General features: G+C 44.1%; 1 protein-coding gene across 1 annotated transcript; it reads right to left on the bottom strand.

The window, feature by feature from the left end:
- Nucleotides 1-29,838: 29,838 nt before the first annotated feature.
- Nucleotides 29,839-119,159, bottom strand: CLIC6 (chloride intracellular channel 6). The gene is made up of 6 exons (XM_073617182.1): nt 116,441-119,159; nt 45,696-45,805; nt 43,001-43,126; nt 41,232-41,338; nt 40,607-40,788; nt 29,839-31,357 (listed from the first exon to the last, which is right to left on the bottom strand). Exons 1-6 carry the CDS (start codon nt 118,973-118,975, stop codon nt 31,193-31,195), a joined length of 3,225 nt encoding a protein of 1,074 aa, XP_073473283.1. The 5' UTR covers nt 118,976-119,159; the 3' UTR covers nt 29,839-31,192.
- Between the last annotated feature and the right edge of the window lie 25,020 nt (nt 119,160-144,179).

The raw sequence follows: 144,179 nt of genomic DNA, 5'->3' as shown, positions 1-144,179 counted from the left end.
ATGTCAGCTATGATTAAGCACCTGCCATACGAAGCGAAGAATACTCCACCACTCAGGTAGGACTAGGCTTATAGACAAGTGAGCAAATTCAGATCCTCCAAAGCAAAAGAGCCCCAGGTGCTGGTTAATGCTGAGACGAGCAAAAGTAGACGAAGTAATCTGGATAGCCACACACCGGACAAAATAACAAGTGCCTTTATTGATAAAAACTGGAACATAGAATGCACAAGACACTACAGCAGGAACGTACAGGGATCAGCTGACGCGTTTCACACTCATGACAAGTACTTACTCATAGCACCTGCCATAACGGTGAGAAACGCGTTAGTGGTTTTAACCTTGCTGTATGGATTTATCGTTATAATAAAGAATAGTTTTTTCATTGGGGTGCGGCCATCCGGACCTTTTTGTGCAGTTCTTTTTTTGTTTATATGATAGTAATTAAAGAACCCAGTGGTGACCAAATACCTCCAAAAGAAAGCTCTATTTGTGTGAGAAAAATGATACAGCGTTGCATGGCCGTGCAATTAAGTCGCATCCAGTTAAGTTAGCTCAGTGCTGAATAGCAAAAAAGGGGGTAAAGCCTTCCAAAATTCAAGTGCTTAATATTTCACTTTTTTGGGGGGTTTTGTTCTTTTTGTTTAATGTTGCATTAAAAAAAATAAATAAATAAATAAAACTTTACTTTATTTGTAAATAATTTTGCAAGGCTTTATACCAGAATCAGCATTTTAGAGTCATTTTAACCAGGACAAATGATAGAATTCTAGCCTTGCTTTTAGATTGTAAACTCTACGAACACGGTCCTCGCTTGTATTGAATTGTAATATAACTATAGTGTCTCCTTCCATTTTGTAAAACGCTACACAACCTGTTGCCGCTATATAAATCCTGTAAAATAATATTAATATGATAAATACTTTAAGATATTTAAAAAAAAAAAATTTTGTAAAAATTTAAAAAATATACTTTTTTTTTTTGTTGTTGTTTTTTTTGTCTTTGGATTGAGACGAAACCACCAAAAGAAAGACGTATTTGTCCTAAAAAAAAAAAAAAAACATTATTTGTATTACTTTTTAATGACAAAGTTATTGCCGAATAAACCGGCCCATAGCAGAAAATGTAAGAATTACTCTGGTCCATAGGGGGGGTGTACAGGTGGGAGAGCTGAACTGGTTAATGATCGCAGGTTCAATTACTAATACATCTCCGATTCAGAGATTTACTGTGGCAACTGCTGTCGTCATTGGGCCTCCTGAATCTTGCTGGCAATTAGCCCCTTATTAGCATGCAGTTCCAGGACAATGAGAGTTCTGAGATATTTCGTGGAACACAGATAGCTGAATCGGAGAATCCTTTGCACAGTTTGCGCGCACATCTGGGGGACCCTGTACAAGCAATGATAACACACATTTAATGTTGTTTGCACAGGCAGAGAATGAGCCTCTGACGTTGGCAAGGCTATTACTGAGAGGACACAATGAAAGCCACACAGAAGAGTCAGGGACTGTCCGCCAAATGTCACAAATGTGAGTGAGCAAAGTGGAATTTGATTGGGGTCTCCGATGTGTTGGGGGGGACACTGGGTTATAAGAGGGGCCGCGGCTCGCCTGGTGCTAGAAAGCTCCGACAAGCCTTCCTTAAAGGCGCTCACCCATAGCAACACTCTTAGTGGATAGGCATGGATTCTATAGTCATTCTTAGTCTGATGGCGATGGCACTTTTCTCCACCACCCAACTTGTGCATTGTGCTCCACAGGGACGAGATGACGCTCTGCAACTTGGAGAAGGTATGTGCAAATGGCAAAATATACATTACAGGTATAGCATTACTTCTTTTGAACAAGGACAGCCAAAGTACCATTCCATGACTTCATTCATTATACAAAATTACGGGTCATCATATTTATGGATGCAATGGGATTGATTTACTAAAGTAGTAGAGGCTGTTTACTTAACAATGTCACATAGCTTAGTAAGTAAAAACAAAGCTGTGTTCACTTTGTATACTCCACCATCTGCTAGGTAGACTAAAAAATGCAAGTTTGCATACACATGATTGGATTATTGAGGATGAACAGCCCATTTACAAAGTTTAGTAGACATTCAGTTTTGAAAATGAACATGTTCTATTCCAGCCTCAACCTTCTAAACTTGGAGGAACCTTTGAAATATTTTTCATGTCTCAGGGAATCCCTGCTAAATGATTATGTATGCCCAGCGTGGATAATATGGGACAACCTCTACTTATTAACACAAAATGATCTTCAAAAATAACCGATAGCAATAATAATGAAATGACACACACAAAATTGTAGTGCCCTCTTACATCTTACATTGGTGTTCTTTGTAGTAGACCATTACATTGGTGGTCCATGGGATAAGGACCCCCTTATATTAGTGGTCAGTTTTAAAAGGACCCCCTTTTGATAAGGGCCAATGGAAACAACCTTATATTAGTGGTGAGTGGGAGAAGAAAAGTTTTGCATCGACATCAGTGGGAAGACTGCCCTTCTTAAAGATAGCTATTAATGGTAATGCTTAACTGGGAGACAAAGATAATTTTATTGCTCAAGGAACCCCCAGTACCCCTTATTGGGAAGGTACTTCCAGGGAAATATTATGCACATTATTCTGACTATTTGATGATTCCACTGTTTCTGATACAGTAATGTAAATGGGAGAAGAACCCCCTTATAATAGTGGTCAGTAGTAGATGAACCCCCTTATTTTAGTGGTCAGTGGGAGAAAGACCTCCATATATTAGGGTCAGTGGGAGAAAAGCCCCCTATGTTAGTGGTCAGTGGGAGAAGGACCCCCTTATATTAGTGGTCAGTGGGAGAAGGACCCCCTTATATTAGTGATCAGTGGGAGAAGGACCCTCTTATATTAGTGGTCAGTGAGAGAAGAGCCCCCTTATGTTGGTGGTCAGTGGGAGAAGGACCCCCTTATATTAGTGGTCAGTGGGAGAAGAGCCCCCTTATGTTGGTGGTCAGTGGGAGATGGACCCCCTTATATTAGTGGTTAGTGGGAGATGGACCCCCTTATGTTAATGGTCAGTGGGAGAAGGACCCTCTTATATTAGTGGTCAGTGGGAGAAGAGCCCCCTTATGTTGGTGGTCAGTGGGAGGAGGACCCCCTTATATTAGTGATCAGTGGGAGAAGAGCCCCCTTACATTAGTGGTCAGTGGGAGATGGACCCCCTTATATTAGAGGTCAGTGAGAGAGGGACCCTCTTATATTAGTGGCCGGTGGGAGAAGAGCCCTCTTATATTAGGTGTCAGTGGGAGAAGGACCCTCTAATTTTAGTGGTCAGTGGGAGAAGAGCCCCCTTATATTAGTGGTCAGTGGGAGAAGGACCCTCTTATATTAGTGGTCAGTGGGAGAAGTGTCCCCTTATATTAGTTGTCAGTGAGAGAAGGGCCCTCTAATTTTAGTGGTCAGTGGGAGAAGAGCCCCCTTATATTAGCGGAAAGTGGGAGAAGCACCCGCTTATATTAGTGGTCAGTGGGAGAAGAGCCCCCTTATATTAGCGGAAAGTGGGAGAAGGACCCTCTTATATTAGTGGCATACTGTGCTAGTAATGTGCATACTAGCACATTATGCCTTTACTTTGCAGGAAAGAAAAAAAGGGGGAAAAAAACCCCAGAGTTTACTTCCTCTTTAAAGATAGCTATCATTGATGGCAGTGGTTAATGGGAAACAAAATAGTTTTATATCTCAAGGAACCCCTAGTAACCTTTGGAGGAACCCTGGGGTTCCATGCAATCCTGGCTGAGAAAGGCTGCTCTATTCCATTACTAAATCAATCCCATTACCATTAGGGCTGTACAAACAAGGGCTAGGTGTTCCCATACACCCAGAGTTTAAGTTTCCCATGCCGATTCCGCTCTCAGCATTCTCCTACGAGGACAGGACTTACACTAGGGATTGCTCAAATCTTCATGTAGATGTAAAGCCACACAATGAATTTTTACTTATTTGATCACTTTTTGGTCTTGGTGAAAGTGATTTGTTATATCTATTTGATAAGTGCAAAGAAATCTCTGCTGATTCTGCCAGAATTCTTGTGAGCTCCCTGTGCTCTTTTATCAGACGGGGTTGTTCCCAGCTATCTCTGTGGACTACATAACATCCCCCCCCCCCCTTATGTTATGGAGAAGAAGGAGGTGTTCTGTAGTCCAAACGCACTTCCTCTCTTAGGTTAACAATGCTTCTCCTTCGTAGATACAGCATTATGTTGTCACCATTGGACAGGAAGTGTGTTACTGGCAGGATCACAAGGTGAAAATAAACAGAAAAAAAAAAGGCTTAAAAAAACAAATTCAACTACCACATCTAGTGGTAAGAGGGGCAAGCTGCAATATATTTAACTTTTTTGTTATTAGGTTTAAATACACTTTAACACTCTAGTTAAAAATACAGTATCCTGATACATGAATACAGTTATTCTTTATTTTGTTCCAGGGGTGCTTATAAATTTTAATTCTGCTTAAAAAAAAAAACATTTGCTGCAACTTATTGTCCCTTGTAATGTTATAGTCATTTGTTTTTTTAAGTCTAGATTTTGTAACTGTTTAAATTGCTGCTTGGTCTGCATGTAAATGTCAGTAAAGGTCATATTAGAAAATGAAATGAAAACACTAAATGCTAGCATTGCATGTATTAACCACTTACAATTAGCAGAATGAAATAAACTGAGATAACAATGATTCGTTTTTAGTCTATCATATTTTTCTGTGAAATCCGTCAGTTTAAGCAACCAAATAATATCATTTTAATTCTAATGTACTTCTATTGCTATTATTAAAATAATAATAATATACATAATATTATTATTATTATTATTATTATTAATAATAATAATAATAAAAATAATAATCCTTTGTGTAAGATTTTGTTTCTATTAATTATACAAAAATAAAAATTATTAATATTAATTATTATACTACTTAATAATTTTCAGAATTTTTTACATTAAAGCGGGGTTCCACTGTCTACGTTTTTTTTCTTTTTGTAAAATGACAAAGATTATTTCATTGAAATATGTTACTCACTTGTTCCGTTTTTGTTACTTTCAGATGTCAGTTTTCTCCCAAAAAATTAACTTTTAAACATTTCTACTGACGGTTTTCATCTTGCCTGTGGGCATGTGAAGCCCACAGGCATCCTCTTCCGGGATATTGTGCCGCTGATCGACCAGCATGCACCGCCCGTTGTATTCCCGATCTCGCGCATGCGCAGTAACCTTAAATCGGAGCGCTGTAAACAGCTAGCTCGCGCCAGGCCGCCGCACTGACTCCTGGGAACAATGACACAAGCTCCTCCCAGGAGCTCCCAGGAGCCAGTGCGGCTAGTAGGAAATGACGAGTTAGCCGCACTAAACCCACCCATATCCGCAGGCTGTACATCCAGGAACTAAACAAGATGATCTGAACAAAAAAGGTACAGTGAAAAAAAAAAAAAAGTGCGTTTTTCATTAAGACATTGCGGTAGTCCTCTTGAGTTATTGTCATAAAATCGGGTGGAGCTACGCTTTAAGATCTTTTTTAGTTATGCTAAATTAACTTTAAACCGTGCTTGTCCAGTGCTTGGTTGATACTGGTGTCTTTATAAGCAGCAAATGTGATTTTTACTGAATCTTCACTGAAGGTGTATCTAACTGGTGCACGTGTTTTAAATATACAGAATTATTCACCTGCAGTGAATGTTAGCGTGACTGATTTATAAATATACCCATCAAGGTTATTTTCTAAAAATAAAAATCATAAATATAAGATAGATCCTTAAAGCTGAACTCGAGGCCGAAAAAAAAAAAAATTACTGCAGATAGAAAGGGGGAATTTTGTGGGACTTTAAATGAGGGTACGCCATGTATAGGGGAGAAAATGACAACATAAAAAAAATAAATTACTGCAGCTCTGTAATAATGAATGCACTATTACATTATATTGAAGTATTTTACTTGCTATTATCAGCTATTATCAGCTATATATTTGTATTTGACTTGCTATTATCAGCCTCTTGCAGTCCCCTATACAGCAGGGTTCAGACCCGGAGAGGGAAAAGCTGCACAAAGAGTCAATCCATAGTGTTTCAGTCCAAGAATGCTGAAAGGAGGAGAGAATAGGGTGACAGAGAGATGATCTCAGCAGTGCACTGCTTCTCCCTTCACTGTCCAGTCATAAGGAGGGACGAGACCTTTGAGTGTTATTTAACTGCAGCAGAGAAAAAAAAAATCAGGTCTCCTGCCTGCCAGACAGGACTCTGTGTCAGAGCTTTGTAAATCTCAGGAATGGTTGAACAGAAATGCAAATCATTTGACAGAAAAATAATTTTGTTTTATGTATTCCATCTGTGTATTCATCTGTTTTCCTGAGGTTCACATAAAAAAAATTCCTGTCTGGTTGATTTACATATAACAATACAGCTTTGGTCAGCAATGGAATAAAATATATATTATGTTGAAACTGAAAGAGAGCAAATAACAAAAAAAAAAAATAGTTGATGAATTTATATGTCAAGAATAAACTCATTTTATTATTTTAGTGGAATCAGAACAAACAGAACGAGGACGACCGGAAGAAGACGAGCGCGATGGAATCGTGACTTTTTTAGCTTTATTGGAGAAAGCAGAAAAAATTGCCAGTTCTAGATTTGCAGCTCAGATCACTGGAATTAGAGGTAAGGTTTCCTGCTATGGTCACTGTATAGGTGAGCCGGCCTCAGCCTCTTCATGTCAGTCACTTAGTAATGGTCTACAATGATTTTTTATTTTATTTATTTATTTATTTAATTAATTATTTATTTTAATGATTTTTTTTTTATTTTGCAAAACTCCCTGTAGCCAAATGCACTAATATTTTATTTCAGAAAAACCTTATAATATATTTCCTGCCAAATCTTTTTTTTTTTTTCTAGTTTTGGATAGAGATGAGCTCAGTGTTCATTCTTAACGTAAGTTTGGAGCGAACACTGGATGTTCGGATGTCAATACTTGTTAAGAAAGCAGCAGGTGCTTGCAACCACTGCATCCTTACCGACCACTGACAGCATCCGGCCCATTTATTTACATGGACAGGAATCCCTGGCCACGTAAGCAAATGAGCGAGGATTGGAGGAGTTAGATCGTTGCCCAAATTTGGCCATTGTTGAGCAATGAAGTCACCACTATCCCTGCCCCTTTCCGCACGGAGATGCGCCCCATCACAGGCAGGGCACCCCCCCAGGCATGTTCTTTACGGGAATTGGGCATTTTTAATGCTTCACTTTAAAGCGGAGCTCCACCCAAAAAGGTGCTCCCCCCCCCCCCGTCCTGTGCCATATTTAGCACTTTTCGAGGCGAGCTGGTACCTGTTTTTGAGAGGTACCCATCCCCACTTCTGGGCGACCTCGCCACGGCGAGGTTCCCTGGATGTTCGACCCCCCCCCCTCCTTCCCCCGCCGCTGGGACATTCACAAAGCGCAGCGCGCTTTGCGCATACACAGTAGGGAAGCGGCTGTGAAGCCGCAGGGCTTCACTGCCGGTTTCCCTTACAAGGAATGGCAGCGGCAGCACCCGAGAGCCCGTATGCTGCGCTTTAAGCTGAGCTCCACTTTAAGCATTTAAAAAATCATTGCTATTTGCCAAATGGAATTTTTAAAAAAATGTTTGCATTGGTACAAGTTTCCCAGGGCAGTGCCACCCTGCCATGCTATTTTATTGACACTCCCTTGCCTATCAGAAAATAAAAAAAAAGGGGGGGGGGGAATGTATATCTCCATATACTGGGACTTTAAATGAAGCGCACAAGGAAAGGGGTAGTGCGCCTCCATCCCTAATCTAAATGAAAAAAATAATAAATGAGTATGGGACTTTAAATGAGGCAGGCTCAAGCACAACATGAGAGTAAGAATTTATTATACATGAATGTCAAATTGCGTAACGTTGTATATGACAAATAATTGCTCAATGCATATGCAGACATATTGGAAAATACATAGCATACATATAAACAGAATGTAAAACATGATTGCCATAACAGGGGAACAATTGTACATATTTCATAAGTATGATGAAATAGAACTAGTAATATACAGTAAATTCATAAAAATATTATTGTAAAAATATTGATGAAAGTGTTCTGGGTTACATCCTCAAAAGCTCAACGTGTTTCGTCAGTAAACCGACTCATCAGGAGCGGATGCTGAATGTCTGTAAGTAATAAAAGGTGTAAAGTCCCATACTCTTTTTTTTTTTTTTTAAATTAGCCCAGAAAATGGTCATTTGTAAATTGACAGATTTGGCTCTCTCTGATTTCAATGGGGTTCAGGTTTGGCATCTGAACTTCTTTGAAGTTTGCCAAATCCTGCTCGAACCAAACCCCAAGCAGTCCAACTCACCTCTAGTTTTGGATAGAATTGATTACAAAAGCGCATTGATTAAACTCTTGTATCTGCCTGGAGTTCAGCTTTAAATTAGTTGTTTATTGTTAACTTGTAATATATAAATAAGTGCAGTGCTATACTTTTATATATGTGAATTGACAATTGTGCATATCAATATAGAAAAATCCTAAAAAAATAAAAGTCCATTTTCAATAAATCAAAGTCCGTTTGTTTGTGAGAACATAAAAATCACCACGTGAGTATATGACTAAAATAATAATTAGGCAATCCCCAAGGTAATGGAGGCGTACCGTAGATTTTGGACCTAAAAATAGCATATGCTACATAGGTCAACATAAGCCTTTATTGCCCAATGGCAATGGTACACAGGATCAGTACCGAAGGAAGATCGACGGTCCTGGAAGCTTGCTCAAGGATTATGTGCAAAACCACACTTGTGCAGATACCACCATCCATATGAATGGAGGCTTACCAAAAGGTTGGGACCCAAAACAGCATATGCTGAATGAGTCAAACAGGCTTGGACTTGCCCGCTGGCAATGAAGAGGAGATCCCAATGGTACACTGGAGAAGAGATCCTGGGGGTGCCTCACCGGGGTACTTCCTCCGTGTGGAAATTAAGGACGTCCTCGAACATGTCCCACATAGGATAAAAAAGGGGTCATATAGTGTAATTCCGTAAAATTATAAATTTTTATTTAAAAGGAAATCACTTACATTTAAGAAGTAGTCAAGCGCTTGTATACAATAAAAAAGGCAGCAGTGGAGTCCTCCCGACGCGTTTCGTCACATAGGACTTCATCTGGGGTACTTGCCCACTGCAGCCATATTTATATAGGGGTCTTGGTGCCTATATAAATATGGCTGCAGTGGGCAAGTACCCCAGATGAAGTCCTATGTGACGAAACGTGTCGGGAGGACTCCACTGCCGCCTTTTTAGGCCTTTTTAGGCCCAAAATGGCAGACGCGCGTGCGTTCCAAGCCTCATTCCCATGCGTTCCACCTTCATTAGTAAACATAGGTGAAGCTTCCCAATGCAGAGGTATGATTTATTGAAAATGTATAGCGCTGCACTTATTTATATATTCCATGGTTTACAGCAAAAATTCTATTTCCAGTGTTAGCAGCTTACACGTTTTTGAGTTAGTGCGAAGGTATTTGTTTCTCTTCTCTTTTCTCTATTGTTAACTTGTAGAAAGGGGCCCAAAACTGGATAGTAGAGATGTGCACAATGGAAAAATTGGTTTTGTTGCATTTCAGATTAATTCATTAAGTTATTCATTTTGTTTCGTCATATTCGTTACGTTAGAATGACTCATTTTCGGAATTCGTTTTGTTTCTTTGTATTTGTTTCGTAATATATGTTTTTTCCGAATCAATTCTTATTTTCGGAAGTTATTTCTGAAGATTCAGATTCATTTGTTATGTTATGCCTAGAAGATTCTGATGGGCCCACCTCCATCCAACCCAAACACAATAAATAGGAATCATCTTATTTCACTTTTATACCTTACTGTATTTATTGCAATATGTTTCCATTTGATATGTAATATGCAATGCATTTTTTATAATTCATTCTTCGCTCATTGGGATAAAAACAAATGAATCCGGATCAATTTGGATCATTCGTTATGTCGTTACATTATTTTGGACGCTTCAACCGTTAACAAAAGGTCCAAACATGATAGTATGGATTTGGATTCTGATTGAAACAAATGAATACGAATGAATCAATTTTTTTCATTACAATTTATTTCTGATTCGTTAAAATTCATTACTATTGTAATTCTGAAATTTGGATACATCCGAATAACAAAAATGTCATCTGAATTAATTTTTTTAACAAACCTAATCGCACATGTATACTGGATAGGTGTACTAGTTGTGATCTGAGAAGGGCTTCAGACTGTGTAGGGTGTCTTTGTTGACCCCTTGTCATGTCATAATTCAAATGCTTGGCTAAAGCAATAAGTATTCAGATATTGATGATTTGCCAAAATCTATTATCCGGCTAGGCACCTGTTGCCAAGAGAAGGTGACCATGTCAAGCACATCCTCTCATTGTGAACTCCCGAGGGCACTCACTTCACAGTCTTCTACGGCGTTCCTCCTGATCTCCAGGAGACTGAATTTATAAATAACAGGAATGTGAGACTATGTACACTGAGAGCACTAGAACAGAGGGCCGTTCTGAGAAGAGCAGCCACGTTATCCATCTATTAAATGGAATCAAGTTCAAAAAATGCCAACCATCTTGATAAAGACAAAACAAGAAGACATTTTTAACATCCTTTGTCCAAGGTCAGGAGGTTATATTTGTTAGAGTCGAAAAAGGACTTTTTACGAGGGGAAAGAACATACAGTAATTTGTTTCCAAACATCATTTCTACTGTCTTACCTCAATTTGACAAAACGGTTTTAGAAAGACGTCAAGCTGCGTCAGATGCCCAATATGGCAGCATAGCTGCATAGTAATCAAGGAAAATGTTTAATCATGTCTACAGACTATTTATCAACTTGAAATGTTGGAATAGCGTACATCTATTGTCTGTACTTGATCAACCTTTGTTTTAATTTTTTTAAATTACACTGTATTTTATAGAAGAAAAACAAGCAGAAAGGAAAAGGAGAGGTGTTGCACCTAGCAACCAGTCAGAATGTATCTAAGGCTTTCTAACCTCCAACAAAAAAAATCAACACCATTATTTTTCCGATTTTATTCTCTAGACGCAACTTTGCACCCTTCTGTCAGTTGTTTAGGTCTCAAATCTTCAAATGTATCACACTTCACTGGTACCAATGCAAACCAGCTTATCCTGACAAACTTTATATCCACTTCAGCTTTGTTTTGCAGGGATAAGAAACAGAACGATCGTTCACTCTGTACAGAGCCCTGTGTTGATTGTCAACACAGGGCTCTGGGCTGTGATTGGACACAGTCGTTCAGCAGGTCCGGGCCATGAACCATTGGCAGGGACTTTTTGACAGACTCCCGCTGTGTACAATGACAGCAGGTGTCGGCGGGGGTGGATGGGGGCACGCATGAGCGCACATTAAACACGGTCGCTTTGCCTGCATGGGCTACCTGTCTGCAGTACCTTATACCATATACATCCAGTAAAGTGACCTGGTAAGGGTATTCACAAGGATGAAGCTCTCCAATTGGAAACCAGGTCACAGCAACAGTTGCTAAAAACACTCTTACTAAATAGCCTGTAGGCCGAAATATGTTGATTATAGTAAGCTAGCAGCTGGACCAGGCCAAGGGAAAGAGTTATTTGAAGTGAGTTCAGTTCCTGAGTTTTTTGGTCCCAGCCAGCCCACCTGTGCTATAAAAAAGAGGAAGGCTGAGGTCCAGGGTCCTTGATTCTGTTTCTGTTCCCGCTCATGGCTCGTGGTATTGGGACTGCTGTGTCTAGCAATCTGCTGAAGGCACCAGATTCTTGGAAGATGTCCAAGTCATGAGGAATACCAGGGTGGACTATCACCTCATGGAGGTATGCCTGGGCAGTAGTTAGATCAGGGATAAGGACATTGTTCATATTAAACTATTATGCTGCAGCTTACTCAGTAAAGTTACATTAACCGTTCTAAATCTGGTCTGAAGTTACTCATGCAAGGGGTGCACGTTGGTTCTGACGTATCTAAAGAACCAGGGCTTGTAAAGCACAAAGGGATATAAAGTAACTACAAAGGGGCAACTTGGCAAGAGAAGGAAAAGGAATGTAGTGGCTAGGAGTAACCAAGCACAAATTCAAGACACCAATTAGGCGTGGTACCTGGTACCACAAGCCGACAGAAGGGGACATGGGAACAAGGGTGAAGTTTTCTGAGGTGGACACTGCCAGAACCCTGCCACTGCCAGTACTAGGAAGTCAGGTCACGCCAACAGCCGTTGAAGATACTTTTGCTAGCTAGCCGACAGAATGAGGGATTTGAGCAAGGGTGGAAATTGTTGACGTGGATACTGCCAGAACTATAGAGTAAGGCACTACAAAAACATCCCACCAGAAGATATAAGGAGGGAACCAAAATTTGCATTCTGGATATACTCGTTTGTACCTACATAGGAATAGTATCTTCAGCAACTGTTGGCACCTGGTTTACCATTGGAGAGGTTCTTCCTAGTGAAAAGCCCTCATCAATGTTTTTGGGTTTGTAGAAATAGACATAGACTTTTTAGGTGGGAGACCATGCTTCTTCACCTACAGGTTGCCCCATTAACTTCTTTAGATATTAAAAAGTTGTGTAAATTAACATCCCCACCTTCAGCAACGTGAAGAAAGTCACTTACAGTTAGAACAAGGTAGTTTGTAATGGCTTTTAATAGGTGGTTGATTGCTCTAGATCAGAAGCGTGTCAGTGTGTCAGCCTGCACACTGTCTTATGTTAAAGTGTAAGTAAACCCCTAACAATAAACTTCTCTTATGTGTGCTCTTTTGGTCCAAATATATTATTGAAAGTGTTTTATTATATCTGTGTGATAAATGCAAGAACATGTTTGAGCCAAACAGTTTCTGCAGTGAGCTGACCCAAAGTCCCAAGCAGTGTTTTCAGCCCTGCCCAGTTCACCTTTCACCTTTGTGGACTGCAGAGTACCTCCACACTATGTTATGGAGAAGAAGAGTCGGGGAGTATTCTGTAGTTCTAAAATATATCATGTCCTAGGGCAGCGGTCTCCAAACTGTGGCCTGGTGGCCCTTTGCACGTCTCTATCCAGCCCTTGGGGCATTATTCCCCCACTCTCCACAGCAGTGTGGAATAGTTTCTGCCACTGATACCGACTATGAGGCACTATTGCTCCCACTGACACCAATGATGTCTCACGATTCCTCCCATTGACGCCTATTCTTCCTATTGATACCAACGATGGCACACTATTACCAATCATGGGGCATTGTTTACTCCCTCTGACTCCAGGACATTTTCTATTTCCACTGGCCACAGTGCAGCCCCCCAAAAGTTTGAAGGACACTAAACTGGCCCTTTGTTTAGAACGTTTGGAGAACCCTGTCCTAGAGTGACCATGCTGCATCTCCAAGAGACAGTAAAATAAATGAGTGTTGTCACCCTAGGACAGGGACCAGAGGAAAGGGCACTGGGACTGATGGAAAGAGAAAAAAAAGAAAGAAAGAGTTTAACTGCTGCTGTTTGGGGGGATATTTTCTATAGGTAGCGCAGTATTTTTTTGTTTTTTTTACTGATGGAAAGAGTCCTGAAGGTTCTAGTTATGCCTCTGGTTCAGAGTAAAGGTACTAGGCAGAGAGCACGCTCAAAGAGGAGGAACAAGATAACTGCTAGCAGTATCTAGTAGCAAGAAAAACAATGGAGCAAGGTGTAACAGCAGAAGAGAGACTAAATACCCTCCCAGCAGCCAGCATCAGGTGGTGCTGATTACTTGGATCTGCTGGCTGCTGGGAGACACCTGCTGGTGGACACTGGAACTACAAACTTCCCCTCTGTAAAGCACAGCGCCACCAGTAGGTGATCCAGGTCCTGACACCTATATTTCTTGAGTTAGTCATAGTTGTAGGATACAGTCGTCTATAAACTTGCATTTTGAAATGTAAAATAGTTTTTGATAGAATAACTTATTTTGTAGGTTCGGATAAGTTAACACAACTCCCCATAGTACTGAATAGATTCAGTGTTGTGAAATGAACAGGTCCTAAATCTTTCAGCAGACGGTATGCCAACATCTAATTTATTGTTCTTTTTCCTTTTCAGCCAACAACAAATTGTTTGGAAAGAAGAACAGAATGGTAAGTTTCCAGGCTGCAGGTTTTAGACCTCAATCATTTTACATTGTGTATTTTCTACTACATCTCTGCTCTGTGAAAGGAAACAGTCACATTGATAAGATCCCATTTATTGTGCAGCACTTCCACAGCCATGAACCACGGACATGGTAAAGTCCACCGGTGTTTGCATGGTAGACTACAATATGTTATATTGCGGTGTGATCCAGTGCTTTTGCTGAGATTATACGATAGTCCATCTTTTGTAGTATATTTTATTTGTCTCTGTAGGGGCTACAATAAGATTCAGCATTTGGTTTCACTCATCATGTAGTCTTGTTGTATGTTATCATGTAACCGTCTTATGCGCAGAGGTTTTGTGACCCTTAGTTAAAAGTATTAGATTTATTTTGGGTTTCATCATCCTTGTTAACTTAATGCCTTTAAATCTTGTATCCTGTAACTAAATAAATGCTAGAATTTTTTTGTCAATCTGGGGAAAGGGTAGTGTAATGCCCCGTACACACGGTCGGATTTTCCGACGGGAAATGTTCGATGGGAGCTTGTTGTCGGAAAATACGACCGTGTGTTGGCTCCATCAGACATTTTATCATCGGAATTTCCGTCACACAAAATTTGAGATCTGGATCTTAAATTTTCTGACAACAAAATCCGTTGTCGTAAATTCCGATCGCGTGTACACAATTCCGACGCACAAAGTTCCACGCATGCTCGGAATCAAGCAGAAGAGCACCACTGGCTATTGAACTTCATTTTTCTCGGCTCGTCGTACGCGTTGTACATCACCGCGTTCCTGACGTTCAGAATTTCCGACAAGATTTGTGTGACCGTGTGTATGCAAAACAAATTTGAGCCAACATCCGTCGGAAAAAATCCATGGATTTTGTTGTCGGAAAGTCCGACCGTGTGTACGGGGCATTAGACTAACAGATTTAGATGGTAAGAAATTAAAGTTGAACTCCAGCTGGCTTTTGGACAGAATGGCCACATGATTCGTGTGCTCAAATGTTTGTTCCTTTTTGATTGGGACATGTTTTGCTTATTTGTTTTTGTATTTTGGTAGCCACCAACCATTTTGTTATTTTTATATGTGGTTGAATATACACTATATTGTCAGAAGGATTGGGACGCCGGCCTTTACACGCACATGAACTTTAATGGCATCCCAGTCTTAATCTGTAGGGTTCAATATTGAGTTGGCCCACCCTTTGCAGCTATAACAGCTTCAACATATCTGGGAAGGCTGTTCACAAGGTTTAGGAGTGTATGGGAATTTATGGGAATGTTTGACCATTCTTTCACAAGTGCATTTGTGAGGTCAGGCACTGATGTTGGACGAGAAGGCCCGGCTCCCACTCTCCACTCAAATTCATCCCAAAGGTGTTCTATTGGGTTGAGGTCAGGACTCTGTGCAGGCCAGTCAAGTTCCTCCATTCCAAACTCATCCATCCATGTCTTTATGGACCTTGTTTTGTGAACTGGTACGCAGTCATGTTGGGACAGGAAGGGGCCATCCCCAAACAGTTTCCACAAAGCTGGAAGCAACTTTGGGGCAACCACCAAATGATTTGGACCAGTGCACAAAGTAAGGACCATAAAGTCTTGGATGAGTGAGTTTGGGGTGGAGGAACTTGACTGGGCTGCACAGAGTCCTGACCTCAACTCGATAGAATGAATTAGAGAGGAGACTGCGAGCCATGCCTTCTCGTTCAACATGGCTGCCTGACCCCTACAGACTAATGCCCCGTACACACGGTCGGATTATCCGATGGAAAATGTGTGATAGGACCTTGTTGTCGGAAATTCCGACCGTGTGTAGGCTCCATCAGACATTTTCCATCGGATTTTCCGACACACAAAGTTTGAGAGCTTGCTATAAAATTTTCCGACAACAAAATCCGTTGTCGGAAATTCCGATCATGTGTACACAAATCCGACAGACAAAGTGCCACGCATGCTCAGAATAAATAAAGAGATGAAAGCTATTGGCCACTGCCCCGTTTATAGTCCCGACATACATGTTTTACGTCACCGCGTTTAGAACGATCGGATCTTCCGACAACTTTGTGTGACCGTGTGTATGCAAGACAAGTTTGAGCCAACATCCGTCTGAAAAAATCCTAGGATTTCGTTGTCGGAATGTCCGATCAATGTCCGACCGTGTGTACGGGGCATCAGACTGGGATGCCATTAAAGTTCATATGCGTGTAAAGGCAGGCGTCTCAATACTTTTGACAATATTGTGTATATACTACCAAGCATTTCTGCCATCCAATTTGAGATTGACCCGGAAGCCTTATATGTTTTGGGATATAATAGTAATGGGAAACTCCATGGTGACCTTTGTGCTCCAATAGCCTGAACCTCATTTCTCTGGGGGGGGGGGGATATGATAACTATGTAACCATTGGTCTTATTTAACCACTCTGATACATCCCCCTAATAAAGATTTGTGTGAAGATTTAAAACGCGTCTGGGTTTTCATATGCGTTAATAAGCTCATGTATCTCATTGTGGTTTGTTCATATGATTATGAACCAGTCTCTACCATGCTTTTGTATGCACAGTGTTTTTGTGTTTTCCTTAAAAAGACAATAAATGTTTTATTTTTTAATTTTTTCTGATATTTCTAGATTCCCCTAAAATTCTTTTATTTGGCCAAAATATTCACTTATTCTGGCCATCGAAATAAAAAAAAAAACACGTTTAGACTTGCATTGTTCCCCCTGACACCTGGTCCCTGTCCCCAATAGAATGTTTAAAGGCTGGGCAGAACAGCACCTAAAATAAGGGAGGTACTGGATATGATTGTATGAACCAGGGTAAAAGATTTAGTTACATATAGTTATTCAGGCTGAAAAAAAGACACAAGTATATTACAGTAAGTTCAACCAATATAAATAAAATAAGTAAATAAATAGAAACCACTCATATATAGAATCCTATACCCACAATTGATCCAGAAAAAGGCAAAAAAAAAAAAACCTCTATAAAGCATGATCCAGTTTTGCTCCTTCCTGATGCCATAGAAGGACATTGGATATTCCCTGGATCAGCAATCTCTGGTATTATTACCTATAAATAATATATATTAAACAATCTACTGAGATGGCCCGAACTAGTCCTTGACAAAGTCTATTCCACATTTTCACAGCTCGTATGCCCTGTACACACGATCGGACATTCCGACAACAAAATCCTAGGATTTTTTTCCGACGGATGTTGGCTCAAACTTGTCTTGCATACACACGGTCGCACAAATATTGTTGGAAATTCCGAACGTCAAGAACGCGGTGACATACAACACATACAACGAGCCGAGAAAAATGAAGTTCAATAGCCAGTGCGGCTCTTCTGCTTGATTCCGAGCATGCGTGGACTTTTGTGCGTTGGACTTATGTACACACGATCGGAATTTGTTGTCGGAAAATTTGAGAACCTGCTCTCAAACATTTGTTGGCGGAAATTCCGCCAACAAATGTTCTATGGAGCCTACACACGGTCGGACTTTCCGACAACAAGCTCACATCCAATGTTGTTGTGGGAAAATCCTATCGTGTGTACGGGGCATAACTGTGAGGAAGCCTTTCTGTATGTGGAGGTTAAATCTCTTTTCCTCCTCGCCTTTGTAATGACTTTAAAGTGAATAACTTGACACCAAGTTCTCTATATGGACCACGTATGTATGATAATAAGATAATTGTTCTGTTGTGTTTGGTCTGTTGCAGGAAGAATTACGGGAAGAACAAGCCAACCCTGCTTTCCATCAGGAAGAATCTGTTGACCAAGCGGATGAACTGGCAGACCAGAGTCCCATGAAAGGGAAGCATTTTAGGAAAGTTTCACAAGGCTTACCCAGGAAGTCCAAAAAACGAGGTGAGGACTCAAATCACCTTCACTTATGTGTACTGTATTTATTGAAAAAAAACAGCTTAACAGAGCATGGGGGATTTTTTTTTTTTTTTTGCCTCGAGACAAAACATACTGGCTCCTATATTAAAACTCAGGTCTGGAGACACAAACCTTCTGTACTCTACCTTGTTCAAAGATCACTAGTATCCTCAGGGGAGGGTCTTCTACCCCCTAACCCCTCCCGTTTCAGAGATGCTGGCACTGAACCTGCTGAGCATTGTTGTCACACATCCCCTGACAGATTTTAACAGGGATAGCAAAATGAATAATTAGATTAGTTCTACCGTAAACACTTTCAAATATCATATGTATCTACAGTGCCTTGAAAAAGTATTCATACACCTTGAAATTCTCCACATTTTCTCATGTTACAACCAAAAACGTAAATATATTTTATTGGGATTTTATGTGAAAGACCAATGATGTTGAACCTTGGCACTCCAGATGTTTTCCCATGATGCTCAACTACACTGCAGCATGGATGAGCATCATGGGAAATGTAGTTCCAAAACATCTGGGGTGCCAAGGTTCGCCATCACTGTGATAGACCAACACAAAGTGACACATAATTGAGGTGAAGTGGAAGGAAAATGATAAATGGTCAATACTTTGTAGATCCACCTTTCACTGCAATTACAGCTGCAAGTCTTTTTGGGGATGTCTCTACCAGCTTTACACATCTAGAGAGTGAAATTTTGCCCATTCTTCTTCAAGAGCTCAAGCTCTGTCAGATTGGATGGAGAACATCTGTGAACAGCAATTTTCAAGTCTTGCCACAGATTCTCAATTGGATTTAGATCTGGTCTTTGATTGGGCCATTCTAACAAATGAATATGCTTTGATCTAAACCATTCCATTGTACCTCTGGCTGTATATTTAGGGTCGTTGTCCTGCTGGCAGGTGAACCTCCGCCCCAGTCTCAAGTCTTTTGCAGACTCTAACAGATTTTCTTCTAAGATTTCTCTGCATTTGGCTCCATCCATCTTCCCATCAACTCTGACCAGCTTCCTGTCCCTGCTGAAGAAAAGTATCCCCACAACATGATGCTGCCACCACCATGTTTCACGGTGGGGATGGTGTGTTCAGGGTGATGTGCAGTGTTAGTTTTCCACCACACATAGCGTTTTGCTTTTAGACCAAAAAGCTTAATTTAGTCTCATCTGACCAGAATACCTTCTTCCACATGTTTGCTGTGTCCCCCACATGGCTTCTGGCAAACTGCAAACGGTACTTCTTATGGCTTTCTTTTAACAATGTCTTTCTTCTTGCCACTCTTCCATAAAGACCAGATTTGTGGAGTACACAACTAAAAGTTGTCCTGTGGACAGATTCTCCTACTTGAGCTGTGGATCTCTGCAGCTACTCCAGAGTTACCATGGGCCTCTTGGCTGCTTCTCTGATTAATGATCTCCTTGCCCGGCCTGTCAGTTTAGGTGGACGGCCATGTCTTGGTAGGTTCGCAGTTGTGCCATACTCTTTCCATTTTCTGATGATGGATTGAACAGTGCTCCGTGAGATGTTCAAAGCTTGGGATATCTTTTTTATAACCTAACCCTGCTTTAAACTTCTCCACAACTTTAACCCTGACCTGTCTGGTGTGTTCCTTGACCTTCATGATGCTGTTTGTTCACTAAGGTTCTCTAACAAACCTCTGAGGGCTTCACAGAACAGCTGTATTTATACTGAGATTAAATTACACACAAGTGGACTCTATTTACTAATTAGGTTACTTCGGAAGGCAATTAGTTCCACTAGATTTTAATTAGGGGTATCAGAGTAAAGAGGGCTGAATACAAATGCACGCCAAACTTTTCAGATATATATTTGTAAAAAATTATGAAAACCATTTATAATTTTCCTTTCACTTCACAATTATGCGCCACTTTGTGTTGGTCTATCACATAAAATCCCAATAAAATACATTTCGGTTTTTGGTTGTAACATGACAAAATGGGGAAGTTTCAAGGGGTATGAATACTTTTTCAAGGCACTGTATGTACAGTTAGGGGTGGTTCTGCACCTCATCATTTTGTACCCTATGGCACTATATGATGTAAGCTGAATTAAATATGCATGGCTTTTAATCTTCATATTAAAAACATAAGGATGTTTTCATGCTACCAAATAAAAACTATAGGTCCTAACCACTTACCACTAACCACTTACCTCACCAATTTTCTCTTTGGGCAATTTTTTCACACATGTTCAAATCTGTAGCTCTTTTACAGAAATTACTTTAAACACCTAAACATTGTTGGCAGTTTTATATTGCGCAATATTTGCGCAACTCATTATCAAACCCATCTATTCAGGAAAAAAGACAAAAAGTAAAGTAAAAATAATTTTAGCTCACACAAACACAATATAATACCCATTTTTTGTTAAAATATAAAAGATGAGGGTGTGTCGAGTAAAGAGATACCAAACATGTCATGCCAAATTGCATGTGCCTGTGCAATTTTCAAAACGATGGTACCCAAAATTCTCCATGTGTGCCTTTGAATGATGGCTCTAGAATTAATGCTCCCACTTTGGTGTTTTATTCAAGTTTGTACAGGGAAAACGGAGGTGCTTTAAATTTTTAAAATTATTTTACACTTTTTTTTTTTCTTTAACTGAATTGCTATTATGCTATTGGATATAACCAGCCTGTTTGATTTTTTGTACATGCGATTACTGCCGGCGGCCCAGCAGTAATCGTTGAGGTGGAGATTTACTAATACTCAGCACTCAGAATCCGGTGCAGCTGTACATGGTAGCCAATCAGCTTCTAACTTCAGCTTGTTCAATCAAGCTTTAAGAGCCCTTGCACACTGGGGCGGGGGGCGGCGTCGACCGTAAAACGCCGCTATTATTAGCGGCATTTTACTGTCGGTATGCGGCCGCTAGCGGGGGCGGTTTTACCCCCCGCTAGCGGCCGAGAAAGAGGTTAAATACCACCGCAAAGCGCCTCTGCAGAGGCGCTTTGCCGGCGGTATAGCCGCGCTGTCCCATTGATTTCAATGGGCAGGAGCGGTAAAGGAGCGGTATACACACCGCTCCTTCACCGCTCCGAAGATGCTGCTGGCAGGACTTTTTTTACCGTCCTGCCAGCGCATCGCTCCAGTGTGCAAGCCCTCGGGGCTTTCACACTGGAATGAAAGCAGCGGCACTTTCAGGGCGGTTTGCAGGTGCTATTATTAGCGCAATAGCGCCTGCAAACCGCCCCAGTGTGCAAGGGCTCTAACAATAAAGCCTGGGAGCTGATTGGTTTCTATGCAGAGCTGCACCAGATTTTGCACTCTCCACTTTTAGTAAATCACCCCCGAGGTGTTCTGCTGGCCTGGACGGCTCCCTGCGCTCCCCACTGGTAGAACACAATAGCGCTGTGGGAGGGATTCCCTCATCAACACCGACTGCATTGATGGGGGAATCAAGTGATTTTCTTTCCTTCCACTAAGATAAAAATTTAAACTGGTTTGGGGTCCCTGGAATCTCTTGTTGTCTTTCGGGGAATCTTGGACGCCGTCTTCTCGAACTTTAAATCATTGGACCTCTCGGGAGGTGGTCCCTGCCTTTTTTTTTCAGAGTGCCCCCTATTGTCTCTTCCCCCCCCCCCCCGCTTCACCCACTCCTTTTCCTCCCTCCCCCCTTTTTTTTTCTTTTTTCTTCTGTTCCTTCTTACTTTGGCTCAGTTTTTATTTTGAGTCAAGTTAGTTTGTTCCACTGCTCTACACATGCTAGACTCCCACCTTGAGATACACTATTTTTACCAAAAGTATTGGGACACCTGCCTTTACACACACATGAACTTTAATGACATCCCAGTCTTAGTCTGTAGGGTTCAATATTGAGTTGGCCCACCCTTTGCAGCTATAACAGCTTCCACTCTTCTGGGAAGGCTGTCCACAAGGTTTAGGAGTGTGTCTATGGGAATGTTTCACCATTCTTCCAGAAGAGCATTTGTGAGGTCAGGTACTGATGTTGGACAAGAATGCCTGGCTCACAGTCGGCGCACTAATTCATGCCAAAGGTGTTCTATTGGGTTGAGGTCAGGTCTCTGTGCAGGCCAGTCATGTTCCTCCACCCCAAACTCGCTCATCCATGTTTTTATGGACCTTGCTTTGTGCACTGGTCCAAATCATTTGGTGGAGGGGGGATTATGGTGTGGGGTTGTTTTTCAGGGGTTGGGATTGGCCCCTTAATTCCAGTGAAGGGAACTCTTAAGGCGTCAGCATACCAAGACATTTTGGACAATTTCATGCTCCCAACTTTGTGTTAAATAACAAACATGTTATACCTATCTCCTCTGTGGAGGGCTTTTGAACAGAGTGGCACCAATCCTCCTTTTCTGGGGCCCCCTGGAGGCGCTCCTGGCTCCTCCTTTTCTCGAGTGCCCCCATGGAGAGCCGCATTCCATTGACACAGACAGCAGGACTCCGTCCCACCCCTGTGTCACTGGATTTAAATGACAGCAGCGGGAGCCAATGGCTCCTGCTGCTATCAATCTATCGAATGAGGACCCGAGACAGCGGCAGGAGCTTCTGTGCTTGTCCCCGTCGCTGGAACGATCGGGTTCAGGTAAGAAAAAGGGGGGGGGGTGCTGAAGTACAAAAGGTTTTTCACCCTTTTGCATAGAATGAATATTGAAATAGAATGAATATTGCAATAGAAAAACAGTGAGGGTTTACAGCCCCTTTAAGGCATCAGCATACCAATACATTTTGGACAATTTCATGCTCCCAAATTTGTGGGAACAGTTTGGGGATGTCCCCTTCCTGTTCCAACATGACTGAGCACCAGTGCACAAAGCAAGGTCCATAAAGACATGGATGAGTAAGTTTGGGGTGGAGGAACTTGACTGGCCTGCACAGAGTCCTGACCTCAACCCGATAGCACACCTTTGGGATGATATACAGAGGAGACTTAAGCCAGGCCTTCTCGTCCAACATCAGTGCCTGACCTCACAAATGCGCTTCTGGAAGAATGGTCAAACATTCACATAGACACACCCCTAAATCTTATGGACAGCCTTCCCAGAAGAGTTGAAGCTGTTATAGCTGCAAAGGGTGGGCCAACCCAATATTGAACCCTACGGACTAAGACCGGGATTCTATTAAAGTTCATGTGCGTGTAAAGGCAGGCGTCCCAGTACTTCTGGCAATATAGTGTGTGTTACCTGATTGTTTACCTATAGTCAGTAGCCATCAGAAATGTATACAGGGTTACCTGCCAACCCCATGTAAAAAAAAAGTTTACATTTAGAAATTGTGATCCAAAGTATGTGGATACATTGTGTTATCATTCTGATATTCCAGGTTTACTTTGTTGTTTGTTGGATGGAAGCCCCCCATTGTAATCTCCCTTTCCCTCTCTTCCAGCTTGCTTTTGGAAATACTGCATCAAAACGAGTGACTGAGACGACCGCGTGCGATGATCGCGGAATTTAAGGACCTGACAGTGAAATCTTCATCTTGAAGACTTACCGTAGTGACTTTAGAGACCAGGAACATTGTTGTTCTGTTCCAGCACTTAAAATGTAACGCAACTATATATACAGTATCTCACAAAATTGAGTACACCCCTCACATTTTTGTAAATATTTTATTATATCTTTTCATGTGACAACACTGAAGAAATGACACTTTGCTACAATGTAAAGTAGTGAGTGTACAGCTTGTACATCAGTGTAAATTTGTTGTCCCCTCAAAATACCTCAACACACAGCCATTAATGTATAAACTGCTGCAAACAAAAGTGAGTACACCCCTAAGTGAAAATGTCTAAATTGGGCCCAATTAGCCATTTTCCCTCCCCGGTGTCATGTGACTCGTTAGTGTTACAAGGTCTCAGGTGTGAATGGGGAGCAGGTGTGGTAAATTTGGTGTTATCGCTCTCACTCTCTCATACTGCTCACTAGAAGTTCAACATGGCACCTCATGGCAAAGAACTCTCTGAGGATCTGAAAAAAAGAATTGTTGCTCTACGTAAAGATGGCCTACGCTATAAGAAGATTGCCAAGACCCTGAAACTGAGCTGCAGCACGGTGGACAAGACCATACAGAGGTTTAACAGGACAGGTTCCACTCAGAACAGGCCTCGCCATGGTGGACCAAAGAAGTTGAGTGCACGTGCTCAACTTCCAGAGGTTGTCTTTGGGAAATAGATGTATGAGTGCTGCCAGCATTGCTGCAGAGGTTGAAGGGGTGGGGGGTCAGCCTGTCAGTGCTCAGACCATACGCCGCACACTGCATCAAATTGGTCTGCCTGGTTGTCATCCCAGAAGGAAGCCTCTTCTAAAGATGATGCACAAGAAAGCCCACAAACAGTTTGCTGAAGACAAGCAGACTAAGGACATGGATTACTGGAACCATGTCCTGTGGTCTGATGAGACCAAGATACATTTATTTGGTTCACATGGTGTCAAGCGTGTGTGGCGGCAACCAGGTGAGGAGTACAAAGACAAGTGTGTCTTGCCTACAGTCAAGCATGGTGGTGGGAGTGACATGGTCTGGGGCTGCATGATTGCTGCCGACACTGGGGAGCTACAGTTCATTGAGGGAACCATGAATGCCAACATGTACTGTGACATACTGAAGCAGAGCATGATCCCCTCCCTTCAGAGACTGGGCCACAGGGCAGTATTCCAACATGATAACGACCCCAAACACACCTCCAAGGCGACCACTGCCTTGCTAAAGAAGCTGAGGGTAAATGTGATGGACTGGCCAAGCATGTCTCCAGACCTAAACCCTATTGACCATCTATGGGGCATCCTCAAACGGTAGGTGGAGGAGCACAAGGTCTCTAACATCCACCAGCTCTGTGATGTCGTCATGGAGGAGTGGAAGAGGACTCCAGTGGTAACCTGTGAAGCTCTGGTGAACTCCATGCCCAAGAGGGTTAAGGCAGTGCTGGAAAATAATGGTGGCCACACAAAATATTGACACTTTGGGCCCAATTTGGACATTTTCACTTAGGGGTGTACTCACTTTTGTTGACAGTGGTTTAGACATTAATGGCTGTGTGTTGAGTTATTTTGAGGGGACAGCAAATATACACTGTTATACAAGCTGTACACTCACTACTTTACATTGTAGCAAAGTGTAATTTCTTCAGTGTAGTCACATGAAAAGATAGAATAAAATATTTACACAAATATGAGGGGTGTACTCACTTTTGTGAGATACTGTACTTTATGTTTAATTTAAAGCAACTGAAAGGACATTGAGGAAGAGAAATCCATATCTAAATCTTTCTAACTGATCTGTAATGAAAAACAAAAACTCTTGCAATATTTGCTTTCAAACGAGACCTATGCTGAGAAACATACTGAGAATGCCAGATGCTTGGCTGCCTTTAACCTCAAACGTTGAGTCACAGACCTGGAACAAGCATGTAGCAAGTGAAATCAGAGGACACTGAACACCTCCTTATCTGCATGACTGTTCTGGGTCAATGACTCAGAAAATACTAAATCTTGTAAATTTAGCATAATAGCCAGGAAACTAGAAGTTTCAAAGGTATAGTTCTACAATGGCTGTCTTTGTATATTCTCAATACAGGTTTAATTTAAAGGTGTTATTTTGTGTACTTGTTGTAGATGTTATATGGACACAAAGGGAAGCTTTATAGTCCCTTTGATATTATTGGAGACATCAGAGGCCCAATGGATGCTGTAGGAGGTATCAGAGGTCCTTTATGTATTTTTAGAGGCCCAATGAAAGCTGTAGGAGGTATCAGAGGTCCTTTAGGTATTTTTGGAGACGCTAGAGGCCCGATGGATGCTGTAGGAGTTATCAAAGGTCCTTTATGTATTTTTGGAGACACCAGAGACCCAAAGGAAGCTGTAGGAGGTATCAGAGGTCCTTTAGGTATTTTTGGAGACACTAGAGGCCCAATGGATGCTGTAGGAGTTATCAGAGGTCCTTTATGTATTTTTGGAGACACCAGAGGCCCAATGGTTGCTGTAAAAGGTACCAGAGGTCCTTTAGGTATTTTTAGAGACTCCAGAGACCCAATGGATGCTGTAGGAGGTATCAGAGGTCCTTTAGGTATTTTTGAAGACACTAGAGCCCAATGGATGCTGTAAGAGGTATCAGAGGCCCTTTAGGCATTTTTAGAGACATCAGAGGCCCAATGGATGCTGTAGGAGGTATCAGAAGTCCTTTATGTATTTTTAGAGACATCAGAGGTCTAATGGATATTTTTAGGGGTGTTAGAAGTCCATAAAAGATGGACTCCAGGTGAACACACAGGAAATACATATAAGGGAACTGTCCATAGGTGATGCTTTAACAACCTTCACAGCTCATAAAGAGTAACGCCACTTTTGTTGAGAAAAAAAAATCAATACCCTCTAGCTGATCAATGCACACTGCAGGGATTTTAACAAACGTTGTAGCACATTCCTACCTGATTCTGCCCTAAAATACTAGCCGTTCGTTTCACCATGTCCTGTGCAGATTTCTTGTAAGTGGGAGAGTCTGGTCCATTATAATCACCTGGTGCACTTTCAGTGTTCTAATGTGGAAAGTTGCAGTGTCTGCATCCCTTTATTAGTAATTACCCCTTGGGGCGTATCTCACCAAAAATAAATTCCTATTGTAGGTGATGCTTAAATTCTGACTTCTGGGAAAATCAGTGAACCAATCACGCGAGCAGGAATTTACATCTCTGTGGCGTTCTGTACACCAACTGTGTACAGAACGCCTCCGGGTTTCCTTTTTGCATTTGATTTTTACAGAAAATTACAGTGCCGCAGTTTGGAACGGATTTTTAATAAAATTTCAATCACAATCTGGCTTGTGTAGCAATTGTTTAAGTTATATATTTTTTTTAAACTGTAAATGAAGGAGGTGTTTGTAGGTGTGGAAAAGTGACCCAGTTTTCAGCCGCCCAGATCACTTCTTCAATATTTAGCTTAAAGTGGTTGTAAATCAACATATATACCCAGTGAAGTGACTGGCCTCAGGTGATACACAGAGATGAAACAAATCCTCCCACATACGTTGTGCCTGTCTATCTGCAGTCTTCTCTTATCTACAGACAGAATTTATAAAGCATGTCTGAGCTGTCAGAAAAAAGGGGGTGGAAAGCTGAAGTTACACTCTGCAGAGCTCAGTGAGGTGAGCTGATTGGAGGGAAGGGACACACCCTCCTTAACACAGCACACAGGAACAGAGCTGAGGCTGTCAATCACAGGCTGGGTGCTGGTGCTCCCTCCCCTGTCACCTTTTTATCTCTTGGTGTCAGGAAAACTTGTCAGAAGTGATTCATGCTGATAAGAGAGGGAGGGGGCAGCAGACAGAAATGACACTTACTGCTCTGAATGGAGACAAGTACACAGTATAGAGGGATATGCTTTGTTTCATGTCTGAGGTTTACAACCACTTTAGGTTTTTGTTGTTCAACACTTGCTCATTTTTAAATCTGAATTAGAAGAATGAGAAAACCAATTTGGAATAACATGTTGAAATGCAATACTTTAATAAATGTTTAAGGCATGTGTACAATGCAAATGCATGAGAATCATTCTTTAAGCAAAAACATAAACAGCACCGGTGACCAATCACAGAGGTTTATTCACCAGAACTCGTCCCGATCGCTAACTAAAGCCCACCATAAACTACCTGTGGTGAACAAAGACATTTTATGAATTTTCAACCTATCAAGTTGCTATAGGGAAATACAAAAAAGAAAAGAAAAGTTGCCTGCACAGGAACACTCTGGTGGCACTGACTCACATATTCGCTCTAATAAGAGCTTTGGCCACCTGAAGAATCTTCACATTTGACACCATGCCTGGAGTGTCTGGTGCCTACGTGCCCCTCTACGCTCTGTGGTTCCATCCTCCTGCCCCTAAATCACTAGTGGGTTCTTAATGAGCTAGGGGCCGGTGGATGGAAGGGAGAGCAGGTATCCGACGTTCCTCTGAGGCCTTCTTCACATTGGTGGGAGAGTTTCGTTCCCCCTCTGAAACGCAATCCATGGTGGCTCAAGCATTTGCACATCCATTACCAATGAACGCCGTATTGCAGGGGTAGGCAACCTGGGGCCCTCCAGCTGTTGCAGAACTACAAGTCCCATCACGCCTCTGGGAGTAATTGTAACTGCCAGCCTTGCAATGCCTCATGGGAAATGTAGTTCCACAACAGCTGGAGGGCCCCAGGTTGCCTATTCCCTGCCGTATTGTGTCCAATATCTTTATTTAAAAAGATGGTCAGGCTCCACCCAGTGGCCATAGTGCAATATTTTCACGAAATACTTAAATCAGGAAAATAATGCAGTATGACCACTAGATGGAGCTGGCGATCATAGCAAATAAACATACTAGACGCCAGACAGTGATTATTCATGACAGCTGTACAAATGCATTAAGTCAATCACAGACCCAAAGTGATGGGAAATCCTTGATTGCCACCAAATCAAGGTGTTGGGGGAGTCTTTTAGGGACACAGATTCCAGTGACATCTCAGAGGGGATTTCCCTCACGCTAGAGAGATTTCCTCTTAAATTGGATAATTTTCCTTCACTTCCTAACAAGACAACAGGAAAAGAAAGCTTGACAGGGGTTTTAATCATTGACTACTCTATCCAAAACTTAAAGCACACAGACACTACTCGGGTCCAGCCTGCATTGTTTATCTTACAAAAGACATCAGAGACATCTGCCAGCATTTTCTTGGGACAAGCTGACATTTCAGATTCCAAGGGATTGCAAAACTTAAATTCCCGGCCTTGATGGAAAAATTAGAACTATAAATGTATGACTACGTGTTTGCTAGCCTTTGTGCAAGCAAATGTTAATGAAATGTGTGCAAACAGCCTGCAAGTTAAAGCTGAACTCCGGAGAAGAAATAATAAATATCACAACAATCGCACATTGCTATAGAGTTCCCACATGACAATTCATCATTCTGGGTTAATCTATTTATGGCTCAGTTATGCTGATTGGCACATGGGTTATCAATACAATCTCTATGGTATAAAATAAAATATAGGCTCATAGCCTTGGAAGAACAAGTCACGGTGTGGGTTGCCTGGATTTGTAATGGTCTAAGCGTGGCCACATGTGGGTAAAGTCCTCACTGAGAACACGGCACACTCATCACAAATGATACTCAGAAATATTTCATTATTGGTCAGCTGAAGACTGCTACAGAGAAGACATTTCATTCACAAATCTAACAATGACTTTTCTTCAGGTTTGTGGTCACAAGAAGTCAGTTCCATAAAATAACATAGCGCAGGAGGTTTATAAAAACTGGAGCAAACATTTCAATTTTTAGGGGCCAACATGAATAGTAAACTTCAGCTCTAGCCAACAGCTACCCTTTCCCTTGCTCTAGTTTACGTCAAAGCCCAATTGAGGTCTAATGCCGTGTACACACGGTCGGACTTTTCGGCTACAAAAGTCCGACAGCCCGTCCGACAGACTTTCGACTGACTTTTGGCGGACTTGCGGCAGACTTTCTAACGAACGGACTTGCCTACATACGATCACACAAAAGTCTGATGGATTCGTACGTGATGACGTACACCGGACTAAAATAAGGAAGTTGATAGCCAGTAGCCAATAGCTGCCCTAGCGTGGGTTTTTGTCCATCGGACTAGCATACAGACGAGCGGATTTCTGGGTCCGGCGGAATTACGACGTAAAGATTTGAAGCATGTTCCAAATCTAAAGTCCGTCAGATTTGTTGCTGGAAAAGTCCGGCGAAAGTCCGGGGAAGCCCACACACGATCGGATTGTCAGCCGGCTTTGGTCCGTCGGCTTCCGTCGGACTTTTGTAGACGAAAAGTCCGACCGTGTGTACGCGGCATAACACTTTTTTCTTTTTGTGATGGTGGTGTATCATATATTATGAACTATATTTGAACTCATTTTTTTCTTGGCCTTCAAATCCTAAATTGAAGAGTGTTTCATGCCCTTCTTTACAGTGCTCAGTACTGGCGGAGCTGAGTAACAGCCACTGCCCTCATAACAAGTCTCCTCACACACTGCAGGGAATGAAAGGGGGCGTGTCTGACCAGATCTGTTAGATCAGTGGTCATCAAACCTATCCCCGGGACCCACTAACAGGCCAGGTTTGCAAGATAACCGAAATACATCACAGGTGATATCATTTGCTGCTCAGTGATTGCAGTATTCTAGTCTGCATCTCCCCAAGGTAATATATAAAACCTGCCCTGGTAGTGGGCCCTGAGGACAGGGTTGATGACCACTGTGTTAGATTATGGAGTGTACTGGGCAGAGTGGTCAAGCTGTGCAGTCGCATTTAGATACCCCGTGCAACTGCTGTAAGAGAAAATGGTGGGCGACAGAACTATTTCTGACTGCATATCTACCAAGTGACTTAAACTGAACTTTGACCATGAGGTTGTCAGGAGGTAATTCGTTATCGGCAAGGCTTGGGCAAATCGTACAATAAATCAGGTAGCCATTTTGAAGCATGGCAACAAAAAGCCAATCAATGGAGGGACAGAGGGTATCACCAAGGTGCTAGTTTAGAAAGAACAGACTCAGCCCTAATCAGTAATAAAGAGGCCAAAATTCTTTTGTGATTTCACCATGAAACAGAGAACAATGGAACTCATGAACTGACAGATTCAATTCTAACATTTAACTTTGGCGTTCAGAATTATATAGATTAAAACTATAAAATGGTCAGCCCTGAAGGCTGTGAAAAGCTGCAACAAGCCTACAGAAGACGCTCATAGAAATGGTTACTTAAAAGGGAATGACGCACATAACAGAATATTAAGCGGTAGATGGAGGATGATTAGAGGACCTTGAGTATGGCGTTATACTAACTCTGATGCCACCATTATGAAGATCTTCTGCCAAGTTCCTACATCATTCTCTTCATCTTGGCACCTCCTGCTGCAGTGTGTCTGAAAATTGGTAAATGTGGGAGGAGGAGAGTGTTGGATGATCTTCACAGTGGTGGATCATCAGAAGAATAGTCTGCAGAGAGGTCTAACGTGACACAATAAAAGTCCCCTCATCAAACGCCACCCAAGAAGCTTGGATGAAGCTTGACTTTATATGGCTCCTATTTCTTCTTTGTTTTATACCTGAGGTAAACAACCCCTTCTGATCCAACCCCCCCTCCCAAAGAAAACGATCTAGTGAACCCAACTAGGTTGGTCTATGACCCCATTCTTTTGGCCACACCAAAATATGCATATTCAATCTCGTAATCTGCCGGGCATGTGTTGCTGAACTCATCTCTGGCATAAGCATTATTCAGATATCTCCAGATTCCAGTCATTTCGGGCGGGATGTCGAAATTCCGGAATTTCTTGGCTACCACCTTTAAGAAGACAAAATAAAGAGAGAGAAGTCACACAGGAAAGATTAGTCAGTTCATCCATGTGTTAGGCTTCTTACACATTGATAGTATATCTCTTTCATGACTAAGCCTATTTTTGACATTTGGTGTTTAAGTTGGAGTTAAAATCTGTATTTTTTGCTAGAAAATTACTTAGAGCCCCCAAACATATATATATATATATATATATATATATATATATATATTTAGCAGAGAATCTAGAGAATAAAATGTCGATTGTTGCAATATTTTATATCACACTGTATTTGTGCAGCGGTGTTTTAAACGCAACTTTTTGGGAAAAGGGACACTTTCATGAATTTAAAAAAAAAAACAGTAAGGTTAGCCAAATTTTTTTGTATAATGTGAAAGACGATGGTACGCCGAGTAAATATATACTAAACATGTCACGCTTTATAACTGCACGCACTCGTGGAATGGCGACATACTACGGTACCTAAAAATCTCCATAGGCGACGCTTTAAATTTTTTTTTTAGGTTACTAGGTTAGAGTTACAGAGGAGGTCTAGTGCTAGAATTATTGTTCTCGCTCTGACGATCTCGGCGATAACTCACATGTGTGATTTGAACACCGTTTACATATGCGGGCGCGACTTCCGTATGCGTTTTCTTTGCTGCTCGCGGCGACGGGGGCGCTTTAAACATTTTTTTCTTATTTATTTTATTTTTATATTAATAAATTGTGTTTAAAAAAAAAAATGTATTACTTTTATTACTGTCACCTAGAATGCAAACAGTGACAGTAATAGGTGGTGACAGGTACTCTTTATAGAGGGATCGGAGGTCTTTTAGACCCCCGATCCCTCCTTTGCACTTCAAAGTATTCAGATCGCCATTTTCGGCGAATCTGAATACTGTATATTTTTTTTAAACCAGCGCCATTGGCAGCCGAGTAAATGGGAAGTGACGTCATGACGACACTTCCGTTTTTACACGCAGGAGACTTGAACGAAGCCGCTTACGGCTTCATTCCAGACTGTTACTAGCCGCTGGAGGAGGCGGATTGTTGATTGGGCTGTTGATTGTCCCCTCCCACTCCTCCGGTATAACAGCCGAGCGGCTTTTAGCCGCATCGGCTGTTATCCCTGGAAAGCCGATCGGTGGCTCTAAAAAACGGTACCGGGACGATGCCTGCAGCTGCGGGCATCATCCCGGTATAACCCCCAAAAGCCGAGTACGCACATCTGCGTAGGCTCGGCGGGAAGGGGATATTGTACAAATGCTAACATTATTTTAATGTCAAAGAGCCATTTGCTAACAGTGCTAACAGAGATTTTGGATTAGAGTGATGAACAATGTCCTCTGCCTACTCATAGGCTTAAATGAGTCTTTGGGGCTTTGAAAGTAATCCAAGGCCACCTAGCTGACTCCTTCAGTGACCTCTGGACCTGCTCTAGGAACTTCTTTTAGTTGGACTTACCAAGGGCCGTATCAATTGCATTGTGTTGACTGACAGTATAGCTGTGTACAGTATGTAGACAGGTGCAGTCTACCTTCTCCACTGCAGGTGGCGCTCACCTTGCAGCTGGAGAGGAAGTCAAGAGGAACATAGTTTCTTGGTTCACTGGGGAAGCTATCCGGTTGGATGCTGCCATCCCATGTGACTCTGACAGCCATCATGGGTCAGGCAGAGCCTAGTTAAGGCCCTGGCTTCCAGGCTTGGCGCACTTTATGCAAGTGGGTATAATAGGGAAAGGTACCCCATTTGTTAGGAACAGTACTTGCGGTAGGGAAAGGTTCCTGACAAGGAGGGAAAGCATAGGGTCGTAACTCCTCTGGTCATCATCCTGCTTGGGCACGAGATGGCCAGGCCACATTCTGCTCTCTTAACAGATGGCTGAAACCTGCTCTCTTCACATTGTTGGAAACCCAGTTGGGCAGCACTCCCACCGGGTTTGTTGTGACTGTTACTGCATTACTTCAATACAGGTTTTTTATTACACCTGACTGTGTGAAATATTGCCGCCACACCATGCTGCACCTCATCCTACAGGCAGAAAACAAAAATTTCCTTTAGCACTGGGGATATGAGTCCAGCTGAGGTTGAGGAGTGGTCATGCACAGGAGCATATATAAAAATCTCTGCATGTGTCAATGACAGAGAGTCTCCAAAAATGTCAAAGTTAAATAAAAGGTTGCAGTTTTTTTTTTTATTATTATAATGTGGTTACATTTGAGACCATTTCACAGATAGAAAAGTCTGATTAGTAGATTTATTTTTAGGATACTTTGTCACTTTGTCTATTTAGGGTAAAGGGATGGAGTCTTTAGGTAGCCCACAACCCCCAGCCACATTGTACTCACCTTTATACTGCTCCCCCACCACTTGGTTGCTGCATTGCAGCTGTTTTTAAATATTACAGGTACTTATATAGCATCGTCAATTTACGCAGTGCTTTACATAGATATATTGTACAGTCACATCAGTTCCAAGGAGTTTACAATCTAAGGTCCCTAAGGCAGCCATAGATGATACAATTTTCTTGAAGCTCGCTGAGCTATTGTGTTCTCCTGGCGGTAGGGGGGCACGGAGAGCCGTCCCTGCCTGGAGAACACAATGATTATTGCTAGTATGGAAATAATCACATGCTAGAAATCCAACACGCTGGTTGTACCCCAGTAGATTGATGGATCGACTTGAGTACAATCAGCTGGCCCATAGATGATTTGAATGCTGGCTGGTCCCTGCTGAACCGGCAAATTTAGACAGGAGCCAATTAACCCGCCTGCATGTTTTTGGAGTGCTGGAGGAAACCCTTACAGGCACAGGGAGAACATGCAGACTCCAGGCAGGAAGTGCCATGGTTGGGATTTGAACCAATAACCCTAGTGCTGCTAGGAGGAAGTGCCCCAGGTAATCTCAGTGCTTCCAGGTAATGGGAAGCATGTGACCTCCTCCCATTATGCAGTTCTTGAATGGACAATGGCATGCATGGTATAGCTAGACACTGTTACCTAATGAGGAGAATGTCATCAACTCTGTGCAACACCATCCACCATGCAGCGTACAAAGGGGTGGGACTTGATGACAGAAGAGAGTGGACAGGTCAGCATAAGATGTGCAAGAGGGGGCATCAGCGGGTTGGGGGATGGGTTAGCAAAGCAACAAAATCTCTATAATAAATAAAAAAACTATTTTAATAAAAAATACATCAACTTAAAACATGTACAGTGAACATGCAACATATAGGGGTTTATTTACTGTAGTGCGAATATGCGAAATTAATACTAGCAAACTAGCCAAATCGCGTAAAATAGCACAAAAATGAAATTCACTATAGCGTTCGGGAAAAAAATATTTACAAAATCAAATAGGTCACAGACGACAGAGACCGTCCAAATCTTTGGTCATGCTAGAAACACAGGAATTGCTTGTGGAAATAATGTTTAGAGCATGATATGATAGCCTAAATGGTTAAATATGTGGTATATTGTTTAACGATAATCTGCTTTTAAACTGCTGAAAACATTGATGTATAAACTGAAATATCATTGAAAGTCTGAGAAGAGATAAATTATTCCCCCGCTTTCTACAACTATGTACCAGCACAAGTGCTGTCAGGAAAGGACTCACCTGCTGGTGGCACTGTGGCTCCTAGATCCATGGGATGCAGTTCCAGTGTCCACCAGTGGTTGTCTCCCAGCAGATGGACTATACAGGGAATTAGGCTGCACCTGATACGGACTACTGGGGAATATAAGCCCGCCTTTCACTGAGGTCCAGTGCTTCAGTTTTTTACCTGCAAGCTGTGTCCCTGCCTGAGTTTGATCTGTTCCTGATCCTGATCCGGAGACCTGGAACCTGCTTCCTGCTCCCACTAACTGGCTTCCTGCTTCCAGTTCCTGGCTTCCTGTTCCCCTTGTCTCTTGTCCCTGTCCTGTTTTGCTCACGTGTGTTCCCCCCACTTGTATATAGTTAGGTTATTATATGGGGTTTTGGCTGTGTTGCGTTTACTTTTCACTTGTTTGTTTATGATTTACTGATGTTGGTATTGAAAGGTAGTCATTATCTTAATATTTTCACTTACTCATGGGTCCTGATTCCTTTAGGTGCAGCCAACTGATCTAATCACCCCTGCTGGATACCTGCACGAGGAATCCCTGACAAAATACTGAAGCCATACAATCAGATTGGCTGCACCTAGGAATTAGGTCTAAGCATTTGCTAATTGCTGCAAGATGCATTCAGAGGAGGTTCTGTATTTTTCACTGCTTGTAACAGAAGACAGGGAATATTGCCACCAAATTTTGAAAGAGCAGACTAGGGAGCAATTATTGGAATGCATCCATCTGGCTAACTCTCTTGTTGATCAAGGCAAATTTTTGTTTGAAGAAATTCAGCCACTCATTCAAATCTGTGCAGAGTTGGCTTTGTCTAGTGTCCCTAGTGGTAGCAATGATTATTCTCCTCTTTTTAGTGTGGCTCAGGTAGCATCTCTAGTATGGTTAGTGGAGGCACTGGAGGATAATTCAGCTTATTTCTTTGAGCACTATTCAGCATGTTCCCAACAGGTGCTAGTAAAGTGTTGCAGTGCAGTCTTGTCAGACAAGCAGAGTGTAAACTGAATTTTGTGCAACCATTACTACAGGCATGGCCAGATATATTGCACTCCATCAGCTTGCAACAACCCATTACTGCTGCTAGACAGCTGCCTGCTCAAATGTTTCTCCATCACCCACAGCGACCACAGTTGCAGCCCAATATACCCTGCTACCAACTACGTGTCAGTGCCCTGTTTCCTGCATCTACCCTGCCTTTAACCCATTTACCTCTTCTCCGCTGCCTGCAATGATCCCACAAAAATCCCCCTTAGCAACTGCTCCCTCTTTGTTTCCATCATCCAGCTCTTCTTTTCCATCAGCTGCACTTCCTACTTACAGCCCTGCATTCACATACTGAACTTCAGTGGCTAAACCCAAAAAGAAACAGGAGTTTTTCCCAACCTGTACAATCCTGTCACTATCCAATCCTGCTTCCACATCAGCCAACCTGTTCCAGTCTGCCTCCACACCAGCCAAGCTGTGCCAGTCTGCCTCCTCACCAGCCAATCTGTTCCAGTCTTCCTCTACACCAGTCAATCTGTTCCAGTCTGCCTCCACACCAGCTGATCTGTTCCAGTCTGCCTCCTCACCAGCCAATCTGCTCCAGTCTGCCTCTATGATTGCCAATGGGGTTAGGCCGGCCTCTGATGCTCCTCTGCCTGCTGCCCAGCCGGATGGTCCTCTGCCTGCTGTCCAGCCTGATGGTCCTCTGCCTGCTGTCCAGCCTGATGGTCCTTTGCCTGCTGCCCCGCCTGGTGGTTTCCTGCCTGCTGCCTAGCCTGATGGTTCCCTGCCTGCTGCCTAGCCTGATGGTCCTTTGCCTGCTGCCCAGCCTGATGTTCCAGTGCCTGCTGCCCAGCCCGATGTTCCGGTGCCTACTGCCCAGCCCGATGTTCCAGTGCCCGCTGCCCAGCTTGATGTGCCTCTGCCCGCTGCCCAGCTTGATGTGCCGCTGCCCAGTTTGATGTGCCTCTGCCCGCTGCCCAGCTTGATGTAACTCTGCTCGCTGCCCAGTTTGATGTACCTCTGGCCGCTGCCAAGTTTGATGTGCCTCTGCCCGCTGCCCAGCCTGATGATCCAGTTCCTGATACCCAGCCTGATGATCCATTTCCTGATGCCCTGCCTGCCTCTGGACATCCTGTACTCAACAACCTGCCTGCCTCTGATGGCCCGCTGCCCAATGACAAGTCTACCTTTGATGATCTTATTTATCTTCTCCCTACCACACAACCGGGTTCTACTGACTCTATGCCAGCTGCTCAGTTGGATTATTGTGGAAAGGCTAAGTGTCCAACTGCTAATGGGTCTGAAAGCTCTGAATCCTCACGTGCCTTATATGGGTTACCTGCTTGGCCTGGGATTCATTTGGCGATTGCCATGGTCGAGTACCTCTGGTAACATGTTGCTCCTATGGCGCCAAAGCCTGGTAGTCCGGACTTACCCTTGGTAACTGGTAGCTGCATTTGCCTTCATGGCCCTGGTCGTGGTAAGCTCCCGGGAAATGGCAGAGTACCATCTGTGCCTTGCAATGACCCGGAGGCGATTGCCTCTGCTCCGGGCGTACTAGGGGATCTGGGTCGGATAACCAGTGCCTCGGAGAGACCTAGGTGGCTTCTGATGTGCGGATCAAGTCCTGGAAACCAGGCAAGCTACTTAGTTATGACAAGACACTTCGGTGTCTGGATTCCGGTATTGTCACATGACCCCAGGGCTAAGTTTGCAGATAACCCATAGAAACCCCAGCATTGGGGTATCTGCTGTTTGGAGGGACTTGGGAGTGTCGAATGCTATACATCTCAGGGAATCTGGCCAGCAGGACACCCAGCCAGTCGCATGACCCAACAGTGGGATACCCAGCCAGTGACCTGACCCGGGTGGTGGGACACTGTGCCTATTGACGGATCTTGGCAGCAGGGCATCTTGCTTGGAACCCGGCACCACTTCAGACTACGAGGATTTTTTTCTATGGGCTTGTATAACGGAAGACTTTTATGGACTGGTTCAGCTATTGCTGTTTGAAGTGTCCTGAGGCCACTCCTTAGAGGGGGGGGTACTGTCAGGAAAGGACTCACCTGCCAGTGGAACTGTGGCTCCTAGATCCATAGGATGCAGTTCCAGTGTCCACCAGCGGTTGTCTCCCAGCAGATGGACTACACAGGGAATTAGGCTGCACCTGATATGAACTGCTGGGGAATATAAGCCCGCCTTTCACTGAGGTCCAGTGCTTCAGTATTTTCCCTGCAAGCCGTGTCCCTGCCTGAGTTTGATTCGTTCCTGATCCTGATCCAGAGACCTGTCCCCTGGAACATGCTTCCTGCTCCCACTAACTGGCTTCCTGTTCCCTGTGTGTGTGTGTTGTTTTGTATTTCCAAAAGATCATAATTTGACCCCAAATGTGATACATGTACCAACATCAGAAATCAAAATGTCATTCCCAAAATTCAGAGGGTAACATCACTATTCTACACTCACACACCAAGAACCACCAAATATCACAGAATAAATCAAGAAGCATAACTCCTGACTGATGTCATTCCACCACCTATAGGTATAGGTCCAAAGAAATGCATGTATTTATGTGTGGGAGGGTTCCACCACCATTGCAAATCGTGCCATATGTTTACCATGGGCAAGGATAATAATCAGCCTTAAGAATTCCCCACCAGCACTAATTGCAGCCACTTACCAAGCAAAAAGCAACAAAATTAGAGATGGTTCAGCATGCTGACAGTAATCAGCCATACCCAGCCTTCAAAACAGATGGCATATGCCAGAAACAGGTTGTTCAATGGTTCTCCAGCCTTCTACAGTGCATCTGCATTGATGAACTTATCGCACCCCTGGAACTTAGGACTGTTTGACACCACAGAGATGCAGCCTACATCCATGTGGTAGCACAGTGGCTAATGGGTTAGCACTTCTGCTAGGCAGCACTGGGGTTGCTGGTTCAAATCCCAATCATGCCACTTCATCTAGAGAAGTTGTCTGTTCTTCCTATGTTGTTAAACATAAATCCTGACTCATGTCCTTACCAAAATTATGTCTAAATGTAGTATTTATGTGGAGGAGAGTTCCACCACCATTGCAAATCGTGTCATATGTTTTCCATGGGCAAGGGCAATAATCAGACTTAAGATTTCCCCACCAGTACTAATTGCAGCCTCTTGCCAAGCAAAAAGCAACACAATTAGAGATGTTTCTCTAGCAGCATGCTGACAGTATTCACCTAGGTATTATACCTAGCCTTCAAAACAGATGGCATATGCCAGAAACCAGTTGTTCAATGGTTCTCTGGCCTTCTACAGTAAATATGAATTGATTAACTTATTGCACCCCTGGGATTTAGGACTGTTTGACACCACAGAGATGCAGCCTACATCCATGTGGCAACACAGTGGCTAACTGGTTAGCACTTCTGCTTAGTAGCACTGGGGTTAATGGTTCGAATCCCAAATATGCTGCTAGAGGTTTGGCGTTCTGATCACCAAAAAGGTCATGGTTGTTATTAGCTTGATTTGTATCCCTGCTTTTCTACCTTGTAGATTGTAAGCTCTTTTGAGCAGGGCCCTTCTAACTATATTTTCAAATGCTGGAGCATCATTTCCATGCCTTTTATTTTTTTTTGCTCATGAAGTACATTAATGTACCAAATGTTTATACTATTATTGAAATAAAAAGTTGATTCTTTTGTGCTTTGTTTGACTTTTGCAGACTACAAATACACATTTTATAAGTGCAAACTATTCATACCCCTTTAAATCTGTGTTAAATCTAGTTGTATACAAAAGTATTTGGTTGTCCTTGAGTAGAAAGTGTAATGGGGGAGGGGGAAGAAAAAACAAAAAAAAATCCCTGCTCCAATGCTGAATTTCAGAGCTCTATAAATTATTTTGTGGACTAGGTAAACCATAGAATATGTCAACTAAATGTGAATTCTCTCTAAGAACCAAATAAAAAAAATGGTGTGGGCCCTTTGGGTCTGGCATAAATTTTAAGGGGAAATCCACGGCAAAATAAGAAAAAATGGTGTGGGGTTCCCCGCCAAAATGCATACCAGACCCTTATCCAAGCATGTAGCCTGGCAGGTCAGGATGGGGGGGGGCAAACAAGTGCCCCCCTCCTGAACTGTACCAGGCCACGTGCCCTCAACATGGGGGGGGGGGGGTGCTTTGGGGCAGGGGCTGGGTTTGGTTAGGCTTTGGAGCAAGCCAAAAGCTGGAGCTCATCTGTTGGAGCCACTCTAGAGAAAGAGCTGGTGTTTCTGAAGCTGTTCTGAGCTGTGGGTTAGCTAGGCTCTGGAGCAAGCCCTCGGGTTTGGTTAGGCTCTGGAGCAAGCCCTCAGGTTTGGTTAGGCTCTGGAGCAAGTCCTCAGGTTTGATAGGCTCTGGAGCAAGGTCTCAGATTTGGTTGGGCTCTGGAGCAAGATCTCAGATTTTTTTAGGCTCTGGAGCAAACCCTCAGGTTTGGTTAGGCTCTGGAGTAAGCCTAGAGCTGGAGCTCATCTGTTGGAACCACACTGGAGCTGTGGCTGGAGTTTCTGAAGCTGCCCTAAGCAGGGGGTTTAATTAGGCTCTGAAGCCAGCTTAGAGCTGAAGCCACTTTAGAACCAGAGCTGACAAGCACTGAGCACTGCTAACCTAACAGGAGAGCGCTTTCTATCAGACAAACCTTTATGATATGCAGTTTTGGTAGAAGGTTGCAGTCTGCTAGCGTCAGCTCATCCCCATCCAGAAACTTCCTGTTGGAGACCAGGACTTCTTCTGTGCTGTAGGCATCAATTTCATCAGGCAAAGGGGAATCCAAAAAGTCATTCAGTTTCTTTAAGGATCTTAGTAAGTTTTTTTCTAGTGCTAAAGAAGAAGAAAACATACAAAATATAAATACTTTACAATTTTTTTCATTATATAGGAAAATGGGTGCAGTGTACAGTGCTTTAAAGCGAGTGTGCTTCAGAAATTGCTTTCTAACGCCTCCAAAATGCATCTAAGATGGTTTTTAAAAAGGATGCAAGGAAAAATGCATCTATTGAAGAGATGTACTGCTTGTGTTTTTTATTATTTATTTATTTTTCCCTGAAACTGTATCTAAAGACATTTTTTTTCCAGTTTTGGATAGAATAAGAAATGGTTAGATCCACTCATAGTCACATCTAAGGACTAATAAGCTGCAGTATCTACATTTTTGGTTTTGAGTTTAGACACACTATAATCAATGGCTCATATTATGAGTTAGATCTTTTTTATTTTTTGCATTCTAAGATATATTTATATACAGTATATAAATATATACTTACTTTCATTTAAGTCTCTCTTAGGGTTTTTGATGTAGGCTGAGAACTTTGCAAACACGTCATTTCCTGCTGAATTGGATTCTGGGTGTTCTGGGGCGAGTTTGGGATACCTTTACAAACAAACAAAACAAGAGAAATATAAACTCTACTGTACAATCACTCTTAAAGTGTATGTGATGCCTAACAATGAACTTCTTTTTTGCTTCATATTGGCCTGCTAAATATATCATTAAAAGTCTAACATCGATGGTGTGTAAACTATTGGAGGGGGTGATAAGGGACGCTATCCAAAATTTTGCTGAAGAAAACAGCCTCATTAGTAGTAATCAGAATGGATTTACGAAGGGTCGTTCTTGCCAAACCAATCTGTTAACATTCTATGAGGAAGTGAGCTGCCATCTAGATAAAGAAAGGTGTGGTGTATCTGGATTTTACAAAAGCATTCAATGCAGTCCCCCATTAATTTACAAATTGAGGTCTGTAGGCATGGACCATAGGGTTTGTACATGGATAAAAAACTGGTTAAAGGGCGCATCCAAAGTATGGTGATAAATAGTGAGTACTCAGAATGGGCTGGAGTGGTAAGTGGGGTACCCCAAGACTCTGTCCTGGGACCTACTCTGTTTAAGTTATTCAATAATTATATTGAAGTTGGTATAAATAGTTCAATTTCAGTGTTTGCTGATGATACAAAGCTAAGTAGGGTAATAACTTCACAGAAGGATATAGAAACTTTACAAGAAGACTTTAATAAGATTAAGGGGTAGGCAACTACATGGCAAAGGTTTAATGTTGAGGTTTAATGTTGAAAAATGTAAAGTAATGCACTTGGGTCTAAAAATAGGAACCCAAGTTACTTGCTAGGGGGGAGAACCACCGGGGAAATCCAGGATGGAGAAAGATCTTGTGGTCCTAGTAAAAGACAGACTGAGCAATAGCATGCAAAGCCAAGTTGCAACAAACAAGGCAAGCAGATTATTTGCATGCATTAAAAAGGGTATTTACTCAAAGAGATAAAACTATAATCCTGCCACTTTATAAAACTCTGGTTCAGCCGCATCTGGAGTATTCTGTCCAGTTCTGGTCACCATCCTCAGGAAGGATGTGCTGGAAATGAAGAGTCTCCAGAGAAGGGAAACAAAGTTAAGAAGGGAACTAGACGACCTCAGTTATCAGGAGCAACTACAAACATTAAACTTATTCTCTCTGAAGAAGAGACGCTTGAGAGGAGATATGATAGTGGTATACAAATACCTCAGTATTCAGTCTCAATGAGTGTAAGAAGACATGGGGCCACTCAATGAAACTGGAGGAGAAGCGGTTTAACCATAAACTGCATAGCGGATTTTTCATTGTCAGGGCGGTAAAGATGTGGAACTTCCACAATTGGTGGTATCAGCGGGAAGTATTGATAGTTTCAAAAAACTCTTGGATGGGCATCTTAGCTGACAAAGTACAAAGGGGTATAAGAAATGATTTTTGACATGAACACACACACAGGTTGAACCGGATAAACCTTACCAACTATGTTACTGTGTTAAAAGTGTTTTGGTATATCTGTTCAATAAAATTTAAAAAATCCCTGTTAATTTTGCTAGAACTCTTGTAAGCTGATAACATTCTGAAAGTGCCTTAGTGGCCAGTAAGGTCGCTCTCACTGGACAGGGAAACAGGGGTGGATGGCATGGGAACCTACTGTCAGGGCACAATTTCTGCAGATCCCGGTGATAAATACAGGGAAGAATTCCATGATGCCCAAATTGCATTTTTACCTTGGTGCTATCAGCTTCTCCTCCAGAAACTCCTCAATTTTGTTCACATCAGTTTTTACCTCCCCATCAAATGTAATAAAAGGAGGGTTTGTTCCCGGAGCAAGGTTCTGTAAGTCTGCTGGCTTCCTGCATAAAGAGCACACATACTGTATGTACACATTATACATTTATTACTGTCATTACAGGCCCCTTCCATGTAGCTGTTATATGTCTTTGTGAGCAGAATTTATGTTGTGATGTGCTGCAGTACATAATAGCAATTCACCTTCTTATCATTTGATCCTCTTCCTCATCTCTCCCTCTGCATATCTGTTTTATCACCCCTTGTCCATTCCCTTCTATCTCTCCCTCCCCTCCTTTCTCTATTTTCTCTCTCTCTCTCTCTTCCCTCTTTCCTTCTCTCTCCCCCTGCCTACGTCTTCTCTTTTTATTTTTACCTCTCTACCCAGCCTTACTTATCTTTCTCCCTTCCCCTCTCCCCTTTTTATCTCTCTTTCCTTCCCTCTGTTCATTCTTTATCCCCCCCCCCCCCACTTTCCTTCTCCCCCCCCCCTTTCCCTTCTCTCCCTCTTACTCACCCTACCTCTCTTCCTTGCCTTCTCTCCTTCTCTTCCTTCCTATCTTTTTCCCCCTTTCCCTTTCTCTTCCCCCTTCTCTCTCTGTCTCCCCTTTCCTTCTTTCACTCTTCCTCCCATTTTCCTTCTCCCCCTCTCTCTCTTAACTCTCTTAACTTCTCTCCCCCCCCTATTTTCCTTCTCTCCCTCTCTTTCCTCCTCTCTCTCTCCTTTCTTTTTCTCCCCCTTTTCTCTCTTTCTTTTCTCTCTTTCACCCCCCACCCTTTCCTCCTCTCCATCCTCTCACCCCCCCCTTTCCTTTTCTCCCTCTCTTCTAACCCTTTGTCCCTCTTCTTCTCTCTTTCCTTCTCATCCAACCCCCCCCCCCCCCAACACACACACTTTTCATTCTCTCCCTCACCTCTTTCATACTTTCCCCTCTTTCCTCTCTGTCACCCCCCCCCCCCTTTTCCTTTTCCTCCTCCCTATCCACTCACTTTCCCCCCTCCTTTTCCTTTCTCCCTCTCTTCTACCCCTTTATCACTCTTTTTCACTCTTTCCTTCTCATCCAACCCAACCAACACACACACACTTTTCATTCTCTCCCACACCTCTTTCTTTCTCTCCCCCCTTTTCTCTCCCCCCACCCCCATTCCTTTTCCCCCTTCTCCTCCTCCCCATCCCCTCACTCTCCCCCCCCCTTTCCTGTTCTCCCTCTCTCCCCTTTGTTCCACCTTTTTCTCTCTTTCCTTCTCATCCAACCCCCCCCCCCAAACACACAAACTTTTCATTCTCTCCCTCACCTCTTTCATTCTTTCCCCCCTTTTCCTTCTCCTCCTCCCCATCCTCTCACTCCCCCCCCCCCTTTCCTTTTCTCCCTCTCTTCTAACCCTTTGTCCTTCTTTTTCTCTCTTTCCTTCTCATGCAACCCCCCCCCCCCCCCCCCAAACACACACACTTTTCATTCTCTCCCTCACCTCTTTCATTCTTTCCCCCTTTTCCTCTCTGTCACCCCCCCTTTTTCCTTTTCCTCCTCCCCATCCTCTCACCCCCCCCCTTTCCTTTTCTCCCTCTCTTCGACCCCTTTGCCTCTCTTTTTCTCTCTTTCCTTCTCATCCAACCCCCCCCCCTCCCCCAACACACACTTTTCCTTCTCTCCCTCACCTCTTTCTTTCTCTCCCCCCTTTTCTCTCCCCCCACCCCCTTTCCTTTTCCCCCTTCTCCTCCTCTCCATCCTCTCACTCTTTTCTCCCCCCTTTCCTGTTCTCCCTCTCTCCCCTTTGTCCCTCTTCTTCTCTCTTTCCTTCTCATCCAACCCCCCCCCCAGCACACAAACTTTTCATTCTCTCCCTCACCTCTTTCGTTCTTTCCCCCCTTTTCTCTTTTTCACCCACCCACCCCCCTTTTTCCTTCTTCTCCTCCCTGTCCTCTAACTCCCCCCATACCTTCCCTTTCTCCCTCTCTTCTAACCCTTTGTCCCTCTTTTTCTCTCCCCCCCATTCCTTCTCCCCATCCTCTCACTCTCTCTGCCCCCCCCTCCTCTTCTCCCTCTCACTTCCCCTTCTTTCTTTTCTTCTCTTCCTACCAACACTCTTTTTTCTCTTCCTCCCTTTCTCCCCTCTCCCAATCTTTTCTTGATGTCCCCCACCCTCTCCTATTGCTTCTCTCACTCTCTTTACCCCCACCTTTTCTTTTTTTCTCTGTCACTCCATCTTTCTCTCCCTTTCCTTCTCTCCCTCTCTCTCTTTTTCATTCTCTCCCTTTCTTTCTCCCTTCTTTCTCTTTTCTTCTCTCCCCCTCTATCTTTCCCTTCTTGCCCTTCTCCCCCACACCCCCCTGTCTCTCTACTTGAATGTCAAAGACAGAGCAAAGCAATGGGGTTGATTTACTAAAACTGGAGAGTATGAAATCTGGTGCATGGTAGCCAATCAGCTTCTACCTTCAGATTGTTCAAATAAGCTTTGACATAAAGCCTGGAAGCTGATTGGTTTCTATGCAGAGCTGCACCAGATTGTGCACCTTCCAGTTTTAGTAAATCAACCCCAATATTTCATTGCAATGTTAAAATGCACCAAGAGACAAACTAGGGCCACAAAATGTGAAATGTACATCATTAAACACACAAATGTAGTCTTGCTTACCTCTTCAGATCCACTGTGGTGACATTAAAAATGATGCCCTTCAGCCACAGGATCATAAATAGGCGCTGAGAAAACGGACAGTTGCCAATACTTTCACCGTCACTACCGGCCTGAATAATGAAATTCAATTAAAAGAAATAAGCTTAAGCTACTGAGCTATGTAAACTATTTTTCCAGCAAAAAATGTAAAGGTAAACAGGGAGAAAAAAACGTAAGGGCCCCCCTGCTGATTGGAAATGACCTACCATGAAAATGTAGAAAATATTTTTTTTTACATTTCTTGTTTAATCCTGACCAAAAATCACATCTATTCTTGTTAAGCAGTAAAAGGTTCAGAAGGTTCAGAAGGTCGCTCTGTCTGTAACTACATTTATAAGCTATGTTTTAAAAGCTAACAAGCTATTACAGGAAAGCTCATTGTGCAGATAATAAATATCTGTTCTTGATTACAATGCACCTACGCTGAACATCTGTTCACGATAACGAGGAGAATGATCAGAGATGAAAAAAATGTTTTGATGTATATAACCGAATAAATAATCAGATAATGTAATAATTGGGTATTGTCTGCTCAAAAAAACGGAGGCTCAGACCGCCTATCTGATTTATTATCTGTGTATAAGACGATAGTCGCCAAAGACCTTTATCTTGTTTTTCATTCTTTAACATCTCTGTCACCCTCAACTGTAAACCTTAAACGAACCCTCTAATATTAACCCCTAACTTGCAATCTAGCCACTAACCCTCAGATTAAAGAGAAAACGGATGTACATACATATCGAATATTTTTTAATAAATCCAAGGTGCAAGAGCTGTAAATCTTTTATTGCCTCTTTCATTTATACACTATATGGTAAGGATGGGATGCCGGCTTGGTGCAAACCCAAGTTTGGACCACATTTTGCTTGTTCAGAGACTGCCCCCCAGTGGCAGTGGGAAGTAAAACATTTAGCCGCGGTATTACTTACACTCCTAAACATGACAGCTTCCTGCTCAGGCTGGTTGTTAGGAAGCTGCCAGCATCAGGATCAGCCAAACATCACTGAACTATGTATGTAAGGATGGATTGACATTGCGGATGTTTACTTTTTTGTGTGTGACTGAGTAGGGGTACTATGTCCCCACCCCTTAACCTCTGTACACACGGGCCGAATGTCAGGAGGCATCGGCCGGTTGAAAACAAACCGGCACTGACACCAATGGTGGGGCACTATTCCTCCCACTGAAACCAATGATGGGGCACTATTCCTCCCACTGACACTAATGATGGAGCTCTATTTCTCCCACTGAAACCAATGATGGGGCTCTATTTCTCCCACTGACACTAATGATGGGGCACTATTTCTCCCACTGATACCAATGATGGGGCACTAATCCCCCCGCTGACACCAATGATGGGGCACAATTCCTCCCAATGACACCAATAATGGGGCACTATTCCTCCCACTGACACCAATGGTGGGGCACTATTCCTCCCACTGACACTAATGATGGGGCTCTATTTCTCCCACTGACACCAATGATGGGGCACTATTTCTCCCACTGATACCAATGATAGGGCACTATTCCCCCCACTGACACTAATGATGGGGCACTATTCCTCCCACTGACACCAATGATGGGGCACTATTCCTCCCACTGACACTAATGACGGGGCACTATTCCTCCCACTGACACCAATGATGGGGCACTATTCCTCCCACTGACACTAATGATGGGGCACTATTCCTCCCACTGACACCAATGATGGGGCACTATTCCTCCCACTGATATAATTGATGGGGCATTATTCCTCTCACTGACACCAATGATGGGGCACTATTCCTCCCACTGATACCAATGATGGGGCACTATTTCTCCCATTGACACCAATGATGGGACACTATTCCTCCCACTGATACCAATGATGTGGCACTATTCCTCTCATTAATACCAATGATGGGGCACTATTCCTTCTACTGACATTAATGATAGGCACTTTTTCTTTCATTGATACCAATGGTTGGGCACTATTTCTCCCACAGACACCAACAATGGGGCGCTATTCCTTCCACTGACACCAATAATGGGGCGCTATTCCTAACAACCATTGTTGGCGTCAGTGGGAGGACTAGTGCCCCGTTGTTGGTATCGGTGGAATTCATTGTGCCCCATCATTGGTGTTAGTGGGAGGAATAGTGCCCCATCATTGGTGTTAGTGGGAGGAATAGTGCCCCATCATTGGGATCAGTGGGAGTAATAGTGCCCCAAGGGCTTGATAAAGACATGCAAAGGGTGGCATCCAGCTCTTGGGCCATGGTTTGTAGACCGCTGCTATAGAGGGTCCCTTCAATGACAGTTCCGAGTCTTGCCGGGGGTTGCTGACATCACATCCAAGATGGCGGTACCCAGCAGCAGTCTCGGGGCTTTTGGATGTCTACACAAGGAAGGATTTTACAGATAAATAACATACATAAAATGCACTAATCCATATATAATCTTATGGGAAGGTTGTTGTGTAAATGAATGGTCTGGTGACAGGGCCTCTTTTAGTGGATAAAGCTGCCCGGGTGATACATTGGAGCACAGCCGTGTGATAACAATATGGATATACAATCCATCGCTTTTCATTCCATGTGACAAGCCAATTCTGCTGGAGCGGATCCACAACAAACACAGAACAGGTCTGAGCGGCCGGGAACAAGTGACCTTCACTGAAGGTGGCAGAGATAAATCCAGCGGCATTGTGCGCCGCAATTTACTACTCACAGGAGGCTTCTTGGGAACCGCACGTTCCCTCATTTATATCCAATTGTCTGGGCAACAGTAAATTTCAGCGTGTCAGGAAGCCGAGGGCCGCTTGGTAACTTTCCACACCAACCCTCGCCAAAATGTCACAAGGGAGCACCCGCCCGGCACCCCACAGGGCACCGCACACTTGCCCCGATCATCCAGGTGACGGATGAGTGCGGATCATGGGAAAACGAATCTGAAATATCGGAGGCCTCCTGGGAAAAGCAGCGAATGTCCCAGAGGAACGCGTTATAATTACATAGAATCATAAAAGAGCGACGGTAAAAAAAACAAAGCGATCCACTTAATCTGCGGCCTTTTTTGTGCTTTTAATGTTAAACTTTTTGTGCAGATTGATGTTTGTTCCAATCATGTTTAACCACTTACCTACCGGGCACTTTTACCCCCTTCCTGCCCAGGCCAATTTTCAGCTTTCAGCGCTGTCGCACTTTGAATGACAATTGCGCGGTCATGCAACACTGTACACAAATGACATTTTTATCATTTTTTTCTTTTGGTGGTATTTAATCGCCACTGGATTTTTCATTTTTTTTTTTTTTTTTAAATCAGAAGAAATTTTATTTAGATTTCCACACAGCCATATACAAGTCATACAAAACATTGATATAACAGTGAGTACAGCATACATCATGTGATCTCTCTCAAAGCCATCAAAAGGTTAACAATATCTGAATACCACCTCACAGATTTTTCATTTTTTGCTAAACAAACGAAAAAGGAGCAAACATTTTGAAAAAAAAAAAAAGTTTTTCTTTATTTCTGTTATAAAATTTTGCAAATAAGCAATTTTTCTCTGATGGGCACTGATGAGGCAGAACTGATGGGCACTGATAAGCTGCACTGCTAGGCACTAATGAGGCTGCACTGATGGGCACTGATGTACACTGATAAGCTGCATTGTTGGGCACTGATAAGCTGCTCTGATGGGCACTGATGAGGCTGCACTGATGTACACTGATAAGCTGCACTGTTGGGCACTGATGAGGCTGCACTGATGGGCACTGATGACTCGGCACTGATGTACACTGATAACCGACATTTGTTTACTTGTGATGACCTGTGATTGGACACAGCTGATCACATGGTAAAAGACCGTTGTGATTGGCCCTTTACCTCGATCTGTGGTCAGCTGTTTCCTAAGGACACAGCAATCGCAGAGCGTGCCCAAGGGGGGAGGTGTTCTGGGAAGATGTCATAGGCGCCCTCCCAGAACTGGACAACCACACTGTAGTCATCTTTGGGCTGTAGTGCAGTCGGCAAGTGGTTAAAGTGACACTAAACTCTGGTTTAAAAAAAAAAGTCCACTATCCATGGTCCCGCTGTATGTAGGAATGTGGCCACCCTCTTTTGCTCACTCCCGATATGGACTATAGACTGTGGGATGTGTAGTGTGTGTAAAGTAAAACATATGTGCACTGTTCATTCCAAACAAAGGGAAGAGAGGGGGGGGGGAGGGAAGAGAGGGGGGGAAAGGGAAGAGAGGGGGGGGAAAGGGAAGAGAGGGGGGAAAGGGAAGAGAGGGGGGGGAAAGGGAAGAGAGGGGGGGGAAAGGGAAGGTTTGGGAGTTCATTGGGAATGTTAGAAGCAGGTAGAAAAACACAGTAAGAAACAATTTCTAGAAGTAGATTAGAGGAGCGTTAAGTGGTGGATGTGTAGGGATTTTCTTTGGAGAATACCAGTCACCCTCCCTCTATTAAGGCAGAGCTGTCAGAAAACCAGGGAAATGTGCCAATAAGGTATATTCCAATCTGCATACTTTGCTGCACCTGCCACATAAAAATATAAAGTGGTGCATATATATATATATATATATATATATATATATATATATATATATATATATATATATATAAAAAATCACATAGCTGTTTGAAAATCAAAACTGAATGTAAATTTGTTCTGTGTGAATGGGGTAAAATTGAATCAGGTTATATTATGAGCACATTGAACTGATGAAACTGAAAAGTACAGCATTATGGCCACTAGATGGCGCTGAAGTGGTCATAATGTGGTATATTCCATATTCCGGACCAATGATGGGCGTTTAATATTGCATCCACTCACACCAATGAGGGGGGGTTATTATTGCATTCACTGACATTAATGCCAGTGGTTATTATTACATTCACTGACACCCATCATGGAGGGTCATTACTGCAACCACTGACACCAATGATGGGGTGAAGGATAGGGGGGGGGGTAATTATAACACCCGCAGACGCCAATGATGGGGGGTTATTATTGCAACACCAATCACCAATGATGGGGTGGGGAGGGGGGGTAATTTTTGTGCCCACTGACACCAATCCTGGAGGTTATTATTATATCCACTGACACCAATTGGGGGGGGGGCTAATATTGCATCCACTGACAACACAGATGGGGGGTTATTATTACATTCACGGACACCAATGGGGGGGGGGTTGATATTGCATCCACTGACACCAAAGATGGGGGTTACAGTAATATTACATCCACTGACACCAATGCTGGGGGTTATTATTACATCCACTGACACCAATTATGGGGGGGGTTTAATATTGCATCCACTGACACCAAAGATGGGGGTTACAGAAATATTACATCCACTGACACCAATGCTGGGGATTATCATTACATTCACTGACACCAATGCTGGGGTTATTATTACATTCACTGACACCAATGCTGGGGATTATTGTACTTCTACTTCAGTGTGCATTGCGATACAATGCAAAAAATGCAGCAGGACTGAAATCTTTGGGCTTTGTGGTGCGTTATAGTCCATTGATTCTAAATGGGCTGCCTAACTTGAAGTAATCCACCTAAGTACAGTCCTCTGGAAGTGTCTAGGGCCGCACTTGATTACCTCTATAATTTTCAAGTTCACCATCACTGGATAAAGCACACAGTAAAGCAGGTTCAGTGGCCGGTGTTTCATCAGATTAGGTGACCCGTCAGATTTTGTAGCAGAAATGACCTTTCCGTCACGGCCATCTTGCTACACCCCACACTTGTCCACAGTATAGATACAGTGAGAAGGCAGCAAGCGGACATCTTGTTACACCCACCGGAGTCTTGCATTTCACACTTATTTTTCAAAGCTGAAAGCTGAAAATTGGTCTGGGTAGGAGGGGGATTTAACTGCCCAGTAAGCAGGTGGTTAAAATTCAACATCTAAACAGTCACACGGATTTTTAAATACTCTATTTCACTAAAAAAAAAGCTCAGTTTACTGTTAAAAATAAATGTGAAATGCAAGACTCCGGTGGGTGTAACAAGATGTTCGCTTGCCGCCTTCTCACTGTATCCTTACTGCGGCCGAGTGCGGGGTGTAGCAAGATGGCGGCGACTGAACGTCACTTCTTTTACAAAATCTGATGGGTCACCTAATCTGACAAAACACCAGATCTATGACACCAAATAGACTGGTGTCATAGAAGAACTCCATTCAGGATAAAAATCTGTCCCAGAAAACATACAGTACATAACTTTTTCTATAATGATTTTTTTGTTGCATTGTGAGCTGATGTAGTGGTTTACTTCTTTATTAAAATATAGCAGGTTGGGGGAGGGGGGGTCACACTTTTGCAGTGCATGAACACAAAGTGGGTTGACATGCGTTACTTTGTGTGTTAACATGCATTCTATCAGGGTAGCCTGATGCATAATACATAAAAATCCAAATAGTAGATACTGGCCAGAGTATCCATGTATCTGTGGCAATTACTGGTAGCGATCCCTACATGTTTCGACAAACGTTGGCTTCTTCAGGGGGTATATGTAATTGCCAATAATCGACATGTATCGTCCAGTATCTACTATTTGGATATTTTATGTATTATGCACCCATAATTGCTTTGTTTAATACTTTTTATGTAGTAAACATATTTTTATATTATAAATAAAACTGTTTTCTATATTGTGTTGGGCACCGCCATAATCCCAAATCCAAACCTTATATTTAATCCCTTATTATTTTTATTTCTTTCAAACACTCTTCCTGTTAGTGATCAGCTCTAAAACAGTAGCGGAGCAACAGTGATGATGACGAGGATGGAGCACTGAAATACTTTACAAGTCCTCATAAGTAATTCCTGGCAGGTCACTATATGCAGCAACAGTATCAATTATTAGACAAGCGCCACCTTTTATTATTACAAAGCAGCTCTTCACCTAAGCGGAGACGATATTATCAGTAGACATGTGAGGTTCGTTTTGTTACAAATTAAAATTCGGACACATTTTTCGTTATTCGGAAATTCAGATGTATCCGAATTTCCAAATTACAATAGTAATGTATTTAAACGAATCCGAAACAATGAATGAAAATTTCGGACGAAATTCAAATTCGAATAGTTTTCAAATAAAATTTTGCATAGTTTTCGAATTAAATTTGAATTTCCAAAGAGAATAAAATAGAAAAGCAAATAAAGAAATAGGATAGAAAAGAATATAATAGAATATAATAGAAAATACAGGAATAACAGAATAAAAAATAAAAGATAGAATAGAAAAAAAAAGGGACAAAATAGAAAATAAAAGAATAGAGTAAAAAAGAATAAAATAGAATAGAAAATAATAGAATACAATAGAAAAGAACAGAATAAAATAGAATAGAAAATAAAGGAATAGAATAAAAAATAGAACAGAATAGAATATAATAAAATAGAAAGAATATAACCATCTTCTGAAATTTTAAATTCAAATACAATAGAAAAGAATAGAATAGAATAAACAACAGAAAATAATAGAATAAAATAGAAAGAATATAACAACATACCCATTTTTCCGAAATTCGAATTTCGAATAGAATAAATTTAAATTTTGAATAGAATAAATTAGAATTTTAATAGAATAGAAAAGAATATAATAGAAAAGAACAGAATAGAAAATAAAAAAATAGAATAGAAAAAAACAATAGAATAGAATGGAATAGAAAGAATAAAACCATCTTCCAAAATTCTAAGAAAAGAATAAATTCGATTTTTAATGGAATTCGATTCAAATGCAATTTGATTCAAATGGAATTTCAATAAACCAAACAAATTCCGAAAAAAACTTAAACAAATTAAACAAATTTACCTAAACAATTTTATGTTATTCTGCACATGTCTAATTATCAGTCAGTGATTACTCAGACTGTACATTGTAACTTGTCAGACATTGGTTCGCACACCCAGGAACTGCACAGGCATCAGGATTTACATGATTGTATTATCTCTGAGCCAGTATCTCAGCCCAGGAAGTAGATGCTGAGCCTGGATGATACCTGAATAAAGATGGTGCTTTCCTTCTGGGGAAAAAAAAAAAACAGATACCGGCATTATTGGGGAAGAACTGTGATCTCTGGTGATAAATACTTACATGTTACTTAATACGGGCAAAAAAAAAAATTATATATTTCTAATAGGTCCACTCTAAGCACCGCTGTTGCACGTCGCTGACGTACTTCAGACTAGAAAAGTCGGTTATGCAGCGTAGAGGCGTCAGCAGAGGAAATGCTGTGTTACTCGTCTGCCACCTTGTGGTACTTTTTGATATTTCCTCTAAGGTCACTTTTAAAGGAAACTTTTGCTACAAGAAATGTATAAATTGCTGCTCCTGAAAATTCTACACCCCATTATCTCAGTACCAATCCCAACAGTTATATCTTTGCAGACTTATGGAAGATTTCTATTTACTTTCACTTCATTTGTGTGAGCCCGACACTTTACCTGGAGGGTCAGAGGTCACATGAAGTCTGATTGCTGAAGACGATGGTAGGTGTGTGGTCAGGTTGTTAGCAGGCCAGCAACCTTCTAATGTCATGTGATCTTGCAATGGCAAGTCTTCTGTTTTGTATCTTGGTATGTTCCTTTACAGCAGGGGTCTCCAAACTTTTAAAACAAAGGGACAGTTTACTTAAAAGTTTAGAGGGACCAGGCTGTGAATAATGCCCCGTTATTGGTGTCAGTGGGAGGAATAGTGCCCCATCATTGGTGTCAGTGGGAGGAATAGTGCCCCATCATTGGTGTCAGAGGGAGGAATAGTGCCCCATCATTGGGGTCAGTGGGAGGAATAGTGCCCCATCATTGGTGTCAGTGGAAGGAATAGTGTCCCATCATCGGTGTCAGAGGGAGGATTAGTGCCCCATCATTGGTGTCTGTGGGAGGAATAATGCCCCATCATTGGTGTCCATGGGAGGAATAGTGCCCCATCATTGGTGTCTGTGGGAGGAATAATGCCCCATCATTGGTGTCCATGGGAGGTATAGTGCCCCATCATTGGTGTCCGTGGGAGGAATAATGCCCCATCATTGGTGTCCATGGGAGGTATAGTGCCCCATCATTGTTGTCCGTGGGAAGAATAGAACCCCATCATTGGTGTCATTGGGAGAAATAGAACCCCATCATTGGTGTCATTGGTAGAAATAGAACCCCATCATTGGTATCATTGGGAGGAATACAGAGTGGCTAGTATAAATACAAGCTGACAAACTTTGTTTGCAGCAGACTGAGAGGATGAGCTCACAGTGCCTCTCCTCACTTCTTGTCAGAGGCACTGAGCTCAATGGACAGCTTGGAGTCTTGGACCAATGGTAAAGCACCATTTGCCCCAGCTGTCCAATAAAAATGCTGCTGTGGAGGCACGCCTCTCACTGCAGTGTCATAGAAGGGGGCATGTTTTAAAAGACACATGCTCCCTTACAGCCCAACCCTCTAAAGGCGGAATTCCACCCAAAAATGTAACTTCCGCTTTAAGGGAGGTGACCACCTGACATGCCACATTTGGCATGTCATTTTTTTGGGGGGCGGAGCCGGTACCCCCACTTCCTCCCGGCACCTCTCCCCCCTCCCTCTCGGCAATCATGTGGGACACGTCACAGGTCCCAGATGATTGCCCGGCCAGCCTCGGCGGCGTGGCACAGCTCACACAGTTACAATTCCAGCACTGCAGAGAGGAGGGGGACTTCGGTCCCCCCCCCCCCCCGCTTCGCTGGACCCTGGGACCCTGTTAAAAAACAGCAGCTGCAGTATTTGTAGCTGCTGACTTTTAATTTTTTTTTTAAGCAGAACTCCGCTTTAACTACAAGGAAATAACATGTGTTTATTTGTATAAGATTTACCCACAATCCCATGTTTTTCTCACACAGTTAAGAGGGAGAATGAGAATCTGCTGCTGTTGAAAAGGTACAAGATAAATCATATATTATTATTCTATATGTTATAAGATAATAATTTATTATTTATCTATTTACTGTGAAATGACTGGTTGGAAGTTATCATTTCAAACTTCAGTAATTTGTCCGTTAAGCCACCTGCTTGAGTACAGATTTTGAAAATACAGTAAATTACCTTAAAAACAATATATGATAATTATTTGTATATTACTTATGGTAATTAACCCCTTGCCACCCAGGCCAATTCTGACACTTCTCTCCTACATGTAATAATCATCATTTTTTTGCTAGTAAACTACGCAGAACCCCCAAACATTATATATATTGTTTTAGCAGACACCCTAGGGAATAAAATGGTGGGCGTTACAACTTTTTGTGTTATACGGTATTTGCACAGCAATTTTTCAAACACTTTTTTTGGGGGGAAAAAAACTGTTTCATGAATATAAAAAAACCCACTAAAGATAACCCGATTTTTTTGTATAATGTGAAAGATGGTGTTACGCTGAGTAAATAGATACCTAACACGTCACGCTTTAAAATTGCGCACACTTGTGGTATGGTGCCAAACTTCAGTATTTAAACATCTCCATAGGCGACACTGTAAAAATGTTTACAGGTTACATGTTTAGAGTTACAGAGGAGGTCTGGTGCTAGAATTATTGCTCTCGCTCTAACGTTTGTGGTGTATGTAACCTGTGTGTATCTGGCTCTGATACCAGCCAGTGCCCCCCCCAGCCACTCACCTCACCGCACGTCCCTGAAATTCATGCCACATTTTTCACATATTTATTTGTAAAGAAAATTTAAAACCATTTATCATTTTCCTTCCACTTCACAATTATGTGCCACTTTGTGTTGGTCTATCACATGAAATCCCAATAAAATATATTTATATTTTTGGTTGTAACATGACAAAATGTGGAAAATTTCAAGGGGTATGAATACTTTTTCAAGGCACTGTACGTGTGTGTGTATATATATATATATATATATATATATATATATATATATATATATATATATATATATATATATATATCCAAAAGTATTGGGACACCTGCCTTTACACGCACATGAACTTTAATGGCATCCCAGTCTTAGTCCGTAGGGTTCAATATTGAGTTGGCCCGCCCTTCGCAGCTATAACAGCTTCAACTCTTCTGGAAAGGCTGTCCACAAGGTTTAGGAGTGTGTCTATGGGAATGTTTGACCATTCTTCCAGAAGATCATTTGTGATGTCAGGCACTGATGTTGGACGAGAAGGCCTGGCTTGCAGTCTCCGCTCTAATTCAGTCCAAAGGTGTTCTATTGGGTTGAGGTCAGGACTCTGTGCAGGCCAGTCAAGTTCCTCCACCCCAAACTCGCTCATCCATGTCTTTATGGACCTCGCTTTGTGCACTGGTCCAAATCATTTGGTGGAGGGGGGATTATGGTGGGGGGTTGTTTTTCAGGGGTTGGACTTGGCCCCTTAGTTCCAGAGAAGGGAACTCTTAAGGCATCATACTGAGACATTTTGGACAATTTCATGCTCCCAACTTTGTGGGAACAGTTTGGTGATGGCCCCTTCCTGTTTCAACATGACTGCACACCAGAAACTAACTGCACTCCTGTGATCCACAGCAGAAGTACAAGCAAACAAGCTTTGGCTGGACTTCTTTGGCTTTGGCTGTATTTCTTTAACATTTAAGGCAATCAAGGGGTTAAATGTGGGCCTAACAATTTGTAATGTGTGTATTATGTGCTGCTGTTATTAACAGATCTTTGTTTCTTATCCCTTTGCAGGGATAAGAAACAGAGAGATTGTTCCCTCTGTACAGAGCCCTGTGTTGATTGTCAACACAGAGCTCTGGGCGGTAATTGGACACAACTGATCAGCAGGTCCCGGCCATGAATTCATGGCTGGGACTTGCTGCCAGACTCCCACCGTGTACAATCACAGTGGGTGATAGCGAGGGGTGCGCATGCGCGCCCCAAACCCGGAAGCAGGCAGCGACATGTACATAAATCATATGCAATCATTTCAATTAGATATCACAAAATTGCAACATTTAGCCGTTGCAAAAAGGGATTTTCCCATTCCTGACACACCTGTGGCATCAAATGAATTGCAAATTGCTAATTTGTCATGCTAGTAAAAATGGCGCAATTTGTTCAATTTTATGTCACGTCTCTGGTATGAGTGACATACACTGTATTGTCAAAAGTATTAGGACACCGGCCTTTACACAAACATGAATGACATACCAGTCTTAGTCTGTAGGGTTCAATATTGAGTTGGCCCACCCTTTGCAGCTATAACAGCTTCAACTCTTCTGGGAAGGCTTTCCACAAGGTTTAGGAGTGTGTCTATGGGAATGTTTGACCATTCTTCCAGAAGCACATTTGTGAGGTCAGGCACTGATGTTGGACGAGAAGGCCTGGCTTCAATTCATCCCAAAGGTGTTCTATTGGGTTGAGGTCAGGACTCTGTGCAGGCCAGTCAAGTTCCTCCACCCCAAACTCGCTCATCCATGTCTTTATGGACCTTGCTTTGTGCACTGGTGTGCAGTCATGTTGGAACAAGAAGGGGCCATCCCCAAACTGTTCCCACAAAGTTGGGAGCATGGAATTGTCCCAAATGTCTTGGTATGCTGACGCCTTAAGAGTTCCCTTCACTGGAACTAAGGGGCCAAGCCCCGCCTCTGAAAAACAACCCCACACCAGTGGCGGCTGGTGCTCAATATTTTGGGGGGTGCAAACTAACACCACCCGCCCCCCTCACTGGAGACGGACAGCAGCGACCCCCCCCCCCCCAATTGGAGATAAACGTGAATGCAGCATTCAGATGCCTTACCTTAGGAGGCAGGGAGAAGGAAGGGCTGGGGGCGCTCTGACCGATTCTCCCAGCCGGACTTCAAAGACATTGTCTGTCTGATGGGGCGAGTCCCTGCTGATGCAGCACACAGAGAGACATTCTCCAACCGGCCGAACAGAAAGTGTGTCCTGAGACCCAATGGGGTCTCAGGACCCGCTTCCTGATTGGCAGGGAGGAGAGTCAGGAAGACAATAGTGAATATTCATTTGCTATTGTCACACAAGTGGGTGGGCTCGGGGCGCATTGCCCACCCTTTTTTGAAGCCAATTAGAGACAATGTGCTTCAAAAAAAGAGCATGAAATTGTCCAAAATATCTTGGTATGCTGACGTCTTAGGATTCCCTCCACTGGAACTAAGAGGCCAACAAAAAAAAACAACCCCACACCATAATCCCCCCTCCACCAAATGATTTGGATCAGTGCACAAAGCAAGGTCTATAAAGAGTACTATTGACAAAGAAAAAAGAAAATGCTCCTGCGCACAAGTGGGTACCGGACAAGTAATGTATAGCCACAGGCCTTGCTGCCCTCAAGGATGGGGAATCCTAACAAACAACGAGAAAAAAGAGAGAAAGGGAGCACCAGCCTTGTGCTTTATCCTTTGGATGTGAATTTATTAAAAACACGATAAAAAGAAATGACTTACAAACAGTTGTAGAAGATCTCATACTATAACCAAACTTCAATTGACAGCATGCAGTCTAAGATCAGCGGAGTGCGACTGCTGTGCTCTGAGGAAGAGGGATGTTCCCCTCGAAACGCGTCAGCAAGCAGTGATCGCTGTGAGTTCCTCTGTGACCTCTGGTGGGCTCCACTGATCTTAGACTGCATGCTGTCAACTGAAGTTTGGTTATAGTATGAGATCTTCTACAACTGTTTGTAAGTCATTTCTTTTTATCATGTTTTTATTAAATTCACATCCAAAGGATAACGCACAAGGCTGGTGCGCCCTTTCTCTCTTTTTTCTCAAGGTCCATAAAGACATGGATGAGCAAGTTTGGGGTGGAGGAACTTGACTGGCCTGCACAGAGTCCTGACCTCAACATGATAGAACACCTTTTGGGGTGAATTAGAGTGTAGACAGCGAGCCAGGCCTTCTCGTCCAACATCAGTGCCTGACCACACAAATGCGCTTCTGGAAGAATGATCAAACATTCCCATAGACACACTCCTAAACCTTGTGGACGGCCTTCCCAGAAGAGTTGAAGCTGTTATAGCTGCAAAGGGTGGGCCAACTCAATACTGAACCCTACGGACTAAGACTAAGTTCATGTGCATGTAAAGGCAGGCGTCCCAATACTTTTGACAATATAGTGTATATGTCCATCAGCAGAATATCGGACAAAGGTGAACGTGGTAAGGGTGCGTTCCCCGGCAGCACGTAGTCGGCAGTTGAGTCCATATAGCTTACGCTCATTAATGGGTTAATCGTCCACAAACACGGGAGATTAGCCCCCCAGCGGGGCTTGTGTTCAATAGATTAGTGTCACAAGTGTAGAGACTTCTAGTTCAATTCTATCAAGTCTTTATCTTATTTTCGGTCGGGTCTAAGAAAATATTTACCGCTATTCCTAATCCTTACTTAATAACCCGGTGGGAGCGAAGCCAAACATTCACTATAGATACAAAACCCCGATATCCTTTTTAATTTCTTAAGAGGAATTATGAACATAAGAAGGGTCCTTTGTTTCCCGGGCCGGCAGCAGAGGGGGACATAAAGTGGTATTTTAATCGCTCGGTTTCAACGCTTTCCAACTTTCATTTAGAATATATCATTTTTAATTCAGCCAAAATTGCTGACACATTATTATTATTATTTTATTTTTTTTTCATTGGTGATGATCTGAATAAATGGAAATCGAAGCTGACAATCCATGTTAGTCCTAAGCAGAGCTCCCGCCTGTATCCTCGGCTATGGCGAGCATTTTCCGTCTGTTTCCACAATCACGCTTTAGTTTGCTAAAGCACTGTGTGTCATAAAAAATGTCATGAAATAAAATATTTGATTTCACCTATTTATCTTTTTCATCTAGTGCTGGTGATCTCCTGCAGCCTCTTTGTAGTCACTTCTCACCTACATCATGCCAGGGATAGCAGCGTGGCATTTCTCAGGGCAGATTTTGCAATGTGACAATGGCGGACCATACCTATGTAATGTGCATGTTCGGGAACTTTGAAAATCGCAATTCCGAAACCAGTGGCGGGCTCGTGCATTGTGGGCGCAGGGCGCCGCCCCCCCCCCCCATCCCTGCTGTCGCCTCCCTATCCCTTTCAGGACGCCGGACGCATGGACTCCTATGGCGGGGGCAGGAGGGGGTGTATTTTTTTTTTGAAGCACCTGATTAGAGCCAGAGGCTCTAATAGGCTTCAAAAAAGGGTGGGTTTAGGGTGCAGAGAGTGCGCCCTGATCCCACCCAATTGTGTGACCATAGAGAATGAATATTCGCTATTTTCACACCGCATTGCCTCCCCACCAATCTGGAGGCAGGTCAGTGAGACCTGTTTCTTGATTGGCCAAAGCGCCAGGCGTCCCTATTGGATGCTCAGCACTTTGGCGGAAGTGGGACAGAGTGGAGGAAGCTGAAAACAGGAGAGGAGATGCCGGAGAAGAGGATATCTTATCAAGGTAAGCGCTGGCGATGCATCCATAAGGGGGGGGGGGTTGTAAGCGGGCCGGGGAGTCCCGCAATCCATCCGCGCGCGCGGGGGGGTGTGTGAGCGGGGTGGCAGCCGACACTGGCAGCATATGATGGGCACCCTGGCAGCATTTGATGGGCACACTGGCAGCATTTGATGGGCACACTGGCAGCATTTGATGGGCACACTGGCAGCATATGATGGGCACACTGGCAGCATTTGATGGGCACACTGGCAGCATATGATGGGCACACTGGCAGCATATGATGGGCACACTGGCAGCATTTGATGGGCACACTGGCAGCGTTTGATGGGCACACTGGCAGCATCTGATGGGCACACTGGCAGCGTCTGATGGGCCCAGTGGCAGCATTTGGTGGCACAGTGGCAGAGTTTGATGGCACAGTGGCAGTGTTTAATGGGCACAGTGGCAGCGTTTGATGGGCACAGTGGCAGCGTTTGATGGACACACTGGCAGCATATGATGGGCACACTGGCAGCATTTGATGGGCACACTGGCAGCATTTGATGGGCACATTGGCAGCATATGATGGGCACACTGGCAGCATTTGATGGGCACATTGGCAGCATATGATGGGCACACTGGCAGCATTTGATGGGCACACTGGCAGCATATGATGGGCCCACTGGCAGCCTTTGATGGCACAGTGGCAGAGTTTAGTGACAGTGTTTAATGGGCACAGTGGCAGCATTTCATGGGCACAGTGGCTGTAATTGGTGATTTTTTTTTTAAAAATTCTTGCGCCCCCCCCCCCCCCCAAAAAAAAAAAAATTGTTCAGCACCAGCCACCACTGCTGGATACACACTATACAATCATCTTTACATTTTTTTTCCTTTAGATTTACCAAAACCGTATAATATGAGGCGAAACCTAAGCACTTTCAATTTGTATGCAATCAGGCAGGTCCTTGCATTACATGGTTGAAGGTAAATCTAAAGGAAATTGAACAGCAAAAGTTGTATAGTGTGTATCCAGCTTAAGAATGAGGATGGAGTGGGGGGCATAGTGGAATTCCAGAAAGGGATGCACTGATACCAATATTGGTATCAGTGCCGATACCAAGCATTTGCACAAGTATCGGTACTCATGCAAATGCTCCTGATACCGAAACTGATACTTAGCTGTGTGATGTGTGTCAAAACAAAAAAAAAAATTGGCGCAAATCACACGGCAAAGAATCTCATGTGATTTGAACAGGAATGCGGTGCGATTCCTCTCCGAATCACATATGATTTCTCCCACTGCTCCTGTGTGTGTGTATAGAAAGGGAAACGCGCCATCTAGTGGGAGGTCTATTAAAAATATTAGAACTCACAGTACATGTCTGGCTAAATGCGAAATCTACGTAGGTGTCCCGGTCCTGCCGATGATAGCAAATCACGGGCACTGGAGGTGCTCACAGAGCTGGAGGAGATGTAGAGGCGGTCTGCCCCCCAAGCTGACATCACTTCCGCCCTATACCAACGAGGTCCCCGAACTTCTCCTCCAGCCCTGTGAGCACCACCAGCGGCCGTGATTTGCTATCATCAGCGGGACCGGGACACCTATGTAGATTTTGCTTTTGACCAGATATGTACTGTGAGTTCTCACATTTTTAATAAACTGCCCACTAGATGGCGCTTTTCCGTTTCTATACACACACACACAGGAGCAATGGGGGAAATCGCATGTGATTCAGACAGGAATCACACTGCCTTCCTGTTCAAATCACATGAGATTCTTTGCAGTGTGATTTGTGACAATCTTTTTTTGTATTGACACAAATCGCACCACAATGTATCAGTACTTGTATCGGCAACTACTTGACGGAAAGTATCGGTACCCCCCCCCCCAGATAAAAAAACGGTATCAGTGCAGCCCTAATTCCAGAGATGTAAATTATTTCAGGAAAGGCCCAGCAACCAGTACAGCATTTGCAAAAATTGAACAAGTAGGTCCGGATGGCCGCACTCCAATGAAAACGATTTCTTTATTGTTATAATAAATCCAGGCAGCAAGGATAAAACCACTATTATAACAATAAAGAAATTGTTTTCATTGGAGTGCGGCCATCCGGACCTTTTTGTTCAATTTTTGCATATGGTTGCATATTGAGCTGCACCCACGCCTGGAGAGGGGAGAGATCATTAGGAAGTGGACACCTGGAGCCGGTTCTTCTTTTTGAACCAGTACGGCATTGCCTGGTCATTTCTGACAAGTTCTCAGGTATGGTAATATGTTTTCAAAAGGTCCCTTGTAATCTCCAACTGGAAGCCTGTGTGAGAGGGTGACAACGCAGGGGTACAGTTGGGAGACCAGGACAGAGTGTTGTCACCCCATAACAGGAAGTGCCTGAGCAAAGAGCTTTATGTAGGATCAACAGGTCATATTTTAACATAGGCTGCAGGTTTGAAAATATTGGAAATTACCTTTGAAACTATATTAAGGGATTCGTTCACTTTGAAAAAAAAAAAAAAAATTAAAAGGTGAAGTAACACTGTACACCCTCTCCACCGGGGCAGGAGGGTCTCCATGGGTGATGATGAGCTGTCATGCAGCCAGTGCAGCAGTCCGGGGAATTTAACTCCACCCTCTTCTTTCTGGAGGGATTCTGGGACGGATCAGAGTAATTCTCTGTGCTGGAGCTGACCAATTAGAATCCGTCTGATACATCCTGGAAGCCTTGCAGAAAGATGACAGAGAAGAGGGTCATCATTGTATACAGGGCATGTGTAGTATGTTCAGTCCTTCTGCCCTGCTCCCCCCCTCCCAGTACTCAGCAGTTCGGCTGTGATTAATCAAAGCTGCATTGCTGTACACAGAGAGGGTGGCAGCTTTACCTGTCAAAAAAAAGCAGTCTGACCATGTTTATAAATATCACTTCTTCAGATGCTACAGAAAGATACAATGTAACATGTTTTTATTTTTGTATCATTCTGTTAATTCATCTGCAGATCAAAGGAATGAACTTCAATCCGGTGTCAGGCAACCTGACAAGTAAAAAAAGTGTTTTATTATTATGATTTTTTTTTTTTTTTTAATAAAATGTTTTTTCTGTTTAACCCCTTATTAACCCTTAGTTTACTCTAATCAGCGCTAACCACTTGCCGACCGCTGCACGCCAATATACGTCGGCACAATGGCAGCAGTGGGCAATTGGGCGTACTTGTACATCCCCTTTAATTGGCGTGACTCAATGTCCGCTGGTCTCCTGGCGATCGTGTCACCGAGCCCCAGAATAGTAAGATGCCTATGTAAACAAGGCACTTCCCCGTTCTGCCTTGTGACATGACAAAGATCTACTGCTCCCTGTCATCGGGAACAGTGATCACTGTCATGTGACTGAAAGCTCACCCCCCCTTCACAGTTAGAATCACTCCCTAAGAGCCCATTCACACCCGTGCATTTTGTAGCTTGAAGCCTGAGGCTACAAAACGCTTGAGGGGAAAAAATCCATTATTCTCTATGGAGATGGTTCACATCTCCACTCCAAAATGCCTGAAGCCCTACACCTGAAGCACAAACAAGTTCTGGACCATTTTTTGTAGCGCGAATCGGGCAGATTTGGGCGTTTTTGGAGCAGGAAGCAGATGACAAAATCTAACAACATAGCAACAAAGGATGAAACAGATGATCATTTTTCCTATTGGCTAATAAAAAAAAATGCCAAAGCTCAAAAACGCCGGACAACGCTGCATGGAAACGTGCAAATATGCCCGAAAAAACACACAACAAAACGCCAGAAGAAACGCTCAAAAATGCTACGCTCAGGTGTGAATGCAGCCTGAGACACACTTAACCCCTTCATCAACCCCTTGTGTTAAACCCCTTCCCTGCCAGTGTCATTTACACAGTAATCAATGCATTTTTATAGCACTGATCGCTTTATAAATGACAATGGTCCCAAAAGTGTGTCAAAAGCATCCAATGTGTCCGCCATAATGTCGCGGTCACGATAAAAATCGCAGATCGCCGCAATTACTAATAAAAAAATAATAATAATAAAAATGCCATAAATCTATCCCCTATTTTGTAGACGCTATAACTTTTGCGCAAACCAATCAATATACACGTATTGCAATTTTTGTTTACCAAAAATATGTAGAAGAATACGTATCGGCCTAAACTGAGGAAAACATTTTTTTAATTTATATTTTTGGGGGATATTTATTATAGCAAAAAGTAAAAATATTGTGTTTTTTTCAAAATTGTCTCTCTTTTTTTGTTTATAGCGCAAAAAATAAAAAACGCAGAGGTGATCAAATACCACCAAGAAAGGTCTGTTTGTGGGAAAAAAAAGGACATAAATTTTGCTTGGGTGCAACATCGCACGACCGCGCAATTGTCAGCTAAAGCAACACAGTGCCGAATCGTAAAAAGTGCTCTGGTCAGGAAGGGGGTAAAATCTTCCGGGGCTGAAGCGGCTAATTAACTCCTTATTCTCCTTATCCATTTAAAGGGGTTGTAAAGGTAAAATTTTTTTTTTTTAAAAATAACAAACATGTTATACTTACCTTCACTGTGCAGCTCGTTCTGCACAGAGTGGCCCCGAACCTGCTCTTCTGGGGTCCCTCGGCGGCTGTTTCAGCTCCTCCCCGCAAGCATTAACCACCTTAATGCGAGCTCCTTCGCATGGTGGTTAGTGCTTGCGGGCGCGCTCCCGTGATACAGCCGGCGGCTATAGCCGCTCACTGTATCACTCGGCCCCGCCCCCCAGCACGCCGCGTCATTGGATGTGATTGACAGCAGCGCGAGCCAATGGCTGCGCTGCTTCCAATCCATCCACTGTAGCCAATCAGCGGCCAGGGTGAGCGGAGGAATAGATGTCGGGAACGCGAAGCTGACTTTCGAGGCGTCAGGTAAGTAAAACGGGGGGGCTGGGGGCGGCGGTATTGTCAGAAGTTTTTTCACCTTAATGCATAGAATGCATTAAGGTGAAAAAATTTTTACCTTTACAACCCCTTTAATTATTATTTTCCTGTTGATTTTTTTTCCTTTCTATTTTTATTACCTATTAATATTCAAACTTTTTTGTTTGCTTGTTTTGTTAATATTTTTAAACATTTAACATATATTTACATGTTTCACATTCAAAAAGCTCAAAACTGAAAAAAAACAAACACTTTAATTTATTCATAAATAACTTTGTAATACTTTGTACCATGCACCAAAAGATAAAGTAGGCGCTATTTAACTACATAAACCATTAACTTATATATATCTGTATCTAGGTGATTTAAATCTTAAAGAAGAACTGCAGTCCGCTCACATAATTTGTAATAAAATCATCTTTGCCATTCTGAAGCTTCCCTCCAACCACTTTGCATATTAGTTTATATATACTGTGATTCTGTACTTGCCAAATATGCTGCAGAAATCTCCCTTCACTGAGTCTGGCTGCAGCCATTTTAACTGTGGGCAGCTGAAGCTGCTGCCTGTTCACTTCCTGGATTTACACAGACACACAGAGGCACACCTCCAGCTCTGCAGCTCTCATTGGCCCTATTATGACTCATCCCCCCTCCCTTCCTGGCAAACTCTCACGAGAGTGAAAGAGAGAGCTGTGCATGATGTCATAAGCCTAGGCTTTTTACCAGACAAGAAACCGGATGTGGGCTGTATAAGGTATTTACTGGCAGAAAAAAATGTTTTACTATCCAAAGTTAAAACAACAAGGGCAGAAGATTTAATAGATGGAAAAATGAAAAAAATGACTAAAGTTCCGCTTTAAACACCCTGCAATTAACAAAAACAATTATACTGTGCAGTAAATTGTGGTACATTGTGTTAATCCAAAAAAGAAAAAAAAACTATAGATATTATATATAAAAATCATGCAATAAACATATAATGTCATATATATATTTATATATATGTCATAGTATAAAAAATAATTTGTGCTGCAAAAGAAGAAATATATAAATATAAAGTCCTTCTCAAACTATATCTATATCAAAATCTGTGTCTTTGCACATTCCTCCCATCCACCGTGCAGCTTTAGTACAGAATTCAAACACAATTCCAAGGAAAAGGTGCTCCCCCACCAGTGATGCTAATGCGCACTCACCAGATCCCTAAGGCACGCTGGACCCCAATGCATGCCAAAATCAGCCAGCATGGAACTCCAGATTTAGCTTTTCTTCATCTCCCAGATGTTCTCTACCCTCAGCGGGATATACACCAATCATCCAGAAAGAAAATGACAGGGTAATCGTGCAACACAGTTTTATTAAAAATTCCACCCCGTTTGTCTCACCAAATCCCGGCATGCGTTCCACTTTTAAACGGATGTGACATCACCTGCGGTCCATGGTATTGTCAACAGCGATGCAACCTCTATGCATTTCGCTGTATAGCATCATCAGGAACTCCGCAGGATTTAAAAAATTTTTTTTTTATTGTTGTTTTACCTTTACTGCCGCTTTAAGTAATGACGAAAGTTGTCACCGAACAAAACAGGTCCATAGCAAATTTGAAAAATTGCTCTGGTCCATAGGGGGGTGAACAGCTGTGAGAGGCGAAGTTAAACTGACATTTTTAACCTGTACTGGTTATGTATGTCGGACATTTCACACTAGATGATAAAGTATATGTAACCTCCAATCACAAAAATTCCATATAAGCTTTAACATGTTCATTTAAAGTGGAGGTCCACCCTGAAAAAAAAAATTGCATAAAAAAAAATACCTAAAAAAATGGAGGAAAAAAAAAATGTAACTTACGTGAAATGGCTGTTGCTAGGCAGTCTTCCTAATCTGCCTCTTCCTACGCCGCGGTGATCTTCAGTCTTCTCCTCCCCAGGTTGTCTTCTGGGGAATGGGGTGCAGTGTGTTATGGGAACATTCACAAAAGCGCTGCGCGACTCGCGCATGCGCAGTAGGAAACAGGCAGTGAAAGCCGTAAGGCTCCACTGCCTGTTTCCCTTAGTGAGGATGGCGGTGCCAGGACCCGAGAGCCGAGGGACGGGTCGGGCGGCCGACATTGCGGGCACCCAGGACAGGTAAGTGTGCTTATTTAAAGTCAGCAGCTACAGTGTTTGTAGTTGCTGACTTTTAATTTTTTTTTTCCCGGCCGGAATCCCGCTTTAAATGTGAAGGTCAGATTCAGCATTCTTAACTACTTAAGGATCGAGCCTCTTTTTGAGATTTGTTGTTTACAAGTTAAAAACTGTTTTTTTTTGCTAGAAGATTACTTAGAACCCCCAAACATTATATATTTTTTTTCTAACACCCTAGAGAAAATAATGGCGATCATTGCAATACTTTGTCACACCGTATTTGTGCAGCGGTCTTACAAGCGCACTTTTTTTGGAAAAAATACAATTTTTGAATGAAAAAATAAGACAACAGTAAAGTTAGTCCAATTTTTTTTTATATTGTGAAAGATAATGTCATGCCGAGTAAATTGATACCCAACATGTCACGCTTCAAAATTGCGCCCGCTCGTGGAATGGCGACATACTTTTACCCTTAAAAATCTCCATAGGCAACGTTTAAAAAATTCTACAGGTTGCATGTTTTGAGTGACCGAGGAGGTCTAGGGCTAGAATTATTGCTCTCGCTCTACCGATTGTGGCGATACCTCACACGTGTGGTTTGAACACCGTTTTCATATGCGGGCGTTACTCACGTATACGTTCACTTCTGCACACGAACTCGGTGGGATGGGGCGCGTTTAAATTTTTAAATTTTTTTTCTTATTTATTTTACCTTTTATTTGTTATTTTTACACTATTTTTTTTTTTTTAAAAATGTGTCACTTTTATTCCTATTACAAGGAATGTAAACATCCCTTGTAATAGAAAAAAAGCATGACAGGACCTCCTAAATATGAGATCTGGGGTCAAAAAGACCTCAGATCTCATATTTACACTAAAATGCAATAATAAAAAAAAATAAATAAAAAATGGCCCTTTAAAAGCTATGGGCATGAGTGACCTTTTTTTACGTCGCTTCCGCCCTGCAATGGTATGGAGATGGGTGGGGCCCATCTTCCCCTCACTCGTCTCCATGCCACTGACGTGAAAGGATCCGATCGACTCCGCCACTGCTGACGGCTCAGGTAATCGGCAGAGGGCACCGGAGCGCAGCAGGGGCGGGGCCCACTCCCGCCGCCGAAAAAAGTGATCTTGCGGGAAATCTGCCACAGAGACCACTATTATCGGAAAGCGGACCGCCAGCCGAAGAAGAGGATACCGGGGTTATGGCAGCTAGCTGCTGCCATGACAACGATATTCCTCTTCAAACTTAGGACGTATATCGGTGCGCGGCGGTCCGTAAGTGGTTAAAATGGTAGATCTCATAAAAATAATATTTGGTGATCCTTACAAATAAAGGCTTTGTTCAGGCACATCCTATTATTGGGTGACAGTGCTCGGTCCCCATTTCCTAATTGCACATCTAAGTTGTCACCCTATCACACAGGTTACTGATGGGTACTGCAAGTGACTTTTTCAATACTCATTACACAGACATAGTCCATCGTTGTCACCACCAGGGAACCCACCCTGAGAAAGGCCATATAGCCATCACTGGAGAGCATGTAGACAGGGAGAAGCTCTAAGAGGCTGCAAGAGATGAGCAGCACTGAGATGTGACAAAGGATGAAAAAAAGGTGAAAATTAGTATTTTATTTTTCAAAAATGACAAATGATTATAAGGCCTCATTCACACTTGTGAATGGGGCTGTTGGCAATTACATTTTGGAGACCAATGAGGGTCTCCTGGCAATTAGCTGCATACGGGAGCCCCATTGAAAGCAATGGGAGGATGACAGCTTCCGGGGCTAATCATTGAGCGATTACCTGGAAATGATTAGCCCTGGAAGAAGTTTGTGATTATTTGCAGATAAGGACTGCTTGAGCGTTGACATGAAAGCATTCATGATTAGCTGCGGGAGCTGTCAGTCTCTCTTGGTTTTTCTTTTATGGGGCTAGTACCCGCAGCTAATTACTGGGAACCTCTACTGGGTCTCCTGAATGTAATTGTTAACAGCCCCATTCGCAAGTGTGAACAGGGCCTAACGTACGGTGTTCTAGCACGTTTGGATAGGTTCTACATCCACCGGATTTTAACAAATCAGTCTAACATCAAGATTCAAGCCAGAAAATGTTAGTATTGTATCCAAAATGACACCAATTCACCAATATTTATTTTTGTAACCGTTTTATTTTTGAAGTTGGAAGTTCCCCACTCTGTAATGATTTCATTTTGCCAAACCCGGCTTGGAGTTTGTATCTCCATTGCTGGTGGTGGTGCTTAAACCCTCAACCATGCTGGCATGTGCCCGTATGCCCTAAACTATTGGGTGGGCTCTTCAAGAGGGGAAACCTTAAATTGGGCAAGGAACCAAGCTACAAACAAATGGCCCGTGCCCCCACCTCTAACTGGCCTTCGTAGCAAGGAGCACATGGAAGGGCGACACATAGTTACATAGTATGTGAGGATGAAAAAGTCCATCAAGTCCAACCTATGTGTGTGATTATATGTCAGTATTACATTGTATATCCCTGTATGTTGTGGTCATTCAGGTGCTTATCTAATAGTTTTTTGAAACTATCGATGCCCCCCGCTGAGACCACCGCCTGTGGAAGGGAATTCCACATCTTTGCTGCTCTAACAATAAAGAACCCTCTACGCAGTTTAACCACTTCCCGCCCAGCCTATAGCAAAATGACAGCCAGGCGGTGGTTCAGTTATCCTGACTGGACGTCATATGACGTCCTTCAGAATAACAGCCGCCGCGCTCCCATGGGGGCGCGCATCGCAGCGATCGGTGGGGCTGTGTGTCAGTCTGACACACCACTCCACTGATCTCGGTAAAGAGCCACCGGCGGAGGCTCTTTACCACGTGATCAGCCTTGTCCAATCACAGCTGATCACGATGTAAATAGGAAGAGCTGTTGATTGGCTTTTCCTCACTCACGTCTGACAGACACGAGTAGAGGAGAGCTGATTGTTTATCAGCACAGCCCCCCCCTCAGATGACCACACTGGACCACCAGGGACGCCACTAGGACCACCAGGGAAGGGGGCAACATGTGGATGGCCAGGTATGTACCCCATGGCCATCCACATGTTCAAATGAATGCCCAATCTGTGCCAATCAGTGCCCACAAATAGGCACTGATTGGCACCAGTATGTACTAACACATCAGTGATGCCCAGCAATGCCACCCATCAGTATCATCAGTGCCACCCATCAGTGACATCAGTGCAACCCATCAGTGCCACCTGTCAGTGCCCATCCATGCCCATCAGTGCCCACCTATCAGTGCCCATCAGTGCCCATCCATGCCACCTATCAGTGCCACCGATAAGTACCCATCAGTGCCGCCTACAAGTACCCATCAGTGCCACCTATGAGTGCCCATCAGTGCCACATACCAGTGCCACCTATGAGTGCCACCTATCAGTGCCGCCTATCAGTGCCCGTCATCAGTGCCTGTCATCAGTGCCACCTCATCGGTGCCCATCAGTGCCACCTTATCAGTGCCCGTCAGTGCAGCCATATCAGTGCCCATCATTGAAAGAGAAAACTTACTTATTTACAAAAATGTTTAACAGAAACAAAGAAAAACTTGTTTTTTTTCAAAACTTTCGGTCTTTTTTTATTTGTTGTGCAAAAAATAAAAAATGCAGAGGTGATCAAATGCCACCAACAGAAAGCTCTATTTGTGGGAACAAAATTATAAAAAATTTGTTTGAGTACAGTGTAGCATGACCGCGCAATTGTCATTCAAATTGTCACAGCGCTGAAAGGTGAAAATTGGCCTGGGCAGGAAGGTGTCTAAGTGCCCTGTATTGAAGTTAAAGGGGTTGTTAAAGGTAAAATTTTTTTCAACTTATTGCATCCTATGCATTAAGGTGAAAAACATCCGCCAATACCGGCCCCCCCAGCCCCCCCACTTTATTTACCTGACCCCTCGAAAGTCCCGCGCTCGCCCCCGACATCCTCTTCGCCGCTCAGCCTGGCCGTTGATTGGTTACAGTGGATATATTAAAAGCAGCGCAGCCATTGGCTCGCGCTGCTGTCAGTCACATCCAATTAGCGCGGCGTGCCGGGGGGCGGGGCCGATTGATACAGTGAGCAGCTATGGCCGCCGGCTGTATCACGGGAGTGCACCCGCAAGCACTCAACACCATGCAAGGGAGCTCGCATGAAAGTGTTGAGTCCTTGCAGGGGGGAGCCGAGACAGCCGCCGGGGGACCCCAGAAGACCAGGTTCGGGGCCACTCTGTGCAAAACAAGCTGCACAGTGGAGGTAAGTATAACATGTTTGTTATTTTAAAAAATATATATATATATCTTTAGTGATCCTTTAAGGTTAGACCTCTTTTCTTCTAATTTTAATGAGTGGCCACGAGTCTTGTTAAACTCCCTTCTGCGAAAATGTTTTATCCCTATTGTGGGGTCACCAGTACAGTATTTATAAATTAAAATCATATCCCCTCTCAAGCGTCTCTTCTACAGAGAAAATAAGTTCAGTGCTCACAACCTTTCCTCATAACTAATATCCTCCAGACCCTTTATTAGCTTTGTTGCACTTCTTTGTACTCGCTCCATTTCCAGTACATTCTCCCTGAGGACTGATGCTCAGAACTGGACAGCATACTCCAGGTGCGGCCGGACCAGAGTCTTGTAGAGCGGGAGAATTATCGTTTTATCTCTGGAGTTGATCCCCTTTTTAATGCATGCCAATATTCTGTTTGCTTTGTTAGCAGCAGCTTGGCATTGCATGCCATTGCTGAGCCTATCATCTACTAGGACCACCAGGTCCTTTTCCATCCTAGATTCCCCCAGAGGTTCTCTCCCCAGTCTATAGATTGCATTCATATTTTTGCCACCAAAATGCATTATTTTACATTGTTCTACATTAAACCTCATTTGCCCACCCCATTAACTTGTTCAGATCTTTTTTTTTCAGATCTTGATGTCAAACAAAACCAAAGAAAATTCCCAGCTTAACTCACCAGCCAGCCTGCAAGCAACAGAATTATCCCGTCTAACAATTTGTGTTAAAAACAGAGGTTTAGTTTGCACACATTTCCAAATACATGCGTAAGCTGTAGAGCCACTTCACGGCACCCAAATATATATGCAGTTTTTAACGCAAATTGTTAGATGGGATAATTCGGTTGTTTGAAGGACGGCTGGTGAGCTGAGATGGTAATTTTCTTTGGTTTTGTTTGGAAAGGAACCAAGCTAGCTTTTATCTATATACAGCTTGACACACCAACTAGAACTGGTACCCCCCCATGGCTGAATGATCTTAACCACTTGCCGATCACAAAAGGTATATTTACATTGCGGTCTGCAAGTGATTTACTGGGATTATGGCTGAATATCTCCCCCGGGGGGGGGAGGGGTGTTCCCCCCCCGACCCCCCCCCCCCCCGCTTACCAGTGTTTCTCGGGCTTACCGTTTGCCCAAGAAACATTCCAAAAGCTGCTCCCATAGGCTATAAAAGAGTTAACACTCTTTGATCGACTCTATGGCCCTGGAGGTTGTCACTTCTGGTCCAGAAAAATAAATAAATAATTAAAGCGAAAGATCAAAAAAATATATTTTTTTGTGATCTTTTGCTTTTAAAGTTAAAGAAGAGATTCGGGGTCTTTTTGACCCCCAGATCTCATAAAGAGGACCTGTCATCTTTATTTTTATTACGGGATGTTTAATAAGTATAAAAGTGATTAAAAAAATAAAAATAAAATAAAATAAAGGGACAGTGTTAAAATAAAAAATAAAAAGTAAAATAAATAATAATAATAATAAAAAAAATAAAAATTAAAGCACCCCCATTCCTCCATGCCCGTGCACAGAAGCAAACACATACGTAAGTCAGGCATGCATATGTAAACGGTTTTCGAACCACACATGTGAGGTACCGCCACAAACGTTAGAGCGAGAGCAATAATTCCAGTTCTAGACCCCCTCTGTAATGCCCTGTACACACGGTCGGATTTTCTGACGGAAAATGTGTGATAGGACCTTGTTGTCGGAAATTCTGACCGTGTGTAGGCTCCATCACACATTTTCCATCGGAATTTCCAACACACAAAGTTTGAGAGCAGGCTATAAAATTTTCCGACAACAAAATCCGTTGTCGGAAATTCCGATCGTGTGTACACAAATCCGACACACAAAGTGCCACGCATGCTCAGAATAAATTAAGAGATGAAAGCTATTGGCTACTGCCTCGTTTATAGTCCCGACGTACATGTTTTACGTCACCGCGTTCAGAACGATCGGATTTTCCAACAACTTTGTGTGACCGTGTGTATGCAAGACAAGTTTGAGCCAACATCCGTCGGAAAAAATCCATGGACTTTGTTGTCGGAATGTCCGAACAATGTCCGACCGTGTGTACGGGGCATTACTCTAAATAGGTAATCGTTTAAATCGTTGCCCATAGAAATGTTTAAGTACCGTAGTTTGTCGCCATTCCATGAGTGTGCGGGATTTTTAAGCGTGACATGTCAGATATCTATTGACTCGGCACAACGTCATCTTTCACAATATACAGAAGATTTGGGGTAACTATTGCTTTTTTTATTTTTATTTGATTAAAGTGTATTTTTTCCCCAAAAAAATTGGATTTGCAAAACTGCTGCGCCAATACCGTGTGACATAAAAAACTACAACGATCACCATTTTATTCCCTAGGGTCTCTGCTAAAAAAAAAAATGTATGTTGGTAAGTAAACAAACTTACTAGCAAAAAATACTGATTTAAACAAAAAGTGCCAGTAAAAGCCTGGTCGGCAAGTGGTTAAACATGTGGGTTCAATGCCATCCTGATAGTAGACCATGTTGTTCTCCATTCTGTTCATTTTCACACTCCAACCTGGGGTGTTATTGGAACGAAAGAGCCCATGGCCCACCAGTGCTAGCCTGGTGATTTGCACCATATGAGTTTCCCAGTTGAAGACCCCACCTAATTCTTTAGGGCATACAGGCACATACCGGTATGCAACGCTGTATCCTGGCCTAGGCCGACAAGGCCCAGGCCTAGGGCAGCTCTTTGCAGGGGGGCAGCACAGAAAGAGTCCCCGCCGGTTTGCGCTGTTACTGTAGCGCCAGTCTTATGGGGCAGACTGGGGCTGAGAGGCAAATTAGTCTAGCGCCCCCATAAAGCGGCCGCACTGCTTCTGGTATGCGGGCGGCCGGCATTCCGCAACTCTGGGGGGGTGTCACTTCTAATTTTGACTGTCCTCTCAACCTGGACCACAAACCTTCCTCACTGTGCTCTCCAAAAAAATTATCAGAAATTTGTGCTTAAAGTAGAACTATAGGCAACACTTTTTTTTTCATTTTGGATAGAGTAAGGGAGGGTTATAACCCCTGTCAGTTTATTTTTTACCATCCCTGTCCCATTGCAGAGATTTCCCTTCACTTCCTGCCCCATAGCCAGGCAGGAAGTGAGAGGAAATCTATGCAAATTAAGGGAATCCATTGCCCCCCCCCCCGAACTAGTGTCCCTACTCAAATATTTCAGGGCGGGTCTTGAACAGCAAGGGGTGTGGTCTTGACAGGAAGAGGTGGGTCATATTTAAATTAGGGGGTGCACGAGTTTAGTCCGGCCTAGGGCAGCACAAAACCTAAATACACTACTGCCGGTACGGTTGGGGGGTTAATCACTTGCCGACCGCTGCATGTACATATACGTCGGCAGAATGGCACGTGTGGTCACGTGCGTGCCGTCGGCGGCTCGAGCGACCCTGCCGGGAGCTCCACGAGTCGGATCGTGGGTCCCGCGGACTTGATCGCCGAGGGGATACCCGCGATCGTCTCAAGGAGCTGAAGAACAGGGAGATGATAATGTAAACAAGCATCCCCCCGTTCTGCCTAGTGACACTGTCACTGATCATGGCTCCCTGTGATCGGGAGCTATGATCAGTGAAGTGCCGTTCATAGCCCATCCCCCAAACAGTTAGAAACACTCCCCAGGACACACTTAACCCCTCCCTAGCCCCCTAGTGGTTAACCCCTTCACTGCCAGTGTCACTTTTACAGTAATCAATGCAATTGTATAGCATTGATCGCTGTAAAAATGACAATGGTCCCAAAAATGTGTCAAAAGTGTCCAATGTGTCCGCCATAATGTCGCAGTCCCGATAAAAATCGCAGATCGCCGCCATTACTAGTAAAAAAAAAATTATTAATAAAAATGCCATAAAACTAACCCCTATTTTGTAGACGTAATAACTTTTGTGCAAACCAATCAATAAATGCTTATTGTGATTTTTTTTTTACCAAAAATATATAGAAGAATACATATCGGCCTAAACTGAGGAAAAAAATAGTTTTTTTATATATTTTTTGGGGATATTTATTATAGCAAAAAGTAAAAAATAATGTGTTTTTTTTTAAATTGTCGCTCTATTTTTGTTTATAGCGCAAAAAATAAAAACCGCAGAGGTGATCAAATACCACCAAAAGAAAGCTCTATTTGTGGAAAAAAAAGGACGTCACTTTTGTTTGGGAGCAACGCTGCACGACCGTGCAATTGTCAGCTAAAGCGACGCAGTGCCAAATCGCAAAAAATGCTCTGGTCTTTGGCCAGTGAAATGGTCTGGGGCTTAAAGTGGAGTTCCACCCACTTTTACAACTCTTCAGCATCCCTCACTAAACTGTGCACTGTAAACGAATTGGATATATATTTTTTTTTTTTTCTCAGCACTTACTGTATATCTGCTGTATTCATTTTTCACTTCCTCCTCCCTGGCCGCGGCCCATCGCATCATTTCCTGTTTGCAATGCCTTCTGGGAAGGGGCGGCAACTTCCTCTGACACTGCCGTTGCTATGGAAACCTGACCTGAAACCTATTACACTGCTTGTGCTGCACTGAGCATGTGCGAGATCTGCAAGGATGAGATCCAGGAAGAAATACAGTCTGGCTTCAGATGCCCACACTTAAGATGGCCATGGCCTGCTGTAAGTTTATAAAATAACAAACTACTGCTATAAACTAACAAAACAGACCTTAGCTTACAGACTAACTTTACTAGAATACATTAAGCTTGTGTATTATAGGGGTATTTTTATTTAAAAAGTATAATTGCGGCCGGGACACCACTTTAAGTGGTTAAGCACTAACACTAGTCATGGAGATATAAGCAGCATGTCTAGTTTGGAAGGATATCAATACAGAGTGCGTATACACTAGACAAAATGGTAGTGATAAATACTGGATAGGCTTTTCAATAGCTGGTGAACATGAATCCCCAGGGGATTTTTACATTTTTTGCTCATTGAATGTTAGCATCTTTGCTTAACAGCTGCAGTGCAGAGATAAAACTTATAGCAGGACAATCCACCTAAAGATGGTATGGTTCTTTGATTACCGGTAGTCACTTCCTGCACAATGAAGCAGACAATATGCATTGCTGGCCTCATATTTCTATGTAATTAAAAGCTATAAGCAGAAATATTTGCGTTGCATGTTGATAAGACTATTTTTAGTAAAGATTATGGATTGTCAATATGAAATGGGTGACTGCTAATAAGAGAAGGATAGGAGTAATCAAGGACACAGATACCTAGCAATGCTGCACACATACAACCTGCTAAAATGGCACATCTGTTATAAAGATATTTATTGTGCTGGCTACACCTCCTGAGGAACCCTAATGCCGCGTACACACGATCGGAATTTCCGACAACAAATATTCGATGGGAGCTTGTTGTCGGAAATTCCGACCATGTGTTGGCTCCATCGGACATTTTTTGTCGGAATTTCCGACAACAAAAATTTGAGAGATGGTTCTCACATTTTCCGACAACAAAATCCATTGTCGGGAATTCCGATCGTGTGTACACAATTCTGACACACAAAATTCCACGCATGCTCAGAATCAAGCAGAAGAGCCACACTGGCTATTGAACTTCATTTTTCTCGGCTCGTCGTACGTCTTGTACGTCACCGCGTTCTTGACGTTTGGAATTTCCGACAACATTTGTGTGACCGTGTGTATGCAAGACAAGTTTGAGCCAACATCCGTCGGAAATAAATCCAGGATTTTGTTGTCGGAATGTCCGATCGTGTGTACACGGCATAATGGTGTCCAGACATGCTGGTGGCCAAAATGTATAGATAATATGGAGTCAAAATGGCTACAGAAAACGAGTGGAATACATCTGAAATGCTGTGGAAAAAGAGATCATTTTCTCTGCTACAATTTCAATTCTGTTCCTATCTACCTGGGAATTTTGGGTGTTTCCAACCACCTTTGTGTGTCCCAGGTCATAGGCCAAGGTGCTTGCATCTGTGTGCATATTTTATTCGAAGTGTGTGCATACATACGTACTTTTTTTTTTTTTTCAGCTGCTTCCTGGTTTTTGGCCTAGGCCAAAATGTCATACATCCCAGGAGTCTTCATTGGCATTGTTTTTCTTTCATCTGGAAGAAAGACTTTCTCAGCTAAGCACACCTTCCTGCCTCCTTGCCTGTGCTAAGCGCAGATGGATTCCAAGAAGTTATTGCTACATAAATCATTTGCCCTTACTCAAAATGGCTACCGCTATTAAGTATTCACAGCGCCTCACTATTTCCACATTTTGTTATGTTATAGCCTTATTCCAAAATGGATTAATTCATTATTTTTCTCAAAACTCTACAAACAATACCCCATAATGACAAGCTGAAATAAGTTTGTTTGAAATCTTTGCAAATATATTAATAATAAAAAATGTAAAAATCCCATGTACCTAAGTATTCACAGCCTTTGCCAACGACACTCAAAATTGAGCTCAGGTGCATCCTGTTTCTACTGATCATCCTTGAGATGTTTCTACAACTTGATTGGAGTCCACCTGTGGTAAATTCAGTTGATTGGACATGATTTGGAAAGGCACACACCTATCTATATAAGGTCCCACAGTTAGCAGTGCATGTCAGAGCACAAACTAAGCCATGAAGTCCAAGGAATTGTCTGTAGACCTCTGAGACAGGATTGTATCGAGGGACAGATCTGGGGAAGGGTACAGAAACATTTCTGCAGCATTTAGGGTGCCCAGTGGGCACAATGACCTCCATCATCCGTAAATGGAAGAAGTTTGGAATCACCAGGACTCTTCCTAGAGAGGGCCGCTTTGCCAAACTGAGTGATCGGGGGAGTAGGCTTTAGTTAGGGAGGTGACCAAGAACTCGATGGTCACTCTGGCAGAGCTCCAGCATTTCTCTGTGAAGAGAGGAGAACCTTCCAGAAGAACAACCAACTCTGCAGCACTCCACCAATATGGCCTTTATGGTAAAGTGGCCAGACAGAAGCCACTCCTTAGTAAAATGCACATGACAGCCCACCTGGAGTTTGACAAAAGGCACCTGAAGGACTTTCAGACCATGAAAAACAAAATTCTCTGGTCTGATGAAACAAAGATTGATTTCTTTGGCTTGAATGGCAAGCGTCATGTCTGGAGGAAACCAGGCATTGCTCATCACCTGGCCAATACCATCCCTACAGTGAAGCATGGTGGTGGCAGCATCATGCTGTGGGGATGTTTTTCAGTGGAAGGAACTGGGAAACTAGTTAGGATCGATGGAAATATGAATGCAGCAATGTATAGAGACATCTTTGATGAAAACCAGCTTCAGAGAGCTCTGGACTTCAGATTGGAGTGAAGGTTTATCTTCAAGCAGGACAACGACCCTAAGAACACAGCCAAGATAACAAATGAGTGGTTATGGGACAACTCTGTGAGTATTCTTGAGTGACCCAGCCAGAGCCCAAAATTGTACCCGATTGAACTTCTCTGGAAAGATCTGAAAATGGCTGTGTACCGACGCTCCCCATCCAACCTAATGGAGCTTGAGAGAACCTTCAAAGAAGAATGGGTGAAACTGTACAAGAATAGGTGTGCCAAGCTTGTAGCATCATACTCAAAAAGACTTGAGGCTGTAATTGGTGCCAAAGGTGATTCACCAAAGTATTGAGCAAAGGCTGTGAATACTTATGTACAAACTTCTTTCACATTGTCATTATGGGGTATTGTTTGTAGAATTTTGAGGAAAATAATGAATTCAATCCATTTTGGAATAAGGCTGTAACAAAACAAAATTTTGAAAAATTGAAGCGTTGCGAATACTTTCCGGATGCACTGTATGCCTGGGTCAGTTGGATCACTGACCCGGAACATGCATGCTTTAGATAAGACCTCCTTATTTCTATACTTGTTTCAGGTCATCTACTCAGACAGCATTACTTTAAATTGTCAACATGAAAAGCAAGGACCTCGCATTCCCAAAGGAGAATACATCAATGGCGGCCTCCATGGGCCTCTCATCACTGTGTCCCTTTAAGAAGAAGTCTTTTTGTGTCTTTTAGGTGAGAACTAAATGTTACCTTTTTAGCACCGGTCTCTATAATTAGTCTTCTTTTAAAACTTTGTATATGTATTTTTTTATTTTTAGAGCCATTTCTGAGAACAAACCATCTCATTGAGCCACCCAAAACCGAAAAATGTTGGTGGCTCTATTATTATTTGATGTTGTGGGGGTATGGCTAAATATTGCAGCGTGATTCTGGGATTGCGGCCAGTCACGGATTCCCATTGCTGCTGATGGGCACCAAAGAAGCCAAGATACATTTAGGAGAGCAAGGCAATATAACCGACTTCTGTACACTTGTGGAATGAAACAACAGAAGCCTGTAATTTGAAGCTCTGTACCCGCACTGTGTACTGCACATGGTTGCACTTTGCAGGACTATGTAACTCATTGTGTGTAATTTGAAGGTTGGCCATGTCTTGAAAACAGAGGGCAACATGTTTCATGGTTAATTATCACTAGAAGCTGTGCAAACTAAACATGCTTATAAAAGCTGACAGTATGGCTTGAATTAGGAAGATAATTATAGAGAACACTGACAAGTTTTGGAAGCTAAGCTTTTAAAGAGCAACTCCAGAAAACAAGCAAAATCAATCACTGAACTGCGAACTGCAGTGGCGGCTGGTGCTCCATTTTTTTTTTGGTGGGGGGAGCGTCAAACAAACCACCCGATGCCCCCTCTAATGTTCGGGCGATCCCCCCAAATCCCTCCCCATTGCTCGGTCCCCCAACCTGTCCACATCGCTCAGTCGTCCACCCACCAGCCCCGCACTTAACCCATCTAGGTCACGAGCAGCTTTGGCTCCTTCCTGCGTCTTCTCCTCCTCAGCTGCTTCATGGTGGCTTCCCCTGCATCTCCTCCTCCTTGACGGCCTCCACCTTGGTAGCCAATATGGTCGCTTCTCCTCTCAGCCAATCAGGTCTTAAGACCCACTTCCTGATTGGACGGGAGGATAATCAGGAAGACAATAACAAACTTTTATTTTAATATTTAATAAAGTTACACAACTGAGGGAGCTCAGGGCGCAGTGTTCTGTGTCTCACCCTTTTTTAAAGCCACTTAGAGCCTCAGGCTCTAATCATGTGCTTCTTAAAAAAAAAAAAACCCTATTGAAATCCATGCATCTGGCGCCCTGCATGTAGGTTAGGAGCCAGGCGCATGGATTAGGGAGGCGGGGCCCCTGTGCCACGCATGGATGGGTTGCCACTGGCGAACTGTAACTAGATAGAATTTCCACCGTATTGAAGTTGGAAAAAAACTCAATTTACCTTAAAGCAAATGTAATTACAAAACAACAACTGATCCTCTAGTTGGCCATTGGGCTGCCTGCATGTACAGACTGGACAGGCAGCCCAACAGCCAAGTAAAGAAGCATGCAGGGCAGGCTGACAACTCTGCAACAAATTGCTAAGCAGTGCTGTAGCGTTGTCGGCCTTCAAGAGGAACTGATGTTACTGGCAGGATCTCCAGGGCTTTGCAACAGAGAACATTGTATAAATTGAGGCTTGATGCCAAGCATACCAAAAATAGATTTTGGGGTTACATTCCCTTTAGTTAATTAACCTCTTGGCACCGGCGCCTTCCGGCCCTTTAAGAGGTTTATGACACCGGGAGGAGGGGCGTGGCTTAAGATCCCATGATTGGCTGTCACAGGGGTAATGTGGGCTTAAAACTCCCAATCGCAAGGAGTGATCAGGAGCTTTCGGTTAGGTCGTGGTAACTGTGCCGCTTTTGGCACAGATGTATTGGGGGAAATTCACGCAAATATGCAGCCCCCTCGGTGCCAAGGACCAGGCGCATATTTGCGCATGGTCGGCGCCAAGGGGTCAAAGCGATACTAAAGCTAAAAACATTTTTTCCTAATGCATTCCTTAAGGTAAAAAAAGTGTAGCTGCTGACTTTTACTAAACAGACACTCACCTGTCCCACGGTCCAGCGATGCAGCCGCCCAAAGACTCGCTTCTCTCCTTCGCAAGTGTGGGCGCTCGGCTGTGACAGCTTGTGGCTTCACAACCGGGTGTGCCAGGCAATCTTCTGGGACCTGTGACGTGTCTCAGAAGATTGAAGGGAGGGAGGCGGGAGAGGAGAACTTCTGCTCTGCGCCGCAGCGCCCCCCCCCCCCCCCCCCCAAAAAAAAATGACATGCCAAATGTGGCATTTAGGGGGTCAAGAGTCCTTAAAGCGTTCCTCTTTTGGGTGCACTGCACTGTGGGAGCCTTTTGATGGGCTGTTGAGGAACCCACTGCATTGTGTGATGTTCTGCAGGTGGTCCTCCAACCAGCTTTACCAAAAGTTAGTATGTCCATACTGCAGATGCCCTAGTTTTTGGTGTCCTGTAAATCTTAAAGAGTTACCAAATGGAACCTTGCAGTCTCTGTTGTTCATTTTTAAGTTTATATTATGACTTTTATTGTAGCGAAAAGTGTACTTGTAATTCAGGTTTCACATTGTTTTCAGCCAGATTGAGCAGGGCTTTTAGTAAGCCCTGGCTTTTACTGCAGCCTCTTGCCAGTCTTGCCATCTCCCTCCTGAACAATTCTCCTTGAAACCATTTTTTTTACTTCTTCTCCCAGTCTCTTAGCATGTTGTAGGAACATCACCCAGAGACCCTCCACTACATGACACCTGTGTGCAGCCATACTTCTCTCTCTAGAGACATCGCAAAGCATCTGTCAGTATATGCCATGTGACAGTGCAAGGCCCTGCCACTATCTGAGATCAATAAATGGTTGGAAAAAGGACACGGGATTCTAAAAGTTACAGTTTGAGATGCTTCAGAGTGAGCAGAGAAAGTTGTGTTCTGAGCTTACTCTTGGTTCTGTAATTCTGGATCGGGGCCCAGGGTTTGAAGGTTCAAAAGAGTCCTGAGTGGGATGGAACCTTCAATCCTGTATCCAGGTTTCCTGGAGTTCTACAGGTTGTGTGTGTGTCCAGGTGCGCACACTCATTTTATACCAGGTCTGATGAGAGAGCAGTTGCTGCCATTCAGACACACAGATGGTGTGTGAAAATAGCGGTGTGCTCCAGCCAGGAGGTTTGACTTGCTCGAGAAGCCAGACCCCATGTTGGGAGGACTTCTTGCCCAAAAAACTGGGAAAGCCAGGATAGCTACGTGGGTCCAGAGAGACAGAGAAAGCTGAGGTGACCAGTGATTCTATGGAGGGGGCTGGAGGAAGTCCTGTGTTCCTGGGAGGTGGGGGAACCTGGGATGCTTAGAGAACCCTATTCAGAGGCTAGGAGTGGGGCCCCTACAGTGAGTTGCTGCAAGCCTAGGCTGAGTGAGCCTGAGGAGCCCATGGTCTGGGAGACCAGAGTAAGCAGCAGTGCTGCTGACAAGAGAGCCACGTGGCTTGGTATTTTCACCATTTGTATTTGCTGGAGAAGAACCCCTGCATGGGCAATCCGTTTGTGTTGAATTTTTTGCTTTGCTTCTCATTTAATAAAAGTGGGCTGCCAAGCCCTTAACTATAGTCAGATTGACATGGACTCACTTTACAAACACATCTACCACATCAGCTAAACACCCCATATATCACATGCAGTATAGGAATACCCTCTCTACTTGGAAACAGATATATTACTTTGGTTATTCACCAGTTTTAATGAATCATCCCCAATATCTATGTTCTCCAATATCAGTCCTTCCAACATGACCAACTCCATTAGGTACATAAAACTCTGCTGCAATGTCTCAAACTCTTACATATAGACTCTTGCCGGTGGTTTAAAGCGAACCCAACCTTGCACTTGTAATTGAAAGGTCTGCTTATTTAGTATGGTCCCCCTCCCCTATTGCAAAACACCCCTTCCCCATGTGAGGGAAAAAGTTAGTAAATATACTTACCTCCTCCCACTTCAGGCTGTGACACCTAGACAATGGTGAGGTCACCATCCTTCTGATGTAGTGTCATCTTGCGAAATTTGAGCTACTCTGCGTTCACAGGGATCTTGTCAGAAGCATGGCGGTGTCACCCACTGCAGAACAGAAGCTGTGGGAAAGTAAAACTATGGCCTTACATTAAAAACAAAATATGTGCTGCAGCACTTAAGTATAAGTGCATCTGTACTTACAGTTTTCTCTTAGTCCCCTGCAAAGTCCCACAAATACGTGTTGATTCTGCAAGTCAAGTCCACCTAATGCAGCTTCCTGTGATGGTGCGGCAACCATGCTGCACTGCTCCTGAGTTTAGAGCAGAGTTGCCACTCTCATGTAGACTCTGTCTTGCTTGCACTACAGTGGGATGAGAAGATAATGAAGGGGAGTGGCTATCAGCATCGTCACTGCTCACTTATAGGCCCTTAGCTTGTTAATCACTATCTGACCACACCCTGTACTGCCCACTACTTTCTGGATTGACAGCACTGCCTCTGTTGCTGAGACCCTCCCATTGTGAGCTGCAGTATCTGGGAGGGGGAGCATGTGAGACACAAATGAAGGAGGATTCGGCTTATTCTGGGAAGGTAAAAAAGAGTTTTGTATACTTTATGAGGATCTGGATACTGGATTTGGAACTTGTTTAGACTATCATGTAAGAGCCTTTACTTTAACCTTAACTTCTTTTCCCCCCCACAAGTGTTTTTTTTTTCAGTTTTGAGATGGGAGACGTGGTCCTCACTAAATAAGCAGACCCTGAATGGAGTGAAAAGAGTCTCGCAAGTGGAGTATTTTATACCTTTCAGATTGGTTCATGTAGGACGGGGGTCAGCAACCAGTAGATCGCGGCCAAGTGACTGGTAGATCGCCTCCTCTGTAGTGCTGGCTCCTGTCCCATGCAGAGTGATACCGACTGCACCCCATCTCTTATCCTGGCTAGTGGTCTCCAGAGTGGTGCCAGTCGAAGGAAAGAAGAGATGTTCAGATCAGTATGAAGCTGATTTAGACCCATGATTGTCGTGCAATTGTGGCACAGTAGTACGGCAATTAGAGGTTTAAATCGTGTGTTTATGGTGGTGACACTGTGCCCGGTGATCTTTGACTTCTCCCATGTTGTTGAGGTAGATATACATCTCTTTAAGGTTGCCTACCCCTGGTGTCGGAGGTCCTGCCATATGGTGTCACACCCAGGAGATCTGCCCCTCCCCTAGGTATATTCCTGACTGAACTGCAATTTAAATGTGTGCTCATAAAAAAAATACAAACTGATTCACAAATTGGGTGGACATGTACAGTACCTCCTGATCTTAAAGATCAGATTTACAAATCATAATTCTCAAAATTTTTTGGCCAATCACAAATTTTCTACCGCATGTCAGTCTCGCCCAAGGTGAGGATTGAGAGAGGGTACCTATCGATAAATACATTTAAAAATAAAGTGCAAATGTGTTATACTGAGGAAAGCAAGAGGATAAGCGGTACTTTTTTTTCTAGGTGAAGGTCTGCTTTACAGTATGATCTCCTTGTAGTAGCCATACCACTATATATATACACATATATATGGGTGGATAGTCCCTTTAAGAGCAGAAGACAGCTTTAAGGGTGCCATTGTGAATTACATCCAGGTTCTTGTGAATTGTATCTAAGTCATAAGACCATTAAATATACTAAAGCATGAAAACTTATACTAGAAAAGGATCAGTATAATCTATACAATAATCTATAAGACTATACTTAATCAGGCCTCCCCGTCTGCTTTTCTATAGCTTCCTAAGTATGCAGAGTTTTCACAAGATATAAGCGCCCGATTAATCTCACCCTGGGCACTAACAAGATTCAGCAGCTCAAGAGCTTATCCGTCATCCTTATTAACACCTGTATGGCCTGGAGAATTCCAACTTTGTGAAAGGTTCTATTATTTAGAATTGATAAAATGCATCTCCAGTCAGATATATAAATCCACATTTGAAATATGTACAGTATATGCCATATATGGTCCTGTTCACAAAGAATTTGTAATTCTGTCCAGTCAGTCATGTGATTCACACACTTGTAATGGTTGGGCCCCTTTCACATGGACTGTCCGATCATGTATCATGTCCGACCTGATTAGACCCTCCAGTCTATTCTATGTCACCCGCCGCTGACACCCGCCCCCATCCGATCCTGTCCGTGAAAAACAGACGGATGGTGGTCCTATTCCCCATCCGTCTGGCTAATTGGATTGCATGGTATCAGATGGAAATGGACAGGCGGTCTGTTTCCATCAAATTGCCCCATAGCGGAGAGTGGGACTGTGTCCGTGTCTGTTTTGCATAGCGGAGCTGCCATCCACCTGCTCAGTGGAGATCAGCGGAGAGCCTAAGTATACACATACCCCCCCCCCCCCATTACATGGAACATGTAGAATGCATATATAAAAAAAAGAAAAAACACAAGTGCTTTTTTTACCAATACTTTTTCTGTATATTGACTTTCCATATTAACAAATGCATGTATTTAATGGATCATTTCTCAGCTAGGGTTGCTCCAGCTGTTGCTAGGGGTTCTTTGCAAAACCTCCATCCTATGAAACAAACAGAAGAAGCATTCTTCCCATAACCACCAATGAAAGAAGCATTTTTCTCAATACCTCACCAATTAAAGAAGCATTCTTCATACTCACCACCAATGGTCACTAATGGAAGAAGAATTTTTCTCAATGACCATCGACAGGAGAAGCATTTTTCCTATTGACTACCAAGGGAAGAAGCATTCTCCACAATGACGACCAACTTGAAGAAGCATTCTTCATTTTGACCATTAATGGAAAAAGCTTTCTTTATATTAACCACCAATAAAAGAAGCATTCTTACCAATGACTAACAGTGGAAGAAACATTCTTCATACTCACCACCAATGCAAAAAGCTTTCTTCATAATGACCACAAATGGAAGAAAGATTATTTCCAATGACTAGCAATGGAAGAAACATTCTTCATACTGACCACCAACAGAAGAAGCATTCTTCCCAATGACCACCAATGAAATGAGCATTCTTCCCAATGATCACCAATGGAAGAAGCATTCTTCCCAATTAGTACCAGTGGAAGAACCATTCTTCCCAATTAGTACCAGTGGAAGAAGCATTCTTACCAATGACTACCAATGAATGAAGCATTCTTCCCAATGATCACCAATGGAAGAAGCACTCTTCCCAATGACTTCCAATAGAAGAAGCATTCCTCTCAATGACCACCCCTGGAAGAAGCATTATTCATACTGATTACCAATGCAAAAAGCTTTCTTTACAATGATCACCAATGGAAGAAAGCATTCTTATCAATGACTACCAATGGAAGAAACATTCTTCATACTGACCACTAACGTTGGTCATTAGGAAGCATTCTTCCTAATGACCATCAACAGAAGAAACATTCTTCCCAATGACCACCAACGAAATAAATATTCTTCCCACTAACCACCAGTCCAATGTATTGTGAGCTGTATGTATAGTCATTTGTGGCAGGAGTTCCATAAGATCTGAAAGTAATTTCAAGGGTTCCTCCATGTTAAAAGGGTTGAGAAAGGCTGATTTAGAGTTTGGGAGAAAGGGTTAGTGTAGTATAGCACTTTGTTTAGTTATACATATTTTCATAGAGGTCTATACTGTACATCAGGCCACAAAATGGACAACTGAGGGAAAAAGTAGGAAAGAGGAATTTTGGTTTTAACCCGAAGTTCACACCTAATGAGTTTTTTTAGTGCATTTTGCGTGTAATAGACTTCAATGGAATCGCACCAGAAACTCAAGTGTTGTGTTTGTGATGCGATTTTTGATGTGTTTTGAGGCTTACAGTTTTTTTTTTACCACTGAATATAGCTGGTTGCTCTGCAGGGGGCCAGGAAGCCGGCCGCCGCGTTCTTAACAAGTGATGAGTCATCAGCTGACAGCGGGATTCCCCCGCAGAGCCCCCCAAAGCACCCACCCCCCCATTATGAGGGCATGCGGCCTGGTATGGTTCAGGAGGGGGAAACTCGCTCATCCCTGCATGCTCAGATAAGGGTTTGGTATGGATTTTGGGGGGCCCCAATGCCATTTTTAAAAAAAAATCTGAATCCATACTAGAACTAAAATGCCTGGTATGGACCTAGGGGGTGGACCCCACACTGTTTTTTTTCGCAATTTGTTTTTGCCGGCAATTTTTTTTTTTACATTCAGCTGTTAAGGAGGAACCCCGCGGACAGCTAATGACTCATTGGTTGTTAAAGACGTGGCGGTCGGTTTCCCGGCCCCCTGCTTAGCAACCAGCTATAAACAGTGCTTTTACAGTGTGTTTAACCACTTCAACCCCGCAAGGATTTACCTCCTTCCTGAGCAGGCCATTTTTTGCGATATGCCATTGCGTTAATTTAGCTGACAATTGCAAGGTCGTGCGATGCTGTACCCAACCTAAATTGATGTCCTTTTTTTCCCACAAGTAGAGCTTTCTTTTGGTTGTGTTTGATCACCTCTGTGGTTTTTATTTTTTGCGCTATAAACAAGAAAAGAGTGACAATTTTGAAAAAAAAAAATATTTTTTACTTTTTTGCTTTAATACATATCCAAAAAAAAAAAAAAAAATATATATATATATATATATATATATATATATATATATATATATATATGTATATAAACAAATGTATTCATCAGTTTAGGTCAATATGTATTCTGCTACATATTTTTGGTTTTAAAAAAAAAAAACGCAATAAGCGTATATTGATTGGTTTGCGCAAAAGTTATAGCATCTACAAAATAGGGGAAAGATTTTTTTTATTACTTTTTGTGTTTTTTTTTTTTTACTGTTTTTACTAGTAATGGCGGCGATCTGTGATTTTTAGCGGGACTGCGACATAGCCACGGACACATCTCAGCCTAAGTGACACTTTTTGGTGACCAGTGACACGAATACAGTGATCAGTGCTATAAAAATGCACTGATTACTGTATAAATGTCACTGGCAGGGAAGAGGTTAACACTAGTGGTGATCAAGGGGTTAAGTGTTCCCTAGGGAGGTGCTTTCTAACTGTCAGGGGGAGTGTACTGACTGGGAGTATAGAGAGATCGCTGTTCCTGATCACTAGGAACAGCTGATCTCTCTCTCCTCCCCTGTCAGAACGGGGATCCGCCTTGTTTACATTGACAGATCCCATTCTCTTCACTGCAATCTGCGGGCGAGCTCTCACGGTGCGTGGCAGGCGTGTGCCTCCGTCGGTGGGTGCACGCCCGCAAAAACTATTGTACAACCCGTCGTACCAGTACAGCGAATCGCGCAGCCGAGCCACCTTACCACAGTATAACTGCGGCGGCTGGTCGGCAACTTGTTAAAGAGGAAAAAAAAACGTAAAATACAAAATGCATGAAAACTTCATGCAAAAACGCATAAAAAAACAAGGGTTTAAAAACGCAAAATGCACTGCAAAACGTGCCTGAAAAATGCATCAAGCGCAGCCGCATATATGTGAGACTAAAAGAGGGACAGTCCCTCCAAATGAAGGTCAGTTGGGAGTTCTGGTGTATGAAAATGTCAAAGCCAGATGCAAGTCAAATGCAGTAAGCTTTCAGGAAACATTTCAGATGCTTTACTCTTTCACTGTAAGGTCCTGCTCTTCACTTTCAACTTCAGTTGCGCAGACATATTTTTGCTATATTTCGATTTTCAATCTGTTAACTCAGCGAAGGGGTTAATTGACATGAAGAAAGAAAATTAGTTCAGATATAGCAGAATAGGGTGTGCTGCATTTACCTATATACAGCCTGTCAAAAAATCACAAAACGCAGTGAAAACGCTCCCCATGTCCAAATCCCCGGGACCACAGTGGTGTATGCAGGTAGCAACCACATCTGGCAAATACATTTGAATAAAAGGAATGTATATATAGGTTGGAAATCCTCTGTATGAATGACATTAATATGAAAGCAGTTACAGTGCCTTGAAAAAGTATTCATACCCCTTGACATTTTCCACATTTTGTCATGTTACAGCCAAAAAATGTAAATGTATTTTATTGGGATTTTATGTGATAGACCACATAATTGTGAAGTGGAAGTAAAATGATAAATGGTTTGCCATATTTTTCAAATAGATATGTGAAAAGTGTGGTGTGCATTTGTATTCATTACCCCCCCCCCCGAGTCAATACTTTGTAGAACCTCCTTTCACTGCAATTACAGCTGTAAGTCTTTTTGGGGAGGTCTCTACCAGCTTTGCACATCTAGAGAGTGACATTTTTGCTCATTCTTCTTTGCAAAATAGCTCAAGTTCTGTCAGATTGGATGGAGAGCGTCTGTGAACAGCAATTTTCAAGTCTTGCCACAGATTCTCAATTGGATTTAGGTCTGGACTTTGACTGGGCCATTCTAATGCCCCGTACACACGGTCGGACATTGATCGGACATTCCGACAACAAAATCCATGGATTTTTTCCGACGGATGTTGGCTCAAACTTGTCTTGCATACACACGGTCACACAAAATCCGATCGTTCTGAACGCGGTGACGTAAAACACGTACGTCGGGACTATAAACGGAGCAATAGCCAATAGCTTTCATCTCTTTATTTATTCTGAGCATGCGTGGCACTTTGTCCGTCGGATTTGTGTACACACGATTGGAATTTCCGACAACAGATTTTGTTGTCGGAAAATTTTATAGCCTGCTCTCAAACTTTGTGTGTCGGAAAATCCGATGGAAAATGTGTGATGGAGCCTACACACGGTCGGAATTTCCGACAAGGTCCTATCACACATTTTCCGTCAGAAAATCCGACCGTGTGTACGGGGCATAACACATGAATATGCTTTAATCTAAACCATTCCATTGTAGCTCTGGCTGTATGTTTAGGGTCGTTGTCCTGCTGGAAGGTGAACCTCCACCCCAGTCTCAAGTCTTTTGCAGACTCTTATGCGGCGTACACACAATCGGTTTTCTCGTCGGAAAAAGATATGATGGCTTTTCCGATGGGATTCCGCTCAAGCTTGCCTTGCATACACACGGTCATGCAAAAGTTTGCTGATATTACGACCTTCAAGAATGTGGTGACGTACAACACTACGACGAGCTGAGAAAATAAAGTTCAATGCTTCCGAGCATGCGTCGAATTGTTTGCGAGCATGCGTAGGGATTTTGCGCGTCGGAATTGCCACAGACGATCGCATTTTTGGATAGGAACTTTTCCCGACCGAAAAATTAAGAGCATGCTCTCAATCTTTTGCTGGCTGGAATTCGGCAAGCAAAAGACCGATGGAGCATACGCACGGTCGCATTTTCCGACGAGAAACTCTCATCGGTCTTTTGCGGGCCAAAATTTTGATTGCGTGTACGCGGAATAACAGGTTTTCTTCTAAGATTGCCCTGTATTTGGCTCCATCCATCTTCCCATCAACTCTGACCAGCTTCCCTGTCCCTGCTGAAGAAAAGCATCCCCACAACATGATGCTGCCACCACCATGTTTCACAGTGGGGATGGTGTGTTCAGGGTGATGTACAGTGTTAGTTTTCTGCCACACATAGCGTTTTGCTTTTAAGCCAAAAAGTTCAATATTGGTCTCATCTGACCAGAGCACCTTCTTCCACATGTTTGCTGTGTCCCCCACATGGCTTCTCACAAACTGCAAACGGGACTTCTTATAGCTTTTTTCAACAACTGCTTTCTTCTTACCACTCTTCCATAAAGGCCAGATTTGTGGAGAGGACGACTAATAGTTGTCCTGTGGACAGATTCTCCCTCCTGAGCTGTGTATCTTGCAGCTCCTCCAGAGTTACCATGGGCCTCTTGGCTGCTTCTCTGATTAATGTTCTCCTTGCCCGGCTTGTCAGTTTAGGTGGACGGCCATGTCTTGGTAGGTATGCAGTTGTACCATACTCTTTTCCTGTTTGGATGATGTATTGAACAGTGCTCTGTGAGATGTTCAATGCTTGAGATATCTTTTTAATAACCTAATCATGCTTTATACTTCTCCACAACTTTAACCCTGACCTGTCTGGTGTGTTCCTTGGTCTTCATGATGCTATTTATTCACTAAGGCTCTCCAACAAACCTCTGAGGGCTTCACAGAACAGCTGTATTTATACTGAGATTAAATTACACGCAGGTGGACTCTATTTACTAATTAGGTGACTTCTGAATAGGGGTGCAACAGATCAAAAAACTCACGGTTCGGATCGTTCCTTGGATCAGGAGTCACGGTTCGGATCATTTTCGGATCAACAAAAAAAAATCTCCCCCACTGTAATATCCACAATCTCCCTATTGGCAGGGTGTGGCAGAGTATTGGCAGAGTATTGCAGGGTATTGGCAGGGTATTGGCGGGTATATTGGCAGGGTATTGGCGGGTATATTGGCAGAGTATTGGCAGAGTATTGGCAGGGTATGGCAGAGTATTGGCAGGGTATGGAAGAGTATTGGCAGGGTATGGAAGAGTATTGGCAGGGCATTGCAGAGTATTGTCAGGGCATTGCAGAGTATTGGCAGGGCATTGCAGAGTATTGGCAGGGCATTGCGGCAGGTAGGGATGAGCTTCGAGTTCGACTCGAACATTGGCTGTTCGCAAGTTCACCGAACAGCGAACAATTTGGGGTGTTCGCGGCAAATTCGAATGCCGCGGAACACCCTTTAAAAGTCTATGGGAGAAATCAAAAGTGCTAATTTTAAAGGCTAATATGCAAGTTATTGTCATAAAAAGTGTTTGGGGACCTGGGTCCTGCCCCAGGGGACATGGATCAATGCAAAAAAAAGTTTTAAAAACGGCCGTTTTTTCAGGAGCAGTGATTTTAATAATGCTTAAAGTCAATCAATAAAAGTGTAATATCCCTTTAAATTTCGTACCTGGGGGGTGTCTATAGTGTGCCTGTAAAGGGGCGCATGTTTCCTGTGTTTAGAACAGTCTGACAGCAAAATGACATTTTGAAGGAAAAAACTCATTTAAAACTACTCGCGGCTATTGCATTGCCGACAATACACATAGAAGTTAATTGATAAAAACGGCATGGGAATTCCCCAAAGGGGAACCCCGAACCAAAATTAAAAAAAAAAAATGACGTGGGAGTCCCCCTAAATTCCATACCAGGCCCTTCAGGTCTGGTATGGATATTAAGGGGAACCCCGGCCAAAATTTAAAAAAAAAAATGACGTGGGGTTCCCCCTAAATTCCATACCAGACCCTTCAGGTCTGGTATGGATTTTAAGGGGAACCCCGCGCCAAAAAAAAAAAAAAAAAAGGGGGGTCCCCCCAAAAATCCATACCAGACCCTTATCCGAGCACGCAACCTGGCAGGCCGCAGGAAAAGAGGGGGGGACGAGAGTGCGGCCCCCCCTCCCTCCTGAACCGTACCAGGCCACATGCCCTCAACATTGGGAGGGTGCTTTGGGGTAGCCCCCCAAAACACCTTGTCCCCATGTTGATGAGGACAAGGGCCTCATCCCCACAACCCTGGCCGGTGGTTGTGGGGGTCTGCGGGCGGAGGGCTTATCGGAATCTGGAAGCCCCCTTTAACAAGGTAACCCCCAGATCCCGGCCCCCCCCTGTGTGAAATGGTAACTTTTTATGACAATAACTTTCATATAAGCCTTTAAACTTAGCACTTTTGATTATTCATGTTCGTGTCCCATAGACTTTAACGGTGTTCGCATGTTCGAACGAACATTTTTCCTGTTCGCATGTTCTGGTGCGAACCAAACAGGGGGGTGTTCGGCTCATCCCTAGCGGCAGGGTATTGCAGAGTATTGGCAGGGTATTGCAGCAGAGCATTGCAGAGTATTGTCAGGGCATTACAGAGTATTGGCACTGCTGCCTCCTGATGTCTCCCCTCCACTGTACAGATCAGTACACAGAGAAAGAGGAACCGGCATCATGACATGACGCCGGTTTGTTACAACTGATCGCTCCGTCATTTGACGGAGCGATCACGTGCTAAACGGCCGCCGGGTGTACCAAGATGGCCGCCGCTCCGGAGCTAGGCCGAAGCCGCGGCCTTTCCTATGGCCGAGGCCACAGAGCGCTCCGTACGGATCAACCTCCGCGGATCGGATCACAGATCGATGACGATCCGTTGCACCCCTACTTCTGAAGGCAATTGGTTCCACTAGATTTTAGTTAGGGGTATCATAGTAAAGGGGGCTGAATACAAATGTACGCCACATATTTCACATATTTATTTGTAAAACATTTTGAAAACAATTTATCATTTTCCTTCCACTTCACAATTATGTGCCACTTTGTGTTGGTCTATCACATAAAATCCCAATAAAATACATTTACGTTTTTGGTTATAACCTGACAACATGTGGAAAATTTCAAAGGGTATGAATACTTTTTCAAGGCACTGTAGTATTCTGTATCACTGGAGTACCTGCCGTTTAGATGAAGATAAGAGAGACAAGCAAGCCCCTTAAATCCCTAATTAACATTCAGGTTAAATCAGGTAAATATATTCCAGATGCATAGAAAAGGGCGCACTTGTGTGTTGTGGCAACATGCACCAAAATGTACACATTGCTGCAGGATGCCACAATATAGGACAACATTCCTGCTGTATGTGCAATGTGTTGCGGTGCTATTCATCTTGAATGGCGCCACAATGCAGTACACAGTAAAGGACAACATGCAGAGCACCACAAGGCATATACCATGTAGACATCTTCATTTCGTTCCAAATTGAAATACGGACACATTTTTTGTTATTCAGAAATGTGGATGTATTCGAATTTCCAAACTACAATAGTATTTAGTATGAATTTAAACAAATCCGACAACTAAACAAAATTTCAGACGAAATTCAAATTAGAATAGTTTTCGAATTGAATTTGAATTTCAGAATAGAATAAAATAGAATAGAAAACAAAGAAATAGAATAGAATAGAAAGAAAATAACCATCTTCTGAAATTTGAATTTCAAATAGAATAAATTTGAATTTGAATACAATAGAAAAGGATAGAATAGAAAAAAAAAGAATAGAATAAAATAGACTATAACCTTCTTCCGAAATTTGAATCTCAAACAGAATAAAGTCAAATAGAATAGAATTGAAATTAAAAGAGTAGAACGGAATTCAAAAAGAATAGAATAGAAAGAATATAACAATTTACCAAGATTCAAATAGAAAAAATTAAAATTTGAATAAAAAAGAATAGATTAGAATAGAATAGAAAAGAATCGAATTTACTAGAAAAGAATATAATAGAATAGAAAAAAATAATAGAATAGAAAGAATATAACTATCTTCTGAAATTTTAATTTCGAATATAATATATTTGAATAGAAAATAAAATAATAATAGAATAGAAAAGAATAGAACAAACAATAGAAAAAATGGAATAGAAAGAATATAACAACATAACCCTTTTCTGAAATGTGAATAGAATACATTTGAATTCAAATAGAAAAGAATAAAATACAAAAGAAAAGAATATAATAGAAAATCAAAGAATAGAATAGAAAAAACTATAGAATTGACTGGAATAGAAAGAATATAACCATTTTCCAAAATTCGAATTTCAAATCGAATAAATTCAATTTAGAATGGAATTCGAATGCAATTGAGGTGTGCTGTATTTTTAAGAAGGTCAGGCATGTTTTTTTTTTCATACGTTGCAGTGCATTGGCAGCCTATTCATAATGAATGAGCCGCCTTAATGTAAAGCAAGTTAACGCATCCTGTAACAAGCATTTACGCGCTACAATAGATTGCTCGAGTGTGAATGAGCCCAAACATTTTTCCTTTCTTTATAAGGCAGCACCAGCCTGAGTAGAAAAGCCTGTCCCCTGCCAGCAGACTGCAGAGACAGGCCCTCGCTCTCTATGTGGAAGCAGTGACTCCTTGTAGAGATCCAACCTCCCCCTGCTGAGTCAGAGCTAGAGCTCTCCAATCAGCATACAGCATTAACTGATTGCAGAACCTTAGGTTTGACTCAGCGGGAGATGTGGTGGATTTCTGCAGAGAGACCAATGCTTCCAAGCAGACCAAAGGGTTGATTTACTAAAGGCAAATAGACTGTGCACTTTTAAAAGTGCAGTTGCCCAAGAGCTTAGTAAATGAGGTAAAGCTTCACTTTACAAAGAGCAACCAATCGCATGGAAGGAAAATAAAATAAAAATAAAAAACTGCATTTTTGCTTGCACATGATTGGATGATGGAAGTAAGTAGAGCTCACCCTCAATTATTATGCTCTGTAGCAACTGGATTTTCAAAAGTACACAGTAAATTTGACTTTAGCAAATCAACCCCCAAGAGTCCCAGTAAAGAAAATGACAAAAAAAGCGGAATTCACATCTGATCCAGAGATCTTCCCCAAAGTACTTTTATTCTTCCACTGAATATCCTTATTCTAATTACCAGCACCACTGAACACACTTCCTCTGATCCCAAGATGGCCCAGACCCACTCCAGCCTGTGACTGGACAGTGAAAGGAGAAGCAGCACAGTGAAGAGCTCACCTCTCTGTCACTCCACTCTCTTCTCCTATCAGCACACTTCCTGTCCTGTCAGCACATAAACTGATTGGACCCTTGTGCTGCTTCTTTTTCTCACACTCCTGCCTTGCTGCACAGGGAATAAAAAGGCTGATACCAGGTCAAATTCAGGCACACAAACTGCTTGCCTTTATAAATGACACAATATTACCAAAAGCATTGTGACGCCTGACTTTACACGCACATGAACTTTAATGACATCCCAGTCTTAGTCCGTAGGGTTCAATATTGAGTTGGCCCACCCTTTACAGCTATAACAGCTTCAACTCTTTTGGGAAGGCTGTCCACAAGGTTTAGGAGTGTGTCTATGGGAATGTTTGACCATTCTTCTAGAAGTGCATTTGTGAGGTCAGGCACTGATGTTGGACAAGAAGACCTGGCTCCTAGTCTTCGCTCTAATTAATCTCAAAGGTGTTCTATTGGGTTGAGATCAGGCCATTCAAGTTCCTCCACCCCAAACTCGCTCATCCATGTCTTTATGGACCTTGCTTTGTGCACTGGTCCAAATCATTTGGTGGAGGGGGGATTATGGTGTGGGGTTGTTTTTCAGGTGTTGGTCTTGGCCTCTTAGTTCCTGTGAAGGGAACTCTTAAAGCGTCAGCATACCAAGACATTTTGGACAATTTCATGCTCCCAACTTTGTGGGAATAGTTTGGGGATGCCCCCTCCCTGTTCCAACATGACTGCGCACCAGTGTACAAAGCAAGGTCCATAAAGACATGGATGAGCGAGTTTGGGGTGAAGGACTGGTCTGCACAGAGTCCTGACCTCAACCCGATAGAGCATCTTTGGGATGAATTAAAGTGGAGACTGCGAGCCAGGCCTTCTCGTTCAGCAGAACAGTCACTGAATGCTACCCATTCACCCACGCTGCCCATTTAACCACTTCAGCCCCGGAAGATTTTGCTGCTGAATGACCGGGCCATTTTTTGCGATTCGGCACTGCGTCGCTTTAACTGACAATTGCGCAATCGTGCAACACTGCACCCAAACATAATTGGGGTCCTTTTTTTTCCCACAAATAGAGCTTTATTTTGGTTGTATTTGATCGCCTCTGCGATTTTTATTTTTGGTGCTATAAACAAAAACAGAGCAACAATTTTGAAAAAAACACAATATTTTGTACTTTTTTGCTATGATAAATAGCCCCATTTTTTTTTAAAAAAGCACATTTTTTCTCAGTTTAAGCCAATATGTATTCTTCTACATATTTTTGGTAAAAAAAAAAAAAAAAAAAAATCTCATTAAGCGTATATTGATTGGTTTGCGCAAAAGTTATAACGACTACAAAATAGGGGATAGATTTATAGCATTTTTTTTTTTTTTTACTAGTAATGGCGGCAATCTACAATTTTTATGGGGACTGCGACATTATGGCGGACACATCGGACACTTTTGACACATTTTTGGGACCATTGTCATTTATACAGCGATCAGTGCTATAAAAATGCACTGAATAAATGTCACTGGCAGGGAAGGAGTTAACACTAGGGGGCGATCAAGGGGTTAACTGTGTTCCCTGTGTGTGTTCTAACCGTAGGGGGAGGGGACTGACTAGAGGGGATGGCAGATCGTGATTCCTAGCTAATAGGAACTCACAATCTGTCACTCCTCACAGAACAGAACAGGGATTTGTGTGTTTACACACACATGCTCACTGTTCTGCCTCTCGTGCCCACGATCGCGATCACGATCACGATCTTTTAGTGCGCCGATGCCGTCAACGGCGCATGCGCTGTGAAGAAACGGACCACCGTGCCGCAACTGTCCTGCAACTGTGTGCAATGTAGATGGTCGCTGCGAAGAGATGTGGTGTTCGCGTGAATGAAACAGGCGATAAGGAGATGGTGGATTGCGTGGCTATTACTACCTGCAACCAAAGGGGTGTTGCGTTAAATTTTGTGCTCATGAAAAAGGACACTTGGAAGTCGGGAACGTGTAAATCGCTACTTTGTCCTTCTGTGACACCGTTGTCACAGTTGGTTAAACTGATTTGAATCGGTGCTTTCCTTTTAGTGCGCTGACCTGTACCGGTTCCAGCTTCACGCAGGCAGCTCAGGGCTGCTATAGAAGAACACAGTACTATGAATTCCCCACCAGAGAAGTCTTATGTTACATGCTTCTTATGCCCCGTACACACGGTCGCACATTCCAAAAACAAAATCCATGTTTTCGTTCCGCCGGCTCAAACTTGTCTTGCATACACACGTTCACACAAATGTTGTCTGAAATTCCGAAAGTCAAGAACACGGTGACGTACAACACGTACGACGAGCCGAGAAAAATTAAGTTCATTAGCCAGTGCGGCTCTTCTGCTTGATTCCGAGCATGCGTGGAACTTTGTGTGTCGGAATTGTGTACACACAATCGGAATTTACGACAACGGATTTTGTTGTCGGAAAATTTGAGATCCAGATCTCAAATTTTGTGTGACGCAAATTCTGATGGAAAATGTCCGATGGAGCCTACACACGGTCGGAATTTCCGACAACAAGCTCCCATTGAACATTTTCCGTCGGAAAATCCGACCGTGTTTATGGGGCATTAGTGTGTCAAAGGAAAATAGGATGTCAGTTCAGCTAGTGCAATCCTCAAATCCTTTTTAATATAGTGAGCTGTCATATGCTAGCTGAAAGCTGAAATCAGGCTTTCAGTAAACAGATGGGTGGAAGAGAGAAGTACGTCACTGGGAACTCAGCAAGAAGAGTGCCCATGGTGGGTGTTACCATCATGGTGATATTCTCTGGTGGTCTAAGGATCAGGCCAGAGGTGGGGCAGTGACAGGGAATTTACAGCTGTTATAAAGGGTTGTCTTCCTACACAAGAGGGGAAATTGGGTCAATTGAAGGGGAAGTTCTCCTCTTCACAAAAAATGAGAAAGCGAACCAACTCCAAATATCATGGTCACCCCTCCAGACCAGGGGCGAATCTACCACAAGGCAAACAAGGCATTTGCCTTGGGCGGCATTTTTGGAGCGACGCCGAAAAACCAGTATAAAGTGATTGTAGTGGTAAAAAAAAAAAAAAACACTTGTGGGTTTAACTAATCTTTTTTTTGGTTTAATTCTCCTTTAGGGGCGTGGCAGAGGGTGTGTCCTATGCCTATGTACTTTTGCTAATAGGTGTCCCTCGTTCCCATCTCAAAAAGTTGGGAGGTATGCATCACTCCGGTTTACTCGGAAACCATCAGCACCAGTTTTTAAAATTCTCTCCATTAAGAGGGCCTGTCACATGCCTATTGCTGTCACAAGGATGTTTACATTCCTTGTTAAAAGCAATAAAAGTGATAAAAAAAAAGAATAATAATTTTTTAAAAATTAGTCACTTAAAGACCAGGTCTATTTTTTAAACTTGTTGTTTACAAGTTAAAATCGGTTATTTTTTTGCTAGAAAATTACTTAGAACCCCCAAACATTATATATATTTTTTCAAACACCCTAGAAAATAAAATGGCGGTTGTTGCAATAATTTATGTCACAACGTATTTGCGCAGCGGTCTTACAAGTGCAAATTATTGGAAAACATACGCTTTTTGAATTAAAAAATAAGACAACAGTAAAGTTAGCCCGATATTTTTTTTTTATATTGTGAAAAATAATGTTACACTGAGTTGATACCCAACATGTCATGCTTCAAAATTGTGCCCGCTCGTGGAATGGTGACAGACTTTGACCATTAAAAATCTCCATAGGCTACGTTTAAAAATTTCTACTAATGTAAACATCCCTTGTAATAGAAAAAAAAGCATGACAGGACCTCTTTAATATGAGATCTGGGGTCAAAAAAACCTCAGATCTCATATTTACACTTAAATGCAACAAATAAATAAATAAATAAATAAATGTCTTTAAAAAAAAAAAAAAATCATTTCCGCTTTAAGACCATTGGGCCTTAAATGGGCCTCATCATCCAATGGTATGTAGCCGAGTGGGCCTCGTCATCCAATGGTATGGAGCCGACTGGGCCTCGTCATTTAATGGTATGGAGCCGAGTGGGCCCTCGTCATCCAATGGTATGGAGCCAAGAGGGCCTCGTCATCCAATGGTATGGAGCCGAGTGGGCCTCGTCATCCAATGCTATGGAGCCGAGTGGGCCTCGTCATCCAATGGTATGGAGCTGAGTGGGCCTTGTCATCCAATGGTATGGAGTCGAGTGGGCCTCGTCATCCAATGGTATGGAGCCGAGTGGGCCTCGTCATCCAATGGTATGGAGCCGAGTGGGCCTCATCATCCAATGGTATAGAGCCGAGTGGGCCTCGTCATCCAATGGTATGGAGCTGAGTGGGGGCTATCTTTCCTTCACTCAGCTCTTGCTACTGAGGGGAAAGAACCCAATTGTCTCCGCTGCTACTGAAGGCTCTGGTAAGCGGTGGAGACAACCGGTGCGCGGGGGGGGCATAAAAGTGATCTTGCGGCAAAACCGCAGCAGAGACAACTTTTATCTGAAAGTGGACCGCCCGCCGTTGAAGAAAATACTGGGGTTATGCCATAATCCCGGTATTCTACGTCAAAGTACCGACGTACAATGACGGCGATTTGCGGGAAGTAATTAAAGTACGACTGTCTTCCCATGCTCGCGCACAAAGGTAAACGCACGTGTCAGTCCCGCACACACACAAACAGCAATCGTCCCACACATGTAAGGTATCAACATGAACAGCAGATCATGGGCAGTAATTCTATATATGGCCCTTGGACGAATCATATCTCAGAGTCTGATGAGGAAGCCGCAGCTGTTAACTGTGAACAAGAATGGTGAGCCACGTCTGGGGTGGGACAAATTTAAATGGGGGGGGGCCCGATTTTAGTCTTGTCTAGGGCAGCACAAAACCAAAATACACCACTACTCCAGACTTCTCTGCAACTGTGATGCCCCATTCTGCCAGTGCCAGTGGTCAGTATACCATACACCACAATACACAGCCCCGGAGTGAGTATCCATCATAATGCTCACAATGGCAAGTGCTCGTTGGTCAGCACTACCACATGACCGCACTGACCAATCAGAATTGCTTCTTCTTCTGGGACCTTAGTGGGAGTTTTTAGATGCGTATCTCATTGATCAGCGCGGTAAGGTGCCTGCACTTACCAATGAGCGCTTAACATTGCAAGCATAATAATGGACACGCACTCTGGGGCTGTGTATTGCGGTGTACAGACTGATGTGTCGGCAGCATGGGGCGTCAAGACTGCTATGTGTCACAGGGTCTGGAGGGGCAGCCACAATATTTGGAGTTAGTTCACCTTTTCATTTTTCGCACTCTGACATCATCATATACAATGCAGGAACAGCAGTCCTGCATTGTAAGTGAGGATGTCCAGGCCCCACAATCAACCAGGAGCAAGGCAAAACCAAAGTAAAACGCTTTAAAAAGTACCCTAGACAAAAAAACGAGCATTTGTTTTGAATTTTCACTGGCTTTAAAGCATTACTAAAGGCTACTTTTTAAATTAAAATAACGTTATACTTACTTGTTCTGTGCAATTGTATAGCACATAGCAGCCCCGATCCTCCTCTTCTGGGGTCCCCTGCTGGTGCTGTTTGCTCCTCCTCTGTGTTTGCCCCCATAGAAAGTGCTTGGGTAACTTCCGAGCTTGGGTGTGTGTGTCTATAAACACACACAGTACAGCTCTGGCTCCGCCTTCCCACTCCCTTCACACAGGAACTGATTGACACCAGCAGGAGCCAATGGCTCTCACTGCTGCCTGTATGCCAGTGAGGAGAGGGAGAGCAGCAATACTTCTCTTGAGCACAGTGCTGGATCGAGATTAGGCTCAAGTATGTATTTAAGGGGGTGCTGGTTGGGAACTAATCTTGGAAGGTTTTTTACCTTAAAAAGGCAGAAGTTTTTTTATCTTAAAGTGGTGTTCCGGCCAAAATTATACTTTTTAGATAAAAAATACCCCTATAATACACAAGCCTAATGTATTCTAGTAAAGCTAGTCTGTAAACTAAGGTCTGTTTTGTTAGTTTATAGCAGTAGTTTGTTATTTTATAAACTTACAGCAGGCCGTGGCCATCTTAAGTGTGGGCATCTGAAGCCAGACTGTATTTCTTCCTGGATCTCATCCTTGCAGATCTCACACATGCTCAGTGCAGCACACGCAGTGTAATAGGTTTCAGGTCAGGTTTCCATAGCAATGGCAGTGTCAGAGGAAGTTGCCACCCCTTCCCAGAAGGCATTGCAAACAGGAAATGATGCGATGGGCCACGGCCAGGGAGGAGGAAGTGAAAAATGAACACAGCAGATATACAGTAAGTGCTGAGAAAAAATATAAAAAAATATCCAATTTGTTTACAGTGCACAGTTTAGTGAGGGATGCTGAAGAGTTGTAAAAGTGGGTGGAACTCCACTTTAATGCATTCTATGCAATAAGATAATAAACCTTCTGTGTGCAGCAGCCCCCCTAAGTCCCCTAATACTTACCTGAGCCCCATTTTGATCCAGCGATCCAGCTCGAGAGCCTCGGCTGTCCAGGGCTCTCCCTCCCGATTGGAGCCATTGGCTCCCGCTGCTGTCAATCAAAGTCAGTGAGCCAATGAGGAGAGAGAGGGGGCGGGGCTGAGCCGTGGGTCTGTGTCTGAATAGACACACAGAGCAGTGCCTCGGCTCGAGTTCCCTCACAGCAAGCCGCTTGCTGTGGGGGCACTCAGCAGAAGGGAGAGACCAGGAGCGCTGGCGGAGGACCCAACCAAAGGAGGATGGGGGCTGCTCTGTGCAAAACCATTACACAGAGCAGGTAAGTATAACATGTTTATTATTTTTTCTTTTCGAATATTTTATTGGTAATTTCACATACAACTGTTACATTAAGTTCCATACATAGTTTCAATCGAGTATATAACAGTGTACAAAAGAATAATGCCGGAGAATTTTGGTTTAATGAAAACTGAGTATTAAGATAGCGTGTATATTTCTAAATCTTGCGGCATGCTGGAACTGAATACGCATATATATGAGAGATTAAAGGGAATTACGATCCCTTTTTTAACATTATAAATTTGGGCCATTCCCCAACAACGGTGGTGGGGGGGCCCTCAAAAGTATTGCTTGTAACAGAGTATATTACCTATTTTCTAGTTTGGAGGGTAAGATGGAGTGGAGAGGTGAGATTATGAAAAGGGGGTAGTAAAGAGGGGGTATAGGTGAGAGAGTTGTAGGTAGGAGAAGGAGGGAAGGAGGTAGTGCCGGCCAGCCCGCGTGGGTACAGGAGCCATAATAGAGTTTCGAGGCGACGTCCAGGCCCGCTTAAAGCGATACTAGATCTTCATCGATGTCTGTTGGTAAAAAGTGTTCAACCCAGGGTCGCCAGACTCTGTTGTGTTGGGTGGCTTTATCAAGGATTTTTGCCTCTATTTTGTTGTGTATCATTGCTTGGGTGATCCTATTCTTTGTTTCGACTATGTTAAGAGTGGGTGTTTTCCAAGCCTTAGCTATCGTCTGTTTGGCTGCTGTGAATAAATGTAGGAGAAGTCGGAGTTGTGATCTGGTGTAGTCTTGTGGGAAGAGGTTGAGGAGGGCTATTGTGGGGCTAGGAGATAAAGTAGTTTGGTGAAGGGTGGTTGCCATCTGAAATATTATTGCCCAGAATCGTTGTACTTGTGGGCATGTCCACCATATATGTAGGTGCGTGCCCCTTTCCCCACAACCTCTGAAACAGTTTGGGGAGGATTCAGGTAGAAACTTGACAATTCTAGCTGGGACTAGATACCAGCGCATTAGCACTTTATAGTTCGCTTCTGAGGCAATAACATTCTGGGATGAGTTTTTTGTGTTAGACCATATGGTCGACCAGTCTTCTGGTTCGAGGGTAATATCGAGGTCTCTCAACCATCTTTGTGCGTATGTGGGTAGATCTGGGGGTGGTATTGTAAGATGGGAGTATAGGCGGGAGATAATACCAGGGGCATGCGGATCCGACTCGCACATTTGCTCAAACTCGGTCTGAGTATCCAGTCCAGAGTTGGTTTTTATGTTTTTTTGCACGAAATGTTTAATTTGGAGGTAGCGGAAACATTCCCTGTGAGGGAGTTGTGTTTGTTCCTGGATAATTGGAAAGGGCTTCACAGTGTCTCCACTAACGAGATCACAGATGGGAGTCAGACCCGCCTGGACCCAGGCATGGAATGAGGTTGGTTCTGTGTAGGCTGGGAGGAATTGAGGGTGACCTAAATAAGATAGAAGTGGAGAATGTGGAGAGATTAGTTTAAATGGAGCTTTTAGTCTATCCCAAAGTTTAAATGTGTGAAGTGTTAATGGGTTAGCTATGGGTCCTCTAGCTGTTGTAGGAAGCCATAGCAAATTGCCTATATTAATCGGGTGTAGATCAATGGCTTCGAGAGCAACCCAAAGTGGGGACTCTGTCTTGGCATGATATAAAATAGACTGTGCTAGGTGGGCTGCGTGATAGTAGTGTGAAAAGTTGGGAATGCCCAGGCCGCCGTAGAGCTTGTTACGGAGAAGAATCGGTCTCGCCACTCTGGGTCTAGTAGAACCCCATATATAATTGAAAACTTTATTCTGTATAATTCTATGGTAGTAAGGAGGGACTTTGATAGGGAGCACTCTATATAAGTATAACAGTTTTGGTAATAGGGACATTTTCACAGCTGCTATACGTCCCAACCAGGAGACACATAGCGGTAACCAGGTATTAAGTAAGGAAGATATTTGTGAAAGCATTGGGAGGTAATTAGATTGGAACAGGTTGGAGGGATCCTTAGTTAGCTTGATCCCTAAATATGGGATCGATGTGGTAGACCAGAGGAAGGGAAAGTTGCTACGTAATGTTACTAGATCAGCTTGTGTCAGGGACACATCGAGGGCCCTCGATTTGGACTGGTTGACTTCAAGTCCAGATATGTTGGAAAATTTGTCTAAGATTTTCATGAGGTTGGGTAATGTGGTATGGGGTGAAGTAATGAAGAGAAGTGCGTCATCAGCAAAGAGGCACACTTTGTGGGATGTGGATGCTATGTCTAAGCCTCGAATGTCGGGACTAGATCTAATCAGGGCTGCCAAGGGTTCGATAGTGAGTGCGAAGAGCAGGGGGGATAAGGGGCAGCCCTGTCTAGTCCCCCGTGCAATTGGAAAAGGATCTGATCGGAATCCGGAGTAGTGCACATACGCTTGTGGGTGGTTATAGAGGGCCTTGATCCAATTTAAGAAATTGGGACCGAAGCCCCAACGTTGGAGGATAAAAATTAGGTAGTGCCAAGAGACTGTATCGAAGGCTTTGCGTATATCTAAGGAGAGGAGGTGCATGGGGATCTTACGGGAACGGGCCAGATGTTGCAGGAGAATTACTCGTCTGATATTGTCGCTCGCTTGTCGTTTGGGTATAAAGCCAACCTGGTCTTTGTGTATCAAGCCACCAATGATGGGATTGAGGCGTAGGGCGAGAATTTTGGCTAAAATCTTTATGTCCACGTTAAGAAGTGAGATTGGTCTATAGTTGGACCATAACGTGCTATCAGTGTTTGGTTTGGGGATCATTGAGATAAGCGCAGTCAATGTGTCCCTGCCAAAAGAGTGTTGTTTTAGTATGGTATTGAAAGTGTTGGTAAGAAGGGGGGCTAGTTCTGTGGCAAACTTTTTATAGTAGAGACTGGGGAGGCCATCAGGGCCTGGGCGTTTATTAGGTTTTAGGGTTTTAATGGCTGCTAGTACTTCGTCTGTCGAGATCGTGCTCTCCATCAGCTCGCGATTGGATTCAGACAAAGTTGGTATAGGTAGTTTATGAAACAGTTTTTCTGCTTGGCGCAGTGGAAATGCTGTTTTAGAATCATAGAGATTTGCCAACTGTTTACGGAACTCCGAGAGAACCTTAACAGGGTTGCTAGTGATTACGTCTTTAGCCAGTCTGAGTCTAATGGGAATACGAGCACGGTCTGGTCTACGTAGACGCAGGGCCAGGTAGGTGTCTGGTTTGTTTGCTTTTGTATAGATCGTGTGGTTTGTTCTGCGGATAGTTTTATCGGCCGTCTCGGCTAAGATTAGATCTAGTTCTAGCTTAATTTTTTCTAATGTTAATTTGTGTGATTCAGTAGGGTCAGATTGGAATAAAAGGAAACTATTATGGTAATCTGATTCGAGTTGGTGTAATTTAAGCTTCTTGTCTCTATTAAGATGGGATGCCACTGAGATACATGTGCCACGAATCACGGGTTTGTGTGCTTCCCAGAGGAGGATGGGGGAGATGTCGGGGGTTGCGTTGTGTTTTAGGTAATCCTTAAGGGCTACTTGAATATCTAGGCAGTATGATGGATTGGTTAAGAGGGAGTCATTCATACACCATGATCTGTTAGTAGCTTGTGGGATTAGGGATGACACCGTGGTAATAACGGCACAATGGTCCGTCCATGTTATTGGTTGGATGTGTGAATGAAGGAGAAGTGGTGCAGAAGCTATTGAGGTAAATATATGGTCAATCCTGGAAAATGATTTGTGTGGGTGTGAATAAAATGTATAGTTTCTCTTTGTGGGATTAAGTTCTCTCCATGTGTCTAGGAGGGAGGCTGACTGTATAAATTTACGAAATTGTGAAGAGGGGGAGTAATGCTCCGGGGCATAGGGTGATTTGTCTGTGTGTGGTTGCAGTACTGAATTGGAGTCTACGCAGAGGAACAAGGTTCCCTTGCAGTGTGCTTGCACGACTTGTAATAGATGCGAAAAAAAGGGATTCGGGTTTGTGTTGGGGGCGTAATAGGAGACGAAGGTTGTGGTTTTGTCCTGTAATAGTCCCACTAGGATGAGGTAGCGACCTTCAGGGTCTTTTATTTCAGTGAGGGGGGTAAATGGCATGGTATGGTGAAAAGTGAGTAAAACTCCTCTATGTTTTGTATTTGCTGAAGCAGTAAATACCTGTGGGTATCTAGAGCTAAAAAATCTCGGTGTTTGGTGTATGGAAAAATGGGTTTCCTGGAGGGCTACGATTTTGGCTTTCAGGGACGCAAAGGTTTGAAATGCTTTTACTCGTTTATGTGGGGAATTTAGCCCCTTAACGTTCAGGGTAAGGATTTCAAGTGGGGCCATTATGGGGTGTGTGGGTGGTAAATATCAAAGAAAGAAAAGGGGGGGGGCCCACGCGGGTCAACCGGCACAGAAAAAGGGGAAGGGAGTAAAGGTATAGAGTCAAAGAGGGGGGGGAGGGAGGGGGGGGAGAGGGAGAGCATTGTGGGTCGGGTGGAGTACCGAACGACCCACTTAATAAGGGGGCAGCACGTCAGTAGAGCCCCGACTAGTGCGTGCACTGACTCTGCGACCAAGGTTCTGGTCAAAGAGTGGATGCACCGCAGAGGGGGTAAGCAATGACTGCTCCCCGCCGCAACCGGGAGCAGCAACATGTTTATTATTTTTAAACAATAAAAAAAAAGACTTTAATATCACTTTAATGCAGAGAATGCATTAAAATAATAATGAACCTTCAGCCTGTACAGCCACTTTAAGTATACTGTATCAATCTTTTTGGCAAATAAAATAGTTATTATTATTATTATTATTATTACTATATTTGTCTTATTATTTAATATAATATTATCTTTCTTAGTAAATATTATTAAATCTTCTTCTTATTATTATTATAATTATTATTATTTTTCTTGGTATTTATGATATCAATTTACTTATTAATTACTGAAGTTCTTATTAGTATCTCAGCTCTGTTTTTAGCTGTTTGTCTTTAAAGGGCCAGAAGCGGTGGGGGCACAGCGGCACAGGGGATCAGCGAGCACATCGGGCAGGGGCTCAGGCTGCGGTAGGCATCTGGCAGCATCTCCTGTGTCCTCTTCTCTTCGGAGATCATGGCGCCTTCCGCCATGCATCACCTCCCCTCCTCCTATGCATCCAATAGGATCACCTGACCTTTCATCCAATCGAGAAATGAGACCTGCTCTTCCTGATTGGCAGAGAAGCGATTCAGTGTTAGAAAAGCAAATATTCATTTGCTTTTCTAACACACCTAGGTGGGCTCCGAGCGCACTGCTCAGCGCTCTGAGCGCACCCTATTTTGAAGCCTATTAGAGCCTATGGCTCTAATCAGGTGCTTCAAAAAACACCCCCGCCTCTGTAATTCAGGTGCCTGGTATCCTGAAAGGGGCCAGATGCATGAATAGGGGGTGGCTGCGGCGGTCATGGATAGATTCATGCTATGCACCATATAGGGGGGTGGTGTGGATAGAGGGGGCGGCGCCCGTGCGCCCCTTAATGGACGGACCGCTCCTGGTGCATAAGCTTCCACAGCCGTCGGGTTCTAGTTGCCCATATTCTAGTACAGGTTAGATCAGGAGAGCTGAAATCACAGAGCTTGACAAGTGACCCCCAACTTCTCTCCTACAATGTCACCTGATCACACGCACCCCTGGCGAAGACCAAAAAGCCAATGCGCCAATACATATTGTGCAGCAATGAGCCGGCGTTGTCAGCGATCAGAAAACCGGGCCAGAGCAGTGTAGTGCAGCTGATGCTGGAGAGAGAGAATGTAGACAGGAAGTGGCTAAAAGAGGCAGGAGGAGATCAGCAGCACTGAGGATGAACAAAGGTAAAAAACAGTATTTTATAGGAAGAAAAGCCGTGGCAATTGTTTATGATGCACAGTGCTTTAAAAAGAGAAATGTCTTCCAGCAAGGGTTTAGATCTTATTAAATGCTCATTTATAGTGAATCCTGCAGCTGTATCTCTATACAACAGACGGGGTAGGGAAGCTTGGCTGCTGTTTACCCAAATGTCCGAATGAGGAGGACAAATGACTGAATCAGATTTAACCCTTGAATGATAGCTGGAGAGAGACGTGGTGGTTGCAGGACCAAGTTTAGGCTGGACATACACTTTAAAACTGACGTATAATCTGCCTTCCCTGGTTCCTCCTTTCCCCCTCTTCAACATACTAATGACATTTTTAAATAAAACTTTTATGTTATTTTTTTTAATAATTCATTTTTTTTAATTAATTATTTTGGTCCCAGTGCTCTGTTGTTCAAAGGCTGTAGTTTAACCGCTTTCCTACTGGGCACGTTCACCCCCTTCTTGCCCAGGCCAATTTTTAGCTTTTGGCGCTGTCGCACTTTGAATGACAATTGCGCTGTCATACAACACTGTACCCATATGTCATTTTTAAGAGATAGAGCTTTCTTTTGGTGGTATTTAATCACCGCTGATTAAATACCACCATTAGTTTTTGGTAAACAAACAAAAAAGGCCAAATTACTATTATTATTTTTTTAATGTTAAAAATGTTATAACATTTTTCAAATAAGTAATTTTTCTTATTTATTGATGTGCACTGATGAGGCTGCACTAAAGAGCACTAATAGGCTGCACTGATAGGCACTGGTGGGCACTGATAGGCTGCACTGATGGGCACTGATGAGGGAGCACTGATAGGCTGCACTGATGGGCACTGATGAGGGAGCACTGATAGGCTGCACTGATGGGCACTGATGAGGGAGCACTGATAGGCTGCACTGATGGGCACTGATGAGGGGGCACTGATAGGCTGCACTGATGGGCACTGATGAGGGGGCACTAATAGGCACTGATATTCTGCACTGATAGGCTTCACTGATGGGCACTGATGAGGGGGCACTGTTAGGCTGCACTGATGGGCACTGATAGGCTTCACTGATGGGCACTAATAAGGGGGCACTGATGGGCACTGATAGGCTTCACTGATGGGCACTGATGAGGGGGCACTGTTAGGCTGCACTGATGGGCACTGATAGGCTTCACTGATTGGCACTAATAAGGGGGCACTGATGGGCACTGATAGGCTTCACTGATGGGCACTGATGAGGGGGCACTAATAGGCTGCACTGATGGGCACTGATAGGCTTTACTGATGGGCACTGATGAGGGGGCACTAATAGGCACTGATATCCTGCACTGATAGGCAATGATAGGCTTCACTGATGGGCACTGATGAGAGGGCACTGATAGGCTGCACTGATGGGCACTGATAAGGGGGCACTGATAGGCTTCATTGATGGACACTGACGAGGGGGCACTAATAGGCTGCACTGATAGGCACTGATAAGGGGGCACTGACGGGCACTGATAGGCTTCGCTGATGGGCACTGATGAGGGGGCACTGATAGGTTGCACTGATGAGCACTGATAAGGGGGCACCGATGGCCACTAATGAGGTGGCACGGATGAGGCTGCACTGATAGGTGGCACTGCACTGATGGGCACTGATAGGTGACATTGATGGGCACTGATAGGCAGCACTGATTGGTGACACTGAATTTAGTGGGTGGAGGAGGCAAACCCTCACCTACATATTCATGCAGCCTCAGTCAATCCCTGGCAGGAAGAATAGCCAGTAGGGGGATGAGGGGTGTATAAATAGTCTGGGACCTCGAACAGCAGGGCCTTGTTCCTATGGGCATACCTCCCAACTTTTTGAGATGGGAACAAGGGAGAGTTATCAAAAAAAAATTGTTAAATCCACAAGGATTTTTATTTTTTTTTTACCATTTCTATTTCTTTATACTGACTTTTGAAGTTTACAAATGCAGTAATTTAGAAATTGGATGAAAGGTTTAGCACTGTTTTTTTAGTCTCTGACATAACATTTTGCAAGCAAATAATCTTATGTCATAGATTTAGTTTCTGATGTACTTCATTCATGACAGCTTGATTTACCATTGTGATCTATGATTGGCTACAGCTAATCACATTCTACAGAGTGCTGCGATTGGTCCAGGTACCATGTGAAAGCTGTGGGCCAATCACAGCATCGCAATACTAAGCAAGCCATTCATGACTGCTTTGATGACATTCTAATCACGTGATCGCTATCGGCCAATCATAGTGATCACATGATACCGCTGCCGCCCCAGGGGGCACACCCGTTTGCATGCTCACCGCGATGTACCAATACGTTGCGGTACCTGCAGCTGCCATCCACTCGCAGTACATTTACTGTGACTGGGTTACCAATCAGTCAAGAATACATACTTAAATGGAATAGATTTTCTAAACCAGAGTTTAGTGTCACTTTAAAGCAGAACTCCAGAGGATCATTTATACAACTCACTTGAAGTGTCTGTACAGCCAGAACTTTTTTTTTCTTCTAGTTTTGAATAAAGTAGGAAAAGGTTAGAATCCCTGCCGAGAGACACAACAGGAAGTCCCTTCTTAGACAGGTGTCCCCATTGGGAAATTTCCCTCACCTTTTGTTTTGGGGACTCTCTTCCGAGGGGTGAACCTCTCCAATGGGGGGGCACAAGCAGTAATACAAACTCGACAGAGGGTCTAACCCTTCTATACTCTATCCAAAACGAAAAAAAGAGAAACGTTTTCATGCATATGTAAACTCTAATAATGAACTTCTGGTTGTATTCCCTTTCAGTCTGTTAAAGTGGAACAAAAGCATAACTATAACTATAGTGGAATTTTGGGATACATTTTGGGATAAAACTAATCTTAAAACTGCTCTCACCCCAATTCTAACACCTATACTAACTACCAGTGTCTGCCAAGGGGTAGCATTGGTCCTGCTGTACTTTGGTTGATTGGTACTGATCACTCACTGTGTTCATTCATAACTGAAGGATAGTAAACTATGTCTACTATGCTTCTGTTTGTGAATGAACTTCTGTACAAAGCACTTCCTGTTCATTTATATGCAGTGTAGCTGAAGCTGCTGAGACAGGGATGGAGGAATCTATCTCCGGTAATCCGCTCTGGTCCAGTTAGGTGATTCTGCAGCTCCGTGTAAGGGAATGCTCAGCGGTGACATGTCCGCTGACACCCGCCGCTAACCGATCTGATCCTGTCTGTGAAATGCGGGTGGATGACAATCGGATCGGATAGGAGCGGATGAAAAAGGACAGGCGGTCCAATTTTATCCGATCTCCCCATAGAGGACAGTGGGGGTCTGACCTGTCATCCTCCTGCTTAGCAGGGATCAGCGGAGCGATCACCCACTGAGCAAAGCGGAGTCCGTACACGGAAACGCCCGCGTGAAAGAGCCCTTACAGTGAACTTCTCTTATTTGCTCCAGTTTTGTCTTTTAAATATACAGGAAGCATTTTGTTTTATCAGTTTAACAAGTGCAAAAAAAAACCTGTCCTATGTCCTGTGCACATTTCCTGTGTAGTCTCAGAGAGCCTATTTAGCCCTCCTAGTTCTCATCTTAGAGAATGACTGCACTTTAAGTTGTAGAGTTCTGAGAGTAGAAGTGGTTTAATAGTTTAGTAAAAGGCAACTGGGCAGGGCTGACACCACTCATTCCATAAAAAATGTGTTGTCACCCCACAATAGGGCTTAAAGTGTTACTAAACCCACAACAGTAAAAATCAGTCTGTATATGCAGTAAAGCATGTTTGTTATACTCACTGTGGAACTTAAGGGGTTATTCCTCTGCATTGTGTAAAAAGGCTGTTTGATCCTGTACGCACAGATCTTCCCCCTCCTGCACTGTCTTTCTGGGGAAGGCCAGCTAACATAGACAGGGTAGCCGACCTGCACATGCTCAGTTGTGTCTTTTGCGCTGAGGAGAAAATGTACTTGTTCTCAGAGCTAGCCAGGTCACATGATATTGGCATCACATATGTGGGCATGTATACAGGCTGTAGTGAAAATCTCCTCCTTCCTGAACTCTCAGCACTGGAGAAACCCTGCAGTCAATCACTGACCGTGGTATACAGATCATCCAAAAAGGTACAAAGTGGCAGTATTTTAATACAAAAAGAAGATTTATAAGCGGTGGGCACTGTGGAGGATGAACTATTTTCATATTACTGGGTTTACTAACACTTTAAAGTGGTTCTAAAGGCTGAAGTTTTTTTTGCCTTAATGCATTCTAGGTAAAAGCCCCCAGCCCCCCCAATCCTTATCTGAGCTCCCTCCGATCCAGCGCTGTCCACGATAGCTTTGGCTGTCCCAGGACTCTCCCTCCTCATTGGCTGAGACAGCAGTGGGAGCCCATTGGCTCCCATTGCTGTCAATCACAGACAGTAAACCAATGAGGAGAGAGCGGGGGCGGGGCAGAGTCACAGGTCTGTCTTATGGACACATAGAGCAGCGGCTTGCAAGTGAGCATGCAGTGGTGCCCCCAGGGCAAGTGGCTTTCTCTGGGGGCACTGCTCAAGGGGGAGGAGCTAGGACCCAAAAAGAAGAGAATCTGGGCTGCTCTGTGCACTACCACGAGCAGGTAAGTATAACATGTTTGTTATTTACAAAAAAAAAAAAAAACCCAAAGCTTTAATACTACTTTAATGGTAGCCATACACGCTTCAATAAATGATCAATTAATTTTCTGATGGGAATAATTGATCTATAGCCAAAAACCTATTTGATCAATATGCCACATGCAGGAAAGTGGATTTTGATTGACAGTTACAATGCAATCGTTAACTACGATTATACATCATTGATCACATCTTTATTTCCACTATATAAATTTATAATCTGTTTGAAATATGATCATATTCAATAAACAAAGAATCTCAGTGCTGGCAACCAATCAGAAGGGAAGTTATGGCTATTCAATATTTTTTTGCAGATTTGATTGTTTTGATTGAATCACAGATTGATTAAATAAAACAAATGAAGCATGCATTGACCACCATAAGAGCTGAGTGCATGTCTGGCAGATCGGCCATTGTTTTCTGTAAATGCAGAGGCAGGGCCGTCTTTAACACAGGGCAAAAGGGGCAGCTGCCCCGGGCCCAGTGATTGTGGTGGGGCCCAAGGCAGCTTCCCCTTGAGCCCGCACTGCCTGCAAATAGTTGATAAGTGGAGGGCCCAAGAAAATGTTTGCCCGGGGTCCAATCAATGTTAAAGTTGGCCCTGTGTAGAGGGATAAATCATGAGGAAATGTGCAAGTATTGCAGAGATATACAGCATACCTGGTTTACTTTGCTAAAAAAATACTTTTTAAAGCTGAAATCCATTCCAGCCTAAACAGTTTTTCTTTGATAGAGTGATGAAGGGTTAGAAAGGCTAGCAAGTTTTTGTTCCTGCATCCTTACGGGGAAGATTTATTCCCACTTTCTATCACTTTGATGGGTATCACAAAGACAGGAAGTGATGAAAGAAAAACAACAAATGAATGGGTAAGGGTGGGAATGGCTGTCAGGTGTTTATTGTCAATTTACATGGAAAGCCAATAAACTGCACAGATCAACCTCAAAAATGTAGTGAGGTTCATTTTAAAATGCATAATTGTTCAGTGCAAAAATATACCAGAAGCATACCTCCCAACTTTTTGAGATACGAACGAGGGACGCCTTTTAGCAAAATGATGTAGGCATAGGACACACCCCTGCCAATGATGTAGTCATAGGACACACCCCCTGCCACACCCCTTAAAGGAGAACTATACAAAAAAAAATTAGTTAAACCCACAACTGTTTTTTTACCACTACTATTACTTTACCTTGGCTTTTGAAACTTACAAATGCAGCAATTTAGAATTTGGATGAAAGGTTTAGCGCTGGGAAACACTTTTTGAAAGATAAATAGTTCATTTAATATACAACTATATAGATCAGATAAAAATGAAGGACAGATGAGGAGGAAAGAGGGACAGAGGGACTTTGTACCAAATCAGGGACAGTCCCTCAAAATCAGGGACAGTTGGGAGCTATGCAGAAAGTGCAACTTTAGGTCTCTTTTTGTACTTTTGGCATGTTTTTGCACATTTTATTTGCACCTTATAATTACACTCTAACCTCTTCCCGACTGCCCCGGCATAATGCGGCAGGACAGCCACTCTGCGTCAGATCACGTACTAGGTACGTGATCTGGCACTTCCGGGTCTGGGGCGCGTGCACGCACTGCCAGCGACCACTCACTCTGTGATTGGACACAGCGGGAGCCAATCAGCGCGCTCTGCAGACGCGATGTCTGCCAGGACTCGCCGATCATTTGGGAGACAGGCAGAACAGCGGTCTGCCTATGTAAACAAGGAAGACCGCTGTTCTGTGACAAGGGAAGGCAGGGATTTTGTGTTTCTGCTAAGCAGGAACACGGACCTCTGTCTTCCCACAGTCCAAGCACCTACAGTTAGAAAGCACTCCCAGGGAACACAGTTAACCCTTTGATCGCCCCTGATGTTAACCTCTTTCCTGCCAGTGTCATTAGTACAGTGTCAAAAGTGTCAAATGTGTTAGTTATGTGTCCGATTTGTCTGTCGCAATATCGCAGTCCCACGTTAAGTCGCCGATGGCCGTCCTTACTAGTAAAAAAAAAAAAAATGAAAAAAAAAAAAATCCCACAGTTTGTAGACACTTTACTTTTGCACAAACCAATCCTTTTTTTTTTTTTTTTTTGCCAAAAATATGTAGCAGAATATATATTGGCCTTAATTGATGAATAAATTAGATTTTTTTACTTTTTTGTTTTTGGATATGTTTTATAGTAGAAAGTAAAAAATGTTTTTTTTTTTTTTCAAAATTGTTGGTCTTTTTTTGTTTATAGCACAAATAAAAACTGCAGAGGTGATCAAATACCACCAAAAGAAAGCTCTATTTGTGGGAAAAAAAGGACATACATTTTATTTGGGTAGGTCGCATGACTGCGCAATTGTCAGTTAAACATATATGTTCACTAGATTGGGTTACATAAAGCAACAAGACAGTGTACAGTATTCTTGCACATTAGTAACAAGTCCTACCTTGACAAACAGGGATATGTCGTGTTCCTGGGGTAAGTCATTGCTCTCCAGGGGAGTTTCTGGACCACTCGAAGGACTAGTTCCATTTTCCCTAATCACATCTCCCACAGCTGTGTCTTGTCTGGCATCAGGACCCTCTGGCTGGTCCTCCTTTGCTGGAAGAACTGGTGTTGGGGTTTCCTCGGTTCCAGCAGCCTCCCCTAAAGGAGCTTCTTCAAGTCCTTGTGCCACTTCAGCCTCTTCTGTTATGACAATGTTGTCCTGTTCTGGGGGGCTATCTGCTTGTACTGTGGTGTCCAATGTATTATCAGGTCCATCAAGTGGGATATCTCCCACGGTTCCTGGTTCCTCTGCAGATCCTGCCTGGGGACCCAGATCTGTTTTCTCCTCTTCGCTGGCCACCTGGGATGCCTCCTCATTAGTTACACTTTCAATAACTTCCTGATCTTCTGTAACAGTTCCTGTCTCTTCTGCATTCATATCAGCTTCTACCTGTTCTGTAGGTTCTTCCTCAGCCTCCTGCTGCTCCTCGTCTTTATTTCCTCCCTCTGCTTCTTCAGCTTTCTGTTCCTTCTCCTCTTCTTCTTCTTCTTCATCACTGCTGGATGTCCCTTCACTGCTCTCACTGCTCCCACTGCTCCCACTGCTTTCTTTCTCTTCTTCTTTGACCTCTTGTACTGCACCACTGTCCTCAGCACTGACATTCCCAGCACTGGTGTCACCATGGTCAGATTCTGCAGGTTCCTCAATAATTTCCAACTCTACCTGAGCCGGACTTACAATGTCCTGAATCTCAGCTGTACCTTCCTCTACAGCCACAGCTGTGCCCGCTTCACCCTCTTCTGCCATGGGGTTCACCCCTTCATCCTCTGTGGGGGTCACAACCTCCTCCTTTGGCCCTGCATCCTCCTCTACTGTTGGGGTCACGACTTCCTCCACTATGGGGGTCACAGCTTTCTCTACTGTGGGAGCCACTGCTTCCTCTACTATGGGGATCACAGATTCCCCCTCTGTGGGGGTTACAGCCTCCTCCACTATGGGGGTTACAGCCTGTCCCTTCTCTGATGCACCTTTCTCCACTGTGGGGGGAACCACTTCTTCTACTGTGGTATCCTCATTTTCCACTGCACCCTTCTCAGCAGGGCTCACACTCTCCTCTGTTACCCCCACACCCTCCACTGCGGGGGCCACACTCTCCTCTGTTACCCCCACACCCTCCACTGCGGGGGCCAAACTCTCCTCTGTTACCCCTGCACCCTCCACTGCGGGGGCCACACTCTCCTCTGTTACCCCTGCACCCTCCACTGCGGGGGCCACACTCTCCTCTGTTACCCCTGCACCCTCAACTGCGGGGATTACGCTCTCCTCTGCTCCTGAACCCTCCGCTGAAGTAATCACACTTTCCTCTATTGTCCCTGCACCCTCCACTGTGGTGGTCACACTCACCTCTGTTGCCCCTGCAGTCTCCACTATGGGTATCATACTCTCCCCTGCCTCTGCACCCTCCACTGTTGGAGACACACTGTCCTCTGCCCCTGCACCTTCTACTGTGGTTGTCACACTCTCCTCTATTGCCCCTGCACTCTCCACTATAGGTTTTACACTCTCCTCTGCTGCGCTTGCACTCTCTATTGGGGGAGTCACACTGTTCTCTGCCCCTGTACCCTCCACTGTGGGGGTCACACTCTCCTCTCCTATGGCACCCTCCCCTGCTAGGGTCACACTCTCCTCTGTTGCTCCTGCACCCTCCACTGAAGGAGTCACACTCTCCTCTATTCCAACAACATTCACTGCAGGGGTCACAAACTCCTCTGCCCCTACACCTTCCACTGCGGGGGTCACACTCTCCACTGCGGGAGCCACACTCTCCTCTGTCCCTACACCCTCCACTGCGGGGCTCACACTCTCCTCTGCCCCTACACCCTCCACTGCGGGGCTCACAATCTCCTCTGCCCCTACACCCTCCACTGCGGGGCTCACAATCTCCTCTGCCCCTACACCCTCCACTGCGGGGCTTACACTCTCCTCTGCCCCTACACCCTCCACTGCGGGGCTCACAATCTCCTCTGCCCCTACACCCTCCACTGCGGGGCTCACAATCTCCTCTGTCCCTACACCCTCCACTGTGGGGGTCACACTCTCCTCTGTCCCTACACCCTCCACTGTGGGGGTCACACTCTCCTCTGTCCCTACACCCTCCACTGTGGGGGTCACACTCTCCTCTGTCCCTACACCCTCCACTGCGGGGCTCACACTCTCCTCTGTCCCTACACCCTCCACTGTGGGGGTCACACTCTCTTCTGTTCCTACACCCTCCCCTGTGGGGGTCTTCTCTGTCCCAGCCTGTAGTTCTGCACCCTTGGTTTCTTGTCTGCTGACAATAGAACTGAGTGCATCTCCTCCATTCAGCTGGCATGCACCCGTGTCATTGCTCCCTATGATCACCTCTGCAATCTGCCCTTTTTCTGCCTTCACTCCCTTTACCCCAGTCTGCTCTGCCAGTGCCGGCTGCTCACCTGCTGCTGCCTCTGCCATGCTTGTCCTGTGCCGCTCTCAGTCTAGTGGTGCCAGTGATCAGTGGGTGCAGTGGGCCAGCTGTCAGCCTCCCTTGGCTTCCTCTGTGACTATGGTGACCTGGATCAGTGCAGGATTAGTGCAGCCAGCACTGTGTTCACAAATCCTCTAATAGTGTGAAGCTATGAGCGTCCCACTCCCCAAGCCTCCCTCCGCCCCACACCCTCCCACTGGCACCACAAGGCTCCGGGTCCCAAGAAGAATTACCTCTCACCTCTGCATTCTGCAGGTCACATTGCACTCATTAAAGGAAAGCTGCATGCATGGAGAATGCAGACTAGTAAATGAATAGTATGATCATCAGATGACTCGGAACAAGAATTCAGATTAGGATAATATTTGTTGTTGTTGTCTGTGTCCCTGTTGGGTAGATTCACTCTCTCTACTTGTCCCAGTGAACATTGTCAAGTGATGGCAAAGCCAAAATTTTACACTTGTCATCAAAACAGGGAAAGAAGGGAAATCACCCTATGGGGACACTTGTTTCAGTGACAACTGTCTAAGGCTAGGTTTAAATGGGCAGTAAAAACAGATGGTTAATTTGGTGTTTTTACCATCCACCAGCCGCCCTTTTCCAATTGAACAGAACGGTTGCTCATGCCTACAGCCGTGATGCTTAGCTTCGCAATGTGGCGATTTAAAGCGGAGCTCCAGCCCCCCCCAAAAAAAATACAAATACTGTAGCTGCTGACTTTTAATATTAGGACACTTACCTGTCCAGGGATACCGCAATGTCGGCACCCCAGCCAATTTTCCCGGTGGCTGTCGGGTGCAGCTGCAGCTATTCGAGGTAAAGGAAATCGGCAGCGAAGCCTTTTGGCTTCACAGCCGGTTCTCTACTGCACATGCACGGAGCGCACTGCGCTTTCTAACTGGCCCAGCGGCAGGGGAAGGAGGAGGGTGACCGAACTTCTTGTGGCGAGGTCCCCCAGAAGTGGGGACGGGTACCTGTCAAAAACAGGTACCCGTTCCCCCACCGAAAGGTGCCAAATGTGGCACCAGAGGGGGGGAGGAAGCAAACAAGCAGAACTTCCTCTTTTGGTTGAAGCTCTGCTTTAATTTGGTCAGTGCCGCCTGTCAAACATGCCTGTTAAATTTATTAGGATCTAAACACTTGGCTTGCAGTTGTTCCAGTAATGGAAGCACCAGGGTCGCAAGATTGCACTCGCGACTGGATCCTTGTGTTCCACCATTATGTGTGTGTGTGGGGGGGGGGGGCATGATGGTAAGAAGGGGGCCTGCTGCAGAATATGTGAAAGGGTCACTCTGCTGCAACCCCAAAGTCTTGTAACTTCCTCAAATCTTGCTTGTGACTTGCTTTTGATTTCCTTGCGACTTGCGTGCGACTTTTGTGATTTAAAGGGGTTGTAAACCCTCATGTTTTTTCACCTTAATGCATTCTATGCATTAAGGTGAAAAACCTTCTGTTATACAGCAGCCCCCCAGACCCCGTTTTACTTACCTGAACCTGTTCTTTCTCGCCCCGGTGATGAGCACACCAGCTCTAACCAGTGTCTCGTGTCCTGTTTGGATAGATTGATAGCAGCGCAGCCATTGGCTCCCGCTGCTTTCAATCAAATCCAATGACGTGGGCACCGGGGGGTGGAGCCGAGTCCTGCTGTCTGTGTCAATAGACGCAGCAGCAGGACACGGGCGCGCTCGCACAAGTGTCCCAAAGAAGAGCGCTTATCCGACGGGGCACTCCAGAAGAGGAGGAACCATGAGTGCCGCTGAGGGACTGCAGAGGAGGATCGGGGCCACTCTGTGCAAAACCAACTGCACAGAGGAGGTAAGTATGACATGTTTGGTATTTAAAAAAACAAGGGTTTAGTAACCCTTTAAGGTGTTACCAAACCCAGGACCCTGCATTCACTATATTTGGTCTCCCACAGAACACAGAAATACAATTATTTTTGTAAATATAAACAGCTAAATACCTTTTGTTAGCAGTATATAGCAGTCTTGTGACTTCTATCCGCATCGGTTAAAGCTTGTAGGAGGAATTTTCATTCTCCTCTGACTGTCCTATGAGGCTGCAGGGCCCCTGAACTCTGTCTGGACAGTGCTGATTGGCCCTGTGCTGATCACTTGCACCCTCCCAAGAATAAGGGCCCTTTCACACTGGGGCGGTTTGCAGGCGCTATTGCGCTAATAATAGCGCCTACAAACCGACCCGATACAGCCGCTGCTGTCTCTCCAGTGTGAAAGCCCCGAGGGCTTTCACACTGGAGCGGTGCGCTAGCAGGATGGGAAAAAAAAGTCCTGCTAGCAGCATCTTCGGAGCGGTGAAGGAGCAGAGTATACACCACTCCTTCACGGCTCCTGCCCATTGAAATCAATGGGACAGCGCGGCTATATCGCTGGCAAAGCGCCTCTGCAGAGGCGCTTTGCGTAGGTTTTTAACCCTTTCTCGGCCGCTAGCGGGGGGTGAAACTGCCCCGCTAGCGGCCGAATACCGACGGTAAAGCGCCGCTTACAATAGCGGCACTTTACCGCCGACGCCGCCCCCGCCCCAGTGTGAAAGGGGCCTAAAAAAAAAACTCTCTAGCAATACACACCACACTGAGCATGTGCAGAGTGCCCCCAAGGCTCTGTACTATCAGCAAATGGATTGGGGACTGTGGAAGAAGGGGAGGATCAGAGAAGACCGGCTCAAGCAGCCTTTTTACACAATGCACAGGATTAACCCCCTAGGTTCCACAGTAAATATAACAAACATGTTTTACTGCATATACAGACTGATTTTACTGTTGTGGGTTTAGTAACACTTTAACATTGCAGTCTATGGCACTCAAATTGCACCAAAGTCGCAGAAAAGTAGTGTAGGAACCTTTTTATTGTCGCTGCAACTTGAGGCTCAATAATTAAGACAGCACCCATGAAATAATTTGTTTTGACTTGTCATGCGACTTTATGTGTTGAAAGTGGCATGATAAGTCCAGCATTGTGAACTGGGGGCTTACAAAGGGCCCCCACAATGGGAGTAATGGGCCCCAGGATCAATGGGAAGGGGCATGGACCCTGGGCTTGGAGGTAAGGGCTCAGGGAGTATTCGAAAGGGCCCCAGCGGTCAGGGAGGCCCTTCATGGTTTCTTGTACTGGGACCATGAAGATTGTAGTTATGCCTCTCGAGATCTCCCCCCCCCAACCCCAAAGCACATTTTCCCCATGTTGATGGGAACAATGCCTCCTCCCGACAACCCTAGGCTGTGGTTGTTGGGGTCTGCGAGCGGGGGGCTTATCGGAATCTGGAAGCCCCCCTTTAAATACGGGACCCCAAGATCCTGCCCTCCCCTCATGTGAATGAGTATAGGGTACATTGTATCCCTACCGATTTACCGAAAAAAAAAAAAAGAAGTGTAATGTTACAAAACCCAAGAGACAGATTTTGACAAGCCCTTTAGTAAAAATCATGTCTTCTTCCTCCAGTGTTTCTTCTCTCTTTTATCTTTCCGGTGGTTTCTTCTCCCTCCGCTGCCTCAAAGCACTCACCTCGCCAAGTTGGGTAGAAGCTGCAAAGCAAGCAGGGAATCCAGGAAGTTGTGGAAAGAGATGGTAGCAGACAGGCAGCAATCACAACATTAAAGGAGGTTTTTCAAGTAATCATATATTGGATTATCAAAAATACAACGTAATTGTGTTTGTATTGTTATTACAATTCTGATATTATAGAATGAAGGTGTATGCTGTGACCATAGAACTCCTTTTCATTACACTACAGGTCTTGTTCCTCCCACAGCCTGTGACTGGACAGTGAAGGAGAAGCAGTAGACAGATGAGCTCAGCTATCTTTCACTTACAGCTTTGGGCCCCTTTCACAAGACCATTCCAATCAGGTCCACCTATCAGTTTTTCAGGCGGACCTCATCAGACCCTTAATTCATCCCTATGGACTGATGAATGATCGGACCTCCAATCCTATGCGGTCCGCTAAAAAAAACAGAAGGTGATCCATCCCCCTCCATCTAGGCCAGCAGTCTCTAAACTGTGACTTAGATGGAGGCCCTTTGCTTGCCTTTATCTGGACCTTGGGGCACTATTTCATCCTCAGATACCAACAATGGGGCACAATTCCCCCCTCTGACACCAATAAAGGTGCACTATTCCTCCCAATGACACCAGCGATGGGGCACGATTCCTCCCAATGACACCAACGATGGGGCACAATTCCTCCCAATTACACCAACGATGGGGAACAATTCCTCCTAATGACACCAACGATGGGGCACAATTCCTCCCAATGACACCAACGATGGGGAACAATTCCTCCCAATGACACCAACGATGGGGAACAATTCCTCCCAATGACACCAACAATGGGGAACAATTCCTCCCAATGACACCAACGATGGGGAACAATTCCTCCCAATGACACCAACAATGGGGCGCAATTCCTCCCAATGACACCAACGATGGGGAACAATTCCTCCCAATGACACCAACGATGGGGCACAATTCCTCCCAATGACACCAACGATGGGGAACAATTCCTCCCAATGACACCAACAATCGGGAACAATTCCTCCTAATGACACCAACGATGGGGAACAATTCTTCACAAGGACACCAACAACAGAGCACAATTCCTCTCAGTAACACCAATGATTATTATTATTATTATACAGGATTTATATAGCGCCAACAGTTTACATAGCGCTTAAATGATGGGGCACAATTCCTCCCACTGACACCAACAATGGGGCATTGTTTTTTCACATTGACCTTTTCTACTCCCACTGGCCACAGCCGAGCCCCCTAAAGTCTGAAGGAAAGTAAACTGGCCATTTGTTTAGAAAGTTTGGAGACCCGTGATCTAGGGGGATCAGAGGGCAGCTGGGCATAAACGGACAGCAGAGTCTGTTTACACCCAGCTGCCCATAGAGAAGAACGTTGTTTGTGTCCGCTCTGCATAAACTGAGCAGACACGGGCCTGTCATCCGCCCCGCTCTACTCTGATCAGCAGGGGATCTGTGAGCTGATTCCCTGCTGATCGGAACGGAGTCCGTGCCGTGTGAAAGGGGCCTTAAACTGGTAATACACTTTTTAAAATTCGGCTTCTTCAGCAGGGACTGGCCAAGTTTCAATCAGTGTGTGACCATCTCTGCTCAACAGAAGTCAAACTGTTGATCAACTTCTGTTGAAAAGACATGCTGGAAAATTATTCCTGATCAGTGGCTCCAGTCTCTAATAGTGTTTTCTGGCAGCGACAAAACCTGCTGTCAAAATACAATGTTCCAGCAAATAGGGAGGGTGGGTTCCTTTATCCACCCCATATGCGCAGATGGAGGAATCTGTTAAGCTGGGTATACACTAGCAGAACTTCCAATGAAAATTTGTACGAAAATTCTCAATACATTTGAATGTCGTTCCAAAGTAGTTCAAGATTTCATTTGCTTTCAACATTTGATTCTGAAATGAATAGACTTTAACGAACGAAAACCACATCCACTGTTAGAAATTTGTATTTTCTCATCACATCGGTCGTCAACGAGTGTTGATTTGACCCCCACTAATGATTAGAAAAATTAACAATCATTCTTACAATGAAAAAAAACAGAATACTGCAAGTGTATACCCACCTAGTGTATACCCAGCCGTCTATGGCCAGCTTTACTTTAAAAGAGGTTGTAAACCCCCAAGAAGCCCCCCCCCCCCCAAAAAAAAAAAAAACCCCGTAAGACAAAGGCATAATGAGCTAGTAGAACAAAGTCCTCCAGTGGCGCCCGCACACCACTGAGACAGCTGACATCTTCCCCAGAGTTTCTCCCGGGATTGCAGGTTTCGGCGATGTGAGTTGCTGGAGCCACGATGGTGTCATTCCCCTGCATGCGTGCAGGAGCCGCCATTTACAGCACAGGCTTACCGTGCCAGACCTTCAGAGCGCATGCGACGATGATCTCATCAGCTGCATGTACTCTGAATGTCTCCTAAACTGTGCAAGTTTAGGAGATATTCACAGTACCTACAGGTAAGTTTTATTATAGGCTTACCTGTAGGTACAAAAAAAAATAAGACTTTACTTCCTCTTTAACCACTTCATCTCTGGAAAATTTTACCCCCTTCATGATCAGGCCATTTTTGGCTATTCAGCACTGCACTATTTTAACTGGTAATTGCACAGTCATGCAACACTGTACACAAACGAAATTTAGAATTTTTTTCACCCAAGTAGAGCTTTCTTTTGGTGGTATTTTATAACCACTGGGTTTTTTACTTTTTGCAATATAAAGAAAAAAAAGAACAAAAATGTTGGGAAAAAAGCCCAATATTTTTTACATTCTGCATCTCCAATGAAAAAATGTAAAACAAAATCAAATTTCTTTATAAATTTTGGCTAAAATGTATTCTGCTCTGGTACAAAAAATCCCAATAAATTTATATTGATTGGTTTTCGTTAAAGTTATAGCGTATACAAACTATGGGATGTATACTGGATTTTTTTTTATACTTCTAATGGCGCTGATCAGCAGGCATGTACTGGCCATCGGGACTACCGGGAGATTCCCGGTGGGCCGATGGCTCAGTGGGCCAGTCAGGTGCAGTCCTGGAGCCGCTCCTCTCTGACAGTGAGTGATCGCAATTTCACTCCTGTCAGGAGGAGCAGCTTCCGTCATATGCTGGAGAGAGCATTAGGCTTTCTGCTCCCTCCAGCCTGCAGGGGGAGATAGACCAAGGGTAGACTTTCCTTCCTCTCTCCCCTTAGCACTTGTTATCACATGACTGGAGAGAGGAACGAGAAGCTGCCTTCAAAACTGTGAGTACACGTGGGAGGGGGAGGATACTCTGATGTGAAGGGGGCTGCTGATGGGGGCTCTTTAATGTGAAGGGGGCTGCTAGTGGGGACTCTGATGTGAAGTGGGCTGCTGGTGGGGACTCTGATGTGAAGTGGGCTGCTGGTGGGGACTCTGATGTGAAGTGGGTTGCTGGTGGGGACTCTGATGTGAAGTGGGTTGCTGGTGGGGACTCTGATGTGAAGTGGGTTGCTGGTGGGGACTCTGATGTGAAGTGGGCTGCTGGTGGGGACTCTGATGTGAAGGGCTTCTGATGGGGACACACCGATGTGAAGGGAGCTGCTGGTGGGGACTCTCTGATGGGGACTCTGATGTGAAGTGGGCTGCTGATTGGGACTCTCTGATGTAAGGGGGATGCTGTTGGGGACACTCTGATGTAAGGGGGACGCTGTTGGGGACACTCTGATGAAAGGGGGACGCTGTTGGGGACACTCTGATGAAAGGGGGACGCTGTTGGGGACACTCAAATTTAAAGTGGGCCGGTCATGAGGAAGTCCAGGGCCAAATTTTTGTCCCAGTCCAGCCCTGCTGATCAGCAATTTATAGTGGGACAGCAATAGAGCGGTGGAAAATCTAACACTAACTGACGCTGGGGGGGGGAGGTAACTAACTGCCACTGACATCACCAGTAACACTTATACAATGATCAGTGCTAATAATATACACTGTCACTGATGTAGCAATATGGACTACAACCGTAAAGTACAGTATTTGCATCGCATGTCCCTCTAGTGATCAGTGTTATCAATTGACATCATATTTGTGAGCCAAACTAAAGGGATTGTGGGATGAGTAGTTCCTCAGACTGATAATTGCTTTGCATGATTATGCGCCTAGACTACATATCCCAGGGATCTTTGCTACCATCAGGGAGATTGCTGGGAGTAGCTATAAAAGAAGAAAAAGCCCGCACGGAGCTCTCTTCCTCCTGAGCCTGACGCAACACGGACCTCTCCATGCATGGAGAGAGGGGTCGCAGCCTACCACGCGGTGTAGAACATTCCAACCTGGGTGAGAGGGGCCTAGCTCTGTTTGCTGTTCATCTGACATCCATCCAACACCACTCTGATCTAAGGTTGCCACCTTTTCTTCAAGTCAAACCCGAACACTTTAGCGGCGCACAGCAATTTTTTTTATTGTATTAACTTTACATATATTTTGCTATTAAATAACATTTCTAATCACACAAAGTTAATAACAAGAGTCCCCCTTTACATCAGAGTCCACAGAGTTCCCCTTTTACATCTGAACTCACAGAGTTCCCTTTCACTGTAAGGGGGGACTCTGCAGACTCTGATGTAAGGGAGAACTCTGGGGACTCTAACATAAGGGATGCTCTGGGAACCCTGATTTAAGGGGGAACACTAAGAACTCTGATGTACAGAGAAGACTCTGATGTAAGGGGAAACACTGTGGCTTCTGGTGTAAAGGGGAAATCTGATGTAAGGGGTGCTCTGAGAACCCTGATTTACCTTAGTGTACTCACTCAGAGGCAGGAGAGAGAGGGGGGGAGACTTCAGTCACAGACAGGGAAGGATGGTGAGCTCACTCACCCCTTGGCAGTCAGCACCTCTCATCCAGATATATCTGAGGCTTCTGGACTTCAAATTTCTGGTCCCAACTTTCCTTTTCTGAGGCACAGCCCTGGGGACTGGAGTGTGGGCAGACACAGAGGGGTAGGGGCAGGAGGAAGAGGTGCAGATCGAGCCCTTTCTCCTCTCCCATCTGTGTGTGTTTGGGGGGGGGGGGGGTTATAGTGCTGGCTTTGGGCAGTGTGAAAGAGTGTAACAGACACTCTCAGCTTAGACAACTGAAGCCAGCAACCCTGCTGGGAAGCTATAGTCCATTCTAAATAATGTGTCCGTGTTTCAGGCAGTCTGAAACCCGGACGCATGATTCCAAACCCGAACTGTCCGGTGAATCCTGGACAGGTGGCAACCCTAACTCCAGTTGCCTTCCAACCGGTGTACTGAGCTTCACATCGGGAGATTGGTCCAGCAGATCCACTGCACGAGTGTGGCTACATGAGCTACTGTCCAGAAGACATCGAATTGGCCTGGACGTTTACAAATCCTTTATCGCGGTTTCACCAGGACACTTTGCACATCTCTACCTTGGGAATACTTTGCTGAACCTACTTTGAACACTGTGCATAGACGATAAGCGGATCCTGCCTAAATTGGCCCTAGTATATGTATGAATGTGTGTTAGGGACCTTGGATTGTAAGCTCCTTGAGGGTAGGGACTGATGTGAATGTACAATGTATATGTAAAGTGCTGTGTAAACTGACGGCGCTATATAAGTACCTGAAATAAATAAGAAATAAATCATAATAAATAAAAAGTCCTGAAGCGGTTAATGAACATGTGTTACCGCAGTTCCCCAGCAGACTGGTATGTACCTGTGAAGTCCTGCACAGCATACAGAGACTAAAGTGGGGAGTTTGGGACTTTAAATGAGGCTGTAGACATTGTGAAGGTAGGCTAAATGGAGGTACATATTTATTATTATGTACCGTACCTCCATTTAGCCTACCCAATGTCTACAGCCTCATTTAAAGTCCCAAACTCCCCGCTTTAGTCTTCGCACCAGGGATGGAGGCACACCACATATGTGCCTCACTCAAAGTCCCAAATTCCCCCCTCTATTTTTTGCATACAGAATCCAATCCAGTCATTGGGAGGCAAATAAAATCTGAATATGTATTCACCGGAGTAACAAGGAAGAAAGATTTTACCAAGGTAATACATAACAAATGTGGAAATCAAATCTGTGTTAATCACTATGCTATTATTATCAGCGTATCACATATTTTCATGGTCTGTAAACTGTATTCTGCTAGAGGCGTGTACTGTTTAACCACTGAAACGAAAAACCTGAGATTTCATCATTTTATGCTATCAACATTACGCATTAACTGTCTATTGTAAAATATAATTCGCATCAATGGACAGTGATTTCCAAATTGTAAATATCAAGGCCAGTGGCGGCTGGTGGAGTTTTATTTTTTTTTTGGGGGGGGGGGGGGGGGGCGGTGAGAGCGGAGGTTGGACGGAGGTTGGAGCTGCTATGGCCATCTTCCAGCGTGGTGGGCTCTGGTGTCCTCTCCTGGAGTCCTCTGATCGCCTGAGGTTTTGGCCAATCAGGAAACGGGTTTCATACCTGCTTCCCGATTGGCTGGGAGGAGGATCAGTGTTGCAACAGCGAATATTCATTCGCTGTTGTAACACACCTGGGTGGGCTCAGGACGCGTCCTCAGCATCCCGAGCCCATGCTATTTTTAAGCCTATTAAAGCCTATGGCTCTAATCAGGTGCTTAAAAAAAAAAAATAAAACCCCACCACTGTAATTCATGCACCCGGTGACCCAAAAGGGGCCAGACACATGAATAAGGGGCGGCCGCGGCGTCTGTGGATAGATTTGTGCTATGCATGAATCTATCCACTGCATATAGGGGTGGAGAGGAGAGAGGGGCCAGCGCCTGGGCGCCCCTAATGAACGGGACGCCACTGATCAAGGTCTGTTTCACACAGGCTTCAGCCTATATAAGAGCAGTGTGAACAGCAAGCTTTGTTGAAGCTGTTAAAGCACAATTAATCTCCAGTTTGTAAATGTTGAACACAGATCCTAATAGGTGTGCTGATTGTCACTTTAAACAAACTGCTAGCAGGCTTCAGGACAGCTTGTTGAAAGCCTGCTAATGCCTGCTAGTAGCTTGCTTAATGTGGCAATCAACACTGTCATTAGGATCTGTGTTCAGTATTTACAAAGAAGAGCCTCTTTTTCTAATGCCACATATTTAGTGGGAGGAATAGTGCCCCATCATTGGTGTCAGTGGGAGAAATAGTACCCCGTCACTGGTGTCAGTTGGTGGAAGTGTGCCCATCATTGGTATCAGTGGGATAGTGCTCCATTGTTGGTGTCAGTGGGAGGAATAGTGCTCCATTGTTGGTGTCAGTGGGAAGAATAGTGCCCCATCATTGGTGTCAGTGGGAAGAATAGTGCCCCATCATTGGTGTCAGTGGGAAGAATAGTGCCCCATCATTGGTGTCAGTGGGAAGAATAGTGCCCCATCATTGGTGTCAGTGGGAGGAATAGTGCCCCATCATTGGTGTCAGTTGGTGGAAGTGTGGCCATCATTGGTATCAGTGGGATAGCGCTCCATTGTTGGTGTCGGTGGCTAGAATTATGCCCTCATTGTTGGTGTCAGTCGGAGAATAGTGCCCCAATGGCTGGATAAAGGCAAGCAAAGGGCTGCATTTCAGAGACCAGTTCTCTAACCTCCATGACAACACACGCTATAGTGGCACAGGTCTCCCATACTCTCTTTTCCCCTCTATTTTTATCAATTACCCACTTTCTATCCTAACGTCTTTATTCATTTTTTTCACAAGTTTCTTCTCCTAAAGCGAGAAACTATTAGTTCATGCGTGTAAATACCACATGACCCTGACCAATGGACTGACCATGCCTGTAATAAAAACTACAGAGACGCTATTCTTGTACAATGCAGATTATTAGGATAACCACCAATCGCTACATACCAAACATTCTATTACTCAATAATTCCATACCATCAAATCTGACATAAAGTCTTTTAGCTTGTATCAGGCATTGAGGCCTGTCTCGGATCATACCATGAGTCTGTTAGTTCCAGACAGCAAATTAACCATTGCACACTTCATAGTTCCATCTTGGGGTGAACACTCCCTTCTCATTAATTACAATAATTAGAGACTTACAGTGCCTTGAAAAAGTATTTATATTCCTTGAAATTTTCCACATTTTGTCATGTCACACCCAAAAACGTAAATGTATTTTATTTGGATTTTATGTGATAGACCAACACAAAGTGGCACATAATTGTGAAGTGGACGGAAAATGATAAATGTTTTTAAAATATTTTTACTAATACATTTCTGAAAAGTGTGGTGTGCATTTGCATTCAGACCCCTTTACTCTGATACCCCTAACTAAAATCTAGTGGAACCAATTGCCTTCAGAAGCCTCCTAATTAGTAAATAGGGTCCACCTGTGTGTAATTTAATCTCAGTATCAATACAGCTGTTCTGTGAAGCCCTCAGAGGTTTGTTAGAGAACCTTAGTGAACATTAGAGAACAAACAGCATAAAGAAGGCCAAGGAACACACCAGACAGCGGATCCAGCATCAGAAGCCACTACGGCTGGTAAGGGCATCGCCGGGGTGGATGGGGTGCGTTTGGTGTATTCCGCTAAATGCGAAGTGTATGTGTGTTTCGAGGGACCTTTGGGAGCGTATAAAGAAAGGTGAGTATGTAGAGATATTTTCTTTGTTGCTGTTGGAGAAGTTAAACTTGGACAAAGTTAAACCAGATGAGAGTAAGAAAGAGGAGGAAGAAAGACGGCGGTATGGACTGATTCCCTGTACATTCACAAACTGGTTGCAGGCATTTGCGATTTTGGCGAGCGTCATCGGAGAAAGGCCCCTTAGAATTGCTCTTCCCTGTTTTGCTATTTGGACTCTATTGGCGAGGCTCAGCGAGTTTACAGTGGGACTGCTTGGCTATGATATGACGAGCAGTTCCGTCAACATAAAACGGTCCGCCCTTCTTTGCGGTGGGACCACAAAGTAATCAGCCTTTGGATGAAACTGATGTCGTTTCCGCGGAGTTCAGTTACCCCCTTTCAGGGTGGGGCCAGGGATTCAGCATCCTCTGCACAACCGGCCGGTGTTCGCAAGGGTTTCTGCTGGCAATACAACGCTGGAAGTTGCAAGTTCGGAACTGCGTGCCGTTTCCGTCACGAGTATTCTGGTTGCAGAGGGTCTCATCCTTTGTCCCGGTGCTTCAAGCAAGGAGAGAGCGACGGTGGAAAAAGGGAGGACGCCGGTGAAGGCAAGAAGGATAGCCTCTTTCCTAAAGCGTTATCCTAATCAGGAGGCGGCTCCTTTATTGGAACTGTTTTTTCTTAGGATACACAGTAATTTGCGGATCGATCTTCAAATAGCTAACAACTTGCAGTCATCTAGTTTGCATCCAGAGGTTGTTACGGAAACACTATTTAAGGAAGTTTCTTTGGGTTGCATGGCTGGCCCCTTTGGTTCGCCGCCATTGCCCAATCTTGTTGTTTCTAAATTGGGCGTAGTGCCCAAAAAGGAGCTGAATAAGTTCCGGCTCATTTATCACCTCTCTTATCCTAGGGGTGGGTCAGTCAATGACTCCATTCACCCGGATCTTTGTACCGTGTCCTGTACTTCTTTCGATGTGGCTGTATCGTGGGTGCACTGGTATGGTCATTGTTGGTAAAGATTGATATTGAGGCGGCCTTTTTTTGGTTACCTGTGCATCCTGGTTGTTGTCACTTGCTAGGCTGTCATTGGCAGGGGCAGTTCTTTGTTGATAAGTGTTTACCCATGGGTTGTGCCATTTCGTGTTAGCTGTTTGAAAAGTTCAATTCTTTTTTGGAATGGGCGGTTCTGGATGTCTCGGGCCTTGCTTTAGTCATTCATTATTTGGATGATTTCTTGTGTACAGGTCCTGCGGACAGTACTATATGTGCTTCCCTGTTGGCTACGGTCCAGCATGTTTTGGAGTTTTTTGGTGTCCCTTTGGCCATGGACAAGACTGAGGGCCCGGTCACGGAATTGTGCTTTTTGGGTATTGTCATCGATACCGTGGCAATGGAATGCCGTTTGCCTTTGGATAAGCTTGCTGATCTAAAGGGGACAGTTTTGGCTCCATGCAGAGCAGAAAAATTCAACTTAAGGATTTACAATCTCTCTTGGGCAAATTGAATTTTGCTTGCTGCATTATGCCAATGGAAAGGCTTGCAGGTTTGGGATTCCTTTTTGCCATCCTATAATGGTCGTTCTCTTTGGTTAGAGCAAGCACTTTCGAATTTTGATATGGAGTTGTTTACTGATGCAGCAGGCTCGGCAGGTTATGGGGCATACTTCCGGGGTCAGTGGAGTGCTGGGTGTTGGCCATTGGAATGGAAGGAGGTTGGTTTGGTGCGTAATTTGGCGGCCCTTGAGTTGTTTCCCATTGTGTTGTCGGTGGAGTTGTGGGGTCCCGAATTTAGGAACAAAGGTGTTAGGCTTCATTGTGACAATTTGGGGGTGGTACAGGCCATTAATAGTTTTACAGCTTCTTCTGCTTTTGTTTGCTTGCTTCACCACCTGGTTCTTGCTTGTTTACGTCTTAATTGTTTTGTGTCTGCTGTGCATGTCTCGGGAACTGATAACTCAGTGGCCGATGCTTTGTCTCATTTCCAGTGGGACAGATTACGTCATCTGGCACTGGAAGCAGAGCAGCGAGGGATTCCACGACTGTGGAGCATTGCATTGCCACTTTCCAGTTCCTAATTTGTAATTCAGTATCTGCATCTACTTGGACTTCGTACAGCAGGGTATGGCAGGAATGGAGGGACCTAGTGAGTGAAGTCGGGGGGTACTATCGGGATGAGGATGGGTTACACATTTTACTTTATTATATTGGCAGGAATTTCGAACACAGTGTTTCTGTCTCTTCTATGTCTCAGAAGTTGACTGGGCTGGCTTTTCTGTTTAAGTTGGCTGCTCAACGGGATGTGACAAAGGTTTTTATGGTTCGGCAGGCTATGTGGGGTTACCGCATGGGTCGCTCTGTAGCTGACTCTAGGCGCCCGGTTTCTTTTTCAGTCCTCAGTGCTGTGGTGGGTCAATTGGCTAGGGTTTGTGTGTCTGAGTATGAGGTGGCTTTATTCCGGGCTGTCTTGTGCTGGCCTTTTTTGGGGCCTTTCGAGTGGGGGAAATTGTCAGTCAGGATAAACTGGGTGCAGGTGGTTTGGGTGTACAGGATGTGTGGGTATGGGACAATACCGTGGGTGTTTTTATTCGGAAATTGAAAACGGATCAGTTGAGGAGGGGCTTTAGAATTGAGTTGTGTGCAGTCCCCTCTTCCCCCGGTGTGCCCAGTTCAGGCAGTGGGGTTTTTTTTTTCGGCCTTCGGCCCGATCTTCCGGGTGTTTTCTTTGTACATGCGGATGGGACAGCTCCGTCTTGATTCCAGTTTAAGGCTGTGTTTAAAAAAATGTGGTCCAACATTGTGGCTTGGTCCGCTTGGCGTTTGGCTCGTTCTGTTGAAAAAAATCAACAGAGCTAGAATAAAGGTCACCAAGGAGGTGGCAAAATAATTTTGTGCGCAATGGGGGCCTGGCGATTCGTCATCGGGATCTTGAGGAGGAGACCTGGCGTTTCCTGAGAAGGGATGGTGTTCATTTTAATGCCGTAGGCATTGACTTGTGGCAGCTGGGTTTGCAGGATGAGATCCGTAAGGTGTCACGTAAGGGATCCGTAAGGTGTCACGTGTGCTGTGGCAGGTGGTCTATTGGGTCTTTGAAGGCGGTGATGGAGAAAATACTGTAGAATTAGGGGGGTTGAGACAATCTGGAGGTATGGGTGTCCCTTCCCTTCCTAGTAATACAATGGTAACATCATAGCCGGAGCCTCAACAATCTGCACATCCATCCATCAAGTATATGGCCCGGAGTAAAAGTGAAACTGGGATGAGGGCCAGCATGACAGGGGTGGGCAGTGAAGCGAAGTGAATAGGGGTATTATATGAGTAATGGGGTTTATTCACTTACATGATTGGGTCCCGAAATGATGGGGGGGGGTGTCCAGTAGAGTGTGGAGGGAGGAGGTGTCCAGTCGGAGATCAGTCGGAGCTTCTCAAAGGGTAAGGAAGGTTTCTAACAACCCACCCACCCTCCCTAGTTGGTTTGGTTTGGGTTGGGGATGTTTTTCGAAAATATAATACGGGTGTGGTTTGGTTTCTTGTCTATTGGGTCTTTTAAGGCGGTGCTGGAGAAAATATTGGATAATTAGGGGGGTTGGCCCCTCTGGAGGTATGGGTGTCCCTTCCCTTCCTAATAATACAATTGTAATATCGGGGGTTTTTAAGTTGGTTGTAAATAAGGGGTACTTGTCCCTGAGCTGGTGTAAATTGCGGCTGGGGGCCTTTCATGGGTGACAGATACAACCGGTTGGTAAAAAGAAAATAGGCCTTCAAAGATCTTTAGACCGGGTAGGATTAGACTGAGGATTTTTTGTTAATGGGTTATGTATTATATGTATTTATGCATTTCGACTGTTTATGGAATTTTTGTATTTCAATTGTTTTAAAGAATAAAACAGCTGCTATGGCCATTTGACTCCAAAAATTACTGTGTCATCTGGTCAATTTGGGAGGGGAAGGAAATCCATACCAGACCCTTATCCAAGCAAGCAGCCTGGCAGGTCAGGATGGGTCCCCCCCCAAAGCACCTTGTTCCCATGTTAATGGGGACAAGGGCCTCATTCCCACAACCCTTGCCCGGTGGTTGTGGGGGTCTGCGGGTGGGGGGCATATCAAAATCTGGAAGCCCCCTTTAACAAGGGGGCCCCCAGATCCCGGCCCCCCTATGTGAATGGGTATCCCGCCAACTGCTGTCTTTTCGCGGTGACAGCTGTTATATAGGCAAGAGTGGAGCCACCCGGTGACGTAACCGAGTGACCCCGCCCCTTTTGACATCATGTACCATCACAGAGGGGCTGGTTCATTCGGTTACGTCATTTTGAGGGCATGTGGCCTGGTATGGTTCAGGAGCCTGCCCTCCAGGGTGCATGCTCGGATAAGGGTCTATGATGGATTTTGGGGGGGCCCCCACACCATTTTTTTTTAATTTGGCCAATTTTTTATTTTAATTTTTTTTTAACCCGAAGGGCCTGGTATGGATTTTGGGGGGGGGACCCCACACTGTTTTTTTTTAAATCTTGGCATGGAGTTCCCCTTAATATCCATACCAGTCCTGGTATGGACTGGGGAGGGGAGGCCATGCCTTTTTTCCTTGATTTTTATCTATATTGCCAGGACACGGCAATACATTACAGCCGCGAGCAAGTTTAAATGACATCTTTTCCTTTTGAAATGTCATTGCGGGACTGTAAAACAAATCACAAAGGTGTGCTATTTTACAGGCAGACAAAGGGGACCCTCCAGACAGTATATTTAAAGGAATATTTAATTTTTATTGTTTCACTTTAAGCATTCTTAAAATCACCACTCCTAAAAAAGTGTCAGTTTTCAAAACTTTTTTTGCATTGATACATGTCCCCTGGGGCAGGACCCGGGTCCCCATACACTTTTTATGGCAAAAACTTGCATACAAGCCTTTAAAATTAGCACTTTTGATTTTTCATGTTCGTGTCCCATAGACTTTAACGGTGTTCGCACAAATTTGCCTGTTCGCATGTTCTGGTGCGAACCGAACCAGGGGGGGTGTTCGGCTCATCCCTAGTAGGGAGAGCCAATTGCTCAGTTATAAACATTTATCAGACCTCGACCAATCCCTGGGAAGGGGCATCCAGAAGGTTGCTGAGGAAGGTGATAAATATTTGGAAGGCCTTTCCAGAGTGTTCTTTCCTCTTCAGGGAAGGTTTCCGGTTCTCCTGGGCTGCTGCCTTTGTGAGGCAGCTAGTGTGAGAAAAGATTTGTAGTTTGGGCCTTATCAGCTGCTGGGCTAAGGGGCTAGAGAAGGCTTCCTAAAGGATTTCGTGTCGCCTGGGACTCTGGTCTGGAGAAGGGTCCTTTTGTCTCCCTCAATGAAATGAGCCAAGTGGAAGTTAAGTGGCAGAAAGCTCTCCAAGGATATTGTAAGTCTTTCTTGGGATCCAAGGTGTGCATGTGCTAGAGTGAGCCAAGTCAATCACTTGTGAGAAAAAAATAAAATATTCAATGGGCTCAACATGTCTCTCAGCAATTTCCTTGGAGTGTCTACTTTCCAAATTGGGGTCATTTGGGGGAGGGGGGGGTTTGTACTGCCCTGCCATTTTAGCACCTCAAGAAATGATATAGGCAGTCATAAACTAAAAGCTGCGTAAATTCCAGAAAATGTACCCTAGTTTGTAGACGCTATAACTTTTTCACAAACCAATAAATATATGCTTATTAACTTTTTTTTACCAAAGACATGTGTCTAAATACATTTTGGCCTAAGCCCGGGTTCACACCATAATGCGCTGCGGACCTCACAGGAGCGCTGTGCGTCCCTGTTCACCGTTTCAGGGACGAATCAGGGCCGATTCTATTCGGCCCTGAAACGCAGCCAAAGACGCACAGCGTTTTTGTGCAGTGCGCACCACAGCCGCCCTGGAGATATGTGAACCGGCTCCATAGGGAGCCGGTCACATTCTCCTGCTATGCGAATTAGATGTGCGGAAATGCACATCTAATTCGCATAGGTGTGAACCCGGGCTAAATGTATGACTAAAATTTAGTTTATTGGATTTTTTTTTATAACAAAAAGTAGAAAATATCATTTGTTTTCAAAATCTTCAGTCTTTTTCCATTTATATCACAAGAAATAAAAATCGCAGAGGCAATCAAATACCATTAAAAGAAAGCTCTGGGGGCGTGGCTTGGATGGCTTCCCGAGCAGACGTGTCTCACTGAAGCTCCCGCTCCAGCCTGCCTGCATAGAGCTGGAACCTGCACCTCTCCGCCGTAAAACATGGGCAAACCGCGCAAAAATAAGGAAATGGACCCCAGAGGACACACCATCCATTCTTCCTCGGTCCCCCCGCCACTCATCACGGAGTATTTCGGGCAGGGAGCTACGGCCGGACACCATGAGGCCAAGATGGCGCCGGCGCCACATGCAGCAATCTCTCCTTCTCCTCCTCTGCAAACCTCCGCAGACCGCAGGAGTAACTGGTACGGATCCGAGGGTGACTTACCCACTACCCACTCTCCGATCCCCCCTGCTGACCTTTCGATCGCCCCCCCCTCCGGAGGCCATATACTGGGCAGCCTGTCGCAGACTTTCCCCCCATGCCTCATAGGGCCTGCGCCATCTGTATCCTCCGGCCAGCTATCCCCCTCCTGGGACTCCTATGCTCCAGTTCCCCCGTTCCCTGCCACAACGCCCCCAACCTCACAGGGATAGAGCCCCTTCTCTCTACCCTCTCCAGAGGGATACAGTCCAGGCTCCAGCACCTTCCCAGGCCTCAAGGCCATCAGGATCTCAGGGGGCTTATTCACAAATGGAGAACCCGCAAGGCCCATTGCTAACTAAGCACTCCAGCACTACTCCCCCTTCACTGCCACCACAGAGGGGATCCCCCATGCCAGCTTCCTACTCGGCTGTAGTGCAGGGCACCCATGCTCACATTACATCAGACTTTGACCCTGACCCTGAAGCATGCACATCTTGGCGAGATTATGTCCGTTGTATGCCCACAAAACAGGACTTCCGTATGCTAATTCAAGAAGTGCGGGACACTTGCAGAACTGAGATTAATATGCTTCGCACTGATCTTCACCAACTGTCCACTAAAGTCGCATCCTTAGAGGAGGAAACAAACGACACTAAATCTCACAAATACATGATCGCTTAACTTCACAAGCCACTACCCTTAGAGACTTCCAACGCCACCTTGAGGACCTCGACAACAGAGGTAGGCGTAACAATATTAGGGTCAGAGGCCTACCGGAGGCGACACAAGAAGAAGACCTGAATGTGACTTTGCAAGCCATTTTCAATACCATTCTAGGTCGCCCGGAACATCAGCGAGTTAAGCTGGATCGTGCACCCCGAGCTTTGCGCCCCCGTGGACCAGGATCCCGCCCACGGGACGTGATCTGCAGGGTACATAACTACACCCTTAAAGAGGACATTATGAGAAAGGCGCGAAACATGCATGCCATTGATTTTGATGGGGCCTCCTTACAACTCTTCCCAGACCTCTCATGGATCACCCTTCAACAAAGAAGATCTTTGCAACCACTCCTCACTCTGTTAAGAGAGCATGACTTTCCCTATCATTGGGGTTTCCCCTTTAGTCTCACGGCAAAAAACGATGGAAGGTCCACAAAACTCCGATACCCGGAGGATCTTCAATTTTTCTGCAGAGAATTGGATATTCCAGTACCACCCACCCCTGGATGGGAACCGTTGCCAGCACCCCCACCTCGCCCAGACCCTTGGATCCAAGTCGCAGGCCGGAAACGCACAAGACCGCGATCTGTAGGTTCTTCCCCGCCACCTCGTCAGAGATGAACTGCTGCTCATTTGAATTCCTTTCCTCACCCAGATGTCTGACTCCAGATTGACTTCAGATTTACTCGATCTGTCTCTCCCTATTTCTCTACCTGAGAACCTGGAGACATATCCTGCTCACCCTACTCATCTATAGTATGGTCCTACTCAGCAAACAGATTTTCTATTAAGTTAGCAACACATGTTTGATTGTGACTATAAGGTTTAGATAGGACTTGCTTAGCGAGCCGGGTTATGTCACCCCCCCCCCTCCATGCTCCTCTTCTTTCACATATATCCTCTTTTTTCCTCCCCTCCCCCCCTTTCTCTCCCCCCCTTCTCCTCTTCTCCCCCCCCCCCTCTCCACCCCCCTTCTCCTGCACCTACCTATACCCACTCACCCACTCTCTCTCTCTCTCCCCTCCTTCCTATTTTCTGTCTCAGAGGAGGAGCATGGTTAATAGGGAGGGTTGCCCCCCCTCCCCCCCCTTCTTTTTTGCCCCCCCCCTGTCGGGGGTCAAACTATAAAGGAATACTATCACGCAGAGAAGTATCTCTTACACTAGTACTTTTATATCACCGTTTTTAAATTCCAGGTCACAACTTACTATTGCTCCAACTCTCACGAATCAATAGCCCCAGTGGTTTATTCTCTTAGTCGGGCCATAATCAGGAGTATAGATATGTTGGTTGCCAGTTGATGCATGCAGGTTCCATGTTTTTTCTGTTATTTAGTTTTTCTTGTGTGAATTTAGATGCAGGCAGGTCCGGAGGGGGGTCATCCCCTCCTTGGGTCCGTCCTCTCCTCCCCCCGGGGATCTCCGAATGGTCCCTTCTTCTACTTTTTCTGACAGGGGCACTTCTGCCTCCTTTGTCAGAGGGGGCCCTCCGGAGTCTCCCACCCCATCGCTTTGTGTAGGTGGGTTATATTGTGAATGGTTAACTAACCTTGACTTTGTACTAAACTTTGTGGTTTTTTTTCTGTTTTTTACACTTTTCTCTCTACTCTTCTCTTACTGCTATTCCCATTCTTCTTCCCTTCCTCAACCTTCTGGGCGCCACCCATCTCCGGGACCGGGTTCAGGTTCGGGGGGTCGTAGACCTCCAAACCGCAATCACCATGGAGACCCACTTAGGGACCTCCCATACTCCAAGGCTCTACTACACCCACTAGGTAAGCCACCGTTTCTTTCCACAACATACCCACCATGATTGACATATTTTCACTAAACGAAAAGGGCCCTAACTCATATGTTAAGAGAAGCTTAGCGCTACGAGAGTTCAAACGGTCTAAAGCTGACATTCTTTTCATTCAGGAGACCCACCTTGACAAAACGGGCACCATGACATTTGCACAGCGACAATACCCTCACACATACCAGGCCTCTGGCCCACATAAACGGGCAGGGGTAGCAATCCTTTTTAAGTAAGGCTCCCCCTTCCAGTTACAATCTCTGTATTCTGACCCACTAGGACACTACCTCATCCTCCGAGGTCTCCGAGGGGAGGAGCGAGTATCACTCTCTGTAATGTGTATGCCCCAAAAAACGAATCAAATCCCCTTTTTGTCGAAAGTCTTTGACCGCCTGTTTGAGGTCCCCCATCAATACCTGGTGATCGGAGGAAACTTTAACCTTGTTCACTCTCCGGGTCTTGATAAACACTCAATGGGTCCGAGGAAATCCCAAGTAACAGCTAATAGAACAGCCACCCAGTTTCGCCAACTTACTAGGAAATATGCCCTGTTTGATACCTGGCGCACCACCTATCCATCAGCTAAACAATTCACTTTCTATTCCCATCCCCATAAGTCCCACTCAGGAATAGACTATTTTTTTGTCAACGCCCCGACTTTGCGAACATGTACGAACCCAGACATTCAGGCCATTTCTTGGTCGGACCATGCCTCGATTACACTCTCCCTGGTACTCTCCCCAAGCTCCTTTCGTAAATGCCATTGGCGTCTAAATGACTTTCTACTTAAACATGACCCATCTAGAATAGAATTAGAGCAAACTTTGAAACTGTACTTTACCGAAAATTGCTCCTCTGAGATCCCCACCTCATCTTTGTGGGAAGCCCATAAGGCGGTCTTCCGAGGCCAATGCATCTCGCTCTCCACTGCCCTGAAAAGAAATGCTAATACAACACGCAGCGCCCTTTTAGACAGACTTAAGCATCTAGAAGCGCGCTTGCTCACATCTCCGTCCCTAACAACCCTTAAAGAACTCACTAGTGTAAGGGCTGGATTGAAGGATATCGACATGGGTAAGATAGAAAAGGCGCTGATTAGGCTTAGACAGACTTATTACGACAAAGCCAACAAACCACATACGCTTTTGGCGAAACAGCTTCGTGACAAGGCAGCAACCACTACCACTACTCAACTTAGGGAGACAAATGGCGTCCTTCACTCCCACCCTAACAAAATAGCACAACTTTTTCACGACTTTTACTCTGCACTGTATAATGATCCGAATGTTCCGCACAACCCACCCCCTCCTGACCTATCTCAGGCCATCCATACCTATTTAGTGGAAGCGGACACTCCTAGGCTTACCTCCTCTGCTCTGGAGACTCTTAATGCCTCCATTACAGAGGAGGAGGTAACAGAAACAATCAAACTGTCGCCAAATAATAAGGCCCTACCTCTATTACAAGGACTACCATACCTCTATTACAAGACGTTCCTACCGCATTTACTTCCCCATATGACAAATCTCTTTAACTCATTTCTCTCTGACACACCCATCCCCAGAGATATGCAAAATTCCTACCTAACATTAATCCCAAAACCAGGTAAAGACCACACTCTTCCGTCTAATTACAGGCCGATAGCACTTCTCAATACAGACTTAAAAATTTTTACGAAACTGCTGGCAAATAGATTAAACAACTTCATGCCATCCCTGGTCCATAGAGATCAGGTGGGTTTTATCCCTTGTCGACAGGCTGGGGATAACACCCGGAGGGTTATCGACCTGGTGGAGGTTGCGAACAGGAACACAATGGAGGCAATACTGCTCAGTCTGGATGCCGAAAAAGCCTTTGATAGGCTAGGCTGGCCCTTCCTGTTCACGACTCTCAACCGGGCTGGTATTGAGGGCCCATTCCTCCGAGCTATCACCCATCTATACTCGGCCCCAACAGCCCAGGTTCGCACTAACTTTGCCACCTCCCCTACCTTTTTGATCTCTAATGGAACTCGCCAAGGCTGCCCACTCTCCCCTCTTTTATATGCCCTATGCATTGAACCGCTAGCAGCCCATATCAGAAATAACCCAAGTATTCATGGTATCCCAGTCCGTACTAGAGAATTTAAGATCTCCTTATTTGCGGATGATGTCCTCCTCACTCTCGCCCAACCTCGCATATCTCTCCCAAACTTACAAGTGGAGCTGGAAAGATATAGCATCCTTTCAGGTTATAAAATGAATAGTTCCTAGACGGAGGTTCTTCCTCTTAATTTATCCCCCCATACATTATTAACACTTTCGCAAACATTTCCATACTCTTGGCGGTCCTCTTCCTTAAAATACCCTGGGGTACACATAACATCCACATACGATACTCTATACAAGGCCAACTTCCCCCAAATGTTTACCTCTATCAGAGCCTCCCTAACTAAATGGAAATCTCTGAAACTGTCCCTTTTTGGTAGACTTGCAACCTTGAAGATGACGATATTACCCAGACTTCTATATCTTTTTGAGACGCTTCCTATTCCCATTCCGTGCTCACACCTAAAAAAACTTCAAGGTGACCTGATAAACTTTTTCTGGAATTATAAAAGACACCGTGTTGCTAGATCGGTTTTATATGCTCCACGTAACCAAGGTGGACTGGCGTTCCCCAACATAGCTAAGTATTATCTAGCAGCTCAATTAAAACCTATAGCCTCCTGGTGCTCCCTACATGCTTACAGTAGGTGGACACAGATAGAAAAGTTGTGGCTAGCCCCCATACACCCAAACTCCATGCTTTGGAGCTCTGATATACCCCCCGGCAGCGTACAGTTGCTAGGACCGATGGCTCTCTTACGTACATTATGGCGACGGGCCAAATTGAAATACCCGCTCACCACCACATCTTCCCCAGTCACTTCATTCCTATTTACACCCAATATTCCTGACAGCTTAACTTCACAGATGTCCCATTTTTGGATGGACAAGGACATATTCCGTTATGGACAACTAATTGACCCTAAAACCAGAATGCTACAACCCTTCCAAGAACTGCAAGAGACTTTTGATATCCCTAAGCAGGCCTTTTTCAGTTACCTACAACTTCGCCATTATGCACAATCACTGGGGTCGAATTTAAGATTTTCCCCCCTGACAGACTTCGAGGGGCTATGTTTAGAGGGTTCGTCCCCTAAGGGCATGATTTCCCACACCTATCAGATACTGATCACAAATTTCTCACCAGGCGGGCCGCGACATTCATATATGGCTAAGTGGGAGCAGGCGTTGGGCACAGATTTATCCTTAAGGATCTGGCAATCCATATGGACCCAGGCTACTAAAAGCTCCATATGCACGCTTTATAAAGAGAATCAATATAAGATTCTATTTCATTGGTATCAGACCCCTGACCTGCTCCACTTCATATACCCCACGGCCGACTCCCGCTGTTGGAGATGTTATAGGGATAGGGGAACACTACTTCATGTCTATTGGACCTGCCCTCTAATCATTCCCTACTGGGGTATGGTACAATCTCTACTCCAGTCCATCTTCGATGTTGAAATGCTCCTTGATCCGAGGATTTTTCTCTTGGGCCTTCCACCTGCCACCTTCTCTAAAATGTCCAAAAAACTCTTAGCCCATGTGCTTACTGCAGCACGTTGATTGGTGGCTCTAAAGTGGAAAAAAAGAGAACCTCCATCATTGACTGAGCTGCATTCCAGGATCAGAGATGTCAAGAGGATGGAATATCTTACGGCCTCATTAAATGATACACTTGATAAGCATAACCGTATTTGGGAACCCTGGGTTCTGTTGGAGACTCCTGCGACCTAAAGACATGTGTCATTTATGTATTTATGACTCATCCCCCACCGGCCTGTTCCGGGCTCTGGAGATGGGTGGCCGTCCCCTCCCCCTTCTTCTACCTTTTCCTACTTTTTCCTTTTTTCTTCTCTCTTTCTGAAAATGTATACATCTATGCAAAGGGTACTAGCGGTTACTAGTTGGTTTATTATTATCCAGTAAACCAACTTCATTTTATCACTAACTGTTTATATTGAAAGGCTTTGCCGCCCACCGTTTGGATGATTGTGTGCCAAATTGAATTGTGACATTATGATCTCTCTCTCTCCCTGTACCCAATGCTATA

Source organism: Aquarana catesbeiana, linkage group LG02 (assembly GCF_042186555.1).
Source record: "Aquarana catesbeiana isolate 2022-GZ linkage group LG02, ASM4218655v1, whole genome shotgun sequence".
Taxonomy (NCBI): Eukaryota; Metazoa; Chordata; class Amphibia; order Anura; family Ranidae; genus Aquarana; species Aquarana catesbeiana.
This window is presented reverse-complemented; position numbering and strand designations above follow the sequence as displayed.

Coding starts and splice junctions, on each gene's coding strand:
- CLIC6 (XM_073617182.1), bottom strand. CDS start 118,975: ATGGCAGAGGCAGCAGCAGGTGAGCAGCCGGCACTGGCAGAGCAGACT. Junction 45,806..116,440: donor ACATATCCCTGTTTGTCAAG/GTAGGACTTGTT, acceptor TTCATTATTCAG/GCCGGTAGTGACGGTGAAAG. Junction 40,789..41,231: donor TAAGAGAGACTTAAATGAAA/GTAAGTATATAT, acceptor CTTCTTCTTTAG/CACTAGAAAAAAACTTACTA.